We start from the raw sequence: 144,179 nt of genomic DNA on the forward strand, positions 1-144,179 counted from the left end.
CTCAGTAGAATTAACAATTGCATCTTTAACATGGGTGAAATTTAAAAAAGTTAACATTTTTGACCTGGTTAACAAGCCAACTTGATGCATGGACAATTAAAAGTGGAAATTATTCTTTCTATTTTCAACTGTCAAAAACGTTAGAAGTCTTTAAACTTAATCCACTGTTAAAGATGCAATGATATTGTAGTTAATCTTCATCAAATATTGAATTGAATTTTCACTTATCCACAATATTGTTTTTTACATTATTATTTGTTGAAGTTGAGTGCAAAATACTACTAAACTTAAAGCTTATTTCCTATTAAATAAATTTCATTTCTACAAAATGCATTGATCAGCCACTTCATTACAGACATTAAGTCTATTACGTTAATTTCCCGATGTATCAATATTTCAAAAAGAAATTATGGAATATAACTCGTGTGTTCACATGCACTCTACATCCATGCAATTTCTCTACCTCAATAACTGAACTCTATAGATCACTACTTGCCTACACAGAAAATATAATTGTTGCTATGTATATTGAATATTCCTCTATCTTATTTTATCTATTTAAAAAAAAAAAAAAATTATCATCATCTTTATTTTAAATTATTAAATTTTTAATCCTGGAATAGTATTTTTATATATTTTTAGATGGATTCTCCTAGTTACAATTCTTTGAGTAAAAACATTCATTTAATTATGAATAAATTTAATTCATTATGTCATTATATTTATTTAAATTCACGGAATCTGAAATATTCTTGAAATTTATTAATATTAATGAATTTTCTACAGTATTCTTTAATAAGCAATTTAATTTTTTATGAAAATTTAAGTTTCTTAATTTAGTTTGAATTAATGTTTCCGTTTAATAATTCTTTCTTTTGTATGTTAAAAAAAAAAAAACTAAATTTCAGATATTTAAAAACAACGACAAACTAATTTAAAATAAACAACACATTTTATACATAAATTCAAAACATACAAAATGCAAAATAATATATACAGAAATAAATTATACAAAAAATGACAATCATTTATATATTAAATAATACAATTGATTCAATTCATGAAAAATTTTAACTACTATACATAATACAATAAATACCATATACTGTACTCTATCTAAAAATCATAATCATAAACAATGTCTTGGCTGTCTTTAAAAAAAAAAACATTTCCTTACATAAGTATCATTTATAGCTATAACAAACCTATTAAAAACTTTTAAAATAATAATAATTTAAATGAGCTTTTAAAAATTCTAGCTACTTCATGTAACTTTTATCAGGATATCTTACTTATTATACAGAAAATATTAAAATATAATTCCTCTAGTGGTTGTTAGTAATTGAGTCGTATAGATTTTAGTACATAAACTAAACTTTAAAATATTAACTTTCCAGTTTGCTATGTTCAACCATTTGTTTGCCTTTTGAAGGGGGAACCATTATTGCCATTCTACAGGTTTCTTTATTGTGCACTTTTGTGTAATTGTTGTACTTCCTTCTAAATTTCATATTTAATCTTCAATGACTGAAAGCGGAGAGGCAAGCTTTACCATGAATCATGCCGCTCGCAAAGCCGGCACCTGCCATGTAATGTTGCTGCTTGTGTGCCATCTCCTTGATTTCTGCATTATTGAGACCGTTAACATAATATCCCAAATTTCCATTTCTGCATCGAGGATGGCCGGGTGGATATTTCAATGAGAAAATCCAGAGATCGAGAGCATCTCTTAAATCCCAACTGGCGTATGTGAAATAGCGAGCAAAATCCATCAAACTGTACACCTATTAACCAAAAATAATTGATAAAAATGATGGTTAAAAAAAGTTGTTTCAATTTTCCTAATGTTTTTAAAAACATTTTAAACATTTAAAAAATTTTTAAATACAGGGCAGTCACAAAGTCCTGCACACAATTTGAAACAGTATAACAGAAGAGATAATTGATCTAAGATGATACAGTTCACAGCAATAAAAGAACAACACAAATAGTTTTTATTTGGGTTTCAATACACCTCTACACAATCACTGTTAGTAGCTTGCAACATATCTAATTGATATTCAATCTCATACCATATATTATTAAGCATGTCTATGGTAACATTTTGGATAGCATCAGTGATTTTGTTTTTTAGAACAACAAAATTGAAGGTTAGTGTCATGTAGATAATATTTAATGTAACCTCACAAAGAAAAAATCCAGGAAGTATAATGTCTAAATGATTGGAGAGATCATGAGATAGGTGAATAGGAAAAATGTCCTCCCCATCTGGAACAGCTTCGATTCAATTTGGCATGAACATCCAAACCCCAATAAGGGACACCATGCTGAAATATGACCTGAGGTTTTCTCAGAGATACAGAAAGACAATCAACAAATATTTGGACCAATTTTCTTTTTTTTTTTGCAGAAAACAAAGGGGCTAATGATTTTGTTGTGAAGCAATCCATATCACATATCTATCTTTGAGTTATCACAAATACTATATGAGTTTCAGATCCCCATATTCAAATAATGTGTCAGTTGACTTTGCTGCTTGGATGAAAGATTGTTTCAACAGAAAAAAAAATACTTTAGTTAAGTATTAATTATCCTCATTAATATGTGAAAGCATAGATTGTGAAAATTCATTTTGTCATGGTTTATCATTTTGGTTGAATGATTTGGATATTTTGTAAGTTGTATGCATACAACTTTAATCACTTAGAATTTACAGCACAGTTGTCTTTGGAATATGCAATTCTAATGATGAACATCAATTTGATTTTTCAGGGCTGTGCCAATAGGCTTCTTGCACTTGCTCTAGATCTCAGACAACATGGACAGTCAGCCTCTGCATGGTCAGTTAGCAACCAATCTTGCTTCATTAAAATTACATATCTACCTGTACTGTAATATAGTTGCTGTTTATTCAATTTCTATACACAGCATCTCTCTAATCCAAAAACTTGTTTGCTAGACTATCTCACAGCTTTCTGGTTAGAAACAGCTTTATTTTATAAATTGGACTACAAATGCATTTTGGCTTGGTTTAAGTTCCCAACCCCTCTTCAGTGTATTATATAAAGACAAATTAAATTTTGCAATATCTACAATTGTACGTCTTTATATAATATCACTGAAGATGGGTTGGGAACTTAAACCAACCCAAAATGCATTTGTACTCCAATTTATAAAATAAAGCTGTTTCTAACCAGAAAGCTGTGAGATAGTCTGCCAAACAACTTTTTGGATTAAAAAGACATTATATATATAAAAAAAAAATCCATATCTACCTCTTAATGGAATTAATATGTTAAGGATCCTTTCCATATTTTCTGGATAGTAATCACTGATTTCATTTCAAGACAGCCACAACCCACACTACACCTTTCCAATAATATCATTATTTTGGTTTAGGATGGCATTTGGTACCATACCTTTGTCACTTAACCTCAAAAACTGTTCTTCTATTCCCTCAAACTGTATAATCTTGTCATTACCTTATCTGTTATACTATTTCATATAAATAGAAATGCATTGCAGTATTATTTTGATTATGGAATTTATTATTTTTTGAAATTCTAATCTGTGGTTGCTAAGAGAACCTTTTCCCCTATGCCAATCATGGATTCAGCCAGGTCCGTTTAAAAGTGCCAGATAGTGAGGGATAAAACCTGATATAGCCAGAATAAATTAGTTACAAATAATTCCTGAGATTCCTACACCCAACTTGAACTAATCCCTCAGAGCAACAAGCTGATTCCAGACATTTGGCTGTCTTAATGTAATGTTATAATCAATCACACATAGTCAAAAGCAATTCTAATCCAAAAAACTCACTAATTACTTTACATAGATGGACAATATACAATAATTAACTAACATACAGATTAAGAGTCTTTTATTTAAAAAAAAACAAACATTTTTTGAATTAGAGATATGACCCAATAATAACACTATACAATTATTCACATTCATATTGGTATGATTTTGCAACACTTATATCAAAGATTAACTCATGCAAATGAAATTTTGAATAGATCTTTTATATGATTTTTAATTCCATCTATGTCTCTTGGCAAATGTTTTTGGAATGAATATATTAATTTAACCAAAACTTTTTGTTATTCTTAAGGTACATTTATGACAATACAATTTACAGTAACATATGATACAATTAAACTAAAAATCGGTATATAATGAATTATAGTATACATACCAGAGTACAAAGCAAAGCAGTATGATCTGGTAGGAGCCATAAGAAAGCATTCACACAGAGCAAAAGTGGTGCTACTAAGCATCCATCCCAACGATCCATATCGCCACGTGAGACATTTGTCATCTGAAATAATAGGAAATAAGCAAGTCTAAGTATAATTGAAAATAATTTAAAGTAATATCAGAAAGTTTATATTTAATAATTTATTTAATAACAGTATTATTAAAAACATTTAATTTGGAAAGAATAAAAATTTATTCTTTCCAAATTAAATGATTGTAAAGATAAATAATAAAATTTATTTGATTGAGATTTCTTTTTGGAGAATTTAGAAGGTATAATAACAGAATTGATAATCCTATATCAAAAATAATGAACAAAAAGAAATTGTTTTCATTTTTGATTATAGAAAATTTCTAAAAAATATCTTAGAGACAACACATTTGAAAATGTCAGATCTGGAACACATTTCTTGAAAAAAAGAATATTTAAGAATTTTTTCCTATTTAGCTAGATATGAAGCAATTGCTTTAATGTACAAGGTGTGGCGGAAAGAATGTTCTAATTTGGAATGACAATAAAAACAATACAAAGAGAGATAGAGAGAAAAATCTTTTATACGTGATAAGTACACAGTATGCCATAATCGGGCACCGATGGAGAGAGCGGACCGCGACCATGTTTAGACGTGTGTGTTTGTGCTCCATATTCGGATTGCGTCTTTTCCGGATTAACTCCACGTTGGTGAGTGTTTTATATATCATTTTAAAGCTTAAAACGAGCTCTTTTGAACGCCGTTTAACGTTTTTTTCTCCGATTATTCTTTCAAAAGTTACGGCAGTTTTTCGGCCGCGACCACGTGGCTGTATAATGGACGGCTTTTTTGCGGGAATTTTGAGCCATCGGTTTCTGATGTTTATTCCGCTGTTCTCGCCTCTTAATTTCGGTGTGTTTGATACCTTAATTACCAACTTCTGCCTATTAGTTACTTAATAACTGCGACCGTCACTGGCAACTTTTGGCCGCTCTTTCTTGACTGTTCTATTTGGCCATTGGCGCTGGTTTTGGCGTGCTATTTGTTAACGTTGCCCTTGTTATTGTTAATTTTTCGGCTTCTGGTTTTCTTTTTCTTTCTCTCGCGAGTAATCGTGACAGTTTTTTTTAAACAAAGGGTCAGCGTTCATTGTCCTTGCCACGTGGTTGTGCTCTCTCCCCTAACCGACCCTAATTCGGTCGCTTGTCTCGCTCCTTGGAGCGCTGCTTTTGGGTCGCTTTGAACGAGCCGTATATCGTCGGAAGCGTGTAAATTTATAGTTTTTCCTTGTATTACTGAATTTGTTCTATATTGCGTCTTTTCGTACTCTTCTACTTGATCCTAATTCAGTTTCTTAATTTGCCGGTTGTTGCCAAGCTACTATTTGCTGGCAATCGCGTATTATTTCATTTTGTAGTTATAATTCTCTCTGCATCACTGACGAATTTTGTGATTACTTCTGCGTGCATTATTGGTGCACCATGGACCCTAACATTCTATCGACGTTTTTGGACAATGCACATAAAATCGCCGACGAGATTAAAGGTTACTGCGCGGACAATCGCAACAAACATCTCGGCACGGCAGAGCATGTGCGATACATCTCCAATCAGATCCAGAAGATTATAGACTTTGCTGAATCCACCATTAACAAACTCAGCCCACCGGTGAAACATCTCACCTCTACTGCTACTACAATAGAAGACCCAGCCCGTGCATCCTCTCCTCTGGGAGGGAATGCTCCAGATATGCAACCCATGGAAATAGAGATAACCAACAACATGTGTGTCCCTCCATCCCTGGGAACTCCCATATGTAAGGGACCCCTGTCCCCTAATCATAACGAGTCGTTGCTTACCGGCATGACCCCATCATTGCCCATCCTGCTGCCACCCAGAAATAAACTAACACCTGATTACCACTCTACTGATCTCAGTAAAAAACTTGCAGAGATCATCACCAAGATTGATGGCCTGACAGAATGCAACGAGGAGATCCACAAGAAGATGGAAGACATCTCTGAAAAGCTTAATCAAAGAAGCTCTACAGGACAACTAAAGGAGATTTCTGGAGAAATAAACCAATTACGAGTAATTACAGACTTTAACTCCACTCCCACTGAAAAACCACTGACGTACAGTGCTATCCTCCAATCTGGGAAGACCATAAATCAGATTAATAATATAAAACCCCCGAAAACTCCTACATTAAGCACTGAAGTTTTACTTCTGTACCAAAATAACAATGACAAAAGTTGCAACAACCTAAGAAAACTTATTTATGAAAGGATTAAACCGTCACAATTAAATATAGGTATAGAGAGGATCAGAAACATTGGTAACGGTGGCCTGGCCGTTGAACTGAAAAAGGCAGCAGATGCTCTTAAATTACAAAAACATATAGAGGAAAAAATTCCTGAAATATTAATAAAACAACCAAGAAAACGACTACAAACATCATACTCTATTCTGTGCCTGCTCAAATCACCACTGATGAGCTTGCGCAGCTCATCTTTAATCAAAATGATACCGTAGCCGGAATTTCCACAGAAGAACATTTTAGAGAGGTTTTCAAAGTAAAATTCGCCATGGGGAAAAAAGGAAATGCCTTCACAAATTGGATAATTGAGGTAACACCTCAAATTCGAAAACAACTATTAATGCTTGGAAAAGTCAGCTTGGAATGGTCTTGCTGCAGGGTTGCAGACTTCTGTCCTGTCTTGCAGTGTTTCTGCTGCTGCAGATATGGCCATTCCACTAGAAACTGTAGCCAATCCACTGCAACTTGCAGCCATTGTGCTGGCGATCACACCTTTAGGGAGTGTGAAAACAAAGACAGAAAACCCATCTGCATAAATTGCAAGCATGAGAAGGTCAGCAACCATGAACACAACGCTCGTGATGGCTCCTGCCACATTTTCCAAAAAATAAAGTCCAACATAATACGACAAACTGATTATGGCCAGACAAAATCATAACAAAATTAGTTTTCTACAGTATAATGCTGGAAGAAGCATAGCCGCGACTTCCATACTCAATAGTATCATGCACAACTACGACTTCATTACTTTACAGGAGCCATATTGTATAAAAAATAAACCGGATTGTTTCCCTACCAACTGTACACCGCTCAGGGGCACCACCGACTACCCCTGGGCTGTGTCCATCGTTGTCAATCATAACCTCTCTCTCCTCCATCATGGGATCTTAAGTACTCAATACATCTGTTGTACAGAAATCATCGTCAATAATCACAGATATATTGTTATTAATTACTATTCTCCAAAGGACCTAGATTTTGACATTCTCCTCAACAATATCCAGTGCATCATGAATACCTTTAATGATGTTTACTTTATAGTCGCTGGAGATACTAATGCTCACTCCCCTGCTTGGGGAGGTGAACGCTTGGACCGCCGTGGCCGCCTACTCGAAGATTTTTTTGCCCGTAATGGTCTGCTCATCCTCAATAATCCCCATTCCCCACCTACCTTCACATCAAGCCAGGGTCACAGCTGGATTGATGTAACAGCCTGTTCTGCTAGCTGTTATCCTTCAATCACCAACTGGAAAGTATTGGATGACTCAACAGACGACCATGCTATCATCTCTTTTGAAATTGGTACCACCTCCCCTATCAACAATCATCCTCGTTCTAAATATAATTTAAATCTTGCCAACTGGACTGATCTACATTCTTTCCTTGACTATAACCTTTCTGATTGTGATCATGATGATCCTAATATAGCCCGCAGTCGCATTGAGCACAATATTAACATCATAGAAACTGCCTGCAAAAAGTTTATACCAAAGTATACCAATAAACGCAAGCCTGTCCCATGGTGGACACCTGAACTGACAATTTTACGAAGGGAACACATCCGCCTAAAGAAGACCTACCAAAAATGCCACTCCGAACCCCAGCGGTCTAATTACAAGCAACAGTACCTTGATCATCTCCATCATTACAAAACCGAAATAAAAAATGCAAAACAGGTGTTCTGGAGGCAGTTTTGCACCACTGCCTCCAGAAATCCATGGGGCTTCATTACCAAATTTTGCACAGGTAAATTAAAAAAGTCACAAATTCTTTATTCCAACACCTCTGGGGAGGACTTCTTTCATGTCTTGAACAAAAAAATGGACAGTTTTTGCTTGGAGGATCCACTAGAGCAGGACTCTGCAAACCATATCCAGATTCGCCAAAGCAACGACACCCCCATCAATACAGATAACGATCCTGACTTCATGCCACATGAGATTGACAATGCCTTCTCCAGCCTCAGAAATAGGAAATCTCCAGGACATGATGACATTACACCAGAGATCGCAAAAATTATCTGGAGTCTCATCCCGACCAAACTCATCCATCTGTACAATGTCTGTCTCCGGCACGGCATTTTCCCTGGTACCTGGAAGCGGGCAAGAATTGTCCCTGTCCCGAAGCCAGGCAATCCTGACGAGAGCAGACCCATATCCCTACTGCCTGTCCTCGGCAAGGTCCTGGAGCGGCTGATAAACAACAGACTTCTGTGGCACCTGGAGCACAACTCCATCCTCCATCGCTCCCAATTTGGCTTCCGCCCCCAAAAGTCTACAGCCGACGCCATTAACAAAGTCGTCAGCAATGTCAATCATCTCCTGGACAATCATAATTATGTCCTGGCCATCAGCCTGGACATTGCAAAGGCATTTGACAGTGCATCGTGGCCATTGATATTACAGAATCTTAGGAATATGAATTGTCCTGCAAACATTTACAAGATTCTAAAAGATTACCTTTGTGACAGATCAGCCACGTTACAGTGTGGAGGGCACACTATCAGCCGCAGCGTTGTTCGCGGCTGCCCTCAGGGTTCTGTATGTGGCCCAATACTATGGGATATCATCTTCAATGACTTTTTGGTGCAGAATTTTGGGCAACACAACACAACTGCATATGCAGATGATGCCATGGTGCTCCTCGGATGCCGCTCTAGGGCAGACATTGAGAAAAACGGAACTTGCATTCTGGATAATATTTTAACGTGGGGTAAGGAATATAAACTAAACTTCAATGTGCAGAAGACTAGATGCATAGTTTTCAACAAACCTGGACACCGCAACCTATATTTGAGAGTCCCCACCATTAAAATGGGGGGCCATACTGTAACTGTTAAAAAGAATATCAGGTATTTGGATGTGGTGCTCAACCACAGGCTCTTATGGACTGCCCACACGGAATATATAGCGGAGAGAACTGGCCGGATCTTTAATACTTTTGCCGGCTTTGCAAGAAGAAGATGGGGCCTAGCTTCTGATGTAATGGAAATTATATACAATCATATTTTTGTCCCTATTATCACCTATGCTTGCGGCAGCTGGGGATGGGCTGTCCGCAAGGTACACATCAAACGGAAGCTCATTGCAGCACAAAGAAGTGCTCTTATCCACATCTCTCGGGCCTACAGAACAACATCCAACACCGCTCTTCATGTTCTTTCCAAAAAGGCTCCAATTGACAAATGCATTAGTCTTCAGGAAAAGATATAGCATCTTAAGTGGGGCTACAACATACAATCCACTGGCAACACTATTTATCATCAACACCTCGAATGCGCCGTACATTTCGCCCATACTAAACATCCTTCTTCTCCCCACAATCTCAACTTTCTGCCATCTGACTTCACAGACATTGAGATTTTCACAGATGGATCCAAGAATACCACTAGTGTTGGCAGTGGGTACGTTGCCTACCATAACAATAAAGAAATTGCCTCGGGGCAGTACAGGCTGGGGACAGACTGTACTGTCTTACAGGCAGAAATGATCGCCATCCAGATGGCAGTCGCCTGGGCAGACTAACTTCACGCACAGGAGCATCGACATCATCTCAGATAGTGCATCGTCCATCGTTCTACTTAAGAAGAGATCTCACCATCCCATCTCTACCATAATTCACGATACTATTGATAATTCTAGCAATTCCTATCACATACTCTGGACACGTGCACACCAGGGTACGCCCGGAAATGAAAGGGCAGATGCCCTGGCAAGAACCGCAGGGGAAAATGGTAATCTTCCTATCACCTACAATCAGCTGACCATTAAAACTATCAAGACTATCTTCTGGAAGGACCTGATTATATCCTGGCAGCAGGATTGGGATACTTATAACCACCCCACCATGCATGACTTCATTCCTAACATCGAGCATTTCCTTAACTCTCGCTGGTATAGGCCCGGCCAGCTTATCAGCCAATTCCTGACCAACCATGGGAGTTTCCACTCATACCTGAAAAGATTCATCAACAAGCCTAACCCCAACTGCTCCATTTGTGGGGTAATGGATGGCAGTCAACATTACATCTATGACTGCCCCATGTTGGAGTTGGAAAGATTTCAACTGAAGACAACCATCGAGGCACATGGTGGCACATGGCCAATTGACTGCGATAAAATCTTTGACAACAAAGATACATATGAAGCCTTCATGACACTTATTAATAATTATTTTGTAAGGACTACTGTAAGTGTCTACAATTAGTTCCCATTCTGTCCACATTCCTCGACTCTGTAATTGGTGTCCCTGCTTGTTTTTGGTGTCTGTATTTGTCTATACACATACTTTTAGTGCCTGTATATTTGTACCTACATCTGTATACATATCTATTCTACTGTGAATGTTATTTTTATTTTACCTGAGATTCACTCTGTGACTGTGTTTGAATTTCTGCATGTGTATTTATGTATTAAATCATTTGTGTTTAATTTCCCTCAATACTTTGTTATTATTGTAACAATTTCTATGTAACTATTTCTATATAACTAATCTTTTGCATTTTGTATATTTTGTTACAAACTAATTTTATTCTAGTATCTAACCTCCTTTACTCCATTTGTCACGCGTTAATTAAACAACTGTATCTGTAATTTGTATCATTGTTTTGAGTTTGTACTGGGTTATACTTGTTGTGGCACCCAGATACATTGTACACAATGTGTTCAAATAAAATATATGTCTATGTCTATGTATGCCATAATCATCCATTAGGTTTTAAAGAGTGCATCAGTTAAATGGCAACCGTCAATGTAGATGCAGTTTTGAAGTCTCTTTCGGAAATTCTGCATAGATCTGCAGACCATGTCCAGTGGAATAGCCATGATTTCTTGTGTAGTTGCTGCCTTGAGTTCTTGCAAATTTGTTGGTCAGTGTTGGTACACTTTTGATTTGAGATAGCCCCACAGAAAAAAAATTACATGGGGCGAAATCCGGCAAACGTGGTGGCCAACCAATATCACCCTAAAGAGACAAGATGGCCCAGAAACAAGTTTCTGAGAATTCCAAGTGATCTTGCTGAAACCATACATCTTCCAGATCATTAAAGTTGAATAAACCATTAACTAATGGATGGAAAAAATTCTCAAGCAATTCACAATAGCGCTCTGACGTTACTGTCACTTAACACTGCCTTCTTCAAAGAAATAAGGACCCCATACACCAAAATCACCTAAGGCACACCAAACCATAACTTTTGGACTAAGGAGTGGTCACTGGTGGAGTCATCAAGGATTACTGTCAGACCAGTACCTAAAGTTCTGTTTGTTGACCATCCCTGATAAATGAAAATAGGCTTCATCACTGGAGATCTGTACCACTGTTGGAGGAATGCTCTGCAGAATATCCTGATACAAAGTTTTACGGATTGGATAGTCCCTATTATTCAATTCCTGAACGACCATCATTTTGTAGGGATGCATGTGGAGCGAGCTGTGTAAAAGTCTGCAGACTACAATCAGACATGTTTAATGCAGCTGTGTGTTTGTGTGCAGATCGCTTGGGAGACTGCTATATGGAAGCTGATGGAAGCTGCTAGAGCTTCCATATCTTCCAATCTTGTTACGCTTCTAGGGCAGCCAGGACTCTTTCTTTTTAAAGCTGAACCTGTTCGTCTAAAATTTGAAACCCAATGACAATTGTTGATGCAGCCAGAACCGGATCATGACGCCCAAGCTAAAAGCATATTCAGAGAGCCCATTGCATCATTATCATAGATTCACCGTTTGTAACAAACTCTTCAACAAAAGCATGATGTTCTCCGCTCCATGCCATGACGGTAACTAAAAATGGCATGCGCAAACAAATCAAAAGAGACCATGCCCACTGCTGTACCTCTACTATGAGCAAAGCAATGCTTTTGCCAAATCAGAATGTTCTTTCTGCAACACCCTGTACAGACAACAAAAAATGTAAGAAAGGTATCAAAAGATAAATCATTTGAGGTAAAGTTGTATTTTGTATACAATGCAATAAGGATCCATTAAAATCTAAGATAAAAAAACAAACTGTAACAAACAAATTTTCAGATATGAGTTTTCCATTTTGATTTAGATTCATGTAAACTAAAACTTATAATTGAATTGATAATTTTTTCTTTTCATTATAAAACTTGAAGTAGCAACTTTTATATACATCAAATTAACATTTTTATATAATTATGCAATTAAAAATTCCACAAAAGAATATCTAATGAATTAAAAATAATATAAAACCAAGAATTGGCAAAAATAAATATAAATATATCAATGTTTTGGAATATCACTAACTTCAAAGAGAAAACCCTTTCTAACTTACTTTCTGAAAATATAGGGATAATTATATGAAAAAACATATTTTTCATATGCATAATTATCCATATGCAGTTTCCATATAATGGAAAATTTCTAAGTATACCACTTAGAAAATTCCTGAATATATTGACTATTAAGCTATATTAAGAGCATAGGAAAACTTCACTAAGAATATTTTTATTCTAAGAGTTCAAAAGTAGGCAACTATTATTGTTTGGCACAACTAATTAACTAGTAAATTATTTTAAGAAAGCTACAGTAATGCTAACATTTAGTGAATAATAAAAACAAAACATCAAACTAATCAACTTTACAATATTTTCTTTGATTTTAATAAGGCATTCTCAGGAATAAAAATTTATATTTTCATTTCAATGTACAGTACATTCTCAGATTTCATACATTATATTCAAAACATACTGCAGATTATGTACAAGGAAGAGCTACAATATTCTTTCTAAAATATCATCTCGGACTAACTATTTATAATATATTTATTAACAATACATTCTCAAATCGAACAAGATGTTAATTAAGGATTATGCATTGTGAAAACTGCAACAATAGAAATGTTTCTAAAAGGAATAATTAATGTAACTTTTCAAGCACTTATTCACTGTAATAAGTTAATTCACGTATCTTTAATTGAGATGAAATTAAATGCTATATTAGAAATGTTAGAAGAAATTTATGTTTTACCTAATAAATACTTAATCATTTTGAACTGAGATAATTTATCTTACATTTAAAAAAAATGCTATGAATTCAAGAATAGTTTACAGTAAGCCTCTGCTAACTCAGACAAATTATTTTAAAAAATAGTACATTAATTTAAAATTCTTGATGAAGAAAAATAATAATTAATGAGTATTTTCAATATTCAGATGACTTTTCAATATCATGCACTACATTACTGTAATCAATGTTACCAAAGACACTTTATGCTGTATTCTGCACTGTCATGAAACTTTTTAAGCTCATTTCTTATAATAATAAATAAGCTGTGTAACCTACTAAAGCTAAGTAAAATTGTACAGTGCTGATCATAATAAATTATTGTACATCCACCTCATTTTCCACATTATCTGATAAAGCACCATGTTAATTCAAATTTTTGTCAACTCTGAGAACCTTCACCCAAATTAGTCTGAGTTAGCAGGGGTTTACTGTAAATAGTTAGATTGTAAAAATTGTTAAGGAGGGGGGGAAATCAAAGTCTTACAAAAATATAATACTTACCACTAACTTTGTTGTCAATTTAGCATAAGCAAAGCCAAAAGTAAGTACGAAAACAATGCAATTAACTGCAAACATTCCAGATGCATAGGCTTTTAGAGTTAATAAAATCAATATAATGACAGGTAATATTGGATTCCAAATTTGTGGTCCCTTTCAAATAAAAGAATTTGAAAATAAAAATTATAAAATCAATTTAATAAAACTGTATCAACCAACCAATTTAAAAAGTTTACTTTTAATATATCAAAGAAAATAAAATATTTTTAATTATATAATTTTATATTGTTAATAGAAATTATATAGAAGATATATACACATATTATTATAGGAAATATATAGTTATATCTTCTATATAACTATAACTAAATTAAGGTTACCCACAAATACAATAAATACAATTTATAACACAAAAAAATCTTACCTTTTTGCGAGGAATATTAGCAAAGTCATCCAATGGTGTCTTTTTTCCTAATATGTAGCCAATATTTATAATCAGAACTTGGATCACCGAGATAACAGCTACAGCAAAGATCATGTGACGTATTTGAATATTTGGCAATATCTGCAAATCGGAAAATTTTATGAACATTGCATATAAGAAATATTTCTTTATGTACTTAAATATAATTAATTATAATTTTACAGCATAAGTTAATTATTTAAAATGCTACAACAGTAATTTGTAAATAATCTTTACGTCTGATTTTGTTATTTATCATGTATTACAATAATTGGTTATATTATTTAAACAATTTTTGAAATATTGTATAAATGCAGTCCTGAACACAATTGATTCAATCTTAGACATGCCTAATATAAATATAAAACATGCAAAATTATGCTGAAATACTCAATTATTCTATTCTTGTCTTACATATATAGCACTCCTACTAAAATGGAGTTTTTATATTACAAACTGCATATTCATTGCTTCATGATAATGTTTGCATTAAATTTAAAAAAACAAAAATTTACTCCACTGAACTGTTTGACAAATATCTAAGCTAATAGTAGATTAATTTAAAGAATAAATATCATCTTGCTTCATCAACTGTTATTTTGCATTGGATACATGTCAGGAGACATATCACTAAATGTATGCTATTACAATGTAAGACAATTTTCTTTGCCCATCCTATGTAATCTTGAACACTAAGCATGCTTGAATTTGTAATTTATCACCTAACTTCTTCAAAGAATTATTCATGAAGTTACAAAATAATTACAAACAAAATCTTAATTATTATTATTATTATATATATTACCTCAGTCTGCCAAAATTGCTGTCCAAAGACTGATGTCAACAGATGAATTATAATTATGCAAAACTGTACTTCTGACACATCAATTCTAAGTGAAAGAAAATATAACATTCTTATTTTAAAAATGCTAATACGTTACTTACTTCACAGAATTGAAAAAAAATTTAGATAAATTTGTAATATTTAATTATATTTGATTTAACATTTCTTTATAAATATTCAATTCCATGGTGAATACGTTTAGGAAGAACAAAAACTTCATTTTTACTTTTATAAGTTGATAAACTTTTGTCTTGGATAAAAATATATATATATTTTTTGGAATTAATCCATTCCAGTTTTAAATCCTAATATATAAATAGAATAATGGTAAATGTTATAAAAAAATAACATTAAAACACTTACAACAATACAGCAAAAAAGTACAGTTAGAATAATAAAAATAAAGTGTTTGTTCTTTCCAGAATTAAACTAAAATTATTGTTTATCATTTCCCTTACATGATCAACAAATAATTGAAGGAATGGAGTAATGAATATAACACTAATTTTTTTTAAAAGATACATGACGGCCCTAATTTTTTATTATTATTATTATTTATGCACAATACTAAAATATTATTATTTTAGTATTGTGCATAAATAATAACTTTGTTTCTAAATGTATATTTATAAACAAAGCATCTTAAAGTTGTGCTTTATATATCAATGTACAGAAAAATATACATTTGTGATTTAATACTTCCTTCAATTAATGGTTGGAAAATTAATTTTAGGAAGAAGTCAGAGGAAATAATTGTATTTATCATAAAAAAAAACTATTCTGTTTAAGAATTTTCAAATTTAAGAGTTATTAATGAGCTGTAAATTGTAAAATACTATTAAAATAATTTGATTTCTTCATTTTAAGGATGTTTTTCAAACGAAAATTTATATTTATCTGTTAGTGCTCACAGAGTAGGAGTTATATTATTATAAAAATCAAAATAATATAACTTTATATAAAATTTAATCATTAAAAATATATTAAACCATAAAACTTTTGTTACATAATTGTTTATAAAAAATTTATTAAATATATATAATGTTGTTCTTTTTTATTAGTTCATTATTTATAATTTCAAAAAACTTTTTAAATACAAAACAAAAAATAATTTTAATATATAAAACAATTCCAGTTTGAAATATTTTCAAAATTAATAATAAAATTAGGACATTATAAGAGAATTTTAAAATCAGACTAAAATCAAATGTGCATAAAATAAAAATGTACATGAAAGGCTGCACTTAATTTCTATATAATTTAGTTTTATGGCTTAATATTATATAATAGAATTAGTACAATACTTAAATTTTAATTTAAAAAAATATTAAAATCAAATACAAATAGAATTATATGAGAGTGTAAAATAGATTTTTCTGTATCTGTTATAAAATTAAATATTATAAAAAATTGTAACAACAAATAAATTTTTCAAGTTCCTACTAATTTTTTAAATTCAAGCCTGAATCATGATTAAGTCACTCTGAATTCGAATCATAATAAATTCGTAATCGTAAATCACAGAAAATTTTAGAAAATTGTGATTAATATCCTCAAAATATCCAAGATTAAAAAATTTTAATATGTTGATAGAGAGTTATCACATTATGATTAGTTCCAAAATCTTAAATTTTAGAATAAATTTACAGCTAGTGTGTTTAAATATTTTTTTTAGAAATTTAATTCCCCTTTTTCATCATTTTGATAATTAAAATTTGATTATATTCCTATATATTATTGTATTAATTTTTATTATAGCGATATGGATATTTTAGAAAGCTCACATATTAAAATGAGAATAAACAACATTAAATATTAATTATCATCATCATAAAAGAATTATTTACCTTTAAATAATTTATTCAAAACAGTTATTATATATAATATACAACAAATCTTATAATATACTTTAAAATATTGCATTAAATAATATAATTACTATAGTATCTGTTTTAAAAAAATTACATCATATTTATTATAATTAAGTATTATTAATTATACTGTACTGTACATTTATTGTAAATTTATATATACAAAATTAAATAATACTTGTGGTATAATAATGTATTCTTTTTTAAATAAAAGGTATGAATAATGAATAAATTAAAAATTAAGAACAAAATTTTAAAGATTTAGTGAATTCTTCATTAAAACAATTTTGTTTTTTAAACTGAGATTTCGTTATCTCTGTACAAAAATTTAGAAAATTTATTACATTAAATATTCTACTGTTGTTATTGTTAAAATAGTTTAATTATCAATAATAAAATTTATTTAATACAATTAAATTAAAACCAAAGTACAATCTCTGTTTATTCAATTTTTTTTTTAATTTAAAACTATATCAGTAGATAAAACAGTCAATTAATAATGCATAAATGGAACAATATATATTAAACAGCAAAAAAAAAAAAATTATATTAAAGTAATATCATTTTATATTTTGGTAATTTAAGAGAGATTTAAATGGTAAATTTTTTTCCAAATGACTTAGACATCAATCATTATATTTACTAATGGAGAATTCACTACTTTCATAGAAATAATTTCATAATGCCTTAAAAATGTAATTCTTTTATAATAAAAATTATAATTAAAATATTAATCAAAAGCAATATTTATTTCATATTTAAGATTTCTGGAAAGTGAAATAATAGTCATTTTTATGAAATGTATACAATGAAGCAATTTTAAACTGATTACAAATCCATTGATTTTCAAGAGAAATAAATAATGTAAAAGTTATATATAACTTTTATACTTTAATAACTTTGTTTTGAAAAAAACTTATATACATTTATATATATACAGGGTGGGCCAGCGAAAACGAAACGGCAGAGTGTTCGTGTTCGTCCAAGCAAAACGCTCGGACAGGTCGATTTTATTCTCGAGGGGACATCTTTTGCAATAAAGTTTTTGCGATTCTGAATACAACAGACAACAAAAAATTTTAAAAACTCATTTATTTTGTATTAAGTAAACAAGCATTTATTTCGAAAAAAATGTTTGTTTAGTTAATATTCAGAATCGCAAAAACTTTATTGCAAAAGATGTCCCCTCGAGAGTAAAATCGACCTGTCCGAGCGCTTTGCTTGGACGAACACAAACACTCTGCCGTTTCGTTTTCGCTGGCCCACCCTGTATATATATATATATGTATAATGTATAAAGTTTTTTCAAAACATTTTCTTTTAAAGAAGGATATACTTAATGCATTTGTAATTTGATTCTTGTTCACTTTTTGTATGAACTTTGAAATTCAAGAAAAAGCATAAAAGAAAATAATGCTCTTATATCAGTTGTGTTCTATTTAACAAGTTCATCTTAAGCATGAAAAAATCACCAGACTGAATAAAAAAACTGTTGCCATATTGCTAACTGGCTTGAAATCTGGCATTAAATTTTCAGATTCTATTATCCACCCAGCGGCTAAATAAACAAAATCCTTATGTCTATAAATATGCAAAATCTACATCCAGTTCCATTGAAACAATGAAAGCTAGTTTTCCAAATCTTTTTGCATTTCTTGATGTTTCAAGGTCCAGAGTCCAAAAATGTAAAAATCTTGGGAGGTCAATTTTTGACCGACTGCCATACTTTCCCCGTTACCCATTACCCAGACAGAGTGCTGATTTTAACTTTTTTTTATTGCTTCATCCATTTGTTTTTGGTTGATGTTAGTTTTATCCACTCGTGACTTGAATAGAGCACACTTTACATGGATAAGTTCAAAATAAGCAGATTGTTACTTGCTTTAACCAAAAGACTTGGATAAAGTTAGCATTAGCAGAATAATTCTAATTTTATCCATGATTCGTGAACTTTAGCTGTAAACACATATTTTTTCATCATGCTTTTATATTTATTTTCATGTTCAATGAATTTTGAACAATTTTTTAAATATTTTTCTTATAATATTTCTTTTAATGCATTGTATCTAAAAAAATACACTTTAAAGAAATATAAAATAAATCTAGTTTCTCAGGTCATATAATAATTAAGATTTAATTCTAATATATAAATTATTCTTGTTTTCTTTTTCCTATATAATTTCAGAACACTTATCCATAATTAATCTTTATTATCAAATTCCATTTATTGAATTGTCTTACTGATATATTTTTATAGAAATATATTACAATAAAGTTAAAATTGATAGGAATAGAATAACAAGTTCAAGAGGAAAGTGAAGGGGGAAAAAATACATTAAAAAAAAAATATATATATATATATATATATAAAACAATTATTCTCTTCATATATCTTAAAATCTCTTAAATTATTATTGATAAAATTATCATCCATGACTGTTTTTAATGAAGATTTTGTTTTTTTTTTTATTATTGAAATGAGCCTGCAATATGGTCTGAAGACTGTTTCTAAACTATATTACATTCACCAGAATTTACAATTATCACTCAATTCTACATAAAAATATTCAATAATATAAAGCAATACATATAAACAAATTCTAAAACCCCATTTTTTTAATAATGCCCAACAATCTGCCATACTACTGGGCTCTTATTGGCAATGCATCTGCATGGTGAGCAGGAGTTATGAGTTTGATTTCCACTCCAAGCCAATTGTTTTTTTCCAGAAATTTTAAATTAAAAACATTAAAATGTTTTATAATTATTAAAAGGAAATTAGGCTGCCATCTCATGATAAATTTAGTAACTGTCATGAGATGGCAGCCTAACTGCCTACCTCTAGTCAATTTACTTTATATCTAATTATTATAAAGCAATGCATTTCAAACATATACATAGTTTTATGTAAATGACATTTTGTCTAGTTTTTCAAATACTAAAAATAGTTTTAATCAAGTTTCTAATTCTTTGTTCATTAAATTGTTCATTAAAAGGACAAAGAAAATTAAGTTTAAATATAAAATTTCATATTAAATTATTTGAAAGTTTATTTTTAATTATTACGTTATCTCTTACAAATGCTGCTATTTACTATATATAAGTGTTCCGTAAATATCTATTATGTTGAAGATAAGTTAATTTAACCTGAAAGCAAGATATATTTAAAAACTTATTTGCAAATTCACATTCCAAAAATCTTTTCTGTTTTTTGGTTTTTTTAATATCTTTATATAGAAATATGCAGAGATGCCAACTATCTAATACAAATTGGGAGACTAAACAAAAAATAAAATAAAGCAAACTTAAAACTTTAAGATTTAAATGATTCTTTATTAATAAAAAAAAAAACAATATTCTATAAATAAAATTAATTAATAAATATTGTTATTAAAAAAATATACAATAAAAATTCTGTTAACTGAACCAAAATTTGTGATGAGAATTTTTGTTTCATTATTGGTAATAAAAAATGCTATTTTTATAACATATTTAACCTTTAGATTATTCAGTTTAAGAGTGACATAAGTGACTGCATTAAATTTATTGTTTTAATATTAAAAAGTACTGAGAGATTTTATTTTCAACATATTTAGTTGAAAATAAAAAAAATTTAGAATCATCTTTTATTTATTTCTAAACAAATTATATTTTCAAACATTATACCAAAATAATGACAATGTAACTGTGATTTTTGTCTCCTGTTTTGTTCCCTATTGTTGACATCTCTGACAAGAAAGAATAAAAAGCAAATTTCTGTATGTAATTTAATGTATGCCTTAAGTAGACATCTTTTTCACCTGACAATTATAGCCAAGCTGTCTTGCTGGCTTGACACCTTTCAATCTGATGATCCACATATTTGGCTGCTCTGTAAGAGGATAAACTATAACAGGGCAGAGCAGATTGCCATGATTATAATAAAACTAAGTTAGATTCAAGGCTGCCAGGAATTATTTAAAAATTAAGATTATTACAAATACAAAATTTCTGTTTTTTTAAATTAAGAAACGTGCACATAACCCTTCGATATTCAGTAATTAATTCATTCCTTATCACATGACGTACTTGTTAAATGACATTACTGATTTTATAGCAAAATTAAAACATTTTTTAATGATGATGAATGTATTACATTATTAAAAGTTTATCTAGAAAATTATAGTTTTATTGTTATTAAATATTTATGAAATTATCAATTGCTTTAGAAAATTTTATAACTAAATTATTTTATATTTTTATTATTCATTTATTATATCATCAAGTATATTTTTATATATTTATTATATCAATTATTATTTATATGTAATTATCATTATTATATCATATCATTCTCACTACATATAATTTGTGTGTAAATGATAATTTTATTTTTATATTCCACATGCTAATTTTGTAATCTTGAATCTATGCTTGATATATATCACTATTTTAACACAGACAATAATCATCATCATCATCATCTTTGTTAAAAGTGCCACATCATTTTCAAGATTGCATTTTATTATTTATAATTATAATTTTTAGTTATTATCCTGTATAATTTATTTTTTAAATCTTGAAAGTATTTTTATACTAATTATAAATTCCTGCATTATAAAATATAAGTTCTGGTGTCTCGTCATTGTTAATACAGCTGAATGCCAAAGGGTGTAATATAGAAATATTTTAATATTTATCAGTTTTATAACTTCAATATAATAATTATAGTTTAATATTTTATAAAATTATCAATAGTATTTATTATATTCAGTTATATCTAAGATTTACATTAAAAAACAAGAGCAATATTTACATTACTGAATCAAGTTCTTAGTATTTCACTTTTTTAAGATTTAAATATTCAAAAAATTTATAGATTTTTATTTATTCCAAACTAGCAGATCTATTTTATTATATGGTGCTTAAAAATACAAGTTGAACAGATCCAGTAAAATGTTGTATGAAATGTTTGATGTAAATAAAAGTAAAATTCTGATTTTTTTTTAAATGTCAAGCTATAAATCTAATAGTTTAAGTTTATAATGTTTAATGCTTATTTGTTTAAAAAGTAAGAACTAGATTTCACTTGAATTTTATAATTTTAGATTGAGCTTGTATCATTAGTATTCAGCACTGATTGCTTTATCTAAAATAAATATTGTTTATTAATTAAACTCTAGATACATTATTAACTTGCAAAATTTCAAATGTAATATAAAATATATTAATGAAATTATTTCTTCTTTAAAACATTTTTAAAATGTCAAAAATATGAATAAAATTCTATAAAATTTATTGATTAAAATTTTACATTAATAGCAGATTCGTTTAAAAGATTTTTTAAATATATAAACTTACTCAAAGGTTAAGATGTAAAGCATATTAGATATTGCAAACTAAATCTTATGCATTTTTGAAAACATCAGAGAAGTAAATTGGTGATATGATTATTATTTAGTTGAACAATTATAAATCTATTATATTGAAGTTATGTTACTTTATGTTTTTTCCAAATAATTTTTATTAAATTATATATTTAAATAAAATTTTATATTAATGTAATAAATTTGAATTTTTTTTTACTGGCAGCCCAGAATATTTAGTAAAGCAGTGAATTAAAATGTTTGAAAATAATAATTGTACAGATAATTTAAATTTTGGAAAATTTAAAAATAAAACACAAATAAAATTATAAATAATTAAAATTGATATAAATTAATAAAAAATTATCATAATAAAATAGCTTAAAAATAATTAATAAATTAAATTTAAATATCAAGTAAGCAATGGCTTCCACTTATTTAATTTTGTGTTTACAAATTTTTAATCTGACTAAAATCATGTTAAAGTGCCTTTAATTGTTTGTAAAGTAATTTTTCTTAAATTTGTATTTTTACTTATTTCTCATCAAAAAGTTGTTCTATAGCATCAACCTTATTCAGTTAAAACTATGATCATTGAGAAAAAAATAACAGGAAAAAGTAAAATATATTAATAAATAAAGAACAAAAATTAACTTAAGAAAATGAATTAAGAAAAAATTAATGAAAAGAAAATCAATGTAATGAACATGAATCTCTTGCAATCAGAAATGTTGTAGTACAGTATCATTTTAGAAAGATTGCTATTATTATAATTAATTTGAAAGAAGAGAAGAGAATAGTTTTTGAATAAAACATTCATTCTGTTTTACTTGAAGTTTTATTTTTAAATTAAACCAATCAATTTTTGAAAATAGATTCTTTTAGATTTATTTAATTTACAAAAATTGTTTATTTTTTATCAAGAAGTACTTATGAATGTAAAAGATATAAAAAGAGTATAAATCAAATTTGATAAGTTTTTTTACCCATTGAAATTTTACAAATGCACAGTTGTTGAGCAAAACAATTTGTACTGTACGTGTATTTGATTGTGGAATTATTGAATTAAAAAAGCTACAATACTTTTAAATAATTTTCTAAAAGCATACAAGTAACATGACCAGTTGGAAGTTCTCCCCCCTCACAACAGTTATAGTAGTTACTTATAAAACATTACTGAATTTTGTAATTTACACTAAAATAAAAAGTTGCTTTAGATTCTTTAAATTTATTATTAACAAATGAAAAGTTTGTGTTTCAAAAAGAGAAATATTTAAATATAAATCTAAAAATATTGAAGAAACTTTATCTAAACTTTTTCTAACAAACTGTAGTTTTCATGTAATCAGTCATATAAATTAATTTCAACTTAAAAAAGGTATAAAATATAAATCATTATTTAAATATAATTATATCATTTATATATGGAAAATATTAAATGGCCATATATCAAATTATGTACTTGTTTCTTACTATAAAAATTCAAAATCAGAAATGTATACAGTTAGAATGCATAAAATCAAGATTCCATATAGAATTAATTGGACTTTATATCATCAAATCTTAATTTTTTGTTTTTGCAGTACATTAAAAAGAATTGATTTATTCAATTCATTTAATCATGTTAAAATTGATTTACTCAATTAATCAATAAAGTTAAATTCTATGTAAATTTTAAAAAAAATGAGTATTTTTCTAAAAATTTGGATTTAATGAATTAATTACACTGTTACAATTTATTCAGAAACATCTTAAGTCAACTGTTTCAAGTGTGACATATTATTAATACAAAGAAAGTATTTCAATTCTGCTCCAAAAACTTCACTTAATAAAATATTGACACTTTGGTTTAGTAAGTTAATGCATTAACTTGTCTTCTATGTTATTACAGGCTAAACACACTATTCATATACAATATCATTCAATCAGAATTTCATTGTTAGCAATTCATACACATATAAACATTAAAATTTTTTCCAAAGATATTTCTAATGCTTAAAATGAAAATTATTACACAATATTTTTTAAACAGTTTTTAAAATTAAAATATTCTATTCCATGTAACATGGAGTGTTTAAAATTACATTATGAATACATTGCAGACAGAATTTTGGAATGAACAGAATATAATTTTCTAATAATTCATTCAACAACTGAATTTATTCTTGATATAAACTGTATTAGCATCATAATATTTTATTCATTGTATTAATTTATCTTTTAATGGAAGCTCATTGCTTATATTTAACATATGATTTATATTGTATTAATATAAAATTTGTATAAAAAAAACTAATATTTAAAATCAAATTTCAATAAATTTTAATGTTAAAAAATTCCCATCACCTGATATATTGATGCTTTATGAAATATAAACAAGTGTAACATTAAATTACAAGATTCTTTTTTTATGCAAGACTTTTTTTTTTTATAAAATTTTAATGAATTAAAATATCTCTATATTATCAAAAATGTTTAATATCATCTCTATCCAATTATGTTAACTAAATCTCAAGTTAATAATCTCCATAAATAAGCTTTATAATTTACATTTAATATATTTAAATAATTATTAAAATAAATTTATAAAGTTTTGTATAAATTTAATCTATATTCTATAAATGTAATAAGAGTAAAATAAGAAATTTTTGTTTTTAAATGTCTATGTAATATATGAAATTTATTATAATTAGCAATTAAAACTGAATGTATTAATTTATAAAATTAAAAAAGAAAAACTTACTTGCCAAACACCATTGTGTGTGTTATATGATCCTGCCAATGAGTAGAGAAAAATGCTAGCATTGATGATGAGAATAGCACCAACATCATGAATGGAGCATTTCCTAGTTGTAAAGCAATAGATGCAGCAAGGACAACAAATACTATAACAGCAAGAAAAATAATAAATTTATTTAATCAAACTTTTACTGTGGTTTGTATAAAAAGCATTTTTATTATGATCACAACTTCATTGATAAAATTTAAATTTTATCGAGGAAGTTGAGAAATTCATGATGTTCAAGAAAGGCCTTTTTTTTTAAACAAAACAAAAAATTTTAAATAAGGTTATTTGAAAATTTCAAAAGACACATTCAGCATTCTTCTATAAAAATATATACTTACTAGTAGAAACAGCATCACAACCATGATCATAAACTTCTTCAATCTGAGTATTCTGCACTTTCAATGCTTGTTTACCATCCATCGCATCTAAAGTTTGATATATAAAGAGTCCAACTGCACATAATAAAAATGTCCACCAAGGTGCCTGTTAGTATACAATAATAAAAGAATTAAATATTTACACTAACACATTTAAAAAATATGAATTAAAAACATATTTTTATATTAAAAGTTTCACAAATAAAAATTATAAATAAATTAAGATACTAAAACTAATCAGGTTTTTATAAAAGCAATATTTTTTTTGTATCTTATTCTTTTTACTATGTAACTTTAAACTAACACTTTAGTATATACCATATTTACTCACATATAGGGAGAGGTGTGATTTTAAAGCTCAAAATAAAGAAAATTAGATTTATTAATACAATTATAAATTTTATTTTGTTTAATCACAAGTAAAATATCAAATGAACGTAAATGCACACATTGTCCTGCAAAAATTACTGGCAATTTAAACTTTAAGGAAAAATCTTGTAAAATTGACAACATAATTTGTTCATGTAAAGCTGGACAATCGCCAATTCTTTCGACATTTTTTGCCAAATCGACATTTTTTGCCAATTCTTAACAGTCGAATCCACTCTCTGTCGATTACACTTATGAGTTTCTCTGAATTCTGATTTCTGAATAATCATCTGTTTTCACATGGGAATGGATTAAAACTTATATTGGGTTCCTGTGTGATTTTGGAATTTCAATCTGAAATTCAATTCAAAAGCTTTGCTTTTCCTATTGCTATTCACCTTTACTCCTGACAATATACAAGAATGATTCAAACAACCTGGATAAAATATTCATGTTTTTAAATACAAGAGGGTAAGCATCCTGTTAAAAATTCAAATACATGGTTCACAAAAATTAATTGCAAAAACACAAAGAATTTTTGCTCGCACGTATAGGGACAACCTAGAAATTTGAAGCTATGATAAATGAATAAAAACCTCATCTTATATGCAAGTAAATATAACTTTAAAATGATTAGAAAAATTATTACATCTAAAAGAAAAACAAAATGTAGAATTTAGAGAATTTATGTTTAATTTCTCATTTATAATTACATATAAAAATAATACCAGTTTTATTCCGATCATTTAATTTTACAGAATATATCAGAAATACTTACTGAAAAATTCTATATAATATTTCTGTAATAATTGTTTTGATATTAATAATTTTAGATGAAATAGTATAGTGTTTAAATCTATTAACTTTTTATATGTAAAGCAGATTTAAATAACATCATTATAATCATTTACATCAGCCTTTTGAAATCATACAATACACAAAAATACATCTTATATCAAATATATGCAGACATTATTTCATATCAATTGAGAAAGAAAAAAAACCTCTATTTTTTAGAAAAAGCATAGGTTTAGGCAATGATTTAAATAAAATAATCATACTGTAATTTGTCGCTTATATAAAATTACATGAAACAAATGTTACTGAAGCTTACAAATGCTCAATTTTCAAAGAAAACAAGCTGTGAATGAAACATTATTTAATAAATACATTTGAGTAGCCTCAAATGAAAGGTCAATTCTGCCATTTCCTCATATGTGTGAAAAAGGACAAAATGAAACAACACTCTTCTTATGTATTGTCTACTTTCTTAATTTACAAAATTTAAGAAAATTCTTAAACTTTATTTAGCCTACTTTCAAAATACTTGTACTAAATTTTCTTTGTTTAATAATTTAAAAATGTCATTTATTATATAATGTCATTAAAAAAAAAATACAGAAGTTCTACACACTCATTTTTAATTTCTGATAAAGAGGAAACAATTAAAAGACAATATATATTAATCAGAATTTTTCGTAACTATTATATAAATGTTGTTTATTTGAAAATATTATATAAAAATATTGCAAAACTGAAAAACAACAACAGGACACTCATTAATAGGGTATATTTTAAATCTTACTTCTCCATCTTTTCCAATGATTATGACTATGCAGAAATAAAGTAATCAAGTTAAAGAAAAGTGATATATGCATTATGAATACACAAAATTCCCCAAAATTAATAATAACAACTGATTTTTTGTCACAATTTACATATGTCAGAATAAAAAATAATTAGCACACTATATACAAAATACTTAAAATATTTTAAAATTATTAAATATATTTACCTCTGTTCTAGCATCTGGACTATAATGAACAACTATTAAGCAACAAGCAATATTAATTATTAATCCTGAGCATGTTAATACACAAGGGGCAACAGATGTAGGAATATATCTAACCAACCATGTCCAAAACCTTAAAATAAAATTTAAAACAATTAATTAAATTAAAATTTTTTTTTATAAACTCAAAATTTAAATAAATCTTATCTAAATAATAAAAAAGATTCAGATATATATTTTGTTTATTTATCTTTTATTTCTATGTGTTATCATAGTTATTAAACATTTAATATTAAATGTTTCAACAAAGTCATACTAAAATGATTATTATATAAATCAAGTATTCAATTTCATGTATATATTAATTTTCAACATTTAAAATAACTTGTTTAAATGAAATTAGATACCATGCTATAGTAAACTAATACACACACACACACACAATCTAAAGAATATGTACTATACTGTAAATATATTTGCTACTTTTTGATTCTGGCAGACCATTGTGCTATGGCAGGCTACTCTGAATATTTCCTGCTTTATTTGTTTAACCTTTATGATTAGGCAAGTAAAGCAAGCATGCAGTTGTGCAAAATCAAGACTTTTTGTCTATTGTAGCAACATTCAAAAATATTTGATAACAACATGTCAAACCAGTCATTTTATAATGATCTGCTAAAACTAAAAAGTACTATGTATTCATCACATACAATGTTTTAAATTGTAAAAAAATGCAAGTTGTCATTTCAGATTGAAATAGGAACTTGCAAATGTTTAACTGGTTTTAATTTTGCATCATGCAAACATATATTTGTTCTTCCATACTTTTTGGGGGATTATAGTAGTAATGAATTGTATAAAGCACCGTATATAAAGTATTGCTGTGAAAATAGATGAAAATGCCGAAAGGAAAAAAAGTACATGAAATTTTCAAATCATTTAAAACATATAACAAACTACCTCCAATGAATTTTGATGCACTTTCAAAATTTAATATTTCCATACCAATTTTTTCAGTTTTACAAGGACACAGTGATGTTTTAAATAAAAAAAAACACAAAATTTATTATCAATGGTACTTGACAAAAGCATTCCACAAACAAGTTTGTCCTTGAAAATATTCACATTTGAAAAAAATTCCTGGTTTTCATAATCATGTTTTGGCCTTATTACAGGAAGCTATTCAACTTGAACTTGATACTCAAGAACAAACACAATCTTTGCTATGGAAAAAACAAACAAACATTCTATGAGGATATTATCATTAATTTCTATAACATTTGCATATCTAATTATATTGCCTTGGCTGAACATCTTTATTTATATAACTTTACCACTCTTTGAACACATTAAACTTATAACATATGGCATATCATATGAGTCAATAGTGAGAACATTATAAGAATGAAAAATCAGAATAGAACATTAAGACAGGCATTACAATTAATTCAAAATTTCCTTATTTAGGTGCAACACCTAATAGTTTATTAATGAGTCAATCAAGTATTTGTTTGATAGAAATGAAATGCATCTACAATCATAAAAATTTTTTCAGAAACTCAAATAAGAGTGAGATAAAATTTTCTCATAGTTCATACCAACAAATATGAATTAAATACGAAACAAACATTACTTTCAAATTCAAGGACAAATGGCTATTTCTTGTAAATATTTGTGTGTGTTTGCATATGAAAGTAAAGAATATTTGCATGTATGGTACATGCAAATTTATAATAGACATTCTTCTAAAAAACTGGATAGATATTGAAGAAACAAACACACACACAGATGTGAATATAGTTTTTTACAGTTTAAATTAAGAACTATTTATTGAATATGTACATTTTAATTGCAGTATCTGGAATGAAACTTGTTTTGAATGATTTTTATTTTACTCATTATTTTTCAAGACTAGCATGATTTACACAAAATGTAAAAGATTAATCACAAAGGATATATCAGCAAAAATAAATTTATGTTTAATTGTTCTGTATAATTCTTTGAAAATTATTATGCTTGTAATAATTGTAATATTAAATTTTGCTAACTTACTATAACAATTATTACAATTACTAATTTTTTACTATTACAATTTAAAATCTTTTTGACTCAAAGCATAAGTGAATTTGCAAACTGTTTTTGCAGGTATTTTATTTAAAGTTTAATTAATACAAGAGAAAAATTTGTTAGAAAGGAAAAAATTTTGAAAACTTTATTAATATTGCATAAAGAAGAATATGGAATATGTCCTTCAAAATAATGTAAAAGCTTTATATGGAAAGAAGCATTTCCAGAATTAATTCTTAAGTGGCTAACTAATTTGTTTTCCTGTAACTCTTCAACTGAAAACTTCTTCAAAAATTTGGCATTACAGCATTACATCTCATGTTACTAAGTTCTTTTGCAACAGTAAAACCACAATCAACAAGATCATCACCATCTTTTTCTAAAAAAGACAAAACTCCACAATTTAGAAAAATTTTTTTTATCAGAAGCAGAATGGCATAATAAATCTGATATAAAAAATATTGCACCTAATGGTGTGATATCTTTTATATTAGATTTATATTGTAATACTGTAAAGAGTCTAATAAGTATTGTACCATCAGGTACAATATCTATTAGACCTTTCATAGTATTACAATCTGTATAATAGCTAATAGTTTGTTTTGCTCTAAAAGATTAAAAGGGTTTTAAGTTGGAAACTCTACAAATCTAAAATTACTCTACAGTTAGAATAATATTAAATTCAATAGTCAAAAATTTGTTATGTTAGACCAAAATGTTTGCCATATTTATTTTGGTATATAAAATAAAAAGTAGTTTGCAAAATATTCTTGACATTTGATTCAGAAACTTTGAATAAAAATGCTAGAAATTCATTTGAAATTCTAACATAAATACATTTTTTTATTTTTCTAAGATAATTTGAAAGATATCTACCTTACATTCTTAATACAAAACTTTAAAAAATAGCATGTTAATCTGTTCTAAAAAAAAATTACACTAATTTAAGTTTCTGAACTTTTTTCTTCTTTAAATGAAGAAAAATAGGTTAACAAACTGGTTTAACAAGCTGTGTCTTAGTTTAACTAAATATTCTTAAATAGGAATCTTAAAAATTCAATGAGTAAAAACAATTTACGATTAAAAGTGAACAAGATAGCAATATAGAAAATACAATATAATATAAATGTTTGATTAATTTTCATAAATATATTGATTTTAAATATATGTACATGTTCTCTCAAGAAAATATTTTTAAGTTGTTAACCTGTAATGTTAGCCAATGTAAATTTCTTTATAATTAGCAGTTTATAAAGAAATGACAACTACCAGAACTTTGAACCATAAACAAAATACTGTAGAGTAACTGTAAATTTTCATCTGTAATTATTGAAAACAGTAGTCTCTATAGTATGTCACTCACCAGTCCAACAGTTATAGTAATCCAATACTCTGCAGGGTCATGGACATGAAATTTGTATTACCACTTGTTAATGTATGTAACAGAGAAACTGATGTACTTATATACTAGTTACTAGTGTGTTGCCTGTGTAGTCAGCAAAACAGTCACAACTGTGATTAATACAATAAATTAACCTGTAAACAAAGTGTGTTTTTACTATACAGTATGTACACACATACAAAATCCAGTAATCCAACATCCACCAGTCGGATCATGTCAGATTACAGAGACTGTACGTCACTATAGAATGATTGATATCTAAAAATATTGCAATATAAAAAGAAATTCACTAAATTATAACTAAGAGAACAGAGCTTATAATACCTGAGATTTAATATACTACTAATCTATTAAATAGAATAAATCTAATTTTTTTGGCAGTTACATCTACTAAGTATAAATATCAAAAACATTGAGGAAAAAGAAAATATTCAGTTACTTTTATAACCACTTAACATTTCGGTTTATTCATCCAAAACACCCCCTTTTATGTCCTTCAAATTCAATGCTCAGAAAATATTAAATTTTCTTAATATCATTAAAAAATTATTTTTAAACTTTCAATGTATAAGTTCAAATAATTTACATTTGTCTTTAATATGAATCCATCAATACAAAAACTTTTAAATTTAACTTTTCAAAGTGTCTTATTGCAATATTATTACATCTTTTACATAGGAAAAAATTATTTTACATAAAATACTCTGTAGATTATTATATTTTATGAAATCTAAAAATTTTACCTGAATTTTTCATCCCTGAAATCAAAATGAACATAATGTGGAAATTAAAGTATACAAAAAGATATGAAATAAACTCATAATGAAACAGAATTTCTTAATATACAAATGATATAAAAATTATAATTTCAATATGATTTTTAATAAAAATACCCATACCTTAGAAATGGAGAACTTACTAGAAAAAAAATTGGTTAACCTAAACATAAACCAAATTTATTTCCTAAACATAGGCCGAATTAATAAATGCACTTTAACAGTGGATGAAGTTTAAAGAACCTAAATAAGGAACATTTTCACATGTCTGGCATATATTAGTCTTTTGCATCAATTGCTGCCATTACAGCCCACCTCACTACTTGAGATTAACTTTGGTAGAGTCTTTTTACTCTACCAAAGTTTATCTCTTTATTCTTCCCTCTGACACTAGCATTCCATTGTCCATATCTGAACATAGTCTGTTAAATATCAAAAACATCAGCACTTTTTAAACTTCACTTGCTGTTAAATGTGCATTGATTAATTCAGCCAAGTAATCACAGTGGCTAATTCATCTTCATTCTTAAACGTTCTTAATCTGCAATGTTCTCTGCTTTTTTGAAGATCAAAACAAAACATTCTACTTTAGGAGTTTAACTAAAATTTTTCATTTTGATCCCAAAATAAAGCTGTATGTGTATATAAAGTTAAACTGTATGTTAACATACATGTTATTATATATATAATATTGCAAGTTCTTTGATGCAATCATAAGTTGTTAGTGCTAAATATTTCCAAAAACGTTTCTGAAGTAATAAATTAAATTTTTATAAGAAAATAATTTCTGTATATTTAAACAAATTTCATAATGGTAACTGCTTACATTTACATTTTTAGTAATAATAATTATTTCAGAATGTTGTTTTATTATTGCATCGTTTTCACCATCATAATAATTTCAGGTTATTACAGGATATGCCAGAAACACCTGACGGTTTTTAAATTTTAATAATTCGCAAGACACGACGGCCATTTACAAATTGTTATTTTCAAGACGTAACTGTAATACATATTCATTCTCCATTTTAAAAAAATGTACCCAAGAAGAGCAATCGATACTTAAGCTCTCCTCCGAAGTATTACTTTATTTTAAAAAACATCCGGTGTTTCTAGCACAACCTCTATGATAATTTATTCACAACAAAAAGGTTGAATGAATAAAGTCACAATAATAATAAAATTTACATTAAAATTATGAAATTTATTTATTTATTTACACAAACTTTAAAACATGTAATGGAATACCTGTTTATACTATCAATAAAATATATTTATCATAATGTTGTTATGTAGTTTTTGATGAATCATTTTCTAAAATAGCTTTTCAAAATCATTTTTTTAAATTAATCTGATTACTAATTACAAAAAGTATATGTATTTGTACTGTACTGTACATGTATTGTACAGTACAATACAAAGGTTGATATAGGCCCTATATACTGTACCTTTGTAGAAATAAGAGTTCAAGGACAGAACCTGCACTGGCATGATATTCATAAGGATATCTTCTTAAATAATCCATTTGATCAGCAGGTAGGACCCAACCACCACCAAACTCTCTGGTATGTTTCTCTTTCTTATTCATACTTGCCATCTTTAAAATAAAGAAAAAATATATATTATTATTAAATTTATATACATTAATAAATGTTCTTGAGTAGTCACTGTAATTATGTACTGATACATCACTTTTGTTGTTGATTGATCACAAGGTCATAGTAATAACTAATCAATTACATTTAAATATTTTCAAACTAATAAACAATTTAAAAATGTCTGAATGTAATAAATTAATAACTTAGTACTATTTTGGGATAATATTAATTGAAAAGGAATAGAAAATAAGTTAATTTTTATTTAATTATTATTATTATTGATCATGTCGCTTATTCTCTTAAAATAGGTCACGTGATAAGTGTTTTTATTTTAAAATTTGTAAAATTATAATCATATAAACCATTTGTTAATCACTAAATAACGAAAAAACGTATTAAAACTTGAAAAATTTCTAAATCGAAATATTACATAATTACTCGTGAAATGTACATTTATAAAATATGATAATAAATAGATTGAAAATATATTAAATTTTTATTACTTACATTTAATCAAAAATAATTTTAAAATTAGCTAATTATTTTATTTGTAATGTTTCAATTATTCCACAACTGAAAACAGCTCGCTCTCTCTTTCGAATGTTGTTTCACCATCGTTTGCAGCCAATTTTGTATTTACTGACGGGTTCTCTCATTGGATAGAATCAAATTATACGTCATCGATATGTCATAGAAAAAATTTTCCAAGTAAACTTCCTATTTGTTAATCTAAACACGATAGTGATGACGGAAAATTACTGTGAGAAACTGTATCTGTAAACTCGTTTATTTTGCTTTGTATTTTTTTTTTTTTTTAAACATTTTTATGTACGTGTTTTCATTTCGCAATCACTTTTAAACTAAATAAATAGAATTAAAAAGAAAGAAAAATAAGTTGTAATAAATAAAAAATAAATTTTGAGTGAGTCAAAATGTGTCATTTATACACACAAATGATGCTGCACATATTTAATTTTGTATTTGTATCTAATTCTAACCCTGCATGTTTTTAAATAAATAAATTTTTTAAAAATGGGTCAATGTAATGCCAAATATAAATCATAATTATTATAGCCCATGCCATCTGGGATATGGGCATGACAATATATATGTATGCTTTATAGAAAACTCAACTATTTAAAATATATACATGCTAAAAATTATTTAAATCATATGCCTTTAAACAGTTAAAAAAGCATATTCTATATAATTTATTTTTTACATACAGTACATACAAGAGGTGAAAAAGTGGGTACAGTATATATACAGTTGTTATTATAGAAAAAAAAATAGAAGAAAAACATTTATCTTTATACATATATTAAGTCACAAATAAGGAATATGAAATAAAAAAAATAATAATAATGATGAGCACCAAACATCTGTATTTCTCAGATTCACAACTGTATGTCAAGTTTCCACACCCCTGTGTATATGTATTTATGTTTACCTATAAAATATTGGGAAGAATAATTTACTGTTAAAAATAATAAATTCTGGTATTCTGAATCCAGTTCATTCATCCAGTTTAATTACTCTTTGTCAAATTTTTTAAAAGTGAAGTAAGTAAATTAGACTAAGTGTTCTACTTTCTATCCCCATAAACTGTAATTATTCTCTGAAATTGAGCAACAATTAATTATTTCATCAATTTTAAAACTATAAAATTTTGTTGAAATTTTCAGTAATTTTGGGACATTAGCAATTTATTAAAATACTGAATATATAGCTTTAATCATACTATAAATTTAGTGCATTTAGGAAAGTAATTATAACCTTCAAAACTCAATTTGTGCTTTAGTTAAAAACTAAAAAGCAATGAAACATTTTAAACAGCTTTATAATGCGTTTATTTCAGCAATTAAAAACCAGTGTCATGAAGTTTATTTATAAACCTTTATTCTAAGCATAAAAATTGCTTTAAGCTTATAAATTTTTATGTTTCTACAGATATTCCTAATAAAGTGTACAAACTAAAATGTAGAATATTAAGCTTGAATATCACCTTAAATGTAATTTAAAATATTTATTTATTTAATTCAGGTAATGTTTAATGGACAAGGAAGAAACACCCACCTGATAATTGACTATTAAATATAAAAAAAAACAACAATGACCATGCAATGTGCAACAAAATGAGTATTATTTATTTAAAGAAATACAGAATTTTTTAAAATTCATACTTCCTTATTAATAAATTGTATCTATTGAATCATGTTTATCCTATTTCAAAACCATTAAAAGGAAATTTTATAATTATTATGACATAAAATTAAGTGAAATTTATAAGGTATTATGAATATTTTTTTTTTATAAATTATTCTAGAAATGTTTTATTATTAAATGTATTAGAGATAATTGTTAATTTGTATAGTAGAATTTATTAAATAAATTTCAGATATTGTATACAAGATCTAATACTGTATCCTTTATTTCATTTTTAGAAAATGTAGCATTTGATTAATTATAATACTCTTTTTAAGTTGGATAATATAGTTTAATCAAATGCTACATTTTGCCACATATTGCTACATATTGCATGCAGCATTATCTGAAGACCTGCAGTAATTTAATAATCGTTATTTCCTGCACATTTATCATATCAATATTGTGTACTTACTTAGATTTTGCAAGAGAAAGCTTAAATATTAAAAATAATTTCTACTTTTTGTTGGGATTTCCTTTCTTTCATTGAAACTTTTCCTTGGTTACATTGCTATAACTTTTTATTGAAGATTGAAAAATAGATGAATTTAAGTAAAAATTACAATAATTTGAAGATTAAAGCTTCCTACAATATTATTTGTTATAACGTAAATAAAAAGTATTGAACAATAAATACAAGTAAAAATTAATTTTTCATCACAGAGAAAGGTTTTCAAATAAGAAATCTGTAACAAATATGCTATATGAAATCTAACTTATAATGTTTAAATTAAATATCAGTAACTTCTAATTATATATTACAAAATCTATATCAAAGTTTCCCAGTTCGAATTGCTCATATAAAATTAAATATTTATTACTTATATTGACATAGGTCAAATGTAATAATTAACGATGGATTGACTACTTTATTGTCTTGCCTGATTTTTATATATCATATTCATCTGACATGTATTTGTCCTCCTTTTCCAATTTATTTTCCGGACAATTTTTTCAACTACGTTTATTGTTAATATATTCACCAGGATATAATAAAAAGTAAACGAAGATGATCCAAATGTTTGGGAGGAAAGTTACATTAAACAAAACATGTTAATCTTAAGAATAGACTTTTTGAAATTTTTATGTTATAGATGAAAAATAAGATAATTTTTAAATCTAAAATTACTTTATTTTCTATCTTAATTTCTAAAATACAGTACGTGTAGTGGTTTTAAAGGAAAAGCTCATAAACCGGTTTATGGATTCGATTGTAAAATATGATTTATTAGCCTATGCCAGTGGTTCCCAACCGGTGTTCTGCGGAACACTGGTGTTCCGTAAGCATTTCCCAAGTGTTCCGCAGATTTAGTCGCAAATCGGAAAGTGTACAATCGTATTCGAGCCGCCGAATATCAAAAAATTAAAATCATAAAATTTTCATAAACTTAAATATATATGTACGACTCGTACTTATGGAGTGTACTACTGTTTCGAATAAGATAAAGGCAATGATAAAAACAGAATGAAATATGTAAAAAACATCAGGCACAAGTTTCCCATTAAAGTTATTTAGGTATATTTTTTCCTGTCTTAGAATTGGCATTAATAATATGAGTAGAGATTTTGAATTATAACTGCTCAATTCTAATAAAATAACTGATGACAAGCTTATGTATTTCATATTAACTTAAGTAAGTGTTCCGCTAAAGAAAATTGCTCACAAAAGTGTTCCGCATCCTAGAAAAGGTTGGGAACCACTGGCCTATGCACTGTTTTTATATTCGCAAACATAAATACATTAGTTTAATATTATTATATTAACGAATATATTAGTGTAGCCAAGAAAAATGGTTTGCTTGATAACACCAAGTTGGCCTTACTGATTGTTTTCAGTGTAGCGGCCGGATGGCCGAGCGGTCAAGGTTAGCAGCCTGCCGCCGTGGGGGACCCGGGATCGAATCCGGACGGGTCGAAAAATCCCCAGGAATTTTTCGGGGGGGGGTGGTCCGTCCGGATTTGTCGGTCCCCGTCCCTCACCACCCGGCCGCCCCATTGTGGGCCTGGCCGAACCCATAATGGGCTTGCTATAAGAGGCCCTCTTAGTGCCCACTGGGCGGAAAGAGTTACAAAAAAAAAAAAAAAAAAAGATTGTTTTCAGTGTAACATGTTTCTAAATGTTTAAGGTAAATCTAAATTTGTATAGAATTTGCTTACTTATATGTAGAAACATTTCTTTTTATTTACTGATTCCTGTGGGAAAATCATTACAAAATACATCACGCACACTTCAAAATTGTATCAAATACACATCAGAAATTTTCTTGCATGGTATCAGGACAATATAAAGAAAATGTTATAGTAGGCTACATAGTAAATGTACTGTATCTTCAACAATTACGAGGGCATTTCAGGAATTCTACTATCTGTCTTGAACCCTGTTACCTTGTTGAACATGTTAAATAATATAAGTATGGGATTCAATATTAATTAGAACAATTTCATTCAGTGTAAGATATATACACATAGATGAAATCAAATAGTATGCACCGTAGAAAAACATGTAAAAATACTTAATCAAATCAAAATATTTTCAGATGTACATGTACAGTACAGGCCTATGTAACTCATATTCTTTTCACATTTTAATTAAATCTCTGTCACTCAGCAGAGGAAGAGACTGGTGGCATAATTGGCCTTTTCCTTCATTTGAGCAGTGTAGGCTAATTGCAGTGGCGCGTTATCCGATGGGCAAAAGAGATAATTGTCCAGAGACTCCACTAACAGGGACCCCCAAAAGAAAATATTTCCCAAAAAAATTCCCCCGAAGAAAATTGTCTCAAGTCAACACTGTAATTGGGCCAACTAATTCAAATTCGCCTGGACCCCATGAAGTTATACCGCACCACTGTGTAAATGGTTCATTATCGGGAAACACAACACACTGTAAGCTATATACTATACTATTCTAGTTTTACTCATTACAGATAAATTTGATTCGCAAACAGATAATCACACTGCAGAAATATCCAATCCAGGAATCTCATACGTGGGTCTCATCATTCCCTAATTCTCACTGATGCTGTCCGACACCATTGCGAATTTATCGTTAAAAATTCAATAATTTCGAAAATATTTCTTAGCAAATTACATTTATTATAATTACATACAGCGATTCTAAATTTTGTAAATTATAAATATAGTTTTTAAGGTAAAAGCATCACAAAAGAAAAGAAATCTCCAGAAACAATATACAGAAAATTTATAATATAAGCGTGAAACCACAAGAAAACCCTCAAAAATATGAGAACTAAATCACTAAAACCATGAAATTTTATTAAAAAAAAATTAAGAAAGAATGAGCTAATATAATTTCCAATTAAATTTTTTCCTTAATAAAAGGAAATAGAGTTCAATTTATATTACATTCTATCGATTCAGCGATTATTAAAAGTGCAGATAGACTTATCAAGTTTATTGATAAAAATTACTATTAATGATAATTTATAAACTATTTGTAGTTCTAATCAGCGCCGTAACTAGCCATTCCTGTGCCCTGTGCAAGAATTTGCATTTAGGCCCATTAACTAATTAGAGGTTTGGAAAATTAATAAAACAAATAGATGCATTTTGGGCCCCCCCTTCCAAGTTGGGCCCTGTGCGGGTGCACCTGTTGCACCTGCCTAGTTACGGCACTGGTTCTAATAATTAACTGTAAACCTAATTGGTTTTTCTGAAATTATATTTTCAGGATTCAAATTTTGTGCTGTGTATCTTTAACATTACTGTACTGTACATTGCAAATGTTCCAGTCGCCCCATCCTTGAGGCATTGATCAAATTTTGATTTGAAAAATTGATTGTAATTAATCCCAATTGTATTTCATAATGAGTAAAATGCATATTAAATATAAATATATTTGGTATTTGACATGGAATTCTCGTAACATAGATAATATCACAATATTAAACACTCGAATATAATAAATTAATAGGCCAATATTTTCTCAGGATTCCTGAGAATAACTGAAAAATTTAATCCGGATCGGTCAAAGGTTTTAGAAGTGAGAACAGACAGACAGACAACATATTTTTATATAAGATATTCCCAACGATAAACATATTTATTACGAATTAATTAAGTAGAAGTGTCGAGGACGTGAATATATATCATGATTAAATTAAAATATAAGAATTCAAGTGATGTATATAACTGCCTCTATTATATTTATTAACTTATAAAAACTTCAAAGGTAACGTGATCCAAGTAACAGTATCCAAGATTAAAAATTGTTTTATAAAATATAGTATAAAAGTAAAGTTATTAATTGAATAGGTTTTAAAAATTAGGAGAAATATTTTAGATAATTTTAAAATGAAAATTTTGTCGTTTCAGCAATATTTTATCACCCAAAATGTAGACAAGTTGATTATGAAATTAACTCGATGATGAAATTATATTTAAAATAGTAAATTTTTACTGTAAGAGAGGTGGGTTGAAGTGATGGGATAAGGTAACTCAACACATGGGCGATCTGCCAAGGGGATGGGATGTCTTCTGAGAGTTTTCTATGGGAAAGTGGGCCGTATTTAGGGGTTAGGCACTTGCCAAGAAGGGGATGTCTTCCGGGAGGATTTTCTATGGGAAAATGGGCCCCATTTAGGTGTAGAAAACACAAAAAACTCCACGTGACTAGTACTCGTCATAAACGAACCAGCGATATTATTCAGCGATATTATTTACTCATCCATTGGTATAAGATATATATTACATGCATGTAAATTATAAAAGTAATACAGTCAAACCTGTTTTTATGCGCTCTTTTTATGTGCGATTTTTATTTGTGCGATTTTTTTAATGCGAATTTTTAATTTGTGCGGTATAGTTGGCGACTAGTCTCGTGCGATTCGTCATGTCTCACGTTGACTTATTATAGCTAAATAAACTTATTATAGCATAAATGCACTTATTATAGTAATAATATTGCATGAATATGCGAAAAATGAAATAATTTACTTTTTAAGTCAACAAAACACCACCTGGACAAAAATATGTAAAACAGACGATAGACCAGACGATGCAGTCAAGTGCTGACATCTGTTGTCAATAAATTCTATTTCGTACGGTTTTGAGTTATTTTCTATGTGAGACTTTTTTTTATGCGGTCCCTGTTGACCGCATAAAAAAATTATTTTTAAAATTGTGTTGCGAAAACTATTATTTACAGCCATTCGTGAAGTTTCGTGAGATTTTTTTTAATGCGTTTTTTTTAATGCGGTCCCTATCCCCCGCATAAAAACAGGTTTGACTGTATTAATAATTAGCGTTTCATTCACATTTTAGATAAATTATTAAGTATTATTACTTAAGTATGAAATGAAGTTTCAGAAGTTTCAAAATTCCTATTTCCTAATAATGCTAGAATCATTCAAAGTATTCGCTTCTATATGGTACAACCAAGTACCTTGTAGATACCATCAAAAGATAAGTTTTTTTTGCCGATATCATATATAAACTACAAAAAACCTAAAAGTATGATTAAAATTATATCTAAAATTCCTTTGATAAAAAAAAATATTGCAAAAAAAATTACGTGCCAGTTTCATTAAAAATTTATTTTTAATTTAATTCATTTAATTAATTATAGTTAAATTTGTAATCGCAGAGATAAGGTATTTAAATTAAATTGCTATTAATGTATTTTTGTTTTTATGAATTTATTAATAAAATGTGTTTAAATTTAAAAATATAAGAAAAGATAATTTATAAATAATTCTAAAGGGTATAAATAATACCCTTGTTGGAGATACACACGACCCCCTTTATCTCCCTAACTCCTCGACCTATAATCTTAAAAATTTAACAGCATCAATCCTCCCTGAAAACATTTCAGAAATTTTCGACAAAAAGCATAGCAGTTATTAAGCTTCAAAGAGAGTGAACAAAATCGTTCCCCTACTTCGTACAATTTTCTATTCTTTGAATCGTAACCAACAATCAAGCTGTTCACATGGCCACATTTACAGTTGTATTAAATATATATAGTGTATATGTAAAGAAATTTTTTCCGGCTGTTATATATAACAGAGGGAAAGTATGGCAATCGGTCAATAAATGATCCTCCCAAGATTTTACATATTTAGATCCATTTAGATGTTAGTGTGTGGAGAATCCCCCCCACACACTAACATCCATACACAGAAAAAATTCCCCCCCCCTTTTTTTTGCATTTTTCGACGTTTCAAGGTCCCCTGAATCTAAATATGTAAAATCTCGGGAGGATCATTTATTGACCGATTGCCATACTTTCCCTCTGTTATATATAACAGCCGGAAAAATTTTTTTTACATATACACTATATATATTTAATACAACTGTAAATGTGGCCATGTGAATAGCTTGATTGTTCGTTACGATTCAAAGAAACGTTCAAATTGTACGAAGTAGCTTCGTACAAGGTCATAATTTTGTGTTTATAAGCACTTAATCATGTTATTGTTTGTAAATAACGAAAATCTAATTAACCATTCAGGAAAATATTCATCTGTAGAGCGGTGGCTTAGCGTGGGTGTCAGCCGCCAGGGGCGGAGGAAAATTTCGCCGCCCCCTTATTTAGGTATTTTTACAAGATATTATTATTTATTGTGAAATTTTGCCGCCCCCTATAAGTGCCGCCCCTGCCGCCCCACTACGCTACGCCACTGCTGTAGAGTGCCTGGTTGCCCTTCAATATACTGAATTCCACTTATTTAAATAGAAGTTCGACATGTAATTTCAAGTAAGTAATATATAAAAAGAACATATGTTATACAGTGTACAATACTTATTATCACTTAATTTATAAAATATAAATATTACTTTCAAATTAGGAATTAATTTCTTGTAAATGCGATCGCCTGATTATGTGAATTACGAGTAGACTAGATCAACGGCGGGCAACCCCCGGCCCGCGGGCCAGCTACGGCTCGCGAAAAGTTTCTATCCGGCCCGCGAGATCTTTAATAGATTATTAAATTGAAAAAATAACTAATTAATAGTTATTTTTCCAATTCTTTGTGATTTTCGAAAACGATAAGAGAAATAAATGTAGTAATTAACTTTTTATTTATTTATTTCATATTTGCAGACTTAAAAAATTACGAGTCACAAGACGGCGTCAATTAACTACTACGGCTCGCGGAAAATACGTAAAATTTATTCTGGCTCATGTTATAAAAAAGGTTGCCCACTCTAGACTAGATTTTAACTTAACCCAACCGATAGAAGTTTACTGGCATGTTTTTATGATAGTTCTGTATAGTTGACAGGAGTTTTAAAAAATCCATTAAAATATTTGATATATTTATTCTGCGTTTATTCTGCTCTCCCATCTTATATTACTTACGGATTTCAATGTTAAACCGGTGATATTACGATTTAGTATGTCCTATCTGTAAGCGGATGCAGATAAAACGTGTACATTCTTGTACAATGTTAAAAAATTAACTGTTACTTTGGCATCATCATTTACAACTAAATTTAATGAATGAAACGCACAAGGTACAAAAAAGCTCTAGAATTTATTTTCCTTAAATTTACGATCTAAGTATCGGTTGTCATAAAAATTTGTCTTTCCAATGTTTTCCCAAGACTACAGATATCCAAGTACAAAGTAACTGGTTTCGACTTATTTCTACTTAAGAAGTAATTAAATAATTAAGAGATCAGGGAATGGGGACATAAATAAAACCCTGTTGAAAGAGCCAGAATTTTACTTAAAGAAAAGCTTGACCCAACCAATCACTCGCTCAGTACAGTGGGGAACTGATTTCAGTGTACACCTGGTATTAAAACGAATTAGTTAGAAAACAAATGACTATTAAGTTTAACATAGTTAGATTTTTACAGCTATGGTGAAAAACGTTTAAAATTTACAACAGCCCTGTGGCGTCCTTTGAGATATACTAGCGATGCGACAAAAGAGGCATTTGACATTAACCGGTATCGGCACCTTCGGGATTTGGCACGCACACACCACATACCTACCTGGACCGTCTCTGATTCCATCCATTCGTTACTCGTATCGAGCTATTTGACTAAGTGGATTGTTTTAAAATTTAAAAAGTAAAGAATATTTTATGTTATTTTTATGTACGTTTCTTTACAAAGCTATATTTTAATTATATATTTTTTTAAAAGTATATTAATACAATTGAACAATATATTGTACCAGGCAGGGCCGGATTATCGAATAGGCAAAGTAGACAAATGTCTAGGGCCCGTAATCCAGAGGGGCCCGGCTTCAGTGCAGAAGATTCTTCTGTTTCAATTCCGAAACTCGAATCGAAATACGATAGGACAGAAAAGGCTGTATTTAACAATTCTTAGTAAGCTCCGCTCGACTAGCCATTACCTAAAAAAAAAAAAGTCAACAGCCACCCGTGCGTCAGAAGTAATGTACGCCACGGGATCTCTCGCGCCATCTAGAAATATTCCTAGGGCCGCGCCTCGTGGTAGTAGTGATGTATGGATGGTTATGATTTATTTTCTAAATCTACACTTATACGTCGCGACATCGCATATTCGATATAGCGTTCAAGTTGCTCGAGTGCGAAGATATTACAATTCAATAGTGTTTTATAAAAGAGTTAAAAAGTTATGGGTGACACCACGATATCCGCACCGGGTGTCACCCATGCTAGCTACGCTAATGTCATATTATATAAGATTTGTTTAGATGCAACTTATTTAAATGGGGCCCCAATTTAAATTTTGTCTAGGGCCCGCTAGAGGCTTAATCCGGCGCTGGTACCAGGTATGTATATCCATCGCAATTTTATTTCACTGAGTAAGTTTTTATAATTTATCTTTAATTTTAGCCCTTATATCGTGGCTAGCGATTCAGAATGTATTTGTGATATTAAAAATACTTTTAGAGAAGTCTACAGTTTTTACTGGCTTATCGAACAAATGAATACGAATGGACCCTAGACCAGTGATTCTTAATAGGGGGCCGCGGCCCCTGGGGGTCCATAAGAAGTTTGCCGGAGGGCCGCCAAATTATGCAAAATTTCCTTCGGAATATAATAAAAAGAAAATTGATGTATAACCGAATATCGTATTGAAAAGTGAAATAAGAAAGATAAAGTTTTCCTATTTAGTTTTTTTTTATTTGTTTTTTATTTCTTCCTACATACAACTTTGTTAGTACAGAAGAAATAAATGCAAATATGCTACTTACACCGCAGTATTTACTTCTTTTATTCCAAAGTAATTCTAAGAAACTATTAATGCTTGGAATTTTAAAAATAATTATGCAAAAATAGTAGGCTTAGTAGTAGGGTTAGAAAATTTAAATATTTTTGCAAAAGTTATGCAAAATCTTTACGACAAGTTGTGGGTGTTTTAGTTTAGTTTTAGCATCGGCTTTGGATCTAATAATAGTGCATTTCTTTCTTATATTGTGTGTTTAGTTTTAATTATTTATAATTAACCCACAAAAATGAGCAAAAAATAGAAAGGAACATTAGAAAATTTTTTAAATGTAAGTAATCACGGTCCGGGACCTTCAAAAAAAAAAATATATACTGATGAAAATACTAGTGAAAGTTCCGACGATAATACAGTGAAAAACGCAACGGAAAAAAAAACCACAAGTCCTAAACTAAAGGTATAAAATTAAGTAACATTAAAATTAGAAAATACGATCGTGATTATATCAAATATGGGTTTGTAAGAATAGAAGTTCAAGGAATTACAAAATCACAAGAAATCTCGTTAAATTATTTTCGAATATTTTTTGTTTTTTCTATGAATTTTTAATTGTTTATTTTATTTTTTGTTAAAAATAAATGAGTTTTTATGTTTAATTGTGAAGTTTGAATGTTATTTAAATAGAAAATGAAATAATAAAGTTATGATTTACATTTATTTTATAAAAAAATAAAGCAATAATAAAAAAATCAATTTATTATAGATAAATTATCAAATATAAATTATTATTTAAAAAAATGAGGGTCACAAAAAATTATGAAATATTTGGTGGGCTGCGAGTATAAAAAGGTTAAGAACCACTGCCCTAGACCATCACTGACGCGCAATTAACTGATTGCCCCTGGAAGTCGGCTTCTTACAGAAACACAGCTTCCCTATCATCAAATGTCACGGCACGCCACTGTACTGAATCGAATTTAGAACTAGGAAATGCAGACGAAAACATGTTGACAATACGAGATATCTACTTTAAAACAGGAATAGGGGAACAGCTTAATTTCTCTTTTCAAAATAATCTTATCCTTAAACAATTAACAATTAAATAATTGTATTATATATATTTTATAAGGAGAATAATTAGACTTATATAAAACAATTGAAATATTTATTCTTCATAATTTTAACACTTAATTATCCACTTAAACACTTAAAACATTATGTAGACTGAATACGCTTTTTAACAGCTTTTCTAATTAATAATATTGAATTTATTTCAGTAATTATCGGAAATATCAAGAATAAACTTATGTATTTTTTAATTTTCTATAAATTTTGAAGCATTTGAGTTGAGAGGTTGATGTACTTTTAGGCGCATTGATGTAAATCTACAGCTTCCTTTTGAAAGTTTTCCAACATTCACTCGAAATATTATGTTTAAATTTGCCTCTGTTATCTTTTTTATCAACTGATACTAAAATTTGAAATAACCATTCCAAGAATAATTTACACAGTTCAACAAGATTTTGACATGTGATAACCTATCTCATTGAATTTTTAATATTTTTTATTTTAACTTTCATATACAAGTTTCAAAATGTTATTTATTTTTTCTGAAATATATGTGTACATAATGATGACATTATAACTTCATGTAGTGTGTAATAAACCTCTATAATAGATAAAGAAATAAATAAACACTCGGGATAATTCATTGATGGCTTATGCGCATATTAATTTAACTTTAAATTATACATATTGCTCTAAAAACACTATATATTATAGTCGAACCTGTAAATAACGGCCACCTCTAAACGATAACTACTTTTTCAGGAATGTTTCTTTTTTAAATGCTTACAAAATAACCTCCAAACAACGTCAACCTACGAAAAACTGCTACTTTTTATGTTCTCGTTAGTGGCCGTTGTTAAGAGGTTTGACTGTATTTATAATTTAAATGATTGGCATATGAGCTGGGTTTTTAAAACCAGAGTGTCTAGAAGGTATTTTATATATATATAACAATTTCTAGTTCATTTCTTTGCAAATATTAATTTTTTAATCTAAAATAATCCTTAAAATATTAAAATTTATTGATAATTTTCACAGAGACTGTTAAAGTTATTTAATAAAACTAAGTTGAGGTAAAAACAGAAAAAAATTAAAATTATATTAATTTTAATATATTAATATATCAAATAACAAATGAATGTACAGTTAAACTTCTGAACAACGGTCACTGACGAGAGCATTAAAAAGTGGCCGTTGTTTAAAGGTTCGGATATTTTTATCGGATATTTTTATTGAAAACAAAAAATATCCGATAAAAATGGCCGCTGTTTAGAGGTGGCCGTCATTGGAGTAACGTTGTGTAACGTTTAAACTCAGTTACGTAAATTTGAAGGATAAAGTGGATAAAACTCCCCGAAATCGGTCTTGGGTTCATGCCTAGCGTATTACCACGTGGAGTTTTCCGGGTTTTCTTCACGTTTGTAACACCTGAATAGGGGCCAATTTCGTATAAAAGCCCTTTCTCTCGGCAGATTGCCCACATGTCGCGTTGCCGTATTAAACCGAATTAAACCAAACTTTAAGAATAGAGGGGTGGGGATCCCACAATATTTTTTCTAGGTGCCGCAGAATATTCATACGAAATTTGGTGAAGATACGTTAAACGATATAGATTGTAAAATATAGACTAGCAATTTAATTATTATTATTATCATCATTAAATATGGCGAAGTGCACGGTTTTATATCAGTATAACGGTTGATGTTATTACGTCAATGATTTTTTCTTTTTTTGAAACGATGTTGCAATTCAACATCTACCCATCAGTTTCCTTGTACCTTGATCTGAACGGCCTTCACTTCTGTCAACATAAACAATTGGACTATATCCAGGCCATTTCACAATTTACTCAGACACGGAAGCAACTCTTAAATTTTTTCATATGACACTTCTATATCATGTGATATTTATAATTATATAAAATATTATAGTGTAGAAACAGGAATATATAGATGCAAATTATATTAGTATATACCTGAATATAATAAACTGTCAATAAACATGCTAGAGAATATATTAAAACACGAGTTTTAATATAGTTTTAATATATTCTCAAGCATGAAAAAAATTTACGATGAACCTGTGTAAACCGAAATCGCGCAGTACCGATTATTTTTTCCGTTTTAAACAGGTTTTCTTCTTAACCAGAAAATCTCTTCGTTCCGAAGAACTTTTTTTCGTTTAGGCAGGTTTCCGTTTTATTCAAGTTCCGTTTTGGACAGGTTTCATTGTGTTTATGTGCAGTATTGAGTTTATATTACGGGTTTTATACATTAATCTTAAATAATTTGAGTTTTTGAAGATATTTTAACCAATGCTTTACAGTTGTAGAGTGTTGTAGCCTTTAAAACACTTTAAATAAAATATAAAATAAAATTCTATTGGCTCATTTAAAAAAATCTATTCTAAGTTGTTTTCTTGTAATGAAATTTGGACTGGTTTCAACAAAAGTTGAGAGTTTTACTAATTCTGAATTAAAAGAGCACATGGTCAACAATTTTCTTAAATACTCTTGGCAAATTTGGCTAAACTTTAATCCAAATTTAGAATTATAGAAATGCTGTTACTAAATAAGAATATTTTATAATTAAATTAATAAATTAAAAATTATTAAGTAAGTAAAACCTACCTAAGCGAAAAATATTCTCCAGAACGGTGCGATTTTCCATGTTAAAAAAAAAAAATCTGTTTAAAGCGGAAACCTGAAAATATTCGGTTTGGCGCTATTGTGGTTTTCACAGGTTTCACTGTACAGGCCTATATTATTATATTTCATAATTATAGTAAATTAATGAAATGAAAGTGTAAAAAATTAATAAATGTTTCAATTGATCAGACAAATGAATATTTTATACAATGAAATTATGAATATAGAAATTACATAATCAAATTTGCATAATTCTTGATAATATTCTGCTTTTGGAATGACTTTTTTTAAAATGTTTATTCACAGTTAAATTGATATTCATTCATATTTTAATAGATTTATAATAATTATTTACATAATTTATATATTTTTAAAATTTCATAACAATATTATACAGTAAAAACTGTTTACAGAGGACGATCCGGTCAGAATTTTCCGTTTTGCCAGGTTTCCCATTTATAGAAAGCCATGTTTTTATTAAACCTTTAACAATTATAGTATAGAATAAAATATATTATTATATATATGATATTATTATTACATTCTATATTCTATTATTCTATATATTTAATATAAGTATGCAAATTCTAAATATATATAAAGTTTTGTTAAATATCATTTTGATTTTTCCTTTAATCTAATATTTTATATTTATAAAAAAAATTAATCATTAATCTTCAGAATTTTTACTTATTAATCATTTGTATACAGTGCAATTCTTAAAGTCATTTTTTAAATATTACAGGAAGTAATAAAGTTAAAAAATGACTAATATATTAAATATTTATCACAAATATTACTTTAAAAAACAATTTATAAGCAATAAAACTTCTTAAATGTAAAAATTACACTTATATCCTACTGTAGAAGTTTGATTTAATGATACTGCTGCTGAAAAACATTCTGTAGATTGTCTCATGTCAAATATGAGGCCAAGAAATTTATAAATTTTGAAAATATGTGTGATTAAATTCACATTTTATTTCATAAAAGAATATAGGAAAAACTTTCTAGGCATAAAAAAACATTATGTAGACTGAATAGGCTTTGTAACAGCTTAATTTCTGGGCTAATTTCTTAGATATAATTAATACATAATGAGAAATGATTAAGGGATAATCAAATATTTGATGCTGCATATTATTCTAGATTTAATTAAAAATTAAAATTTAAGAAATTATTATGTTCTATAACTAAAGATGAGAAACAATGCTTAATTCTAGAAACCATATTGCTTAATTTGGTTTCTAGAATTAAACATCTTTTCTCACCTTTATGGTGCCAAGTTCAAATGTTATTTTTGTTATTCTATAACAATTTCAGAAACTTTATATGTGTATTTTTAGAGAATGAATTGTATATTTTCCTGTTATTCAGCCTCTTGTTACATGTAGCTGTAGAATTAATGCAAACTTTTGAGAATTTTAAAATATTCTTACTAATATAAATCAGTTTTATCCAAAATCTAATTCTAGGTAAATTATATAGAAAATTAAATAATACTTGTATATTAAAGTTACACATATATCTAATTGTGTGTCACTGATTATTAACAAATGATAATTTACTATGAAAGAGATAATGTTTTACAAAGGATAATTGAAATGATTAATTATTGCTTAACACAACTGAAAATTTCGAAAAGACCAATACAAAAATTTTATCTTTTTGTGTTGACGTTATTATTCCTAACGTAGGAGATTAAAAGTTTATCTTCTGTTGTCATTCGTTTACTTCATAAGCCCCGTAGGCTAGCATTATATTGAATTACTTCACTGAAGATCAGTAAACTTAACCTAATTTTAAAATGTTGTAACATATACACGCTTAATTTGTAATTTATAAAAAAAAGTTAAACATCTTTCATTTAATATCTCAAGGTGAATTTTTTGAAAAAAAAATTTTTTATTAGTTTTTTTATGGATAAAAATCTTTATATATTGTGAATTACAGATCATTTAGTTTATCTTTGGTTACAATTATTTTAAAATATTTTAAATTTAAATTTAAATATTTAACTTTGGGAGCACAATGGGGCAATTGGGGAATGTGAGGGACTGGCCCGACATATCTGGTACGGACCACTCCCGAAAAATTAATTACAGGGTTTTGTTGGTCCACCAGTGGCGAGTGGATAAAACCACAACATTGATGGTTGATGATAGATTCGTGCCTGGCTAACGGTTGGTCACGTGGAATTTTCCGGGTTTTCTTCACGTTTGTAACAATCTAAATAGGGGCCAGTATCCCATAAAAAAGCCTCCTGGGAGGCATCCCTCTTTGGCAGATCACCCGTATACTTATCGCGTTGCTGCCGTACAAATAATCCAATCCAAATTCGATCTCGGATCTTTATACCCTTTTTTTTTAACTCTTTCCTCCCTGTGGGCACTAAGAGGGCCTCTTATAGACGGCCCATTATGGGTTCGGCCAGGCCCACAATGGGGCGACCGGGTGGTGAGGGACGGGGCCCGACATATCCGAACGGACCACCCCCCGAAAAATTCCTGGGGATTATTCGACCCGTTCGAATTCGATCCCGGGTCCCCAGAGCGGTAGGCTGCCACCTTGACCGCTCGGCCATCCGGCCGTCAATCTTTATACCCTATTCGCACTGTACATTTTAAGCGGGATTAAGATTTAAGCAGAATTGAGTTAAGTCGCATTGTCGAAAACAAGATTAACTACTCGTTCACACTAGTAATTAAAGCGAATTATTCGCTTAGCCCTCAAGTGGGTGTACTCAATATTACATTTTAAATAAAATCAAACTTTTGCTTATTTTTCGTAAATCATCATAAATTAATTTATATTTAGTAATTTAAATTATAAATAACTTATTTAAAGAGCATAAGACGTCAGTTAGGAATTATTAACATTTATTATCAGTGATGTCGTTGTCGTTGGCAGCACGATTCTCTCAATGTTTATATCACTTTAGCGATAGAACTGTGATAAGAATGGATTTTTGACAGAAATTTATATTATATATATTATATATATATATATATATATATATATTCGTAAACAAGAAATTTATATTATCATTTAAACTTCTTGTACCGAAGCAGCATATACATGCTAACAGAGAAGAGTATCGTTTTAATATTATTGTTAATTGTCTACTTAGACTTTACTTATTAATAGGACTTTATACTGGTGTCCCCTTAAGACCTTAACCCGAGTTATCTCGGGCAAGTTACATAGCGTTACAAACAATGGTACTTTGGGCCCCTAATTTTTTTTTTTTTTTTTTTTTTTTTTTTTTTTTTTTTTTATTTTTCGAATGTTTTGTCTCCAAATTTTTCGAAAAATTTTTACCCGCGCGAAAAAATTTTATTGCGATTTTAATTAACCTTTAATGACGCGCAATTAACGCTTAATTGTTTTTTTATGGGATTTTTTTATGGAACTTCATTCATCCTTCTAAAGTTCTAGTGCACCGATTTTACTTCGGTAAAGTTATTTAAAGCTATTTTCTGATGTCAAAAACAACATCCAATAGTTTTTTAATTTTTTTAATTAATAGATTTTATTATATATATGTTTAATTAAGTCGGGGGGTCGGAAATTTCAATTAAAATCGTAATTTTAAAAAAATATTTAGAAATATACCACCACCTAGTATTCACCCTACTTTTTATCCTTCTCCTCCTGAGACGTTTACGAGAATGTCCCGCGAAAGACGATACCAGCTGTTCTCAAGGTCATCCAGCTGTAAACACAATGACTCATCGGTGTCAAATTTCGCAGAAAGGCGAGACAAAAGAAATTGTACTTTGAAGCTTTTTCTTCAAAATTAACACATTTCTTTCGTTTTTTTCGTTTTTATGTTTAATTACATTAAAATTAAACAGTATTTAATTATTCTTGAGTCTGAACTAAACACCAGTATAAAGTCCTATTAATAAGTAAAGTCCAAGTAGACTATTAACAATAATATTAGAATTTAAGGACAGTAAGGCTTTTACAATTAAGAGTATCGTTTGTTCGAACATTTGTACCTGTACATCTGCTTCCGCCATCATTTTTGAACTTGTGGCGGACCTCGTGAAGCGACTTAAGTGTCCTGTTTCGGGTAGTTAAACCGGTTTAACGTTAAGTCAGTTCCGTTTATATTTCATTCCTTAAGCTGGCTTAAAATGTACACTGTGAATAGAGTATTAGAGGGACAACTCGAGGCTCCGAGCTATTTAAATTTTTAAACATGTTGCCACGTAATATTGCTAATTTATTTTATTAACAATGTCGACGTTTCACCACCGTGCGGTCACGTTCCAAAGCTCAAGTACAAATCACCATTGATTAGCTTAGTATGACGTCAGACCGGAGAGGAACAACTCAACAGCTGTCAGTTGCAATTATTGATAGTATGTTGCAAGTCTGTTTAGCTCCTAATTGGTTGAAGTGACGAGATTGCGCACGTTTTGCCGAAATCATTTCGTCATCACTGATTTTTAAGTTGAATTTTATTCAACTTACAAATGCTACGTTTGCTATTACGTTTGCTATCACGTGCCACGACTCGCTCGGGCAGACTAGAAGTCATATTGAAAGGGGAAATCACAATGCCATGTTTATTATTATTATTATTATATTGATTATTATCGTAAATTTTGTTCATCTCTGAACTGATATCTTCGTGACACTGCAGAAAACAAGTAAATATGTTTTTTATTTTATTTAAGCGAAGGATTTAAGAAAATAAGAACAACTTATCAAGAAATAGAGTAAACTTTTTTAAATTCAGAGAATAAGTTTAGTGAAATGAGACAAAAATTCCAAAATTAGGAGACAGCGTGAAGCTATTAAGAGAAAACATTGCCAAAAATGACACAGATTTCGCCATTAACGTAAAACTTTTCTATTAATGCAGCTAGTGATTCCCGGATTAGGAGTTATTACGGAACAAATCGAATGAAATTTTTCAAAATTTAATGAAAATATTTCACAAAGTTTACAAATCTTGCAAATTACACCAAATTTATGGCTTACCCGGCTGTTAAGCCGGGAAAGCCATAAATTTGATGTAATTTCCTCTGTTATATGTAACAGAGGAAATTACTTTCCTGGCTGTTAGGGGCTGTTCATAAATTACGTGCGCATTTTTCTTGAAATTTTTACTCCCGCCTCCCCTCTTGTCCCAGTTTTTTTAAGTTTCCGTAACCCCATTCTCTCTTCGAACATCAAACAAAACTAGATCCCCTTAAAACCTTGATGCCATAACTATAAACGAAACACAGGAAATTCTGAAGTAAATGTAATGATATGCATTAATTGTATAAAATTTAATGAAATAAATGGACGTCCATTGAAATTCAAATCCTCCCCCTTGTCCGACTTTGTCCAACGTTTTCTAACCCCTCTCCCCAGCGGCCGGATGGCCGAGCGGTCAAGGTTAGCAGCCTGCCGCCCTGGGGGACCCGGGATCGAGTCCAGACAGGTCGAAAAATCCCCAGGAATTTTTCAAGGGGGTGGTCCGTCCGGATATGTCGGTCCCCGTCCCTCACCATCCGGCCGCCCCATTGTGGGCCTGGCCGAACCCATAATGGGCTTGCTATAAGAGGCCCTCTTAGTGCCCACAGAGCGGAAAGAGTTAAAAAAAAAAAAAAAAAAAAAAAAACCCTCTCCCCCCTGACGGCCGGATGGCCGAGCGGTAAAGGTGGCAGCCTACCGCTCTGGGGGACCCGGGATCGAATCCGAACGGGTCGAATAATCCCCAGGAATTTTTCGGGGGGTGGTCCGTTCGAATATGTCAGGCCCCGTCCCTCACCACCCGGTCGCCCCATTGTGGGCCTGGCCGAACCCATAATGGGCCTACTAAAAGAGGCCCTCTTAGTGCCCACAGGGTGGAAAGAGTTAAAAAAAAAAAAAAAAAAAAACCCCTCTCTCCCAGCGGCCGGATGGCCGAGCGGTCAAGGTTAGCAGCCTACCGCCCTGGGGGACCCGGGATCGAATCTGGACGGGTCGAAAAATCCCCAGGAATTTTTCGGGGGGTGGTCCGTCCAGATATCTCGGTCCCCGTCCCTCACCACCCGGCTGCCCCATTGTGGGCCTGGCCGAACCCATAATGGGCTTGCTATAAGAGGCCCTCTTAGTGCCCACTGGGCGGAAAGAGTTACAAAAAAAAAAAAAAAAAAAAAAACCCTCTCCCCCCTGACGGCCGGATGGCCGAGCGGTAAAGGTGGCAGCCTACCGCTCTGGGGGACCCGGGATCGAATCCGAACGGGTCGAATAATCCCAGGAATTTTTCGGGGGGTGGTCCGTTCGAATATGTCGGGCCCCGTCCCTCACCACCCGGTCGCCCCATTGTGGGCCTGGCCGAACCCATAATGGGCCTACTAAAAGAGGCCCTCTTAGTGCCCACAGGGCGGAAAGAGTTTAAAAAAAAAAAAAAAAAAAAACCCTCTCTCCCAGCGGCCGGATGGCCGAGCGGTCAAGGTTAGCAGCCTACCGCCCTGGGGGACCCGGGTTCGAATCCGGACGGGTCGAAAAATCCCCAGGAATTTTTCGGGGGGTGGTCCGTCCGGATATCTCGGTCCCCGTCCCTCACCACCCGGCCACCCCATTGTGGGCCTGGCCGAACTCATAATGGGCTTGCTATAAGAGGCCCTCTTAGTGCCCACTGGGCGAAAAGAGTTACAGAAAAAAAAAAACCCTCTCTCCCTTCCAGTGTGAACATCATTTAGAGACATCCTCTTATATCCATATATAACCGATGGAAAGTATGGTAATCAGTCAAAAATGACCCTCAAAATTTTTAATTTTTTGACTCTGGGAATCTTGAAAGGTCGAAAAATGCAAAAATTGGGGTTTTATGTATGTTGGTGTTTCTGTGTGGGCTGCACAATTTTATTTGCCCAATAACTAGTGTAGCAACGAATAGTATATTCGGCCTCGGCCGAATATATAAAACTATTCGGCTTGATTAACGCACGTACGAAAATTGGCGAGCAAACCGCATTATGGCAAGGACCCTGCTCTCTATTGGCCCGCTGTCACTACGCTTCGCCAGTCGCGTTAATTCTTGACAGTTGTAGCGGACAGACAAGAGCGTCTTGGCAGTATGTGATAAGTGATGATATCAAATGTGGATAACAATGAAATGACCTACACGTGTAAATAACTGAAAAAGAACAGAGAAGGACCGCGAAGTGAAAATGTGAAAATAAATATGAAATTGAGTTGATAACATAATCGAACAAGTCGAGGCAGCTTATTGGCGCGAAATTCGCGGCCGTCAATGCCAAATAATTGCTCTCATAGACTTCGGAAAGCTAAATGCTTGTAATGAAAGTCACTTAGCGTGCATGGGCGAAAGCCTGGGCGTTCAGGTTACCAAGCTGTCTCGAATCTGTGAAATCATAACTGTGACTTATACCGATGTTCTATCTGTCTCTTTTCTCCGTTATCACCAGGCTATGAGTCACGTAATTGTAAAATGGGAAATCTACGACTACGACGGAAAAGTGACGAATCGAAAGTATCGTGCGCGCACATTATGATGTATGCATAGGCATACGTGGACTAGAGCGATAGAGGAAAGAGAAAGGAAAGAGGAAAGACGAGCGCTTAAAAAGAAGGATAGGCGGGGGTCAGACCCTCAGATGTGCGACGATTCTCGAACGATTAGGTGTGTACGTGTGCCAGTGGCGTGCTGTGACACTTGATGATAGGGAAGCTGTGTTTCTGCGAGAAGCCGACTTCCAGGGGCAATAAGTTAACTGCGCGTCAGTGTAATCTTGGTTCCATTCATATTGTTTGTTCGATAAGCCAGTAAAAACCGTAGACTTCTCTAAATGTAGTTTTAATATCACAATTACATTCCGAATCGCTAGCCACGATATAAGAGCTAAAATTATAAATAAAATAATAAAAACTTACTTGGTGAAATAAAATGTGTGGTGGATGTACAGTACATACTCGTACCTGGTACAAAATATTCTTCAATTGTACGAATATACTTTTAAAGAAAATTATAATTAAATATAGCTTTGCAAAGAAACGTACATAAAAATAAAATCTTTACTTTTTAAATCTTAAAACAATTCACTTAGTCAAATAGCTCCCTACGAGTGACTAATGGATGGAATTAGAGACGGTCCCGGTAGGTGCATGCACGCGGGCTGCCAAATCCCGAGGGTGCCGATACCGGTCAATGTCAAATGCCTCTTTTGTCGCATCACTCGTATACCTCAAAGGAGGCGAAAGGTTGTTGTACATTTTAAACGTTTCTCGCCATAGCTATAAAAATCTAAATATGTTAAACTTAATAGATTGTCCGTCATTTGTTTTCTAACTAATTCGTTTTAGGACCAGGGTCCACGGAAATTTCCAAAATTTACAACTTTTCGGTCACTCTCGTTAAACTGGGAAAATTTCTGTCTTTATTACATCTAATATTACTGTACTCGGCAAGAGATTGGTTCGGTTAAGCTTCTGTTTAAGTAAAATCAGGGCCGGATTTACATAAGGGCATTTGGGGCCTGTGCCCAGGGCCCCCACAAAACTAAAAAAAAATTATGTTTAAACATAATTTTTTTTCTATTACCGCGACAGCCTAGTGTGGCTAATCATGAGGGCAACAGGCAGAGAAACCGAACCCGGGAAAAAGTCTATGAAACATCGGAAAATTTCGGGAAAAAATTTCACATAGGTATTTTTCAGTTAAATTAAAATAATTAGTTTTACACAATAAAATATATGTATGTTTACAATAACCTTATTTTTAAATGAAATTTACAACTTTCTAGTTCAAATCTAATTGAAAGTACTGTACAGTATTTTGTGTAAATTTTCTAAATCATCGAATTTGCCTACTCTTAAAGGGGATCCCCACCGAATTTGTGCCCAGGGCCCCTGGATTGGTAAATCCGGCCCTGAGTAAAATTTCGGCTCTTTTATCAGGGTTTTATTTATGTTTCTAATTCCCTAATCGCTTAATTATTTAAATACTTCTTAATTAGAAATAAGTCGAAACTAGTCACTTTGTACTTGAATATCTGTAGTCTTGGGAAAGAAGTGGAAAGAAACTTTTATGATAACGGATACATAAATCGTAAATTTAAGGAAAATAAATTCTGGAGCTTTTTTGTACCTCGTGCGTCTCATTCATTAAATTTAGTTGTAAATGATGCTGCCAAAGTAATAGTTAATTTTTTTAACATTGTACAAGAATTTGTACAAGAATTCACGCTTTTTTCTACATACCCTTATAGATGGGACATACGAAATCGTAATATCACTGGTTTAACATTGAAATCCGTAAGTAATATAACATAGGAGAGCGGAATAAAAATATCAAATATTTTAATGGATTTTTTTAAACTTTTGTCATCTATACAGAACTATCATAAAAACATACCAGTAAATTCTTATCGGTTGGGTTAAGTTATAAATCTACTCGTGATTCACATATTGGGGCGAGGGCGTCCAAATATCTAACAGGCAGGCGACTAACAGCCCAGGACCGGTCTTGGATAGAATTGGAAGCGTTATACGTGTGTAGCTTCCACCAGCTAAACCGGGTGAGGTTGGTGCTCTGATAAAGCGCATGCGCGAATGAGTATAATTTGGCTGTTTGGAAGCTGACAATACAGCGCTTCCATTCCGCCACTGATATTCGATTATACAATATCAATCTTATCGTTTTTTTCACATGTTGTATAGAAATTTGTAATAAGATACATAATGCGGTTATAATAAAATATTAATTTTAATTATATGAAAATAATCGCACAATATGTATTTATTTTTTAGAAAATACAAGGAAAGCGGCGCTTCCACCGCTTCCAATGACGGCAGGCCACTGACGTATGCCGATCTTTGTAATTAAAAATTGTGAATACATGTGACTAATATTATTTTGTTTTTTATTTTGTGCAGGTTATAAGTTATAACACTAAATCTAAATACCAAAATGATTAATTTACTGTGTTTTTGTTATATCTTACTCCTGTTTTTAGGTATTCGGTATTCGGCCGAATATCGAATAGTAACCGAATATTCGTTGCATCACTACCAATAACACCTGTGCGTTAGAAGCTTAATAATTCCTGTGCGTTTTGTCAAAATTTTCTGAAATTTTGTAGGAAGGTTTGTGTATCGGGGGTTCATGCTATTAAATTTTGGTGGTTAAAGGACGAGGGAGTACAGTTAGAGGTGGGTCATGTGTCATTTCTCGAGTGGGTTCAGACTTAATGAAGATTTTACTCGTTATTAGCATTTACAATTTTTTTAAAAAATAAACTTATCACTACCTTCAAAACTAAACTTTTAACGTCTTTTGCTACACATTTTGAACGATTTGTTTACAACAAAATAGCTATTTCTGAAGCTATGAATGTTGCTAGTGTAATTTTATTCGAAATATTTTTTTCGGATTGCTCTACGTGGATAGTTATTTGTGTCATTCACTTTTTAATCCACAATTTCTACACTCGAATGAATTTAGAAATAATGTATCAATATCGTCGGAAGCCATTTTCTTCACGATGTGAACTCGGAGTCCGTATTGTGAACCACTTTCCTCTGTGAATTTCGTTAGAGTTTCGTCTGGAAGTTCATGAATTCTGCTCCTTCTTCTATATACAAAGTCGAAAAACGTCAATATAGAGCGATGAGCAGAATTAGTACTTTATAACCGTCTCATCAGAGTAATTCGTTTAACTTGCTCGACTTTACGAAGGTACCCTAATGATTACCGTATGATGTCTACAAGATTTCGTTAGGATATTTTCTACAATTTATTTTCTGCATTCTTTTCTCTTTCAAGTGAAAATTTAAAGACAATAAACAATACTTTAAACTCAGTAGCCTAAATTATTAACATATCAGTGGCGTGGCGTCATTGAAAGCGGTGGAAGCGCCTCTTCCACCTTCCAATTGACCCTTCCCTTGTATTTTCTAAAATATAAATTTTCATATTTTAACATATTTTGAACTACAGTAAATTTTCGTCCGATGGAGAATTTTTCTATAATTAAAATAAAGACCAAATCTGCCCAAAGAAAGGTCAGTCGCCGAAAAGTGTTTGTCTTGGAACACAAAATAAATGGTGATCCCTCTTTGGGCAGATTTGGTCTTTATTTTAATTATATTTTGAATTAATTAAAATTAACATTTTATTATAATTGCATTATGTATCTCATTACAAATTTCTATACTACATGTGAAAAAAAACGATAAGATTGCTATTGTATATTCGAATATCAGTGGCGGAATGGAAGCGCTTACGAGACAGCTTCCAGGGCGAGAATAACTGAATGGTGTAAAGCAGCCAGAGGGCATTGGCGCATGCGCTTTACAGAGCACCAACCTCAGCCGCTTTAGCTGGTGGAAGCTACACGCTTCCAACGATTCTATCCCTTAGCCACTGGGCAGGGAGCTATCTGACTAAGTGAATTGTTTAAGATTTAAAAAGTAAAGAGTATTCAATGTTATTTTTATGTACGTTTTTCTGCAAAGTTGTATTTGATTATAATTTTCTTTTAATTATACTATAATTATATTGACAGATTTTCAGACATAAAATCTTTACAATTTTTATCACTTTTAGATGTTAATAATTTTAATATTACGAAAAACAATTTTTCCAAGCGCGTTTTAATTCTTTAAATTAAGTAAATTTTATGGGAAATTTTTTGATTTATCTAAATTACGTAGTGAATCGCAATATTTATATTCGTGTCCAGACTATATTGACAAGTAACTCTTAAACATAAAACATATTATAATTAATGTCGATCCGAACAAAGACGTACTAAAAGAATTATATGATTTAATATCATTAATATTTACGGTATCATTTACCAGTGCGTCTGTTGAGCGCAGTTTTTCGACCACGAAGCAAATTCATACATTGGCCAGGAACACGCGATCGGAGGAAAAGTTGTCGTCGCTAGCGTTGCTTTCGTATTCCATCAACGTATTTGAAAGAGCTTTTAAATACGTTGATGAAGTCCACGACCAGCGACTTTTGTGATAAAGTAATTAACGACTTTGCGGAAAAAATCGCCGAATAGAGTTAGTTTATAAAAAATTAAAAAACAAGTTTTTCTATCATTGTTAGTATCGTATCAATTTGTATTATGTATGTATTATTTGTATTTTAGAACTAAAATACACAAATTGTTTATTTTTGTCATTTCCAGTATTTGTTTAACACTTTTATGGAAATGTGAAGTTCCGGACAGCTCTAAGCCGTCACGAAAGACGCGAAAAACAGTTAATTTAGAGAAAAATTTATTAGTTTAAAAAAACATAGGTAAAAGTCGTTTGTAGTCGGACACCCGTTGTTTATATCAAACTGCCAGGCAGAAACCATAAATCGCGGAAGGAAGTCGTCCTATGATCGTGGAAGATGGAATTCATCTTAGATTTTGACTTTTTTCGCACTCCAGGTAAGATTCTCGTTGCGTCTAGTAACCAGGGGCCAACCTCTCGGGGAGCGTGATCGAGGGAGAACGACCAATCAAAATGAATGAAAGAAAGAACGGAGATTGATATAATCTCCAACAATCGAGGACACCCGGCACTTGGTTAACGTCCCGAATAACCAAAATGCCATGTGTCAACGCGCAAAAAAAAAAACAAAAAAACAGTTTCTCGTCTATCGCAAGGGCGTCGCCAGAGGGGGGCAGAGGGGCAGTTGCCCCTCCCTAGACATGCGAAAAAAATTATTTAAATGCTAAGTTATTTATTGCCCGATTTAGGCCTATAATTCCCGCGCGAAAAACCCAAGATTATGTTTTAATTAAAATAATCTTCTTAAGCTTCTTAAAATTTATGAATCGTTTTTATTTTACCTACATACAATTCATATCCTCTATCAATTTATATCATCTTGCCCCCCCTGGCCCATTGGCTGGCGTCATCCTTGTTAATAACACAGATGTGTGACCAATATTTTCAATAAATATCGTATTAAATAATACAAGTGTTTTAATCCCAATCATCACTTTATTTATTTCTCCCAAACATATTTATGTAGCTAAAATTAGTTTTAACTAATGTTAAAAGTTAAAACTAGTTTTATCTAAAATCAATACATGTACAGCAGTAAATTCTAGTTTTAACTAGACAAAACGGGTTTTAACAATGACATTTAGTAAAATCTAGTTACAACTAGTTAAAACGCGTTTTAACTAAAAACGGGTTTTTACTGTAACATATATATAAAATAAATACCTTTAGGATTTAAATTGATAGGCTCGGGAAGGGCGCTCCTCTGTTGAAATTTGTTTTATACTTTCTATTTTGGTTTGTTTTGAATAACAATTTTATAAAGCAGAGATATATTGAAAGAGTAAATTTAAATTTCAGTCAGTCATTACACTGAAATAATCACAATCCGCGAGCAAAGAGATGGCCCCACTACTTCTCTTTGAAGTCGTATGGGGTCCAGGTCCACAAGTACCAAGGTATATATATTTTAATGGCCTCTTATTAAATTTTATTTTTAACAAATGAAATTTATTAATTAAAAAAACTTTTTGGGCCTAACTTATTTAATAGATGGTCGAGTAGTTACGGCATCAGCCTACCGCTCTGAGGACCCGTGATCCGAATCGTGGCGAGCAATTTTTCTGGAGGTGATCCCAGATACGTTGCATTTGTAATTTATAAATTCAATAGCAAATATCTGTTCCTTACGTAATAATAATTTAGTCCATCTAATGTTAAAGATAACTTCTAAAAGAATCTTGCATTACACACCGATTAAGACAAAGAAATTGTTAGTACTGTACTTACACGAACATTATTTTCAATGGAAACAGAATAAGTAATACACGATAGCGAGGTTGCGGCCGAAGTTTTCATCTCTAAAACGTGAACGTCGAGCGCCGCTATCTTGTAAGCGGCGCTCAACGTTCACGTTTTAAAGATGAAAACTTCGGCCGCAACTTCGCTAATATGCTAAGTATATTAATTATTTAAGCTAATCCACTTATACATACAGAAAAAAACCTGTCCAAAGCGGAACCTGAATAAATAGGGAAACCTGCACAAACAGGAAAAGTTTTCGAACCAGAACGATTTTCTATATTAAAAATAATTTGTTCAAAACGGAAAAAAATATTCGGTATTGTGCGACTCCGGTTTACGCAGGTTTTACTTTAAATATTACAGTAAAACCTGCTTAAACAGATATTTCCATAGTTTTGGTTTCCAATTGTCATTGTTGTCAATACATGGAACTTCGTTCAGGTGATCTTTACAAACTGAAAGCACTCTCTGCTATCCAACATTTTTCTAGTTTATGGTTCGTACTCATTTTTCAATCAAAAAATCAAGAGCTTTTAAATGGAAACAATAAAATAATAATGTCTTAATTACTATATAATCATTTATGCGCGTAATCTTCGATAACCATTAGGGCAGTTATTTTCTCATGTAATTCTCTTTTCATGTATGTATGTATAATACCAAAACTTTTAATTCGTAAAATCAGACCCCTAGTGGATCGCAACACCAAAATATGGCGACGAGTCAAGATTCACTATGGGCGCGTTTGGAAATTCTAACCGGTAACACTGCGGCATTGGTGACTGACGTCATCGGTCATAGCCGGTTATTCCAGGCGATTAGCGCATTTTTAAACACTCTGGTTATTTTGTGGTGTTTAAAAATGGCGGAAAGTCGAGAGAGATGATATTAATTTTTTCATTGCTCTCGAATATCGATTCAAAATCATATGAGGATGATTCGACAAGTTCATCAAAAGATGAAAATGAACTTGTAGAATTTTTTTTAACAAGTATCGCAGAAAAATTTATCTTCGTTTAGTTTATACTGCAAAATCAATAATATCGTAGCTTTTTCTGGCCATTTTCCATGCTGTCTTGCCTCTTTTTTTTTTAAACTCTTTTCACCCTGTGGGCACTGAGAGGGCCTCTTTTAGTAGGCCCATTATGGGTTCGGCCAGGCCCACAATGGGGCGACCGGGTGGTGAGGGACGGGGCCCGACATATCCGAACGGACCACCTTCCGAAAAATTCCTGGGGATTATTCGACCCGTTCGGATTCGATCCCGGGTCCCCCAGAGCGGTAGGCTGCCACCTTTACCGCTCGGCCATCCGGCCCTTGCTGTCTTGCCTCATCTAAAATTTGGGACGACGTAACTTTCTGATCTTGGTCGTTTTGTGTCGCGGAAACAAAATGTTGTTTTATTTTCTCTAAATGTTTAAAATCACGGCCACATTCGTCACACGATACAATGTGCCCGCCATCTTGTAATTCAATAGAACCGCTGTAACCTCTTTGTCACCGTGATTACTTTGGCGTACGTTAGTAAAGTCGAAAGAGTTAAACCACAATTTAAACACTCATGTAGCGCCATTTTCTTAACGAAGTAAAATAACTCTTTCCTTCGTGAACTTCGTTCGAAACTAGTTTTTCTCATTTCCCGGTCTTTTGCGAGATTCCGGGATAAAAGTGAAATGTTTTCCGGGATAGAATTAATTATTTTTAAGATATACAAAATATCTTGAAATCAAATGATATAATTATTTTTCATTTTTTGAAGTAATTTAGTACGTTTTCAACCTCAAAAATCATATTATTAACGCTGTATAAGATATATATTAAAAATTACCGTTGAATTACGTAGAAATTTTCACAAATGGAAAAAATTCATTAAAGTTTGCTGAAAACTGCATACAACGACAACAACAACGACAACAACAACAAATGCTTTTAATTGAGTTGAAAATTTAAAAAAAAAATGAAAGATCAAACTTCTAACTTAAAAAAGTAATTTTAGTTTTTAAATAGAACATAATATAAAAATTTACAATAATATTTTGCAAGATTTTAAAAAGCGAAGATGGTCAATACTCCAATCACTCGATCTGGTTCTTATTTAACTAATGAAAAGCCTGCTACCAAGAATGCCCTTTCCGATTCAACTCATGTGGGTGGAATCGTCTTTAATGCATTTATGAAAAGACAGATGTGTTTTTTCACCTGTAGCCTGGAAGATTTCTAGTTCATGCCCAATTTGCACAACCTGGAGTTACGCAGTTATTGAAGCCACTGGGCATGGTTAAAAATTAAGACAGCATAAACACAATTATTCCAGATATTACAGGTTCTGACAAGTAAAGAACTTTCAGAGTCCTCCTGCCACAAATAAGCTACATATTAATTATTGACCATTTATGACATACCATAACGAGCAAAAATTCAAAAAACTAATAAGTAGATTTAAAATTAATAAATACAAATGTATTCTGATAGTGTATGAGTTAAGGACTATTTCTCACTGTGACCGATCCTATAATCGGACCGACTAGTAGTAAAAGCATTCACATTGAGTACGAATGTCGGTGGCCGATTCGTAAGGACCAATCAGAACGGGTGTTAGAAATCGTTTTGTTTTTCTAATTTTTAAAAATATTTTTGTAATCAATCTGGTTAAACTTTGCGGATGTGATCTTCGTTTATAAATTCTTTCGGAAGAATTGAAAGATGGGAAGATGAGAAAAGATGTTATTATTTAGACTTTTCGGAAAGTCTAAATAATAACATCTTTTCTCATCACGTTGACGTTTTTTAATATATATACAGTAGAGCATCGATTAGTAGACCCCAGATGAACCGTCACATCATTTAACCGACCGCGTTCTAGTCGGCAAATTCAAATGTCCGCTAGTGATGTGGCGCTACAATATTTGGCTATGTCTCGGCTACTTTAATATTATTTTTGTTAAATGTTTGCGTGCTTTAGCTGGCAACATGGCTCGACCATGACAGGGAGGCCAGTATTTAAATCAGGCTTAATTTTATTTAACGACCCTATCCAATTGCTGTTTTTAAAACGTGTGCGAGATTTAGCGGCAAAAAAACGAGTGACAGCTGTGAAGCAAAAGAAAATTTTAGACTTCTTTTTCTAATGTATAGGCCTACTTTATGTAAAATATGTAACCCGAATATATATTTTTTTTGTTTTATATTTTTCAATATACAGTACAGTACTGTATTTATTTTGTGCAAAATAAAGAAATAATTTTTAACGATACAATAGTGACGATTATTATTTTTTTAAAAATTTTGTTAGGCTTAACATCGATGAAAATTCAACGCGAAGTAGGTTAATAGCGATATACGGGTGTACTATACAGGGCCGGATTATCGAATAGGCAAAGTAGACAAATGTCTAGGGCCCGTAATTCGACGGTCGGATGGCCGAGCGGTAAAGGTGGCAGCCTACCGCTCTGGGGGACCCGGGATCGAATCCGAACGGGTCGAATAATCCCCAGGAATTTTTCGGGGGGTGGTCCGTTCGGATACGTCGGGCCCCGTCCCTCACCACCCGGTCGCCCCATTGTGGGCCTGGCCGAACCCATAATGGGCCTACTAAAAGAGGCCCTCTTAGTGCCCACAGGGCGGAAAGAGTTAAAAAGAAAAAAAAAAAAAGGGCCCGTAATTCAGAGGGGCCTGGCTTCAGTGCAGAAGATTTCTCTGTTTCAATTTCGAAACTCGAATCGAAATTTGATAGGACAGAAAAGGGGCTGTATTTAACAATTCTTACTAAGCTCCGCTCGACTAGCCATTACCTAAAAAACAAAAAAAAGTCAACAGCCACCCGTGCGTCAGAAGTAATGTACGCCACGGGATCTCTCGCGCCATCTAGAAATATTCCTAGGGCCGCGTCTCGTGGTAGTACTGATGTACGGATGGTTATGATTTATTTTCTAAATCTACACTTATACGTCGCGACATCGCATATTCGATATAGCGTTCAAGTTGCTCGAGTGCGAAGATATTACAATTCAATAGTGTTTTATAAAAGAGTTAAAAAGTTATGGGTGACACTACTATATCCGCACCGGGTGTCACCCATGCTAGCTACGCTAATGTCACATTATATAAGATTTGTTTAGATGCAACTTATTTAAATGGGGCCCCAATTTAAATTTTGTCTAGGGCCCGCTAGAGGCTTAATCCAGCGCTGGTACTATAGATTACTATCTATGGAATTTCAGGACTTTGATTATATATTGGAACTCAGGGGACCGAGACAAGTTCAACGGTACCCTATTTTTGGACCGGAGACGAAAAATAAAAAAGTTATCATACTTTTTCACTTACCATACTTTTTTAATGCTCTCACGAAGACGGCACCATAGTTGCTAGTACTGCCATCTTGCGGTAAAGTCTGCAAACCATGACGTTTGACTACGGTCGTCTCCAGTAGGGTTAAACACGCGATACGAGAGCGGAGAGAGCGATGCGACTTCCGATCATTGCGAGATCGCCATTTCGGTTAATGTTACTTATGGCAGCGAACATGGCGGCCGTTCCCACTGTTCGTGCTTCCGACTGACCTCCCGGAGGGGAGCCGCCGGCAGGCCGCCATGTGCTAAACGTCACTAGTTATTGATTCACGGTAGCTATTGAACAAAGTAAAAAAAAGGGGGAAAACGTCTACTAAAGGCAATTTTAACGACAAGCGACGCGACTCCCGATCGCGATAGCGAGGCCGACTTAGCGGTGAGAGCGACGCGACTCCCTATCATCGCGCGATCGCCGGAAAAAAGTATGATAACTTTATTTTTCGTCTCCGGTCCAAAAGTAGGGTATCGTTGAACTCGTCTCGGTCCCCTCAGTTCAGATATATACTCAAAGTCCCGAAATTCCATAGATAGTAATCTATAGTATTCCCCGATATGCTAAATTACATGGGATATACTAACATACTAATATATTATACTAATAATGTATTTTTTCATACTTTTCGGTTATCCGACCAACCCGAGTCCCCAATTGAGTCGGATAATCGATGCTCTACTGTATTAAAGTCATATGTGTTTCCAAGCAGTTATGAAAGAAAGAAAAGTATAAGGGAAAATTTAAATAAATTAGAAATATATATAAAGTTATGTTTGATTGATTTGATAGTTTTTATATATCCACAGTCTGATTGGTTGTAGTTCGAAGCTCTCATTGGCTGTAGCTCCGACCTGACTACAAATATTTAACTTCTTTTTTTAGATCTGTCAGACTGGAACGACCAGTCGGTGAACCGACTGCTCGTGTTGCCATGGCAACACGACTTGGGAGTCGGACCAGCTGTCATAGTATGAAATAGCCGTGACTTGTTCGACTTTACGAACGTATTCTCGCAGGACAACCGGTGACGTCATAACAATGATTTTTAAACGCGGTTTGTTATTTAGGTCACATTTTTAAAAGCCTTGGAGCGCGTCTGGAAATTGCAACCGGTAACTACAAGTTCAGAGAATGTGACCTAAATAACCAACCGCGTTTAAGACGTCACCGGTTGTCTTGCGGTACGTACCGAAGTAATCACGGTGACAAAACGGTTACAGCGATTCTATTGAATTACAAGATGGCAGACACACCGTGTCGTTGTAGAGAATGCGGCCGAGATTTTAAAACTTTGGATGAAATAAAATCTGCCCCACAAAGCGAACAACAGAATGTTCAAAAAACAATTTCGTCCCTAAATTCGACTTTAACGGATGGAGCAGACGGACAGCATGGTCGATGGCCAACAAATGCAGTAAAATTACTGATTTCACTATATAAAGAGCATGAAGATAAATTTTCCGATATTTGTTGGCCAAGCAAGAAGGTAACGTAAATGTTTATTTATTCTTTTTGATGTTGATAAAAAACACCGCACTTGTGCAGTTTAGGGGGTACAGCAATTTGAAAGGTTTTCACCCATAAAATAAATCGATTCGAGACTAATTTGACTCGAACATTTTTAAAACACGTAAAATTTTTTGGGAACGAACCATATAAAATATACTATAAACAAAAAACTTGTAGGAATACTTACAGAGTGTGCACCGTTCGAAGACGCCATTGTTTAAGCTTGTTTTCGTCGCGGAGCGGCACATTAAACGGCGGACGCGTACGAAACGTGGCCGTAACTACCTGCTCGCCTCGTGTTTCCTGATAACTTCATTTATCATCAGGAAACCTTTTCGGTAAGCCATACACCAATGTTTTCTCTCTTAATTTTATTTACAATAGAGACGTACAGTACATGCTAGACATATCCAAAACACAGAATATTTGAGGGGCCACTCAAATATTCTACATGTATAGCATGTATGTCTCTATTGTAAATAAAATTAAGAGAGAAAACAATTACCCAAAATTTTATCAAAACAGTATAGAGCAGAGAGAAAATACTGATTTATCGTGACCAGTACTACAATACTTCTGGCTAATATCAAGTGCACTAAAGCAATGCAAATACAGAAGTCTATGTACAGTACATTTCGAGTCTAAAATGAAATTTTTTCTTTTACAAAGGAATTATTACAGTCTGTTCCAAAATGATAGAGCCACTTTGAAATAGTAAACAAAACTTAGAGGGGAATTGATTATTGGTTTATCATGATATTGTGTAATAATAATTTTATCAAAAAACATTAAAATGAAAATATAACCAGTTTTGATAACGTTGCACAGGATATAATTGCCGTATAATGATATTCAACTCTGCTTCAGCATTTAAATTGCAATTGTTATGCAAAATAGTATGCAGGATAGTATAAAATACAAAATAATAATAAGAGTGAATTTATGTAAGAATGAAAAGTAATATACATCAGTGGAATCATTAAAAAGGTAACAACTAATGCTTGGCATGAAATCACACACAAGGAGAGGAAAATTTTTTAAAAACAATGTGAGTTTATTAAGTTAATTAATAGACCAAGGTGGACATATCACTTAATAATAAGTAAAGTCAGCTTACTATTTAAACATTGCAGTGGATCTATCATTTTGGAAGAAGTATATTCTATACAACATTGTTAATAAAAATATAAATGAATTTTAATGAACTTTTTGATAAAATTTTTATTACCGTATTTACTTGCATATAAGATGAGGTGTGGCTTTAACGATCAAAATAAAGAAAATTAGATTTATTAAGACAGTTCTAATTTTATTTTGTTTAATCACAAGTAAAATATCAAATGAGCATAAATGAACACATTGTCCCACAAAAATTACTGGCAATTCTAAGCTTTAAGGAAAAATCTTGTAAAATCGACAACATAATTTTTTCGTATAAAGCTGGACAATCGGGAACCCTTTTTTTCCCCCGCCAATTCTTGACAGTCAAATCCACTCTCTGTCAATTACAATTACAAGTTTCTCCGAATTCTGATAATCATGTTTTCACGTGGGAATGGATTAAAACTTATATCAGGCTCCTGTGTGATTTCGGAATTTCAATCTGGAATTCAATTCAAAAGCTTTGCTTTTCCTATTGCTATCCATCTTTATTCCTGACAATATACAAGAACAATTTAAATGACCCAGATAAAATACTTATGTTTTTAAACACAAGAGGGTAAGCATCTGGTTAAAAATGCAAACACGTTTCACAAAAATTGTTTGCAAAAACGTAAACAATCTTCCGCTCATGCATATAGGATGACCTAGGAATTTGAAGCTGTGATAAATAAAAACCTTATCTCATATGTGAGTAAATATGATATATGGCATCACATTAAACCAATAGTCTGTACTTAACATGATAGATCCTTCAAAATAAACTGTCTTCTAAACAAACATTTTAATCCTCAACCTATTACAGTTCAAAGCTTTTAATGAAAATATATTTTAAGAATGACTAAGTATTTAATTGTTAACTTCTGTATTAATATTAGGAGCTAGACTTTAACATAGAAACCAAAATGAAAAAAACTAATTCTGACTCAAAATTTATATCTTGCAGGTGTGGAGTTTAATTTCTAAAACATTGCAAGAAAATAATTATCTTGTCACAGGTAGTCAATGTGATGAAAAATGGAGAAATTTAAAGAAAAGTTATAGGAAAATTAAAGACGGAAACAAGCAAACTGGCCGCGGAAGAAGCCAGTGGGAATTTTTTTCCATGATGGATGACATTCTTGGACGACAGCCAAATATTAAAACACCTGCTACATTTGAGAGTTCCTCTTCAACTTTACAGGTTTTGAGTAAGTGACTTTTGTCTGCATTAACAAATGATTTGTCTGAATGTCATATTACAATATATAATTATCTTTATGTAGGCATGGTGGAAAGCAATTCGGAAGATTTGGTAAACATCCGGACTGAGCCTTCAACATCAACTCTCTCTCCTCTTCCTAAACTCCCACAAAAGCATAAGTGGAAGTCAGAATGGTTTGAGGAATACAAAATGCTAAAAGAAAAATCTAGGGAAGAAAGAAGACAGCGACATGCTGAACTATTACAACTAAGGAGAAAACAGCATGAGGATAAGATGGAATTCTGCAAAGAGCTGTTAGGTGTTTTAAAGAGTTTGGTTGAAAAATAAAAATTCTATTAAATATTGACAAAATGTTCTCTCTTTGTAGTATGCTTTAAATACAAAAAAATTTTTGCCAATTAGATGTGATTCATTTGAAAGAACAGTGGCAATGTATGTATTATTCGAGCAGCCAATAACAACAACATTGTTTTATAACTTTTTATTTCAGATTATTAAAAAATGGTTAACAGTAACAAATCAGTTTGCAATATAAAATATTGAAGTTTATTGTTATTTCGGTATCTATTTAAAAAACATAATGTAATCACGATGCTTTCTAAATAGATACCAAAACAACAATAAACACCAATACTGTATGTTGTAAACTGATTTTCACAACATTTACATTAAAAAGTTTCTTTTGTCCTGTGCTCAAGCACATGCACTAGTTGAATCTTGTATGGATTCACTAGAGTTGTCATTATTTACATTTAGAGTTTATCCTCTAAACTGCCATCATACAATTGACAAATATTATGCAAAACACAGCAGGCCATAAATATTGGAATGAGATAAGGATTTCCCATATCCACATATCTCAAATGTCCTTTTGATAAGCTGAAGGCACGTTCCACTATGTTTTGTGTTTTACTAAGTTTCAGATTAAAATTAATCTCCATTGATTTAAATGTCCACTGTCTCGAAATGGCATTATTGTTCTTGCAGTGGATACGCAGTCACCTAAAAGGTGTATTCTGATGGAAAAAGAGCACTCAAATTTCTCCCCAGAGCATTGAAACACATGAGCATAATGCACTCTTCCAACTTCTGCATAGCAGTCTATAAACATGCATCTAATAATATAGTTAAGTCAATGAAATTAATTTTAAAATTTAAATTTAAACAAAACGAATGATTTACAAACCTAGAATCCACTACAGCTTGGAGTAACACTGAATGGAAACCTTTTCAGTTTATGTAGGATTCTGGATGACTTATTGATACCTTAATGGATATATGTGATCCATCAATGCAGCCAATCACTCCAGGAAATCCACATGCTTTTTTAAATGCAGAAGCATTAGCTTCAAGTTTATCACCTGATGGAAAATGTATTAATTGGCCAGATAAACTGGAAATTGCCTCCCAAACTTTATTACTTGTAAACCATAATGTCACTTTTGATACATCAAAATGATCACTTACAGATCTGAAAGTAAAAATATTTATCTATTAATGAAAAACTGGTTTAACAAAGCATTTTTCTCGATTCGCTTATTCTTTGAAAAAATATTTTTTTTATGCAATTGTAAAATTTTATGCATCTATTTTTATAACACCATCAGAATTTTGTTTTCTTGGATCTAATGTCTGATAACCACAGCTGCAGTTGTTTATGAGTTTTTCCGAAATCTAAAAAGATTTATTTTTATTATAGAATGTTTCTGGAGTCACTTTAAAATAACTTTTAAAAATTTGCATAGAAAATTGCAAAACAATTTCCTCCACATACCTTTTGGAGTTTTCTCCGATATTCATCCAAATTCTCTAAGTTCACCTTCTTCTTCTGATGAACTTGAATTTGTCCAATCTTCGTTGTCATACATTTCCGAATCAATATTCAAGAGCAATGATAGAATTAATGATATTGTCTCTTCTCGATTAGAACGTTCCGCCATGTTCACCACAAAATGACCAGTCTGTTTAGAAATATGCCACTCTCCTGAAATAACCACTTATGACTGATGACGTCAGTTACCACTACTGTGGTGTTACTGGTCACAATTTCCAAACGTGCCCTATATAAACTTTGTTTTTCTAAAATTTTTTTTAAAGTGCATCATCACAAGAACTTTGATTATTTCAATTTGTTAAGATATATAAATTAATATTTCTTACTTTTAACAATAATATAAGTGTTTGTAATTACTCATTAGTCATAACAACAATACTGCAGATGTATTACAAATATTAGCAAGTTTTTGTATCAGATTTTAGAATAATATAATCATAAAACCAAAAAATTACAAAAAATCAAATCTTTTAAAATGTAAGTTTTTTTTTATTAATTTTATAATAATAAAACTGATAAATCAATACAGGTACAAATAGTTGGTTGACTACTGTATTTCAATGAAAACTTAAGATTGTGCGCGAAATACAAAAAAACAAAACTTGTCTAAACAAAAAAAATTGCTTCGGAACAGAGTGCATTCTTCTTAAAAAGAAAACCTGCAAGACTGGAAAATATATGCAGTACTGTATGATTTCAGTTTACACAAGTTTTACTGTACTATTTTTACTACACCGAAGGGGGAATACTGCATAAGTTGACCTCCCATCCATTGGTATAGAATATAACAAAATCACTTATTTATATATTAGAATTTCTTCCTCCTAATCGGAAATTTGTCCCCGAGAATTTCTGAAGGTCATCCATAGCTATGCTTCTATAAAATTGGTTGAAAGCTTTAAATTGTGTATATATATATATATATCATTTATATTTATCAAAATTCTCAGAAGGCATTGAAGCTAGGAATTTCATACTTGTAGAAAAGGTATTTTTCTGCAACAGAACATTCTGTTCCACCATTATCAAATTAACATATAAGTTCATTTTACCATCATAAAATTAATTTTCATTAAGTTGATTTTTAACATTTGCTTAACTTTTCATAAAAGTACTACTAAGCTTGAAAGTATAATTAGAGATTTTGTTTTATTTAAATAGAAAAGGAAGTTATTGTCACCATACAAACAATTGTTAATATACTGCCATTTTGTATTATGGGTGCAAAAAACATTTATTTAACATACTAAGTGATTATATGATGACGAATTTAAAAAACACTTGGCAACTAATTCATAATACACTAAGCTAGTTGCTCCTAGCAAAGTTCTCAGGGCAATGATTCCACAAGAATCATTTTCCAATAAAAAAATTATAAGTTATGTCATGGCCTTGCCTGGATTTCTGTGACCTTGTGAAAGGTCACAGAAATCCATTTATATTTATTGAAATATTTATATAAATCCTAGATTTGCAACAAACAAAACTCAAATATTATCATATCTGAAGAAAGAATTTAATAGAAAATACCTTTCTTTTTTGTTGATAATTAATATCTAATTCCTGAGAAAATTATATTGATACAGATGTAATTTTAGTATGTTTCTAGTTACCTACAGCAAACAATTCAAGTTGATCTTAATTAACTTTTAAATACATTTAAATAATTTTATACTCCCCCTTTATATAAAGATCTTTCCTATTATTCTCTTTAAAGCATCTCGGTCCCAAAGATGACACTGTAATTTAATTTTAAATCCATTCTGTATGTAAGTTACAGACATTTGTGTTATGCACAAGCTTCCGATATTCTGGGTGATAATGTTAACTACTACTAGAGCATGAAATCAATCATGCAAATCAAATTTTCATAAAAAAGTTTATTTGAAAATGGTCCCAAAGATGACATTATTCTACATTAAAAGGGAGCTGATGATGAAACAGTTTTAATTTTTTAATAAGAGAAAAAAACATGACACTCCCAATGAAATTCATGATGATTTTGCAGAATACTACAGTAACAATCTGAGCTTCTAGATTTGTTAGGCATGCTTTATACTTAAGGAGTTATCTATCTCCTAACACAGAGTCATTTCATATATCAAACTTAAAAAATTTTACACGTGACATAGTATAGAGCACGACAGAAAAGTCACTTTAAAGAATCTAAGAAAACAACACTTTCACATGCAAGTATATTATGTGATACACAGAAAGAAGAAAAGGTGATAATAACTGCAAATTAGTGCAGTTTTTCTCAGTTGGTGTAACCATTTCTGTTGTCTGGAGATCTGGATCCTGGTGGAGATACGTCGCGTCCACCACCTCTAGGAGATCTGTATTAAAAATACAAAGAAAAGTGATTAATTTGAATATCTGTTGTAATCAAAATACAGGCTTTAAATTAACAACAATATCTAGAAGATAATACGAAAAAAGTATAATTTTACATCGTATTACATTCTAATAATTTGTTTCTATTATATCTTTAATAAAAAAGGAATAATGGATGTGATTTAATTTAAAAATTATGTAAAGTTATTCATGAGATGAAAGGATCAAATCATTAGAATAAACAGTACTTTACTAATATTTCATATGTTTCAACTATTATAAATGATATTTATGTTCTGAACAGGTCATCTATATTCAACAATGTTAATTTAATAATGTTGAAAAACAACGTGATCTACACAGTCCAGGCACTGAATTAGCAAATGAATGCAATGATGTGCATAAGCATATGAACTTCACTATTATTTAAAACTGCTGCACAGCAGTAATCGCATACTATTTCTCACAATGGGGAAAACATACATCTTTCAGTTTGAAAAGGAAACCTACCTTGCTGAGCCACAATTTTGAAAACTGTCAAGCTGAGTGGAATCTAAGTGCTTAATGCCAGGAAAAATGATCCATATTGCCTATCTAAGAGGCATAACTGTCATACAAAAATTATTTCTTATGAGTGAGACTAGTATCATCTGAAGAGGCCTGTGAAAAACAACTTCTTGACAGATTCATTTAATACAGGCCACTTTGCAACTGTTTTACATTAAACTATATGCAGGAAATTGCAAAATTAGTATGAATAGTCACATGCCAGAATGGAAACCACAGATTTTGGAAAAGAACAGAAAAAATCATCTTTAGTGTAATAAGGAACAAAGTCAATGGTTAATAGACAAAAAGTTGTGGTCAGCAATCACAGTACACTCTGTGCACCAGCATGCCTGGTGCACAGAGTTCAAGGGTGCAATGGTCTAGAGCAGTGTTCCACAACCGGTGTGCCATCACAAGGTGAAAGGTGTGACGTGAACTTTCACACATTCTATTAATTTCAAGTTTTATTTATATATTTTTATCACAGTTGCTATGTTTATTATGCTTGTATTTCATTCTCTGCCGCAGCACTGATGAAATAAGATAATGTTAAAGCAATAAACACAATGTCGTCCCAGTATTCACTTATTCTTTTGGAGTTATACATTGGACTCACACAGATCTTGAGCAACTCCAAATGAAAACAAGAAAAAACTTACTAAGCATAAACATTATCATCCTAAATCTGCCATAGAAAGATTAACCCTTCCACATAAAGATGGCGGATGTGGCCTGATCGACATACCATAGTTAACCTCCATTACAAACAAATATAGACACTGCAAGAGTTATTCTACAAAAAACAAGAAACATCACAGTTACATACAGCAGTAACTTCAGTAGACTCAAATAGTACACCATTAAATTTACATTCACAACATAGACATAGACACCATTAAGCAATCATGGATGTGAAAGGCACTTCGTGGCAGATATCCCTATGACCTAGCCAAGGATTTTGTTGACAAAACTGCATCAAACAGTTGGTTAGCTGGAGATGCCTCTTTGGGGAGACGGAAGTATTCATGATTGCCATATAGGATCAGGTCATAAATACTAATAACTACAAAAAAAACTATACTCAAAGATACAACAATCACAAATGGCACATGCAGAAAATGTCACATCATGCCAGAAACCATATACACATCACTTCTGGTTGCAAGCTCTTGGCACGGATAGATAATTTACATAGACATAATCAAGTAGCAAATACATCAAGAGCTTGCAAAGAAACACAAATTATTAGACATACACAAACCATACTACAAATAGGCCTACATTCAACAGACAGTATTGGAAAACAACACACACAAAATGTACAATAGCCATAATAACAAAACAATTTACCACAACAGACCAGACATCACACTCATTGACAAACACAATAAAATGACATACATTTATAAACATCTGTTCCAAACACTCACAATGTACAAAACACATTTACTGAAAAAATCAGCAAGTACACAGAAGTCACCCAGGAAATAAGACATCTATGGAGGATGGATATGGTGCTTATTATACCTGTCGTTCTCTCCTCTACAGGTGTCATACCACATATGCTACACAAAGTTACATACAAAAGCCTGGGAACATTAAAATTGAATAGAAACAGATACAATCACACTACAGAAGACCACTATATTAAATACATGTCATATTGTTAGAAAATTCCTGAATACAGACACACACACTGATACACTTATTTAAATTTTGTCTTGTTTTGAAGTTACTCTGGTCTGGCATAGTATACAGCAATCGGTGTCAACTGAGTATAACTCACAAAACCCAACATAATAATAATAACAGGTTTATGGCAGTACGAAATTCTATCAATAGTATCATATCATACGTTTTTCAGAGGAATAACATTTTGATGTGCCGTGTTGAGACATAGGTGCATTGCAAGTAGGAAAAGGTCGGGGAACACTGTTCTAGAGCATGTTTTCTTTGCATGGAACAGGTCTATGGATATTGCCAGAAGGTCATGTGAACACCTACTATTCTTTAGATATAGGTCCACTTATTTATCTTGTGGACTCCATGTCCAATTGCACACATGCAGGGCTAAAGGCCCAACCTAAGACTGAATAAAATTTTCTAATTCAGCAGTAGTCTGAGTATCATTCAACAAGTCTGATGCAAGTTGTATCCTTTTGATTTTTTAATTATTAATGTTGAGCATGTTAAATATTGCACAAGAATAAATTTTAAACAAATTTTTTTATATGAAAGAATAAAGATTCTGCTTGCTTTCTTGGAATTAGTTAAGTTTTTGTGCTTACTCATGTAAATTTTTAACTTCTAGATGAAATAAACACAAATTCTAATAACAACCGTTTATCCATTTCAATTTTATTATCTTAGCAAGATAAAAAGAAAAAACCATTTTTTATTACTCTCCAGTATTGTCAAAATTTGGTTCTTAGTGTCTATACATCTATATAAAGATACAGTCAACTTGTGTTAATATGAATCACTAGGGAAACAAATTAATTCATTATACTAAGGTTGAGGTCATATAATTTATAGAGTTTAGGCTTAACAGATGATCAATATCTCTAAATTATATTATTTTAAATTTACTAAATAAAGTTAAATTTATTTATAGAACTTTCATTTGTTTTGTGTATGGTTTTCAAATCAAACTGAATGAAGAGGAGATAAGTTTTTGCAGTTTAAGTGTGGTGCAGTATATCAGAATGGCTCAACAACATAAAGCTAACAGAAATCTGTGATTTTTTTCTGTTGAAGATTGTTTGAAAAAGTAGAAAATATTTTTGGAGCAAAACCTGGCATCATTGTGTGCACTCTCTAATATGCAAATAAGTATGTATTGCATGAGACTGCATCCACTAAAGGAATGGGCATCCTTAAACGTTTTAACCCCTTTTTCTGAATATGTAGAATGGTCCACTAAAACCACATTTGAATTGCTTTACAATCAGAGATCAAACCTGTCTTTTTGCTTACTAACAGAAGAAAATCTATTCTACTCAAAGCAAAACATTTATTACAGTATCAGTTTTTACTGTTCATGTCAAAAAAGTGTAAAAATCAACTGTTATTGGAAATAGTGTTATTTCGTGGAGGTTGTGAAGGTAATTTATAGTTTGGTTTAACAAATTCTGGTAAAATTTTTGTTCACTTTACCACATGAAAATAGAAATCGTGACAATGGCATAATTCACTTTATCTATGATCATTTTAAGGCAAGCCAACTGTAATAAAATTTGATTTGATCTTTTCAATCTCTGAAGAATATATTTTAATTATTTCAAATAAAGTAATAATAAAATGAATAGACAAGTATATTGAACCATATTCAAAATGTTCTTTACTAAATGAATTAAATTTCTTATGAAGGATTTCAAATACATACTAATATATATAAAATATTACACAACAATTGCAGAAACTGCTCTCAAAACAACATTACATGAACAGAGACAAAGATTTCTGCAATATATTGTGATACTTACTCACCGGCTTTGAGATTTACTTCTGCTATTTGAACGACTACGACTAGCCGGAGTCCTACTTCTGCTTCTGCTGCGACTGGCAGAACGTCCACGAGAACGAGAGCGGCGGGAATGAGAGCGAGATCTACATTAATAGAAAAATTCTTATTATTGATGTTTTATATATAATTATAGATTAATTCTAATGAAATTTATAATTTTTCTTACATATTGCCGAGTTGAATAATATAACAATTTCCTTCATTGTAAATTGTGAAATTATAATGACTATCTTGTTACAGGAGGTAAAGATTAGTAGCCAGTACCAGTGATAATTATTTTTCGTAAATCTATTTCAAGATTTCTTTTTAAAATTCGTTTATTACTTGATAGAATCTATAAAATCGAACCTCCCAAGACCATCGCACTTTCCTCCGAATGTGAGAAATACCGTATTGTTGGAAAACAGTCTTTCACATTTTGGAGTGTTTAAGTGAGTAGTTATGTTGTATAGAATGAAGATAAGGAAAAAAAATCTGTTCTCTCCGCATTCACAAATTGCAGAACATTACTTCTAGATGGCTTGAAGCGAAGACTATCAAGCTGGTGTTGTAGGTTCTTATAATGCTGTACTGCCTAATCACCCTGGGTTGTTTCTCCGTTACAATTTTAATGTTCAAGAGATGCTTAGAAACAATTGAAATGTAGTGTAGAAAGAAGTTCTAACTGCCATCCATACTTAACATGCATAAATTACAATGCTAATAAAATAAAATTACAATCATATCAAAATTTATAAATAAAAAATGACATAGTTGCTAAAAGATTTCCTAAAATGTAATCTGTAGTATCAAATAAAATTTTTTTAGCAGCAATTGTTCAAAAAAGTCAACAAGCAATAAATTTCATCAATTAAATGGGTTGTGGTTTCTTATTTTTAACAACAATAAAGCAGCACACTGAAATGTAAGTGTTAAATATTGAAGATGAAATTCAATTTTAAACAATACAGGATGGTTGCAAAGAAGTGGTGTTCAGAGCCCCATGGTGAAATATATATTAAAACTCAACCAAATTTAGTGAAAGTACTCAGGAATATAAAGTTTTGATTATAAAAAAAAATTAGTACAAAATTTTGCTACCAGGAAAAATATGGCACTGGAAACATGAGAACTTTGGAATTAGACAGTAATGGCTAAAAGAGACACTACAAATCAAGTTTTATTTTGTTACATATTGCAATTAGTATCAAGGTGGGTTTAATTTACAGATATGGTTCAATATGTCCCCCCCTCAATGTTCTATGAACTGCTTTCTTGAACATCATTTTCTGCAGTGGAGTGCAACAGATCCGAATTGATTTGTCTCATGTTTAGTATTAATGTCTTTCGAAGTTACTAAATCAGGAACATGTCCTTGGTACATCATGCTTTTAGATATTCCAACAACCAAAAATCACAAGGAATATAAGACAGCCATACCGTGAGAAATGCATAAGTAATTACTCTGTTTTCTGCAAATTGTCATTGTGACACTAACTGTACCAGCAATCCAATGTGAGATGGTGCTCCATCATGCATGAACATGTAAAGTTGAGACATCTTTGCTGTTAAATTGTAGAACAACAAAATTAAGTAGCATCTCTCAATCCTAACAACAGCAATAGAACAAGTCAATGGTTCTGCTGAACGATTTTCTTCAAAGAACAAATAAATGATAAATTATGCCATTAATAGCACATTAAGCTATACCACCACATTATAACTTTTGGTAAGTGTGAAGTGTCTTCTGAAATATATGAGGATTATTCACAGCCCAAATGTGGCAATTGTGTGCCTTTCAGATAAAAGAGTATCTCATCATTCCACAAGATCTTCCAATGCCAGAAAACACATTCTACTTGAGAATAGTTCTTTTGAATGTAAGGAATCAGGCAACATCAAATACATTCATTTAAATATCAATGGGCAGTGGATACTGATAGCAAAACTTGATTTTCTGATTAGGACTTGACTAAATCCTTTCAGTTTCACTGCAATCCAAACAAAAGCCTTCCCCTCAAATTTCTTTTTCTTGAAAAACTTTATACTGACAAACAAAGAGGAGATATCACTGGTATAAAATCACCATTACTATTCATCATTGAGTGTGAGAGAGTGAAATGTCATCATTCAAAATGAAGAACTTTTGCAATAACCTCCTAAGCTTTATCTTTGCACATCTGCTCTGTCCAATATTAACCCACTTCTTTTAATATTTAATGTGTGCTTTTGTTTTCAAAGCCCATGTTTGAAAGAATAATTATTCCAAATTTGGCTGAATTTTGTACAATAGATGTTTTACCATAGGACCCTTAACAACATCCCTAACTATTGCCATCCTGTATATAGAAGACAAACAACCTTAAAATTAAATCCAATAATAAGATAAGATAACACATTAAACAAATTGATACATCAAACTCTAATGTATCAAAACATTCTGACATATATCTAAGCATTATGAATTATTTATGAAATTTTAATATTTCTGGAACAATACTTAGCACAGATAATTCAGCATCATTTTGGTGCCAAATTATCAAGCTTTGCTCTAAAACTGCAATATCCTGTGCTTAAACTGAACGTACAAATAAACATTATTTTATCCAGATGCTGCATGAAATGTAAATGAAATTACAAAATGGAAAAATTAAATTAACAATCTCTAATTACAAAAGATTTAAGACCTCTTAATGATATTAATTTCCTGAAAGAATCAGAAATTTAATAAATTATATAAAATCTACAAGTATGTTTTTATAGACTGCAAAGCTCATTTAAAAGATAAAAACACAATAACCAAGCCCAGGAAGCAACAAAACCACTAATTCTAAATTCCTAAATAGTCTCAAATATTTATGATATTTGAATTGATAGAATTAAAAAAAGCATTTAAGAAAGTATTTGGGTATTACTGATATTATTCAAATGCTTAGGGATGCACAGTTGTATAATAAGGATTAAATAACAGATTTTAAGAATTAAAACACTACTTTAAACTTGAAAATGTGATAATGTTTACATTGATCAAACAAATACAAAATACTAAATTTGAAAATTTCTTGAATTAAAATAATTCATTTTAAAGACACATTAAAATGAATTATTTTCATTCTCTGGCAAGTTAATGCTTTTAACAATTTGGATTCTGTAAATTAAATTCACAGATATTTCAAAGATTGGATTTGTTACTGTTACTAAAAAACACCAGTACACAGTGTACCAGGTTTTGTCCGGTGTGTGTAAGTTTCAGTAGTAATGAAATCAACAAGTAAAATGATTTGTGGGGAATAAAATCATCATTGAAAAATCACATACAGAAATGATTCAAACTTGGATCCTTGATGGCAGCAAGCAAATGTTTCATTATATTACCATCTAACAGATTACCTTATTTTTCACTATAGTAATTAACTTTTATTGCAATTTCATTTTATGAAATAATCACATACTGTTTTAATAAGTCTGTAATTCAAATAATATTCAAAATTTCTTTTGTTAAAGAATGCTAAATATATTTGATTAACCTACAAAAACTGCCAATGACCACTATTTAGAAAATTAAAGTCATGAATATCTGTTTTTATTATATATGCAAATCTTCAATTTGTATATCTAACATCAACATAAAATTAACTGCTAGCTCACTGTTATAAAAGCAGCTTCAAAAATATACTATTTTAATAATTTTTCAAGCTCATCAAAAGATTAAACTTTTAAACTGTTCTATTATAGTTTTTAAAAATTAATTATATCATCATTCTTATTAAATATTCAAAATTCTAAATTAATTTTTAGATATTTGTTGCTCAACTGCTGAAAAATGAAAATTTGAAAACAGTACAGAGGAATCATCATAAAGACAAAATGTGCTTCAGTAAAATAGTTTAATATTACTTAGTATAGAAATGAAATAAAAATAACAAGAAAGTACAGTAATTAGGAATTAATGAAAAGAAAAAAAACAAACTAATTTTTTTCTAAATCTTTTTAATCTGATGATAAATTTTTAACTCAATTAATAATTAGGAGACAATATTAAAAATATCAGGATGTAGATACTCTATTGCTTTCTTTTTAAAATTAGAATTCAGTGCATGCAAAAAAACTGTACAAAGCTAATATTTAATTTACATCTTTTCTGTTGATGTCACATCTATAAGCTGGCAATGCTCCTGACAGAGATATTTAAATACATTTATAGTACATTATCTGACAAACAATATATCTCTTTTTAATATCTTAAACCTTCTTAATAGTTTGTTTCTGTAACTATTTATCTTTTATCATTTTAAAATATTTATCAGTGACATCAAAGGAATTATTCAATATTTAAATATATATTATATACATGTTCAACTAATTAATTAAACATCCCACTAAAAATAAAACAGCAAATCAAAAACCAATTTCTGACACCTCATTCAAATAAATATATAATATTCATTCAAATGATTTATACTTTAATACCAGAAATCAGTTCTTGATTTCAAGTTTTATATAAATCCAGTGTGCCTATATTCTGATATATTCAATAAATTTATTACTATTAAATCTATCAGATATAAAAATTTCTTTTGCACTTTTTTTTTTATAAAGAATTCATATCATCAAGATTTATATTTGCTACAATAAATAATAAACAAGTCATTCATGAAACAGAATAAAATTTAAAATGAATAACAATTGATGTGTAATATCATGATTGGTATAAATGTTCATGTCATAAGTAATGAACTCCCCCATCTAACGTTAACAGATGTATTATTATATATATGACTTTAACAGACAAAATTTATTTCAATTATTAATAATAAAGATATACTAACAGTTGCAATATTTAAATCCTAATTATATTTTAAGAAATTTGAACTGATTTTTTTAATAAAAAAAAATTATTTATCAAAATCAACTTTCATGCTTATCAATGAAGATAAATTAAAGTGACAAATGAAAACATAATTGTTAAACCTATAGAAACAAAGGATTACTAAGCTTTATTCAAACTAATTTTTTTTTTTCAAAATGAAACTAATATATCATTCTATTTTAAAACTGAGTCATAAAATAGAAAAAAAACCCATGCTCTATTATGTTTAATACTTAGAAAAATATCCTGAACATTAAAAATAATCTTTGCAACAGCTTAAATTAATCATTATATTAGTGAAGTTTATCATATATACTGAGAAAGTATATTACTGAATATTGATAATTTGTATGGTTTAGAAATTTACTATTAGTGGTACAGGAAACTACTTCTAATTTATTTCCCTTCCATATATTTTAAACTATAAATTGGCACTTCATTTACTTTTAGGCAATATTTAATATTGATTACTAAAAAATTAATAAATAAAATAACTATTAACATCTGAAAATATACTATTGCAGATATGCCTAGTTATTGCAAATTACTTTGCTTTCAAGCAATAATAAAGCTTTAATATTTTAATTAATGATGCCTTTTGTATAAAAATGTTCTGTGAGAATAATATTTGTTTTCCCTGCCACTATTTGATTTTCCTCTGGCTCCAGTTTATCACTTACCTTGTGCTGCTTTGGCCCCTTGTGCTCAATTAAAATTATCAACATAAATCAATATTAAAAATTTTTATGAATCAAACTCACCAGAAAATTTAAAGAAATACAAGATCCACAATATTAATGAATCTTTTTGAAATTAATTTAAAATTCTTGTTGAGCACAGGGGGCAGCAGAATGAGCCGAGATGAAGTGCCGACCCTGACGACCCTCTAGAAGGTAATCTAGAGGAAGGAACCACCTGCTGATCGAATGTTGATCAAATCACCGGAGATAGAAGCAACGCTCAGCTGAGATGCAACATGCTCACAGGCCTGATGCAAATATTAGTCGCAGTTAAATGGACGATAACTTGGAAGGATTAAGTGGACGATTGAAGACTATTCAGATTAACTGCTGTCGATCACACGACTAGTTGTACTGGCTGCTGTAGATCACATGACAAGTTGTAGTAGCTGTGTCAATGGTATTTAGTGGAGTCACCCCCAGCAGCTTGGAGCAACTAGTTGAATTTTACTAGGCTGCTTTAGCCTACAAGATATGGTCAAATAAATTATTATAATTTTTTTTACAAGAATGAGAGGTAAAAAAAAAATAAGTTAGATTATGTATTGTGTAGAAAGTAAAGTAAAACAAAAGAATTCTGATTTAGAATATTTGTTTGAATTAGTGTATAGCCAAATGATTAATTCAGGATGTTTTAATTTTAAACAATTTGAATAAATAATGTTAAAAATCGAATTGGAGCAGATCAAAGTGTTAAGGTTCCACTTATCGACTGATCCACAAAATTCCCTAATAACAAAATTTACATTTTCGAATTAAATGATTTATGTGATCCACTTACAGCCAACAAACTTGATTTTCAATTTATCTAAAATGTAACATTTAAATAGAGAATTTAGCAAAATTTTTACCTTGAACGTCGTCGCCTACCACCAACACGCTTACAATCTCTTGCATAATGACCTCTTTCTCCACAATCGTAACATCTATCTTCTGGATGAAATGGACGAGGAGGGGGTCCACGGAAAGAATGTCTTGACTTACCAGATGACATTTCTACTCTGACTCGACGTCCACACAAGATTCTATACAAAGAAATATAATTCTAAATATAAACTTCCACAACAAACCTGATACAAATTATTGCCAAATTATAGCCAAAGGTTATACAGCAGTTGGAGGGATAATTATTATAATTCTAAATTTTAAACTGTATACAATGATGTCAATTACAAATTATTATTTTACATACTTTCCATCTAATGCTCTAACAGCATCTCTAGCATCTCTTGGATCTTCAAATTCTACAAATGCAAATCCTGGAGGACTACGAGCAACCCATACGTTTCTTAGAGGACCATAATATCCAAATGCTTCTTCCAATTCATGTTTAGTACCACTATTTCCTAATTCACCAACATAAACTTTACAGTCCAGTGGACAATTATCTCTATATCGTGACATTACTGAGACTCTGAAATCATTACAAAAAATAAAATTATACTACATTTTGATAAAAATTTTAAGTATACATTAATGCTTCAATCATTACTTCAAATAAAACAAACCATTTTAATTGAATATATATAAATGATAATTAATCTCAATATTTCGTTAAATCTAAACTAAATTTTTCTTTTCAAAAATTGTTACAAAAATTAAATATGGCTAAAATCTTAATTATATTTAAATATTTTAGAAAAATCACAGGTATCATAAAAACAGAATGTACAATATGTCTTTTTTTTTTCATTAAAATCATCCAATTATATAGGATGTTACTCTTAATATGTTGATCATTTCATTTTAATCTTGTACTCAATACTGTCATTTAAATTTCAATTCCTGGCACTTGTTAGTAGGTTTACTTCATTTATAGGTTATCATTTTTTGCTGCCTAAAGCACACACCGCAAACTTGTTGATGTGGTTGTTTTTGATGTGAAATTTATCTGACTCAGTGATACTACAATTAATTTCAGAGGGTATATCAGCACACAATGGAACAAATAATTGAACTAATTGATTGAAATTGATTAGTACCACATTAGTAACACAAAAGTAACGAGAACTCAATTATTGTTATTGTTTTCTTCTCTAATTTCCACAAAAACTGTGAAAATAAGCACTCATCCTCATGGTACCTTTGATATGACTACTGTAATGATTTATTTTAGTTGTAAAAATGATAGCTTTCTATAATAATGGGCAGCACTCTTGTTTATTGATATGTTATCATCATCATCATTAATCGATTTAAAGCAATGCTAACATTCTTGTTTAATACTTCATTGAGCATTAATGTCAAATACTTTATCATGCTTCTCATTTAAACATATTATGAAAATAGAAATGAATTGACATTCTTTTCTTTTAAAAAAGAAATAGTCTTGACTAAATGCCAACTTATCTTGGGTAAACAAAATTTATGCCCCCCACATACTAACATCCATATATACAGATATTACCCAGATTACTTTTTTTTTTTTTGCATTTCTCAACATTTCAAGATGTCCTAAGTCCAAAAATTTAAAAATCTGGGGATGTCATTTTTTGCCGGCTCCTTAACTACACAACACACTGGGATGAATATAAAAAGTGTGACTCACATGAACCAATTAACCAGTGTGAATATGATTAACGTTTGAGTGACGAACGTTTTCGTAACCCCCTTCTGGGCTCTTCTTCAGGCTTAGTTTTAATTTTCACACCGGTTAATTAATTGGTTCATGTGAGTAGTACTTTTTATATTTGTCGGATTGCCATACTTTTCCTCTGTATAACAGCCAGGAAAGTAATAAATACAATCTGATGTTCTATCTTTTTTTTATAATGACAACAATATTGACAGTTTCATAAAGCAACAAATTAATAATTTTTTCCTGATTTACACTGCAATGTAAATAAGATATGCGAACATTCTATCTTTCTTTTCTCTGTAAACTTTCAGGTGCGTTTGACAATTTTGAAATAGCACTACTAACATCCAAACCTAAAGTCATCATCAAGTGAAACCTTTGGATGGTAGAAGTGGTTTTAAAATTCTCAAACTAACCTGAAAGTTTACAAAGAGAGATAATAGTTTTTTATTTGTGTATGTCTTTCTAGTTTAAGAGTACTTTTATCCACAAACATTTTCCTACAACATAAATCTTGATATCTTTTAAGAACAATAAATAAGATTATCAAATAGTACTGACATAACTGATCTTGTAATTTTATTAACTATCATTTAAATATTGTAACAACTTATTATAAAAAGTTACTTCAAAAATGAAAATATTTGGACATCAATAATTAGTTTTCATATTATGGTACAGTAATTAATAAGAGCTTCGATAAAATGTTGAATCATTACTATCTTCGACATTACAAACACAAATTATTTTTATCTAAGGTTTTGTACATGAATTTGTATTTAATCAATGTCCTTCTATGAAATTTGAAGTTTTATTGAAAACTGTTGTTTCTAAATATTTTAACTTTGATTCATCATCACTAATTCTGATTAAGTGGTAATCAATAGAATATTTTACTCAGATATGACTGAAAGTGAGAAAAATAAATCTGAATCAATGAACAAAACATATATATTAGTAAATAAATCATCCAACACCTATTGCTGAGAAAACATTTATTAAAGAAACATGGATCAAAGAACTTGATAGAATTAAAGAAACAGCTTCAAACTTGGGATATAAAAAGAGCACAATAGAAGGGCTAATTAAAAGACATGAAGGAGGCAATGTAATAAGAACTCAAGCAAATCATTTTAATTAAAAAAAAGCTCCAAGTTCACCTATAATCCAAACATCGAAAAAATCATGAGGCAAGTATTGGACAGAAAGTATTCAAAAATGGTTTTCAAAAGAGCACCTAATGTATACAGTATTTTAAGAAATGACAAAGACATGATTTAAAAAGAAGAAAAAGAAGTCATATATAGAATTCCGTTTGAGAATCAGGAATTAAGAAGGACTATACTGGGGTCACAAGACATAATTTAGCTACCAGACTTAAGGAGCACAAATACGATATCAACAAAGAGCACTGCAACACAGTATTATCCCATATGGCACAAGCAGAGAACTCGGTGGTCAAGTGGAATGAAGTGACTATCCTCAGGACTATGTGTTCTCCATCACTTGCAATGCACGAAGAAAATATCGAAATATATAAAAGTAAACTATGGTTTGTTTAAAACGTGGTTGTATTAACGCCAGAGATGCAGATGGACTAACTTCCGTATGGAAGTTCTATCCAAAACACAAAAATTCTTAATCTGCTCCTGCCCTTCCACTTAGTGGCATTTTTTGTGTATTTATTTTATTACATTATTTACATTGTTTTTATATTTGTTAATTCAGTGTATTTAATATTTATTGTTAATTTACCCAGTATTTTGTTTAAATTTAAATGTAAAAAGCATTCAAACGTTCTGCTGTTTAAATGTTAAATACGTTCAAATTTCTGGTACATGTGAAGATGGCCTATCTTAGGAGGTTGAAAACGTTAATGTTTCTTTAATAAACATTTTCTCAGCAACAGGTGTTGGATGATTTATTGTTTAAGAAGCTGAGTAGGATATTTAGTTAGCATATACTGTATATTAAACTAAAATTATTTTCAATTCTGTCTGAAAACATATAATAATAGGTTTTAAGTATTATTAAAAAATAACAATTTATCAATAATTAATGACCTGTATAAACCATTAATTGTTTTTAATGAAATATTGATGTTTTAGAATAATTATCCAATCACCTTTACAAAAATTTTTTCTTGGTTAATTAAAAAGACAATTTTCAATTGTACTTGTTTCAATGGCTATTTGTTTTTCTTTTTAAAAATGTTATTTCTTTAATTTATTATTATTACCTGTGTAAAATGAAAAAAACAATTGTTTAATTTTGTCCTAAATTTTTTATTGATGTCCTACATTTCTAATGGTTTTATACCAAAACTTGTAAATTTAAAACTGGTAACACTACTGGCAACAGTTTGAATGTGTGCATATACACAATTACAACATTTTCTTAAACATATTTGACACACAGTAGATGCCTGTATTTAGCTGGATTAAAACAAAACTGTCAAAGTACTGAAATATATGCTGTTGAAATTCTGAAACTACAAATTATTTATTAGCAATGAATCAACATTAAATTCTGCATCAAACTGGGTAAACACCAAAATATTTAATTTGCATAAAGAAGTGTATGATAATGGCACCATGTTATGTACACAAATATGTAAATAGAATAAGTGTTTCAAAAAGAACATTGAATAAACAAAAGCTGGTCCCAATCCATATATGTTGGCTTCAATAAGAAATAATTTCAAAAGTTTGCAAAGAGATCAAAAGATACTATAGTTTTGCAATTCAAGTAAACCATCCATGATGAATTAAAGCGTTTATTTTTTTATAATAATAGACTTCATATGACACATTATGGATAAACAAGTTTCATCAATCTCCCTTAATCTAAGTGAGAGAGACCAGACCTCCTTTCAAACAATAACAATGGAACTTTCTAGAGAAGCACTTTGTGCAATGATTTACTATGTTTTGTGTTGGACTGAATGACAGACTATTATAAATGATTGAAATTGGCTTTTGGAGATGATGTTCATCCTTTCCTATTATGTTTAGGTGGTATAAAAAATTTCAGAAGGGTCGTATTTCCTTCCAAAATGAACCACGTGAAGAATGTCCACAAACAGCAGTGACTCCTATAAATGTAACAGCTATCCAATGTATGATTGTAGATGACCAAAGATGTACCAATGAAATGATACAGGAGAGACCACAGATAGAGCTCTGCAGTTTGCGAAATTCTGCTTAAGGAGTTATGGTTTAAAAAGTAGTACCTCAATGGATACCTCATAATTTGACAATTTCCAAAAGTCAGGGCATGTCAGAATATCTAAGATTGTCACAGATGATGAGACATACATACCATTTAATGACTGTCTCACATGTCAATAAAGTTCGGTATGGTTCCATAAAGATGATCCAATTCTAACTAAAAAGTCAAAGAGCAATAAAAAAAAAAAAAAGTCATGTTTGCTGCTTTTTTCCTTAGCACTGGCAAAAGCAATTAAGCTTTATGAGGAGCAGACGGTAAAAGCTAATCGGTATACTACAGTTTGTTTTCCTAGAATTCTGAAGTCACTGAAAATCTAAGGTCTAATTTTGCATCATGATAATCCCTCATCACACATCACCAAGAAGAGTGTTGGTTTCCTTTAAGCTAATAATATCAGAATCATTGAACATCCACCATATTTGGCAGTGTGTGATTTTTGACTATTTTTTAATTTCAAAAAACATTTGAGTAGTTGCAAATTTAACAAAGAGGATGAAATTAAGCTTCCATAACAGAGTATTTTGATTGCATTCCAGAAAAATCAATAGCATTGTGCTTTTCATTTTTGGAAGGAGCAACTGTGTCAGTATTTTGGCCAGAGGAGAGTACTTTGAACATAAGTAAAAAATATTTTGTTTCAGGACTTAGTATTCCTATATTGCAAAACTTTCAGAGTTACCATTACCCTGTATAACAAGCAACAAACATAGCATCTGTTTTAATCGATGTCAGGTAGCTTGGGGTCATTTTGTCCCCAGACACATTTCAAAGTGTATAATATTAAAATGATTAATTTTTCAGGTTACTGCTTTATGTATTTTCTTTTGTCATTTCAATATAAATTTGTATACTAATGGAAAAGAACTTACATTGCTTTATTGGTTTAGGATATTTTAGTTTTTTATGTTTTGGTCTTATAGACCTCATGGTATCTTTTGTGTTGCATAGTTTATAAACTGATAAAAAGTGTGACTCACATTAACCAATTAACCAGTGTTATTACAATTAACATTTGCTAACGTTTTCATAACCCCTTCTGGGCCCTTCTTCAAGCTTCTTTTTTATTCAAAACAAGCTGACAGTTACAAAAATATTCACAAATGTTAATGGTAATAACACCGGTTAATTGGTTAATGTGAGTCACACTTTTTATATTCATCCCGGCATGTTATGCTATTAAGTAATTTATAAACTTAATTTTTTTGTTGTTGGACAAAAATAGAAATAAGTATTAATTACTTATATGACTCATTAGTTCTTGTAATGTTGGACTAATTGTGTTTTTGTTGTGGTATGACTTATTAGTTTTTTTACTACTGTTTGTGCATTTCATTTGAATAATTCCAGGGGTTGTGTTGCATAGCAGCAAAATTGCCACTTGGGATTTCTATTAAAGTAGCAACAAACACCCAGTCTGCATATTTTGACATTCAACGTAAATTGAATCACAAAACATACTTCAGGAAAAACAGCAGAATGTTGCGTTCCAGTCCCTTGCACCACATACCTAGTGATGTTACCTGGCAAGTACAGTCAAGAAAGCGGGTGCTGTTAGGGACAGAAAATTTGGGATGGAAAGGAAGTATGTTGGAGCAACATCCAAATCATTGAATATTAGGATTAAAGAGCACAAATACACAATTATAAAATCTACAGCATTAGCAGTTTTTGTATTGACCTTTGTATTGACCTAGAATAGACAAGAAATTAGAAGATACTAAGACTATTTGTCCAATTCATGATTTAAATGTTCTTGAAACTGTGTTTTTACTGTATATTGAGCACTGAACACAAGACCGTGTTATTTATCAAACATCTGGCTTTTTTCACCTTTATTAGTTGATTAGCTGCACATGTGAATTTTCTCCTTCTTGATGGAATTTGCCGTTTCTATGACGAAAGCTTATAGTTTAAATGTTTGCCAGGTTAAAAACCAGGTGTTTGATAAATAACATGGTCTTGTGTTCAGTGCTCAATATACAGTAAAAATTCACATGTGCAGCTAATCAACTAATAAAGGTGGAAAAAGCCAGGTGTTTGATAAATAACACGGTCTTGTGTTCAGTGCCCAATTCATGATGTCAATGACCTATACTGCATTCACACACAATCCATGACTCACTTTAATCTAGATCAGGGATGGGCAACTTTTTCTATGTAAGGGCCAAATACAAGAGAAAAGAGGAAAATAAGTCGGTAAATCACAATTATTTATTCATATATAATTATAAATTAGCATAGGTATACTTAATTTAGCTTCTGGAACTGATGTAAATGTAATATATTGGAAATATTTGGTTAAATATTAGTCACTGATAGTTTTAAATTAGTTTGGATATGTCTGTTAGCCAGTTTCTTTTTTAATTTTTACTAAATTCATTGTGGAAGAACTATTCACAAACATAAGTTGCAGAAAATAACATTTGAATTTTTGCTGCATACTTCCTTAAGCTGGAAATTCATATATTTATTCATATTTTATGCTGAAGTGGGCCGCAGGTTGCCCATCCCTGATCTAGATTTACCCACAATCTCAATTGAAACTGTCGCCAGTCAAACGTCGAGCCGTTCACACAGGCAGTTCGCTTCAGAAAAACCAGGCTATTGCACACAATGATAAAACTGACATAACTACTCGATAAGTCACAAACACCAACAAACAAAATGGAAGTTTTGGTTAGAAATAAATACTTTTTCTTGCCATATATCTAATAATAGCCAAATCTCATTGTCTCTCCAAATATCTTTATTTCTCTGTTGATCGCCTGACACTTGTTCAGCAGCCATCTTGTTTCTTCTCACACATTTGGGATTGTGGGAACGTCTCTTATGACTGGATCTCTCTTGGGTTGATTGCGATTGAACCTCATTTCAGTTGAGATTGAAACGGCCAAGAGAGACCGCACCATGGCACAGTCGCTGATCTTATCACAATCTTGATTGAAATGCTTAATGTGAACAGGGTATAAGAGTCTTAGAATATATCATCATCTAAAATGGGCATATCATTCCAAGGATGCTGAGTGCCTATATAATACTTTAAAGTCACATTACTAAGTTGTGTAGTGTTTAGAAGGGACTTTAACCAGAGATGGATATGGTTGGACATCTGTGTACACTGTTGTAGTTATTTTAGGTATTTTGATATGTTGTGATATCTGTTTTTCTCATGTGTACTTTAGAAGCAATTTGAGTTGTTATTAATGGATTCAAAATTATGTAATACGAAGGCTATTTTTTAAATAAGGTCCGTTTTTTAATACGAAGAAAAATACTGTAAATATCATTAAAATATATTTTTTTCCATATTCTACATACTTTTATCTACTTTTCTACATAATTTCCATTTTGTTTAAACATTTGTCATACTGCTCAACAATTTTTTGAATTCCGACTTCAAAGAAATCTGCCGCCTATCAAGAAGCCCAATCCACGACTGCAGTTTTCACTTCTTCTTCGTCGTTGAAATGTTGCCACCAAGGAACTCCTTTAAGTATCGAAACAAGTGAAAATCACTGGGTGCAAGGTCTGGACTGCGTGGATGATCGTATCGAGTCAAAACGATAAAGCACCGTCCAATCTTTTTGTCTTGTGATCGTCAGAAAGCAGTCTTGGAACGCACTGACAAAACAATTTTCGATAATTCAGTTTCTCCGAAACAATGGTATACAAAACTGATCTTGAAATCTGTGGAAATTCAATTGATAACGTTGAAATCGTGAATCTTCGGTCCTCTCGAATTTTGTTATCCACATCACGAATCAAATCTTCAGAAATCAGAGAAGATTGGCCAGGGCGTGGCTCATCATGCACATTAACTCGCCCATCCTTGAACATTCTTACCCATTTTCGAACTTTACTGTCACTCGTAGCATTATCACAGTAAACTTCAGAAATCTGACGGTGAATTTCCGCTGCTGCAAAGTTTCTTGCATTCAAGAATCGAATAACAGATCGTATCTCACAGTCGGCGGGAGACTCGATTTTCTTAAACATTTTAAACTTCTACAGCTCAGCATACAGACAGACGATATGGCTGCAAATAGCGTCAAAACGCGCGCCAAGCTTGCTCAGAGCAGAAGCGCATGCATACTGCAGTGATTGCGCATTATTCTCACTTTCATTCACAAACAAACCTTATTTAAAAAATAGCCCTCGTATTTTTCCAACTACAGTAGAGAGTCGTTAATCTGAACCCCGGTTATCCGAACGATTTTCAGTCGGACTGTGTTGTGCTGAATCGAATGTTTTTGATACTAGATTTACTTCTAAAGCAGGGGTTCTCAAAGTGGGCGATGATGCCCCCTTGTGGGCGGTGAGTAAATTTAGGGGGCGCTGGAGTCAGTGTACTGAACGGTGACCAAAGACAAAAGTTGGGGTCACTGATGGGTTAGGGGGCGTTGGGTATAACTTTATGGAACAAAGGGGACAGTGGATCAAAAAAGTTTGAGAACCTCTGTTCTAAAGTATAATTTTCATGTTTTTATATTCTTCAATATATTTATTTTGTTTGTACAAAATAAAGAAATAATTTTTAACGATACGATAGCCTCGATTATTATTATAAAAATTTTCGTTAGGCTTAAAATCGATGAAAATTCAACACGAAGCAACACGCAAGGGAGAAAAATTTGAACATCAGACAGGTTAATATATTTTTTCGTACATAATCGGTTATCCGAACAACCCCAGTCCCCAATTGATTCGGATTAACGACTCTCTACTGTATTTTTATTTGTTTTCAAATGACTCATTACTTTTCTATGTAACATGTATTTAAAAATCTAAGTAATGTTACATTTTCAAATTTTTGTAATATGAACCATTATGTTTAAACTTTTGGAGTAAGTGTTTTTTTTTGTTTACAGTTTTAAGTGAAATTATTCTTTGTACAGTTGTCTGATAATAAATGTTAAAGATGTGTGAAAACATTAGCATGGAAACGATAAATTTGCTGGAAAAAGGTGGAACATGATTTAGATGTACAGTACATACAATACATCTAGAAACTTTTTAAAATTAAAATCAATATATAATTAATGTAATCTAAATATGTAATAAAATGTATTATTATTTTATTACATATTTATATTGTTCATTGTACACATTAATTTACAAAAGACTTTCACCATTTTACCATACATTAAAGGTGATAGAAGCCTCCATACAAAAATCAATGATGACAGCATTCATAATTCTTGTTCAGCATTCTTGTAATATGATAAGATTTTAAAAAATTGTAACAATTATATATATTTTTCAAAATTTTAAATCTATTAAATCTTTTCAGTTTGACTATAACAACATTGTTTTGCACTACTTTTAAATAAGTTAAACAAACAAAAAACACAATTTCGTAATTCTGCAGTTTACATCAGTCAATACTAACCACAAATTTTTTTACATTATAAAAATATATATAACATAAAAATCTAATATATCTATAATTGTCTTCTAATATTTGAGAATATTCAAACTGTAAGAAATAATTGTAATTATTTCTATTAATACTGCACATTTTCTTTAATTTTATTTTAAAAAGGAAACATGCGACAGCACTAATAGATATAATAAACTAATTCAGACATTTTTTAATTATTAAAATATCTATACAGTTAATTTTGACTGTCATAAACTGCAGGTTTACCAATAATTTTATTAAAAATTTAGTATATTTTCAGTTAAAAATATTTAATTTAATACATCAATTTACTAAAAAAAAATATCATTATATATAATACATAATACATTTTAATACATAAAAAACACAATTTTATCATATTTCATATGGTAAAAACATTTTATAATTAGTTTCTTAGGATATAAATATCACTTTTTTCAAATTTTAAATCATATAATTATAAAAATACAACTTTATCATGATACTGTATATAAATATATGGTAATAATGGTAAAAATATAATGACAAATTGATAGAAATCGTCCTAAATCTCCAATTAATTACCGGATAATGATGATAAATTTAGAATCAAGCATGACACCAATGAAACTGATCAATAACTATTAATAATCAGCTCCATTTCATTATTTCAGCTCTATTTGCTATTTATAGACTTTTAACAACAAAATATGAAATGAAAACATATTAATTTCAATAAAGAAACTTTCTAACGGCTTAGCATTTAAAAATAAATCAAAAGCATCTTGAATGCACGTTTGATCATTTCCATCAATGACAAAGACACAATGAAATAGAATTTTTTTAAAATTCTCTACGTCATGTTAATCGATTAGAATAAACGAAATTAAGATATTGGTTATAAAAGCTCTTTTAATTTGTTATAAAAGAATTTTTACTTACTGAATCGAATTTTCTTTACGAACAAAGAAAATTTCAGGCTACAAGATGGCGTACAGCGTGAAAAAAGAGATCACTCGTAATGAGAATGGCATATCGCGCCCCCTAGCGAATGATTTTTGTAAAATGTTTTATTCGTATTATTAAAATTATTTTTAGAAATTTGATATTTAATTTGTTATTCTTTGTGTATTTTATTAATAATTTTTAGCCTTGATATATAATTTTTATCTAATTAAACTCTTTAGCTTTGGAATATACGAAATTATATATAAAATCGTAGTGATATCTATTATATTAATTAAAAGACGTTAATATTTGTTTGTAAATTCAGAAATAGCAATATAAATAAACTAAATTGATATTTATTTTCGTTTTTGTCTTTTTCAAATTTTTTTTTCTGTATGCACTAAGAGGACCTCTTTTTAGCAAGCCTATTAGAGATTCGATCAGGCACACATTGGGGCAGCAGGGTGGCAGGGCCCGATATATCCAAACTGACTCCAAAAAATCCCGAGAATTTTCACCCTTCCATGTTGATTCCTGGATTCCTAAGCGGGAGGCTGTCACCTTAACCGCTCAGCCATCCGACGTTGTTGTTCAACACTAAGAAGACTTTTTTTCATATCTATGGAGGATTCGGCCAGGCCCACTACTATGGCGATCGACTGATGAGGGATAAGACCTAACATATTCGGGATTTACCGATCATGGAAAATTCCTAAAGTGGTTCATCCGGACTCGATCCCGGGTTCTCCAGAGCGGTTGGCTAACGCTATAACCGCCATGGTCATTCGGATGTCAATTTGAGAGCCCCGAATTTTGGCTGTTGACGAACCTTTTCAAGTATTAGTTAAATCGTCCATGGGTTGGTGAAATACTGAGTAATTCTGTGACTAAGGGAGATCTATTTGTAAGTCTGTTTGTCAGTTATTTCAGGGAACTGGGGACCTATTCTGAGTTATTCCTATGACTCAACGAAAGCGATAAACGAGACACTTGATAAGTCTCCTTAGGCTATGTCCTACGTGGAAGCGTCCAGCGACCGCGAACGGAAAGAATCTTTGTACGCGCTTCCAACTCGCGAGCGACTTCTGTCCAGAGTGAAATCGTGTTGTTTACAAAATGGTGGCGAGACGACTTGGTCGAATGCTTGCTATGGAAAATATGACAAGCATTAAAACGTTAAATTGGAAAGGTAAATAGCTAACTAGATATTCTATAAAGATTCTTTGGGGGGATACTATAGATTACTATCTATGAAATTTCGGGACTTTGAGTATATATCTGAACTGAGGGGACCGAGACGAGTTCTACGATACCCTACTTTTGGACCGGAGACGAAAAATAAAGTTATCATACTTTTTTCCGGCGATCGCGCGATGATAGGGAGTCGCGTCGCTCTCACCGCTAAGTCGGCCTCGCTATCGCGATCGGGAGTCGCGTCGCTTGCCGTTAAAATTGCCTTTAGAATACGTTTCCTCCTTTTTTTACTTTGTTCAATAACTACCGTGAATCAATAACTAGTGACGTTTAGCACATGGCGGCCTGCCGGCGGCTCCCCTCCGGGAGGTCAGTCGGAAGCACGAACAGTGGGAACGGCTGCCATGTTCGCTGCCATAAGTAACATTAACCGAAATGGCGATCTCGCAATGATCGGAAGTCGCATCGCTCTCTCCGCTCTCGTATCGCGTGTTTAACCCTACTGGAGACGACCGTAGTCAAACGTCATGGTTTGCAGACTTTACCGCAAGATGGCAGTACTAGCAACTATGGTACCGTCTTCGTGAGAGCATTAAAAAAGTATGATAACTTTTTTTATTTTTCGTCTCCGGTCCAAAAATAGGGTACCGTTGAACTCGTCTCGGTCCCCTGAGTTCCAATATATAATCAAAGTCCTGAAATTCCATAGGAGGTAATCTATAGTACACCCGATTCTTTATTTTTGTTGTGTATTTTTAAAATGTTGCATTTACAAAATCAGAAACTATTAAATTACATAAAAATTATTAAACATATATCACATGTATACACAATTTACTTGTCATTCTATTTTCATTCATCTACAAAATCAACCATTTTCTTTTTTGGAAGCGCGAGCAGTGGAAGCGGCGATTTAACTTGCTTGATAGCTTCTTCCTGCACGCGCGTGTAAACGCGTCATCTGGTGGTCTCTGCACGCTAAACGCAGTTACTCCGGACACGCACGTTTGCTTGAACCAGTTTGTTCGCTCTGCTTGGAAGCGAGTTCACGCTCGCGGTCGCTGGACGCTGCCACGTACGACATACCCTTAAGCCCTGGTCACACTATGCGATTTCCAGCCGCGCAGGCGATTGCAACCGCAACAAGCGCGAGTCGCGCGTGTCTTCTCGTGGTCACACATTGTTCGTTGACGATGCAACTTGGAACACGTGACCCTATAATAAACCAATAAAATTACAGTAGCTTATTTTTGCCTACTTTCTTGAGTTTACCGACATTTTACGTTCTACTTCAGAGTATTTACGGAATTTTAGCCACTTTTCTTATTAAAATAGCAAGCAGTTCCTTTTCTGGAATGAATAAAAGAAAAAAGGCGCTAATTTTGTTAGAGCTGGCGAGAATATACGAAGAAAAAAATAAGAAAAAACGTTCATACTGGGTTAAAACTTGGCGAAATGAAAATCAACAGGCTAAACAATCGTGCTTTCACCAGCTGATGAATGAATTAAGGCTTTCGGATGCCGAAGGTTATAGGGGATATGAATATAATTTATGCTTATATTTAATTTAGGCGAAACGTTTTGTAGTTTGGCATATCAATTTAGAGTGGCCCATAATTCGATATCAGTCATTATCCCAGAACTTTTGGATGCTATTTAGAGGAAAGCTTGAATGATTTAATTCATTTATAATCGATATATTTTTTCTTTTATATAAGCATTTATTTTATTCAATTGTATATTATTAAAAGTAATCAAACTTTTGAAATAAATCTAACAAATAACTTTTATAAATTCAGATTTGATTTATATCAAATATAGCATTTAAATGTACTGAAACTGAGTTAATACAAATCTTATAATCAAGATATGTTGACAAATATATAGCACAAAGTATGACGTGGCACAAAGACGTTTTCTGATTGGATGCGCGTTTGCAACCGCCGTGAGTAGAACAAACTTTTTGTTTCTAGTTGCAGTTGCAGTCGCGCCGGTTTTCGAGAGGGGATTACTAGTTAACGGGAACAGCCGTCGCGGTTGCAGTCGCCCGCGCGGCTGGAAATCGCATAATGTGACCAGGGCTTTAGACAAATGGCTATTCTCTGCTCCACATTAAGTACTTTGGTACGGGTAATCGGTTGAGATGAGTCTGGGTTCCATGCTATCGATAGCTGTTACACTTTAACCAATTACAATTTAGTTAACATTATCTTTTTGTTATGTGCGTGGGACCCGCTGTTTTCCAAGCGAAGCACGCGTTTTTAATATTCTGTAGCCAATTTTTTCTTTGTATTAAAAATATCATCAAAAAAGAGACAACGCAGCCAGCAAACTACAGCACCACTGTATTGCCTTTTGAATGGCAAAGAGAAAGAAAGACCAAACAACGTTCGCCAAGGCGATGCTTGGACTGATGTATTTCGGTGTTATTTCTGTAGACCATATAACTGCACCCTACCAGGTTGTCGATTTTCAAACCCGTTTGTTAAAACGGTGATTGTTGTGTCTTCGACGTGGTCCAGGAAAAAGTGTGAAATGTCACTGGGATATGGTAAGAGTCTTTATGGAAAAATTGGCATCACGGGAGATGTCAGAGCTGGTAGTGATATCTTTTCCACTTGATATTCCATATTTTTTGGTGAAACTATTATTTTGTCAATTAGTGGTTTGTAGCAGATCATCTAAAGCAGTGATTCTCAAACTTTTTCGATCCACTGACCCCTTTGCTCCATAAAGTTATGTGAGAAAGTGTGAGAAAGGATTGGAAATATTCTTAGGAAAACTTTTCTATGAATCTCACACTTTGTGCCCTTATCGTACATTGTTCTCGACATCTGGAAACCATTAAATGCAATGTTTCCTCTTATCCGTTTGAAAGAGGAAAGGGAACTTTTACCTTTGATCACCGTTCAGTACCCTGCCTCCAGCGCCCCCCTAGATTTACTCACCGCCCACAAGGGGGCGTTATCGCTCACTTTGAGAAACGCTGATCTAAAGTCTGGAAGTGGATGTTATACTGTACAATATGCCTTGGCCATATGGAGTAACACCTTCTTTTGAACAGTGAGGAATTTCCTCAGCAGACGGCTGTTTAAGCCGCTTCGCCCCAGCTTCCGCAGCTGTATGTCACGATAGGAATGAAGACGGTCGTAAATGACTCGCGTGGCCTCTGCACCATGTCCCCAGTTGTTGCTGGAGACTCTGCTAAATGCCTGGAAAATAAGTCCAACTCGATCTCAGACATATTGGATATGCTGGACCATGAGAGTCGATGGTCTAAAACCATCAATATAGCGAATGGACCTTTCAACCTTGATTGGCTGGCCCTGCATTTTGATCGTGGGAACTCAACGGTAAAGATGAGGATGTCTTGTTTTGTTAAATACGATGCTACTTTCGGGATTTTGAAGTGCAGCTTGTGTTGATTTTCCCAATTGCAGATGGTATCGAGGATGCATTTGGCTCTATGTTCAAGATTGGCTCTGGTTTTGCCTCCGACGAGAATCATGGGCCTTGGTGAGCATCTTAGTACAACTGCTTTGTAGTGAGTGAGATGTCCATATTAGAGCTTGGCCGATCTGCTGTGTAGGTAATTACCAATAAGTCTGAGTAAGTTGGCAGGGCAGGCTATTGCTCGCAGATGGTGCATGACCAGAGACACCAGACACTGTCAAATGCTTGTGATGTCTAAACTAATGCCGAACACATCCTTGTAGCTATGGTGTAAGTCCTGGATATTGTTAACAACATTGTTTGTGGCATCAGTAGATGACCTCTGGTAACGGAAGCCGTATAACAAAAAGGTGCTGGGATGTTTCAACGTGCTAGGTGAGCCGGTTATTAATTAGTGAACTTCTCTAGCACCTTTCCCAACACGGATAGGAGCGATATTGGCCTGTACTTGTCACTACTGGTGAGTACAAGCGACTGTCGACGGCCAAATAGCCGAAGAAAGTAGCCCCTGGCCACTCTGGAGAACGAACCCATGCAGGTATAATTATAGGGCTGTTCAAATACCTTTAGGGCAGAAACATTCAAAAAATGAAAAGTTTTCTGCTGTTCATTTTAAACGAAGTTTTCTCATTTCTTTGTTTTATGATAGACATAAAAAGGGGTGCATAGACAGTTCATTTTTATGTCTAGCATAAGTCTCCACGAAGTTCTCAAGAAAGCGGCCATGTGATGCGGACAGGACCTGACATATCCAGAATAGATTGCTTGTGAAAAATTCCTAAAGCTCCCGACCAGAATTCATATGGTTCTCCAGAGTTGCAGAGTGATGAGTTTACATCCTTGGTTCTTTGGCCTTCATACTATATCTTAGGAATGATATCGTCATTTTATCCATTTTTGATACAATGCGAAAAGTCTTCTATATATTTTTCTTTAATATTTGATTCAATATTGTTACTATAAGAGATCACTGTAGTATCTGTATTTCCATGGAGTAAAATACTTGCTTATGATTTTTTATTGTTGCTCAATATTATGCTCCATATTAAGCTTACCAGATAGCGGCGAGAAATTGATATCAGCTTACCATTCTGGGAAATGTGAATCACAAACCTTAGGAATTTTTGTAGGGCAGTTTGTCCTGGATTTCTGTTTCTCATTGCCTGGCTGTCACTATTTTAGACATGACTAGTGACAAGTCCACAATAGTGACGTCATGATGGGCTAGATAAAAAGGCCGACGGCTAGATGGCAGAGCGGTAGATGTAGCAGCCTACTGCTCTGGGGACCTGGCGTTGAATCCGGACGGGTCAAAAATCCACAGGAATTTTTTTGGGGTAGTTCGTCCGGATATCTCAGGCTCCATCTCTCATCACCCGGCCGCCCCATTGTGGGCCTGGCCGAACCCATAATGGGCTTGCTAAAAAAAAGGTCCTCTTAGTGCCACATCATAAGAAAATTAAAAACAAACCGCTACTTAATTTAACAACAGCCTTATATATTTTAGATTTCATATGTAACACCAACAACTTGATACTACGTCATCGAATTCATGTACTTAGATTTGGATTACATGTCGTTAAGTTACTAATATCTCCGTGTTTGGATATAGTGTAATCGATGGAGCTGCAAAATTATCGATGGTTTTGAAGCTTTCATACAGCATTACACAAGGCCAACATAAAAAGGTGCATATGCTACAGATTACTATAGACACGAAGACAGATGACATATGCATGCACGACACCAGCAGATATCTACCGCCTACAATTCTCATTTAACTTTTTTGAATACAGGTCAGAATATTTTCGGGTAAAAATAGGTGGAGATTTTATGCAAATCTCCACCTATTTTTACCCGAAAATTTTGAGACCTCCTGAATCCAGAAAAATAACAAAAAGGAAAAAATTCCATATGTATATATAATATACCTCGTATATGTTTATTGTGTTGATGCCTATTTCTTTTAATATTTCAGGATGGGGTAATGATGAACAAACGAAATTTTGGCATGGTAGCTAGTGTATATGGGGCATTGATGCTATTAAATTTTGATGATTAAAGGTTGAGACGATAAAGGGGTAATGTGTCATATCTCGAGAGGGATGGGACTTAATGAAGAGCTTGCTCGTTAGCATTTGCTAATTTTTTTTTTTTTTTTTTTTTTTTTTTATGAAACTCATCACGAACCCTCAAAATTAAGCCTTTTGCCATTTTATAATAATTGATATGAACAAAAATTTGGTTCATATTTATGAGCAAATATTAAGAAAATATTTTGATTTTTATAACAAAATCTCATAACAGATGGCACTATAAACAATTTTATTTATTATAATTAAAAATAAATATTTTAAATTTATAAATATAAATTTTAACAGCCGGGAAAGTTACGTAATTCATTGCTGGATTTTTTCTATAATAAATAGGAACAAATTAATATAATATTAATCTAGCTTTATAAAAAATAATAAAATTATCGAATAATATTTAACTTGTATTTATTTAATAACTGATCTAAATTAGTACACATATTTAATCTTTATCAATTTGTACTTTCCTATCGTTATTATGAAAAGTTTATACATTTTTAATCATTTTTTCCAATGAATAAGTGTTAACGTAATGCCCAATATCATTGCACAAATATCTTATAACGTTTTCACACTGAATGGAAACCATAGTGCAGATTTCAACTTATTTTTTTATAGATAAATTAATAAACTATTAACAATATTATTGGGCAATTAAGGACCTCGAAGAGCTTCAGTCTCCATTGAATCTGCTTGCTCAGTATTTCGTCTTATTTTTTTGCTGTTAGTAGATTTCCAATTACAATCACCGCGACCTTTTATGGTAAGAATGTAAACGCTTATTGTCATCATCCATAAAAATAATATACCAACCTGAAAGAATAAAAGTGAAAACTTAAAATTAAATATTTATATATTCTTTTCATTTAAATTAAATAATCATCATACTTGTAACCAATATGACCATCCGTGATAATACAGAACTTGAATGTCCACAACTAATAATAAACCATAAGCTGCTGTCAATTGGTGAATCAATTCCGCCATATTGCCCGAAATATAAAGCACTGGAATAGTTGCCGATATAAAACCTAAATTTAAAAAGGGAAATTTAATAAAATTGGAAAGTAGATATTCCATTTAAAGAACAGTTTCTTATGACAGAATAATTTTATAATACATTCGTTTGATGGAAAACGGCAACAGAACACAAGTAGTGTGCCAAAGGAATGGGCATTCCCATCCTCCCGAGGCATTCCCTTTGGCATACTACCATGACACATGGGCAATGTCTCCAGGACCATCAAGAGTGGGGGAGTTGGAAATTTTAGGGGACCGCAGTGTATCCTAACCGTATAAATAAATGTTATTTTACTAACAAAAACTAAAATCTTTAAGAGTACTTTTTACTAACAAAGAAACATCTTATGTATTTATTTTTTTTTTAAAGTAAATAGGAAAAGAAATCCTCAAAGAGGAATAAGGCCCGCTCTACCCCGGACTCAATACAAGCTTTCGACGGTCCTGGATGTCTCTCAGAAAGATTTACTATGAGCCCAGTGAAGATCTACTAAGCTGCTCCAGTTGACTACAGCGTCAGTGAAGATCTTTACGATAATCCGTCTGGAGTTGGTTCTTACGACTCGAGAATGTTGTTACATTGGCTCGTAGAAAAGCACACCTCCACATTCAAATTATACACTATTTACAGTTTATTTACAATAGGTAGAATATACAAGTTTGAAAACATACGAGATAACAACAGGTGGTGTCTTACATAACGGATTAGTTATCCGGAACTACACAACTTTGGAGAAGCCTAGTCACTTGGGGAGTTGGCTCAACCGCGTGGCCGTCCTGTCTCTACACTAACCCTTCCCAGAGGAATTTCCAAGAGGAGAACACTCTCTCTATATCCTGCTGGCTTCCAAAGTGTCAGAGACTATCACGTATTCGGTTTCTCGCTCTTCTCTCTTTTCCTCTCGCTCGTCTTACTATTTAAAGAGTTTTTGGACGACAACTTCCGACCAATCACGATTCTTCCTTTCATCCGAAGCTTTCCAAAACGTCGGCTGTTCTCCCGACGAAACAAGTTCACCATAACGACCGTCACTTGTTTACATTTTTTTCTAGCAAGCTAACATGTGGCAAACACATTGCTCGACCTCACGCAAGTCCAATAAACAAAGACGGCGCTCCTTTTGTTTCCTCACCTGTTTACAAATACAACTCCTGGTGGGACCGATTCACAAGGTCGTCCCTACTCTGTTAAAAGCAATCCTTTACAAGCCCTATTTAGCTGTTACACACGTGAAGGAAACTCGTAAAACCCCACGTGGCCATTGGTATTTAGGAGGTGTGAACCTACGACTAGGTACAAGTGTTCAATGATTTTATTTACTCGGTCACTGGTGGGTGCTCCATTGCAGAGATACAATTAAAAATTTAATGAAGTAAAATGTTTATGAGGAAAGATGTATTTTAATGAATAAAATTTTATATTTTACGATTGAAATTAAAGAAAAAAGATGTAGAAATTAATTATTTTAATCATTTTTAAATTATGTTTACAGTTGAACGACAAAGTTTTGAAGTTTTAATATTAATAAATCATGATTAGATCAATTTTTTTAAAAATTCTATAATTTAAATATTTTAGCCAGTGAAATACTTTATATATGAAAAATCTGATGAATAAATCTAATATTTCTTTTAATTTAAATACTGTAAAATTATTGATATGTAAGCAATTAAGCAAGATTTCTTAACATTGTAAGTAGCAAACATAAAATCGAACAATTGAGAATTCAAACCCAATTACAGTAGTATACAGGGCGTTCATAAAACATTGTCAAGGTTTTTCGCATTGGTCTGAGCACTTACACAAGAGACCTGGAGGTGTGTTTCTCGCGTGTGACGAAAGAGCAGCTGCGAAATTTCCTACCAGACGCACAAAAAAAGCAGTTTCTCCTCTCTGTCCTCTTCCCAGTTCCCAGGACAAGGTTTTTCTTCGATGGCCCCAAAGTCCCTCGACCTCACCTCGTATGATTTCTTCTTGTGGGGATATGTAAAAGATTGCACGCACATGTCAACGCTACCTGCCAGCCTGTCTAAGTTGAGAAGTAGGATTGTCGCTGCTGTTGAATTCATCACAGCAGAGACATGTGACCAGGAATGTGTGTCCTTACAAAGGGTGGGTTTGCTGAGTTGCTCTTTCATTTCGTGTAAAGTTTGTTAATGTATACCCTAAGAGAAATAAAACCCTGAAAATCTTTTATGAACACCCTACGTGTGTGTATATTTAATGATAAAACACAATTAAGATTTTTATAAAATATTTTACTCCGTTCGTGTAAGGCCACTGTAGTAAAGTAAATTACCACTAGATGGCACTAGAATAGTACTCTAGTATTAATATAAAACAATTAAATATATTTACATAAAATACAAAATAAATTAACATTGTTTATGCAAAAATTATAATTTGGTTAATTAAAAAGCATTTAGCACAATTTCTACTATTTTAAGATCATATTTATTCATAAAACATGTGCTGAACTTTGACCCCAGTGAGAGACTTCTTGACGCGACAAGTACCCAATTAAATTGCCAATGCTTTTTTTTATAAATGACAAAAATAAGTTGAAAGTAAGTTCTTAACAGGGATAAAATGTTATCAATAAACCTGTCTTAGAAAAATTAGTTTTTTTGAAATATTGTTTTATTGCACCGAGTAAAAAAGCATTTTCTTTAAATTCAAAAATATTTTCTTTTATATTTCGATTATTTTATTTAAAAAAGTTTATTATATTTCTTCTTTAAAAGCATACAAAATAACCTCCGAAGAACGGCCATTTTTATGGCCGTTGTTTGGAGGTGGAATGGCCGTGTCCTTTCTCCACAGGTTAGAATGTATTTATTAAATATATATATTTAATAAAATGATATTTAGATATTAAGACAAATATCCTAACAAACGTTTTACATTCCAGTTAAGATAAAAAGGAGTATTTATGAGGAGGAAGGAATTTTTTCGCGTGTCACTAGAGACCCCACAGAGTGCCGCAGATGGCCCTGGGCTTTCACTTACCAATTTATATCTTCATCGAAACAAAGGAACACAAGAAACAAAGAATTTTTTTCTAATACCGAATCAGTTGTTTGACGTAATAAAATATTATTTAATGATAATAATACTTGTAGATATCTTTGTCTGTTGATTAAATAACTTAATTACAATTTAAATTGATTTTGATTTAATGATTATTATTTGTAATTATGATGAATGTAATAATAATTTTTTAGTAGTTATCAAATTTATTTGTAGTTTTACATTATCCATTTAAGTCTACACACATACGAGCTTACGTAGAGGAGGCCAGAAGAGTAATCTTGCTCCTGACCTAAGCATAAAGAAGCCCTAAAAATTTATTTATTTTTTAATATAAAAGTGATATAAAATAAAGTTTCCTTTAATAAATGGCGGAAAAATTTATTTTATTGTTTGTATTCTTATATTTTTATGAGAAGAGTGCTATATTTGTGGCTGCTCCGGGTCTCATCACGTCTCTCTTAAGTCATATATGTTTGTATAAGTTATATATATATATTTATTTATTTATTTATAAAACTTTAAAAAATATTTACAGAAATTCATTTTTGTATATGCTGAACAGTAACGGTTGACAAAGTAATGAAATATTTACTTGAAAGCATTCAAAAATAGATCATGCCTTTGGACTGAAACAAAAATAGTTCCGCCCCAACTTTTACCGATTCTGTTTAGTTTAAACGATTTTAAACCTTAATAATTTACTGTAATTATCATTTAAGTTAAAATTTATTTATTTCTTACCTTGAATATTCATAAGTAAAATATGAAAAAAAGATAGAACTGGCAAACAGTCCCGTTTTTTAAAGGTTGCTATGGATATAATCAGAAGAACTGCTGTAATTGTGGCCATAGCAACACATAGTCCTGCTGTGGCTGTTTTACACATTTTTCCATCTATTTTAAATAAAATATTTTATTATTTGCCACGATATACAAGTCTATATTTCTATAATTAATAAATTATAAAGAAACCTAGCATCTAAAGTATAGAAATCGAGCATTTAAACACTCCAAATAATGATTTAAAATCAGAGATAACGATAAAGATGAGTTTAAAGAGAGAAAGATCAGGAAGATAAAGAAGAGAGATTGAAATACAATTATTTGCATAAACTGATTATTAATGTGAATTAATTCGTCAATTCCTAACATAAACACCATCCCGAGTAAACATAATATATTTTATATAATTATATATATATATATATATATTAAAAGTTACTTTCGATACATTAAATGAATTAGGATATAACGTGACTTAATTAGTGACGTAATGTAATGGTTGGAGTATCTTAAACTTAACAGGGAGGATATGAATGAAAACTAAACTAGAAGTTTGCGTGACTTGATTAATTTCTTATTGATTAACTTGTAATTTCATCTACTCCTAGTAATTCAAATAAACTAAATTCTTTACGGTATTTTAGCAAATGTTAAGTAATAAATCAATGATATTTGGGCCTTAAAAAGGGGGAACCACGTATCTCGGTCCCCAAAACTAATGTTTTCTGCTATGATTAATAATTTTTGTTTTAAATTTTTTAGAGTTTTAAAGTTATTTTTAAAATAATATTAATTATAACTGGAAAAACTGCTTGTATTATTTAATTGTAATTTCTTTGCTTAACATCATATTATTAATTATATAAACAACTTGTTGTATGTAAAACTATTATTATATGGAGCAGGGACAGATTTAGGCTTTGTTATATATAAAAAAGGTCCTTTCTCTTCCATGAAATATTAATAAATTTAAATGAGTGAGGTCATAAGGTTGTACAGCTATGTTTGTATCCAGCCCATATGGAAGATTTCATCAAACATTAATGAATCTCTTCGGTATGCTTAATCATATTTGACTGATAAACTTGATGCCATACATTCTTTTCCATCAATCAATCACGTTTGATTGATTGAGAAGAATTCCAAAGCATTAAACTTTTATAGATCAATTCTGAAAATAAAAAAACCAAAGAATTTGTTCTGTAAGCAAACTAAGCGCTTGCTCAGGGCACAAATTTAAATGCCGTTAATAAAAATAATTGCATATTTTGTAAGAAAAATTCAAGAAGCTCAAAATTAATAAGCATTTATACCAGACAGATGTGTTAATTTTGCTACTGAAAACAACTTAAAAGAATAAAAGTAAAAATTCTGGAACGTTTAAGGTAGTTGCAATGTGCAAATTTAATTTGGAATTTAAAAGCTGTCAATTGGATTATTATTTAAAAATCTAGAAAATTAAAATATCTCTTCGAAATCATTCAGACTTTTGTAATAAATATTAGAAAATTTATCAAATTTTACTTTCCCGCCTGTTATATATAACAGAGAAAAAGTATGGCAATCGGTTAAAAAATGAACCCCCAAGAGTTTTGCATTTTTGCACTCAGGAGACCTTGAAGCGTCGAGAAACGCAATAAATAAATAAATAATGGAGGTTTTTCCTGTATGTTCGTGTGTGAGGGCACGGCTTTGTTCATTCACTTTGAACCTTAATTAATAACTCTCGAACTCATTGTTCAAAATTTTTGAAATTTTGCAGAGAGATTCGTGTATTAGGGGCATTGATGCAAATAAATTTTGGTGGTTCAAGATCGACGGGGTGGTGAGATAGAAGGAGGTCATATATCGAATGGAGTAGGACTTAAAACAGAGAAAAAAACAAGAAGAATTAGAAGAACTTTTCATTATATATTAAAATATTTTACCACCATCTTGCTTTCTGCTGCTTTGAAATTTTTATTTACCATTAAGATTTAATTACTCATTCGGCAGGTAAATGAGTAAATCATAACGACGGCCCATTAAATACTCATAATATTAAGAGTACCTTACTTAATAATTAAACATTTAGATACTTACAGCTGTATCCACGAGCCGCAGTGAAATCATCGAAATTCGACAAACATCTATCAACAGTCAGTCGTGTGCCATTAATATGCTTTCCTTTTCCATAAACGGTAACGCAACGTGACCAAAGACCAGCGTGACCTTTTGATACTAATTGACCTAAAACATCAAAATAGCATTTTTAAAGATATTTTTTTTTTATATTCCTTAAATTAAAAAATTCATATTTTGGCCATTAATTTTATCCATCTTTCTTATGGAAAATGTGGAAAATCTATTTAAATTTTTTTTAAATAATATAATTAGTGAATGGCTCAAGCTAGGATTTTACAGGTTTTTACTTTTTCCCTTTATAAAAAAAAAATTAATATTTTAAATAAACAAATAAAATAAAAGACATTACAGTAGAAGCGCCATTTTCGTGGAAGCTATGCTCTGCAAAAATACATTGAATACTCATCAGAGCTCTTGGGGATCCTAAATAGAGTCTGGGTGAGCCCAACTCCATGAATTTTTCACGGATATGTCGGTCCTATTCCGTTGTGGGCTTGGCCCATTAAGGAATATGTGATGCAATCCAAGCCCATAATTGTGACAACAGGAATTGTACAAGAAGTTTAAAAATCGTTTAATTGTGTGTGGTTTTGCGAATACGAAAAATAGTGACAAACACCCAACCATGAATATGTAAAATGCACGAATATGAAACTTCTACAGTATTTACTATTAATTAATTAATTTTATTGAAGATTAATTTAAAAGTATATAAATTTTATGCATGACAGAAAATTGTATTGTTTTTCTTAGGTTTACATTTTATTTCAAGTCATTATCATAAGTTATCATTGGATTAACAAGATATGCCATGGCCGTATTGGTCTTTCTAGGGAAGAACCAAGAGGGCCATGGTATGTGTTGCCCATGGCTATACATTTTCCATATGTTTGGCTCTTGGTCTCGTTATGTATCTGTTACCAATGTTACCGTACATTTTAATAACTAATTTTTAATTAATTAAATCATAACCAAACAACACTAAATAATTAAAATTAAGTCTGATTATCTATACGTGCATTTGTTTAGCAGAATGTTTTTATATTCTTACGTCAATTTTGACGTCATTTTTACATTTCGCGTAACGAAAACAGTGTAAATTACGCGTTATTTTAACGCAAAGATGTAAATTATTCTGAAAAAAAGAATTTACTTTTAATTTATTGTCAATGCGATTCTTCGGAAGCGAAGATTTTTATTATTTATATGATTGATGTATATATGGTCAAACCTCTGTACAACGGCCACTGACGGAAACTTAAAAACTGGCCGTTGTTTGGAGGTTATTTCGTATGCATAATCGTTTCAAGAAAAACTTTTCCTGAAAAAAAAATGGCCTCTGTTTACAGATAGCCGCTATTGGGAGGTGGCCGTTATTGGAGGTTAGACTGTATTTAACACGCTGTTAGGCTATTTTCTATATATTTTTTAATATAAGTTACTCTACCAGGATTTTTCATTAAAAATGTATAAATTATGATATTTTATTCCTTTTTTTTTATTAGAGAATAGAAAATAATATAAATATAATTTTAAAATATAATTTAAGACTAGATAATTAAAATTTACTTGCAGTTTTCTTTAATTACATTGATTTTAGAAAATAAAAGTCACCCCCCGCAACGTTAAATAGTAGAAAATTTTTAAAAGATATAATGTTTAATGATGCGGGCGCGGGTTATCTATTAATTAGTTACCACCAACGTGCAAGAATATCTAAAATTTTTTAATTATAGTAAATTCTGAATAGAACGGAACCTGGATAAAACCTGCCTAAACGAAAAGAATTCTATACAGCGCGATCCCGGTTTACACAGGTTTTATTAGAAACCTGCTTAAACCGGAATGGCTTCGTTCCGTTCAGGTAAGTTTCCGTTTTATTTCTGTTCCGTTTTAGACAGGTTTTACTGTATAATAAATATACTAAGTTTAAATATGGATTATAATTTATGATAAAAACATAATTTTTATAAATTATAGTTTAAAAATAAAAATTTATAATTTATTCTATAAATAACTTTTAAATATTACTTTATGCATAATTTTTTTCAGCATTTTAATGCTTTTAAATATAGATTAATAGCCAAAATATATATATATATTTTATGTAAGAACATTTGAGTATGAAGTTACTAAATTTTATGAAGGAAGTTCAACTTTTTGACAATAAAACTTCAATTAAATAATGTTTATTTTACGAATTGAATTTATAATAATATTATAAATATATTTAACATATTTAAATTGTAACATTATCTGTTTAATTTACTTAAAGATAAATTATAAATTATAATTAAAAATAGCCGTTTCTTACAGGCTAATTTTCAATTAAACTAGAATAAAATATAAGAAATAATAATTTTTAAACTAGATCTTTAGAATTTAATTAAGAACTTAATTGATGATAAAATTAAATAGAAATTACTATAATAAATAAAATATTATAACATAAAAACGTTAACGAATGGTGAGTAACGTTCCTAAAATATCAGAGTTGAGATGAACTTTCTCTTTGAAAAACCGGTAGATTTAAGCATTCTACGCCCTATTCAATGACAACAAACTTGGATAACTCCTCTTTCGTGACCTATATACTAGAAAATAGAATATAAAAGCATATAACACTTCTATATAAATCAAATTTGCCCTTCTAACAATCGAACTTATTTACGCTCGGATCTAGAATAAAATAAGAGCATAATCATTAACATTTATGTCTAAACTTTGGATTAAAATAAAAAATAAAAATAATAATAATAATCAAGCTTTTTGCTTTATTATTAAATAAAATATTTAGGTGTTTGCACGAATAAATTTAACAATTCCTACTAAAGATAAGGAGAGAAGTGCTGTGTAATCTAATGCAATATACCAGAAGATTAACTAAATTAAGGATTAAAACTTTAAATATTTTAATTTCAAATCGACAAATAAATAATAAACTTACCATCAGATGAGGGTTTCGCTGTAAATCGCCCCACTGTTTGAGTCCAATTGAATTTTAAATCCCAAGTAGTCCAGTAAGTAGTAGTCAAAGTTAAGAGTTGCAGAAGGAAGAGCAAGCATTGAAAAAGGAGAAAGAGAATCAGCATCACTTTCATATCGAATGTGTAGAAGGAGTCACAGACTTTAAAACAAGTGAGTTTGCATCTGTTGGGATGCTCGACCTATGCACCAAGAGCGTCTAACCTCAGGGCTTGTGTGCGAGTCGTCTAGGCCAAGGTTAGACACCGCAAACTGCGATTTAATTGCATCAGAGAAAGACGTTCTTAAAGAAAAAAAGAATAAAAAGTAAAATAAAAAAAGGACCAGTCACCAAAATTGGCAAATAAGAAGGCTCGAGTGTAACTTGTGATTAAAAATATTGTAAATTCCAACTCGTGCTGCCTCTAAATAACTCCAAACTTGTCGACATTTGCAAGTTATAGAATTAATATCTAGTTTAATTTAATTATATAATTAGTAAGAAAATTTATTTTTAAATTAATTTTTTAATAAATTATTTATGCATCTTTAATTATAATAATTATTATTTTTTAATAAGAAATTAATAATGTAAAATCCTTAAAAGCAATTTGAGGATACTTTTAAAATTATATTTAAAAATTGTTAATTAAAGTTAACAAATAAATTATAGTATAATAACTGAAGTTTTTTTTATTGATCAAGTATATTTATTTCATCTGTAGTTTTTTTTTAATATAAAAATATAAATTTCTCACTTGTTTAATGAGAAAATTTCTCTTTAATTATCGTAGGTAATGCTGTAAAGTGTAATGTTATCTCCCTCCCTTTAACAATAGTTTTATTATTAAAATAATAACAATTAATTAATTTAAAAGAAAAAATAATTAGCTAAAATACCTAGAAATTTTTAATTACTGCAAATAAAATATCAACAGGTACTAATTAAATTAATGCCTTCAAATAAAACAAAATACAATTTAAAAAAAATGAATTAAAATAAAGTGAAATACAATTAACTAAGTAAATTAAAATAAAACATTAATGCAATTAGTGTTAATTGTACTTTATTTTTAATTTACATTATCGCGTATTTAATTGTTATACGAAATTTTAAATAAATGCTAAAATATTATTATTATTATTATTATTATTATTTAAAAAAAATATGTTTAACTTAATTAAGAAATCGTTCGAATTTGTTTCATGCTCCATTAAGTTGTATGCTTATCATCACTCAATTTATGGCGAATTCTTCTTCAATAAAAAAAGACAGAAATATTCCTGTTTGAAAATCTAAGTCATGTTAAAAATTCAGAGATTTAATGCAGAAACATCAGCGATATCTCGAGTTAAATTACTAGAACATGAGTTGATCTATAAATTATCCTTATCAATACAATTTTACAAAAAAAAGGTTAGTTTCTTATTTCAGAATTATCGAGCATGAAAGCCATTTTAAGAACGCAATTAACATTTAAATTTACGATTTTAATTATATTTTAAATGATAAATAAACAAGCAACGAAGTTATTTAATAAACTCACTTAATTCTGGTTAATAATGAACTCGAATTTATTCAGTTAATTGTAATTAAAACGCTTCAAATCTAATTAAATGAAATACAGCTAGTTATAATTATGTATGATTAATAATAAAATTAGTTATAATTATTAATTATATACATAAAAAAAACCTACGAACAACGGCCATCATCAGTGGCCGTTGTTCGGAGGTTTGTCTGATATTAGTTCAAATTAATTGTATTTGAAGTTTAAATATATTAAAACATTGATAATATTTTTAATAATAATTAAATTTATTTAATTCTAATCAACTGAAAATTAGATATAAACATAATTAATTAACGTGTAAACGTGTATTAAATTTATTTAGAATTTTTAAATGTATAATTTAAATATAATTCATAAATTATGCATTCGACCACAACATAAAAATGAATAAATTTTTGAATGATTTTAGAATTAGAAATTCATGCAACGAAACTAATTACTTGAAAATTATAATAATTAATTAATTAATTAATTAAATCGTTTCGTCCAGAAAGTACACACTTTAAACGTCAATTCGACGTCATCGCTTCAGTTACAGTGAATAATTTTAAAAAAAAAGACGTCAAAGTAACGTAAAAGTGTACGCGAAACACAATAAACAATTTAAAAATTAAATAAAATTACGTAATTAAAATATTTTACCTTAAAAAAGATGCAATAAAAGAAAAAGGGAGACGGTAATTTAAAGATAATCGAAATTTCGTCATTAGTGTGACGTATAGGTGTAATGGGGGGATAATTTACCTCCATTTCCATAATCGTGGGTGGTTGGCGTATAACAATCGAGAGTAGAAAGTAAGAATTATAGAAAGAATTTTTTTATAAAGAAATAGCCATATTAGGTCCTGACACGAACCGAAAAATTCCGGATCTTATCATTGTAGAGGGGGGGAGTGGCAAGGTTAAGGTATGCGCTTCAGTATTTTTTGCCAAGGGCATGGGAGTGGTCAGCCTACTAATCAAATAGCCGACTTGTTATTACTTTTAGGGAACTGTTTCAGATGTCAGACAAGACGTATGGTGAAATCCCGTAATAATTCCAAGCGGATGCAACGGTGTTTTTCTTGTGTTTTGCTACGTAACAGTGCAGAGTATGTAACTAAGGAAGGTCGTCTCTAACACACACAACCCGGATTAATCTCTTCCTAAAACTATTTATGAACTGACGGATTTTTATCAACAACTAAACTTCGGTGATAAATGATTTCTTTGTAAGCGTATCCTTTTGCGTATAGGGCAATATATATATACAGTGAAACCTGTATAAACCGGAATCGTCCTGTGCAAAATATTTTTTCCTGGTTTGGCAGATTTCCGTTTTATCCGAGTTCCATTCTGAACAAGTTTTACTGTATAAAATAAAACTTGTATATACCGGAATCTCACGGTACCAGGTACTTTTTAAACAAAATCGCTCCATTTCGAAGAATTTTTCCATTTAGGCTTTCGTTTTAGATAGGTTTTAATGTACATATTTATTTATTTTGAAAAATAATAAATAAAGCATTAAATATTCGAACTATTTATTTATTTATTATGATTAAAATATTAAATTTAAAACGAGAAAATATTGATTATCTGTACAAATAAATTGAAGTCAAATTACACGTTTTATGTTAATTTAATTATAAAATTTATTTATTAATTAATCAATTAATTGAAATTTTATTTAATAATGTAACTTTAGAATGAATAAATTATAATATTTTACAAGATTTTAAAAGTAAAACTTATAAAATAAATTAATTATAATGTAGAATAAATGAGATCTTTGAATGATAAGTTAAACTATCGAAGATTTCACAGGATAATAATATATAATTTTACTAGAAAAACGTTAATTAATGTTACAATAGTTTATAAAATATCAACTAATTTACACATAGACCTAATATTAATTAAAATAAGAACACTTAATTTAGAGAACATTAATTTATAATAAAGAAGAGGATGTAGAAATTGGAAAAGTAAATTAAAGTGTGAACAACTTAATTCAGTTTTATTATAGATTGGTTATTTTAACTACAATTAGTGCAAACTGAATTTATATACAATAAATCTTTGGTGAATTTTAATTTATTTAATACAATACTTAATAATTTAATTAATGGTAATGTCAATATTCATACTGTAGATACTGCTGCAAGCTTGTAGATACTGCTGCATGCTTCTGCTGATACTATTACAAATACTACTACTCTTATTACTTTTAACTTCTCTCATCGTAGTATTAATTGATAAAAAATTAAAGAATTATATTATTAATTATTTAAAATTTGTATAAAAATACTACACAAAGTAAGAGAAATTTAGAAGGATTTAAACGTATAAAATGATTTTTATGAGATAATTTCAAGAATAATTGCGAAGATCTTAAAAAAGAAAACGAATTTTAAAAAATATTTTTAGTTAACACAAATCAAATTTAAATTAAAAAAATATATATATTTTTTTAAATAGGAAAATTCATTATATACGAAACTGTAGATAAAATATAAAGAAAATATTAAATTAAATAACAAATATTTTAGTAAAAACGTCGAATGAATTATTTATATAATTGGGCAACATTTTTGCTGTCTCGTTTACGAATTCTTTTCTTTAAAAAAGTTTATTTAAATTCCCCTCTTGCGTTCTCTACTTGAAATATAGTCTTACAGAGGAAAGTTAATGGATGCAAAGTACAGCTAAGTTAAGATAATATCGTTGCATGTTAATGGAAGTGACAACGGCATCCGCTCAATATTTGGAAGAGAATTAACTTTAATTACATATAAATAACCTTAAAAACTGTTCCAAAATACAAACCTAGATGGAGTTATACTATCTTCCCTAAGAGTGAGTTTAATTAGGCACAGTACATTCTATGTGTTAGCAGCGTGTATTATGATTATTTCATACTCTAAACAAACTTTTTTTGAGGATAAAGAAAGAAAGCATTTGCTAATTTGGTGGTGAGATGTCTGAAAAAACACGGATAAACATTTGATGATGCTGTTGAGCATCCGTATACAATATAACAATCTTTGTCATCAAACATGGCTTTCAGATCTCTTAATTCTTCTCTCAAATCTGAGAAATATCTCTTGTTGGGAGTCATATGCTGTGTAGCTTCGGAATCAATGATCTAGGTATTATGATTTGTTGCAATCAGGATTGGATTGAATTGATTAGAAGAAGGCAATGCAACACACAAGCGATCTACCAAGTTTCATTCTTAATTGAATAATTTGAAACTTTCTGCATACATCTCTTATAGTTCTTACCAGACTTTAGAAGTCAAGTGCTGAACTGTACATGCTGTTGCTGCTTATCTGTAATACCAAGATAAGATCTCTCTTCTGGTCTAACTTCACCAAAATCCACTGTTCTGTATTAGACAACACGACCTAACTAATTTGTAGAAAGTCGTCGTAAAACGAACCATTCTATTTTCCAAGTTCAACGAAACAAATTGACATTACGTTTTTGAAAATAAACGTTTTATTACTACTGTATTACTTTTATAAATATTAATTATATAATATAATATACGAATGGTTAACTAAAATACCTCACTTATGACGTTTCTTATAATCATAATAAAATATATACAACATCGTAAAGCGGGGTATGATTATACGAGATTATTACAAAAAACTTTATTAATTACTAAATTTTACATTAATAATTAGAATTTTATGCTTCAAAACTAAACAGAAAATAAGAGAAGTTCACATAATTTAAAATATAAACTTTTTATTTTTAGCATTTAAGCATTATAAAGTACACCAGAATATATTTGGAGGATGTTTCAAGTTAAGGAAGAAGATTTAAAAGAATTGAAACTGGAAAATGTGCAACTCTTCATTTATTCTACGTCAAAAAAAAGAAAAAAATATATATATATATATGTGTATATAAGAAGAAGAAAGAAGGAAAGAAAGAAAAAAATAGAATTAATGTTTAGATTACACACAAAAAAATGAAGTTGACATTTTTATCTGATTTCCAAATATCTCTTTCCTGCTTATCTAAATAGGTATCGACGTCAATTTTTCTAAATTGATAGAGAAAAATATTCTCAATAATTAATCAAATTCATTATTTTTAATGTTAAAAAAAGTATCAAAGCATTAATATAGTGAAGACGAACTGTCTTATTTACTAAAAGAAAATCAAATAATGAAAGAAGTTTAAAAGTTGGAGACGAGATCTTGATCAACATCCGCATCAATGATGCTCTCTGGAGTAATCTTGTTTGCTACTGGCACAGGATACTTTTAAAATATTACAGTTAACTTATTATATACATTATAGAAAATAAGAATAGAAAAATATTTTAAAAAAGTGTTTTATTTTCTAAAATTTTCTGTGAAAGAATATATATATATATATATTTAAAGAATAGTCATGAAATTGTATTTGACAATATAAAAATTGCATTGAAGCAAAGTGTTTGAGGAATTTCGATTTTATCTCATACAAAAGAGAAAAAATAATAATAATAATAAATTTTAATATAATAAATATTTTTTAATCATAATTTTGTATTATTTTTGTGTTTTTATAGTTAAATATTTGAGGATTTTTTATGCTTTTAAGAAATAAAAAATGTCAGATACTTCAATTCAAATTTTAAAAATACACTCCAAAACCTCTGAACAACGGACACTGACGGAAGCACGAAAAATTAGCCGTTGTTCAAAGGTTGTTTTGTCTGCATTTTTGTCTAAAATAAAAAAAAATTCCTGAAAAAAATGGCCCCGTTCAGAAGCGGCCATTATTGGAGATTCGACTGTATTATAAAATAACAAGCAAAATTTAAAGGCCCTTAAAACCAAAAATAATACATTTAAATTAGAATTAATTATTATAAATTTGTATCATATTTAATTAACATTTAAAAAAAGAATCAAACATTTCGTAAGTAGCGACATCTGTTAGTTAGTTCACAAACTAACGAAGTATTTAAATTATTTTTAATTTTCCATCTTGTTTGTAAATAATTACAAAATAATAATATAAAATAAAAAAAAATAATTTTCAATTAAATTCACGTGCTAAATAAATCAAAATGGTTAAATAAATATAAAGAAACAATTTAAAATAATAATAATAATAATAATAACGTCTCTATATATTATGCTTTTCATTTACTTTAATTATTTCAATTAAGTGTAGTTATATACGCCATTACGATCTTTAACCTTGTGACGGAATTAATTTTTAAACACTAGAAAAACAATTATTTCAGAAGGGACGGTCCGTGTTACTGTCATTGTGAATAATGTTCTGTCGACAACGGGCCCTATACATACTAAACATAGAAGATAATAAATGAATCTTTGCATGACCTCTGTTACGTCGTTCGTGATCCATTATTACATCACGTATTTCCCACCCGACAAATGCACCCTCTCTTTTACAAGAATGGCGGCCATCTTTGTCTCTGGCACACTTAAAAAAAATCAATACCCATCAATACTACTTTCCCTCTTATTTTCTATGTTTTATTCGGGCCTTATATTATATTGGGCCTTAAATAAATAGGCCAAAACCTATTTTTTAATTAAAACATTGATTTATCATTTCTTTCCCCCCTCTTAAACTTAAAAAACGTGCCCAATTTATGCGAATAATTTTTTTATTCCAGAGCGTCAATTCCACGTTTTAATGGTTAAAATCTATGAAGTATTTAAGTACGATAAGAAATATGATCTAACCCGTAAACGACGGACACTGAATGGGATATTTAAAAATGGCCGTTATTTGAAGGTTATTTTGTATACATTTTAAGAATTAAACGTTTCCAGAAAATGGCTGCCGTTTAGAGGTGGCCTTTGTTAGAAGTTTGACTAAATATAAATTTTTTCGTCATTTTTAATGTGCAAAAATGTGAATAATCTAATTTATTATCCTATGAAATATATTCTATATTCACATGAGTGCCAACAAGACCTCATTATAGCTCACATTAGAGGGCCTCAAAAAATTTGTTATAGTTTATTCCTAGCCCCTTATAATCTCTGAAAGGACTGGTTGTTGCTATACAACATCACAGCTTATGTAAATTGATAATATAATTTATGCGGAGTCAATGAAATTTGTTAACATATTTAATTATGTTTATGCCTAAGGCCTATTTTAATATTTAATATATTAGAGGTAATTATATCTTTTCAATGCTCACTAATTTATTTTCTACATTCAGCTTTTACTTAAAAGTTTGTTTTAAGCAAGAATTTAGAAGTGAAGATGGGCCCTAATTCTACAAATGTAGAACGTAATACTATACCAAAAACCATAAAATTTATAAAACACGAAACTTGAGTACATGAATACATGAAGTTCCTTTTGGTATATGAAAATTTAAATTTTAGGGCCCTTTCTGTGTATGAAACGAAGCGTAATGATTCTTCTATGATATAGGCCGTGATAGACAGGTGTCAAGAAAGGATTATGACAACTTCTTGCAGATTCAGGTAAAGGAGATGCCAACAGCACCGTTTGGTTAATATACCCGATATAGAGTGATTCTCAAAATTTTATCTATAGCTGTCGAAAGAGTGAAGGCCCACATTTGTGACTTGGGCCACTCTCTGTCTTTCTCTCTTAGGCTCTTCCTTATAAAGATGATTGTATAATGCCCATTAATCTTAAACAAATCTTTACTTTTCTTAATTTAACAACAGCAAAATTAATTAACAACCATGCTACCGTAAAACTTGCGTAAACCGGAATTGCAGACTATCAAATATTTTTCTGGTTTGGCAGGTTTTCGCTTTAAACAGTTTTTATTAACATAGAAAATCGCTCCGTTCCAAAGAAGAAATCCACCTAAACGGAGCTATTTTCTATGCTAGAAAAAACCTATTTAAAACGGAAACCTGCCAAACCGGGAAAAAATATTTGATATTGTGCGATTCCGGTATACACAGATTTCACTGTAATTACATATTTAATTTATAAATTAAGAACAAATTGAAGTTTGGACCACGTGTGCAGAGTTCAGATTCCCTGAATGACCATAAGAAAATTCATGTATAAAGAACCGAAATCTCAAAGGACGTGTAATATTATTGGATAGACAGACACGACCGGAATAAATTCGAACTATGAACTTTCAGTGAAGTTTGGTTAAGAAGATCAAAGCAAATCTCCTGATCGATAGTGAAAACATGAAAACCCATTCCATATTCAAAGCTTTCAGCATCAAGATTTTAAAATCCATTTTGAGAAAACCGTTTATTTTATATAGCGTTTAAATTTTAATCATAAAATAAATTAAATTTTATACATTTTCTGATGGAATTTTAATACTTTTATTTTTTTTTACAGTACCTTTACATGATGCTCCTTGATAAGTAAATCTCTTACGTCAGTCATTTGGTAGAGAAACAAAGATCGAATCGTCTCTGTAAGTAACGCTTGGCAAATTAATGCAAAATATTATTAGGATGATGATGATGATTGTACGTTAATTTTAAACTGGAAGGACATGTCTGTAACAAGTTTAATATCGAGGGATGAAAAAGCAGGTTTATGGCTGATTCTTTGGCGTTTGCGACTGATTATTTGGCTGTTTGATTCTTTTGCCTCTTTATGGCCGATCATTTGGCGATTGTGGCAGATGGCTGAAAATTAAAATATTTAAAAATTATACTCGTTAGAAATGTAAATTATTTCTGGATTTAAAAAAAAAAAATTATTTGATTTCCTCACATTTTTCTTTTATCACACTATGAGTTATATCAACTGTTCCCACAAGTAATTTTTAAGTTATTAAAAGATACAACAAAACTTGCGTGAACAGAAATCGCGTGGTATTGAATTATTTTTTTCCGTTTTGGCAGGTCTCCGTTTTAGACAAGTTTTACTGCATCGAGATGAAGGACTAACAATAAAGATTTTCTTAGGATGCCAAAATTACGTAAGTAGAAATTATTTTTTTTAGCAGGGTTTCTGTTAGGATTGTTGAGTGTCCTACTAGACTTCTATGAGTATGTGGGTTTTTAGTAGAGGAATTAAGACTGTAAAGCTCTAAGAACTGGCTTGTAGTAAATAATAGCAAATATAAATAAATTGAGGCCCGTCTTTCACCACCCGACGGCCCCATTGTGGGCCTGGCTGAATTCCGACGGGCCTAAAAAGCGCCCTCTCGGTGCCCTTAGGGCAGAAAGAGTAAAAAAAGTAAACAATAATATACTTAATGTATGTTGAATAATGTATAATTTAATTTAATAAAATTCTGTAATAATGCTCTGTAATTTTATTAAATTCATTAATAACCTTTATTAAAAATTTTCACTTTAAATTAATTTAATTTTTGCAATTTCATGAATTTTTAAAAAAAATCAATTTATAAATTAAATTTAAATATTTCATACCAGATGGGGACACTATTCTCGCCTAACGGTGTGTTTTTTGTTATTTTTTATTTTTTAAATGTAATTTAAAATTTTTTAAAACAAATTGTAAAAGTACATCACTGTCAAAAATATTACCGGTATTAATAATATTAATATATGCAATAATTTAACTAATTAAAAACGATAATTTAAATTTATTTCAAATTATCAATTTTTTTTTTCTCGTCTTATTTATGCTTTACTTCTGTATCTTATTTTATTTTTAAAATGTTTATTTTTCATTTTAAAATTAAAGTATATTTAAGAAAATAATCAAATGATAACGCCGTATTTGTTATTGGGCTATAAAGTGACTAATGAAATGCATAGATATTACGTAATTCGGATGCAGCCGATTAAATCGCCATCTTGTATTAAATTTAGTAATTACAATTAAAATTAATTAATTTTAAAATATTTTTCAAGAAAAAATTAATGAATCTGGTGTTATTATTTGTTTATTAATAAATGATTTCAGTTCGGTTTATATGTTATATTAAAAAACAAATAAAACCTATTCTACGACCTCTGACCTTGCAACCCCGCTATTACGACAGGCATAAATTTTGGTCGTATAAAATCTGTATTTATATATTTTTCTATATTTTTACTCTGTTTATTTTTTTGTCGTTTATCTATTTCGATTCTTGTGATAAATCGTTTGATATATATAAAATGTCTTCCGTTCCTAAGACATGTATTACCAATTGATCGGATTTGTAATAGGATTGGCTAGAAAGGGCCACACACGTAGAATGGATCTACGTGTCCAAATTTATCTAAAATTTAATTTATATCGATTTTACTAGTTCTTTAATATATTTTATATTACATTTTACAGCTTATTCCGTGGTATTTTTGCATTGTTACAGTACGTTGCTCGGTTTCTGAATCGAATTTGTATCAGCTCTAAACAGAAAATAGTGCTTACGTTTTATGAAAATAATTTGCGTAATATTTACATGCCAAATATTTTATTTGCTTTGATGTATATCTTGCAGGTTCATCTGTCGCAGCGGAACTAGCAGGGTGATTTGGCCCAACCTTTTGATTTATGAGACTCCTGCATATAATACAAAATAATGGAGAATTATTTTGAATTTTAATACTTTCATAGCATTTTGAGGGCTTTATTGGGCCTTTTCTGCGACCATAAAGAAGACCTTTATTCATACTCATCGTGAATTTCAGCCAGACCCACAATGGGGGACGGTAATGCATCCGAAAATTTGGATTGGATTGATGAGATGAAGCAAAGCAATACATGCCAAAGGGGAATATTTTCCGGAAAGACTTTCTATAGGAAACTGGGCCGTATTTTTGTATTAAACATGTAAAGAAAGTACGGCAAGGGGTCAATGCTGCCAGCCCGTTGTGGGATGGATTAGTTTATTTGTTTACCGCAATGCGACACGTGGGCAATCTGCCGAAGAGGGATACCTCCCGGGAGGTCTTTTGGGTGCTATTGACGAATAAAACCCGGAAAACTCCACTTCGCCAGGCGCGAGCTCTTTGAACGCTACGATCAACTAACAATGTTTAATGAGACACACCTGAAAATTTGAGCTGATTCGGAATTAGTCGAGTTCTTCAGAGCGCTTGGCTAATGCGTTTGACAGTTAATATAAGAAAAATTAACGACCTCATGCTCTAAATTGTATTTAATTCATATATATGGGTAATCTTATGGATAAAAGTAAAGCTTTATCTGTGAAGTATAATTTGAGCCAGCAGAAAATTGGAATTAAAAATGCTAGTAATTATGCTTAAATAACATCGAAATAAGACTCGCAATGGAGTCATTCAACATAAGTCAGTGTTGGAAAACGATGCCTTAACCGATACAATTCATGATAACTTATGAGGATTACGGATTATTATGGGAATCGAACCCGGATCTTTCAAGCAATTGGCTAACATCGTAACACTATAATTGTTCAAAAATCCATTTTTTTCAATTATTCATTTATCATTTTCCTCATAAAAACCCATAAAAATTTATTTATTATTCTTTCTATAATCATCTAACTTGATAAATAATCGTTTTAAGATTCTGTACAATTTTATATCCAGTTTAAAATACGCTACTACAGACTTATCACTTAATTATTTCCTCATCAATAAGATTTTATATATAATTTAATTAAAAAAAATTAATACAATAAAGTTTTTCTTCGTTAGACGTATTTGCAAAGAATATTTTATTTGTAATTCATCGATTTAACGAAATTAATATAAATTAAATTTTCGAACTTTGTGGTGAACAACGTAATTCAATATAAAACTTCTACACCGAAAAAATCAACTAATATAAATCGAAGTAACTGAAGACGATGAAGAAACTGTCGACAGAACCCGGAAGAGATAGAAAATTAAGAAATTAAATACTTTTATGGGTTAAAAAAGTAATAAAAATAATATGAAAGCCGAGTAGAAAGATGAAAAATATCGATATGTATTTAATAAAAAAAAGAATTTAGGAATTTGCTATAGACACGTAAGTCTGCCATGGGTGGATAACTCTTGGGAGGTCTTTTATGAGAAACTGACCCCTATTTATGGTGAAGAAAATCCGAAAGACACCACGTGACTAGCCCGTTGCCTAGGCTCGAACCCGCGACCAACACCACTAAACACTATAAAGTCTTCATTATAAGTGGTTTAGATGGCAGTCTACCGCTCTGAAGGACCTGGGTTCGAATCCGGATAGATCGAAAATCCCCGAGAATTTTTCGAAGGGTGTTCTATCCGGAGATGTCGGGTTCTTACCATTCGATTACCCCCGTGGGCCTGGCCAAACCGTAATGGGTTTACTAAGGAAAGGCCAGAAAGATTCAATGAGAAGTTTAGAGACGAGAAGTGATGGCGCTAAATTGAGGTTTTGACTGTATTTTCAACAAGTGACACAGGCAATAACTTTTTCCATTCACTCCCTTAATACTGTTTATATGCAGAACAATTGCTACCCTGTTGCAACTCCAACACATCTGAAAAAAATCAATTTTAATTACATTTTAAATTTGTAAAAGTTAAATATAATAATTGAATTATAATAATAGGGAATAATAATGTAATTCATTTATTATATGAATGATTAAAGTGATAAATTTAATTTAATTCTTAATTTAATAACTGCTAATTACTGTATTTCCTTATAAAGGACGGACAAATCAAATTACCAAGAATCTTAATTAATCTTAATAACGAAGTTTTGTTTTATAAATTAAGGAAAATAATTCGTTTCCGAACGTTATTAATTATTGTATCGATTCATTGCGAAAAAGTCTAATTCTTTCAGAAAAATTGGATGGAGATTTGCATTTCTTATTGAGAATAATATATTTTATCAAGACTTCTTGCATGGTTACTTGATGAAACATGGCCCTTACCTTTATCATTTGTGGCCAGATTAATCAAAATCTTCCATTTTTTTCTTTTTCCTATTCCTTCCTTTAATGGATTATTCTTCCTTTCTGGATATTCCTTAAATAAATCAATATTTGTTTGTTTGTTTTCATGTAAACGGCACGCAACATGTGAGGAAAATGCCACTCGGAAAGATATTTTATGGGAAAGTGGTCCCTGATTAGATGTTACAAACTTGAAGAAAACCCGGAAAACTACGTGGCCAGGCGCAAACCGACGAGCAACTATCAGGGTTCAGTGGGTTTATCCACTCGGCCACGGGGGATCAATTTTTCTTTTGGCTCTTCCTTCTTTCTTCAATAGATCGATCATTTTCCTGGCTCTTCCTTCTTTCTTCAATAGATCGATCTTTTTCCTGGCTCTTCCTTCTTTCTTCAATGGATCGATATTGCTTCTTCCTTCTTTCTTCAATAGGTCGATCTTACTGAATCTGTCTTTTTCGTTTATGAACTATCATCCTGTTTTTTCTCTATGTTCTCTTCTATCCGATCTCTTTGTTCCTGATCTATTGCCCTATATTTTTGATATCCTTTTACGTGCCAAAACTATCCAAATGTATTTTTTCTTGTTTTCATTAGACTGTTGGCTTTTAAACTGTTCCACATTGTTTCATCTCTTCTGTTTCCCCCTTTCCTTATCTTTAACATTTACATCATTATGCACCTGCCGACACGAGATGACATTCTGATATTTTTTGCAGGCTACTTAATATTCCTTAGCAGGCAATTAAGTATTTACAACGTATGCAAAAACACAAAACTTTCTTGATTTATTCTTTCTCTACGTAAAAAAAATGTGTAATAATTATATTAGAGTAGAAAATAATTATATTTTCTTAAAGCTAATTCGTGAAATATGTTTGGAATTATCACTTTTAAATTGAAGCAAGAAGAAAATATACGTCACTGGTGCAAACAGATTTCAATAAAATCTAGATATATTCTTAAGTTAAGTATGGAAAAATCGATCAATCTAGTATTTGGGGAATCCTCAGTGGACCGGTTGCTTAGTAACCTGTTTTTTATATTTATCAATTGTAAGTGAGCCGCTTTGAAGAAATCCTCGAAACGGTATTTTTCTTCGTTCTTATTCTATTGTCAGGAATTGCAAGACATTATTTTTTAAAAATATTCTTTGCGCATTCCTTTGTTTAATAAGTAAATAAGTATTTCATGTTATGCTCCTTCTCAAAATGATATCGCCCAATATCAGCGATACCCCTACTGCATATTTATTTAAGAACCTGTCATTTCCTGGGGGTCACCTGTAGATTCGGATGACCCCCAGGAAATTAGTTTGCAGAAAATAAGACGGGTTGAATGAAGAATCCACAAATGGATGTTTCAATTTTGATTAGGGTGAGGTCTCCGATTTGTTTGAACCCCTCCAGAATGTGTGATCTTTTGTGAATCGGGTGATAAAACCACTAAACACTGGCAGTTGGTCGTGGATACGCGTCTGACTAGCAGGCTGAACAAGAAAAGTTTTCGGATTTTCATCACGTGTCTAACACTTGTAAATAGGAGTCAGCTGCCCTCACGGATGGCACCCTTTAGTTGACCACCCGTGTTGAGATGCCTTACCCATTCATCCATTCATCTTTTGTAAATCTTTCGTGAACATTTTGTGTCGACAAGATACGTATTTGTTTATTGTTTTTATACAAAAGATTCTATAAAGTCGTGAAAGAAACAATCGATGTTTTTCAAAAAAAAAAATTAATTAATTTTTCACAAATCTTTCCTTAATAGATTTCTTCAAATGTATTCCCCCATGAAATTCTATTTTCAGTTCTGTTTGGTAACAGACGACTACACTGTTAGTGTTTGAAGAACCACTGGTGAGTGCTACAATCTACTTTTACTGTCATGAGGCACACTACCCCACTGCTGGTCTGAGGAGCCATCTCGTAAACATTCGGTCACCCCTACTAGTGGTACAAGGGATATTAAGTGGTAAGTTCTAGAAATCCTGTGCTCTTATGAGTTATGTGCTCTTTTATACTAGGACTACAAACAACCATTTGCTAGCAACACTCTTCTGCACATAGGTAGGATTTTCCAGGAATGCCTTTGTCGTGTTGCCATACTTCCTTTTTCAAGTGTCCAATTTGTCACCCATCGAGTATTTGTGGGACGCCTGTGGGTGTGAGGAATCTGCAAAAGAGGACATGAGATTCCTCCAGGACCTGCAACTTCCACCCATCTGGAGGAAGTTGCAGTATCTGTAGGAAAATCTGTGTCCGATGCCTATGTGCCTTTATGCCCGACCATATCCAAACGAAAGAGGTTCTGCAAGGTACTAAATGTTACTTGAAATTGTCTCATTGTTGCACAGGAAATCGTTCCTTTGATCTCTAACGATTTCGTAAAATCGACATTGCCTGCCAACATTGGGAACGGGTTTAATTCTCAAGAGGTTGGTCAGCATAACTTACGTATGAGGAATGGCCAAAGAACTTCCTTAAATTTAATATATATTAAATAATGTTTGATATACACGTTAAAATTTTATAAATTAATTCAAGAAGTCATTAATTGGCATGGAAATTAGTTTAATTCTTCGTCTTCTTTAAACAGATTAAATTCATTCGTTTCGTCACACTAGTAGGCTATATACTTTTACTTCATTCCTGTATTTGCAATGGGGAAGCGTAAAATGACGTCAAATTGACGTAATATTATACACTATTTCGACAGAAAGAATTTAAAAATATCAAAAAAATTCGCAAAATATCTGAATTTCGAGAAAATTATCGCGATGTTAAGACGTGATTTTATCGAAATTATTGATTTTTTTTCTTACCAAAAAATCAAAAGTAATCGTATTAAATCCCAATTTAATTTATTTGATTCAATTTCTTTAAATACTTTCTTATACCTTCCTCTGCATGTGCCGCGAGTCAGTTCGAAGAATGTGAAAAGAATAAAAAATTAATTTATGAAATAAAAAGATCAAACTTCTAAATTCAATTCTATTCTAAACTTTTCTCCTTGAATGTGACCGACGTTATCAAGAAGTTAAAAGAAAAAAATTATATAATTCCATATCAATTTGGCTTTACTCATTCGATTTTTAAGAAGAGATGGAGTCAAATCGGGGTAAACTTCGATTTAGCGCTATCTGAAATGAGCGCTAAATCGAGTGTGGTGCTAAAACGAAGTATTCGAAACAATAAGAATTATATACAGTAGCGAGATCTGCACACATTCGAGTTTGGGAGTTTGTAATGCAAAATGATACAATACATTTAGAAATTAAGCGAGGATCCCTTTAATGATGGGTTCTCCCTCTGTTTACGAGTATTTTGGCATTTTACGGGAGTGCCACTATTTAGGAAGACATTGCATTGAGTATTGTAGTAATGTTATATGGGGAACGATTTATTATAATATAATAAAAGATTAAGGGAAATTGGATTGATGACAGAAAGCAACACAACACGCAAGAGATCTGCCAAAGGAATGTGCCACCCTGGAGGACTTCTATAGAAAACTGGCCCCATTTAGATGATAGGCACGTGAAGAAAACTCAAAAAGCGCCAGTCCCTTGGTGAGGTGCGAACCTACGGTAGTGTTCAGTGGTTTCATCCATTCGGCTAGTGGTAGGGAATCTTAAAAATAAAAATGAAATATATGAGGGCAATTTAAGATTTCAAGTCTAAAATAAATGAAATAATAAATTCACTCAGATGATATAAGAGAGGAATTATTAATAATTATACATATATGTCGTACAATATATTATTATATTAGAATATCAAATAATGTAATTCTAGGTGAATGAAATCAAGCAATAATCGATTTACCAAATAAACAAAAATGATAGGTAGCATTACTGTTTATAATGAGAAAAATATGTAAAAAATATTTTCAGTTTACGAGATTTTATTGGCTATTTAAAATAAGTTGGCAGCACTGTAAATCAATTACGCGCTACCTTGTTTCTTGATTGGTCAATTTAAATATCAGTGAAAGATATGCCAAAGTGTGACTGAATTCTTCTGTTTTTTAAATTTATCTATAATAAAAACGATTGATCACCTCAAAATACACTTTATTTGTGTATAAAAGTATAAATTTGGTTTTGTAACGAAAATTTCTCCCTTTTTTTTCTACAAATATTCGTTAAAAAGTGATAAAAATCGACGATTTGTAGTTATGTAAAAGTAAAAATAAGATTTTTATTTTATAAATAAATAAAATAAAAATTTTAAATTGGAAACTAAATAAAAATAAAAATTTGCTTTTTTTTACATCCTTCACAAGTACAAGAACATAATTAATATTGACATAGTCCTCTCTACGAGTATGTAAATTGATTATAAAAGTTCCTATGGAACAGGATTCTTGTAAAAATTTAAATTTAAATTTAAAAAAAATACAATATTTTACTCTTTATTTATAATTCTATAGCTACATCTTTAGCCATCTCATATATTAATTATGATAATTGTCATTGAACATAACTCACGTTGATAAGAGCTTCCTTAGAATATGAATTTCAATATGAATTGTACCGGTATATTCTATAATATCTATTGTATTTATCAGTAGAAGCCAGATATAATTCTATATTTAGCAACATTTCCCAAATATATAAGTAATTTTTACCCTACAAAGTGTTGAAATATTGTACTATATTTCATTTTATGTTCAACGTTGAAATTTTAAGAAAAATTATCATTAAATAGACAAAATACTGTGAAAAAGTCAGGATTTATCTATTACATGACTCTATTCAAGCTCTTACCCTCCACCAAATAATGATATGTGTAAAAATGTAAGGCCCTAACGCCTCGTAACGAGAGGCTCTAAGATTCAGCTTATGCAAATTCTGCCCTGTTTATATTACAAAATTTAAAAAAAGAAATTTATATAAGTTTTCATTAAAATTACAAATGAAAAATTCCTTAGCAACTTGTTTTTCCTCTTCCTCCTCACAAACTCATTATGTACCAAGATCATGAAGATACGTTAGCTTCACTTCCCACGCTGATATTCATCACTTGTTAAAGAAGTATTTTTAATAAAATATAAGATTAAGGTTCTATATATTCTAAAGTCATTAAAAATAAAATATATACTGTATAATATCTTTTTATTTATTCATTTATTTATTAAAAATGAAGATGAATATCGCCCGTAAGAACGTTTCCATTAAGGACAAAAATCAAAATGAATGTACTGTACAGTACAAATATTTTATTTAAATAAATAAAATTATAATAAATTGATTTTACTTCATTCAATTTATAAAATTTTGTATCACGTAAGGATTTAGCTTCTTCGAGGCCTTTACTGGAATCTAGGCCCCTTTTATACAATGTGAAATCCGTATTACACGACATATGAGCAGGGCATTAGGGGGAGTTGGGAATTTTTCCTCTGGCTCAACGAAAATTTAGTGGTTCTTAGCCCTATAAATTATTCTACCCTGACCCTAAACCAGCTCTCGATCTGTATATGAGACCTAGAATTCTAACTAGTACTGAAGCGAGACAAGCACGTACGGTCGAACCTCCAAAGAACGGCCACCTCCGAACAACGGCCGCTTCCGTCAGTGTACGGTACAGTACGTATTCGAGGCCCTAAAGCAGCGAGGCCTTAGCAAAATTGACCTAAAATTTTGTAATATTTTTCTTGTATATGTATAAAATCTAATATAAAATTTGAATATAAACCGAAGAAAGAATGTAAATATATTATCGATTTTTTCTTCTAGCGATATAAATACAGAAGGATGAATATTTGTCTTGTATTTTTCTTTTTAAACAATTTAACAGCAAATACAACTGTTTAAAGCTTTAAATTATTTAAATATCAAAGAGAAACGTAACTAAATTGATGACGTCACAATTCTTCGATTTGTTTACGAATGCAAATAACATTCATCAAAGCGTGATTATAACTAACTTATTTAATGAAATATAATTTAATTATCTAAGGATTGATGAGATTCTATTGTAAATTAATACCACTCATATATAATACAGTTGTAATGTATGTACGTGATAAGATGCATTATATGAATAGAAACTGTTAATAAGGATAATGAATATGAAAACTTCACGCGATAGGAAATTTAAAAGTGAGAATTTAACAAATAAAGCAGGGCCCCTCTTACTACCTCACACGTGAGAGTAGTAAGGAAGGTAGGAAAGGCCCTTATTACCTATCTAAGTAAGAACTAATTCCATGCCTATTATAATCTAGATAAAGCCCACAATAAACATGCAAGGCGGCGAAGGACAGGGCACTACGTATCTGGATTAACTCATGCATAAACATTTTGGAGTAGACCCCAGAATTAGCCCTTACTATCCTCCTAGGTAAGGATAGCAAGATCCTCTTCCATGCTGATTATAAGCTAGGCAAGGCGCACGATAGAGATGCAATGCGGTGATGGACAGGGCCCTACGGATCCAGATTAACTCATCTACAAAAATATTGAAGCAAACCCCATAATTGAACCTACAGGAGCAGGATCACCGATCCGGTTAGAGTTCAGTTCTTTCAGAGCAGCAGGATGACTTTATTCAGGATGATGCCTCAGCTATGCGGCCCTATAAGTTTATAAATTAAAATTTAAAATCAATTATAAGTTTATATGATACATACAATGTTAATTTAATCTTAATTAAATTGTAATTTTATCTATTTAATTATATGATACGCAACTAATTAAGGCATATAAGGATTTTTATTAAGGCATTTTCATTATAAGGCATATAATTGGCAATTTTTTACATTAAAAATTTGAATGTGTTTCCTAAAATGCAAGAGAAATGAGTAAATGAGGTCCCATATACAATTTTATTATAAATTTTGCATGAAATCTTGGTCATAAAGTCGAAAATTTGATAAAAGTCAACGGAGCCGAAGTATTTTTTTTTCTATATAAAGCCTACGAGGCAGAATTCATTGGAAAAAATAATAAAAATAAAAATAAAATATCACTACTCTACTCTTGGATTTTATTCAGAGTTGATAAATATAATACAAAAGACTTGCAGAAGTTAGGGGAAGAAATGAATTCTGATGGAATGAGTAGTTGCCTTTTTATGCAGTCGATGAGGAATTCAAACTGAAAATGTGTTGTGTCGAAGAAAATATTGAACAAAATTAAGAGAGGGAAGAAACTAAACGATGAATATTTTAAAGGAAATTATTAAAGCAAATAAAAAACGAAAGAAAGAAGAAATTAAAGAAGGAAGAGGAAATGAAGAAAAGACTTTCACTGATTAAATTTCGAAAAAATAATATTAAAAAAATCGTGTAAAAATAAGAAGAAAACAGAAATTGTTAACTGGATTAACTGAATTTTATTTAACGAATTATAGTAAAGTTGTTATATTATAGAAAAAAATTATTTTCTATAATACAATTGTAGAATTAAAATTAAACCGGATCCCCGATCATGCTTCTATAAGGCAAATTCTAGGGCCTACTTAGGGCCCTGTCCTCCACTACTTAGGCCCTTTTGCGTGCCTAAAATTTATATTATGGAAATTTTTTTCTATAATATAACATTTTTAGAAAATAATTTACATTCCAGAAGAAAATTTCTATAATACAGCATAGCATAAGAAACGTATTGCGTCATAATTTAACTATTGAATTAAAATAACGTGACGTCCGGTTTAAACCTGAAGTTCGTGTATATTTGATTGGTTCCTCCTGCCCCTACGCTTTTCATATCTGGTCCCGACTTCTACTTTCTCAAGATTAAGGAAGGACAGACAGACAAATGGGAATATATGTCTACAATTTTTTCAAATTGAAGCCCAACAAGCACAAGCTCAGAGTTTCATCTTATATTAAGGCCTCGAGCTGTTAAACTTATTATTAAATAGAGAAAGGAAGGGCCTCGTGTGATGTAGTTTAAGGACGAAGCAAATCTAAACCCGTTCCTGTTTAATTTAATTATTTGAAATCTTGACATGTTCTAATTGACTAGTGGCAAATTTCTTAAATCTGTGTTAAAGATAACAGCCCTTTGCTGTGTATATAAACAATGGGCTTTCTACCAGAAAGACATTGAAATCTTTGATAGAAAGAGTTAAGAAACACGAATATTTTCTCTAAAAAATACATATTAATTTGTTAGATCAGACTTGTATAGTAGATAAACTCGAAAGGAAACTTAAAAAAAAAAAAAATGTAGAATTTATCTTCAAGATGTATTCTGACGTAAACATTTTTCTAATAAAAATTCTAGAATATTTTACCTAACCTTTATACGTTTACTCAATATAATATATTTGAAAATATGGAAGGAAATATAGCACGAAATTGTTTGTATTTTCGAAACAAATGTTCATACCTTATTATTTATACATGATCTCGCTTTTTTCTTATTTTCTGAATTTATTTTTATTTGTTTTTTAGCATAAAATTTACAAATTTCTTACAGAAATCTTTATTGTCTTAAGGCATAACTTTTGGCAAGTTTGCGTGAAAGAATTATAGTATAAATAATGTACACTGATACATATAACAAGTCATTGTTTTTATGCTTAATAAGCATAAAAATATAACAAAAAACAGCCTGTAACCACCATTAAATACCTTTAATCTAGGCATTAGGCATAATCCATCTTGTCTTTTGTCTAGGGCCTCTGACAAACAGAAAGATCTTGATCTAGTATTCGAAATTACAGCCTGGGAATTGTTGTGGCCCTAAGCTGTAATATATAACAGGCTTTACTTATCCTGCTACTAAATAATTATTGCGTAAAAATATGAGGTCTTAACGCTCTCAATTTTAGTACTGTCTTGCCCCTGTACATCATACTTTTCCTGTTGTCAATGGAGTCGTGCTGGTTATCTCACTTCATTCAGAAGGAAACTTTTGAATTAAAATAACGTGCTTTCCGGTTTACACCGGAAGTTCGTATATAATTAATTGGGGCCTTCTGCCCCTTATAAATTGATAAATGTAATTTACATTTTGATCAAAATTATGATGACTTTTATGAGTGTAAAATATGAATATATTAATTATAGAATATATATGTTATATATTATGTTATTATATATATTATTACGTATAATATAATATAATATACATTAAAATAATATAAAATATATTTTCGATATTATTTAATTCCACGTCAGATATTTTTTCATTGAAGTAGAAGACGAGTTTATTGACTGAAATATAGGAAATTCCTAGAGAAAAAATTGATGTTACCTCTTATAAAATTTTCCACGATGGAGTGTGAAATTTTATAAGTGACAACACTTCCATAAAACAATATTTTTTCAGAATAAATGGGAGCAATTGTAGATTGTTCTTACTCTTTCCCCTCTCCTCCAAGTAACACAAGTTGATGTTTTATTATGATTGATAAACTGGCAATTGTTTACTCTCGATATAGGCCTACAATATTAAACTGGCTACTTGTAGTAACTTTATTTTAATTTTTTAATTGCCATTTTAATCTTATACAGTTGAACCTCCAATAACGGAAACCTCTAAACAGCTACCATTTTTATCCAGGAAATTTTTTTTGACAATGTCCATCGTTTAGAGGCTCGACTGTATTTAGTGGATACGAATAACAGGGACCACCTCACAACAACGGTTACTTCTAAGCAGTGGCCATTTTTTTCAAATTTTTTTAAAAATAAAAATGCAACTGGCACCTACGAACAACGGCCCATTTATAGTATTTTGTCAGTGGTCGTTGTACTGTACATACAGTCAAATCTTTGTACAGTGAAATTGATAATACGGGCCACTACCGAACAATAGTACAACGGCAATTTTTTATGGCCGTTGATTAGAGGTTTCTACTTATAGTTAAAATTTGTGTACAGGCATACAATCACTAATTGTATATCTATAAACTGATAAAATTCTATAAATTTTTCTAATAATATATAAAGAGATGTCATAAAATCATATAATATACTAAAAATGTCTGTCTGTGTGTCTTCTGTATAAAACTGTGTTAAATATACTTTGATTTTCCACATTTTAGGTTAATTTAACTTAAAAATTGATCACTGGTGACTCTGAAAAATCGATTCTGTTTAAATTTTGTATAAAAATACAATAAATTTTTTAAGATAAAATATAAAAAATAGAATAAACTTTTAATTTTACTTTAAATTAGACTGAAATTTTTTATTTTTTATAGATTATTTAGCATATTAACGAGTGAATCTCCGAAGAGAAAAATCAATAAAAATGATTTGTTAAGTACGAAATAGAAAAGAAAATTATATTATTTTTTATTTTTCTTATAAAAATACATTAAAAATGAAAACATTAGAGAAAAGTTTCTGTAATTTATTAAAAAAAATTATATTTTTTATATTTAAATTAACGAAAAAATAAAGTTAAAGTTGGTCGTGTACCATTCGGTTGATACTATTGCTTAGTACACTCGAACCTCCACCTCTAAATGGCGGCCATATTTTCAGGAACGTTTCTTTTCGAAATGTACAGTACACAAGATAACCTCTAAACAACCGACATTTTTAAGATCTCCTAAGTGGCCGTTGTTAACAGGTTTGACTGTATCTTACCAGATCAAGGCACGCTGTAATTTTGGGAAGGTGCTGCTGGTGTATCTACCTGTGACGTGTGTTTTGTATGGTTACTTTCATATATTGTATGTGCTATTGTTAAGACAGTATTTCTACACTCTTGTGTTATTTACGTGGTATAATGCACGTGCAAGAAAGAATTACAGGTCACAAATACCTTATTTTGTGGGTGAGTTCTAAGTATTACATATATTTTGTATGTTGTGAGCGCCTGGTACAGATATTGTTTGTCAATATGATGTCCGGTGTGTTGGGATGAATTGTTTTGTCTGCGATTATGGTATTTTACTAATTAAAATTACCATACGCGCTTAAACTCTATCATATAAAGGCCATATTTTAGTGGTTATGCGGCTAAAATCACTGAAGTTGTCGAGGGTTCGCGCCTCATTACACGGAGTTTGCCGTGTTTCTTCACGTGTCTAATACCTGTGTTGACCCCCCCCCTTTTTACATTATTAATTAAAAATAATGTGTTAAAGATTCTGTGCATTAAAATCAATCAAATGTAAATAAATTAAATACTGTAATTAAAATATAACTTTTTAAAAATAAAAATAAGAATAATAATTAAGTTTTGGAGCTTTCATTTATTGAATAAACTGCAATTATTATTATTTTTTTTCAAAATATTAATTTTGCAAAAAGTTTGACGTGTTTTGACACGTAAATGAATAATAAAATTCCTGAAAATTATGTAAAGTACCTGAAAAAAATTAATGGGAAAGAGTAATTAAAGAACTTTCCCTGAAAATAATTACGAAAAAATTCGATTAAATATTATTTAAGTACAGTACATAAAATTTATTATTAGATAAATTTATATATTTAACTTACTTATTAATAAACTAATTTACTTTCTAAATAAATGAGAATATTCTGATTATATTTAATATTTATTTTATAAAAAGTAAAAAATATTTATAATGTATCCTTCTTTAGATGATAATTTATCATATGTATATTTTACGTTTTTAATTTATTTAGATGGTAGACATATTCAATTCCCTATTGATGTGAGTAATGTTAAGATTGCTAAATTGTGACAAGAAAAAATGAATAAAAATACATTTCAAATTAATGCATAAATTTTGCAGAAGTTTTATTTGTAATTCCATAAATTTGCATGGAAAAATTCCTGTAATACGTGTGGCATATGGTCGTGGGCTCGAGCATGGCAGGCCAGAACCTACATCACAACTGTCTTTGTGATGTAGAGGGATGTCCTTTCTGAATCTCGAGAACGGAGTTACATAGATGAAAGACGAGACTAGACATGGAAACCTTAGGGGCAGGAGGTCCCGATTAACTTTATATAAACGTACAATACAGACCAGAAGTCACGTTATTTTAATTCAAAATTTTTCCCCGAAAGGTGTTAGATGACTCTATTGTTAAAAGTATAATGTACAGAGGCAAGCCACTAATAATATGAAGTGGAGAGCATATATTTTAAATTAAATAAATTAAAAGTTGCAGCTTGGCATTGTGACGATGCCACAATAGATAATTGTTTGAAATTGTTAACTCCCGGTTTATTAATGTCTCTCATAACTCTACAAGGGGGTGATCGACTGTTGTTCTAGATGGCTCCTCATACCAAGTACACCAAGAATGGAGTAGTGTGCCGCTTACAGTAATCTTTTCCAGGCGGCTGGAGACTGGCCACTATGTATTTGTACCTTCACGTATCTATTGCCCAGACACTCGGTTACGATGGAATCAAAATGGCCCAAAGTACAGACAATTCGATGTAACATCCATCTTGCTTAAGGCCTTTCTCAGACCTCATCAGCTGAGTGTATTGTTTTTGACTGCATCGTACGGGCATTCGTGTGTTCGAAGACCTCCAAACAACAGATATAGTGTAAATTATAAACACTGAGCCTCTGAAAGCGTTTTTACGATACTGGTATAGCGATTTTAAGGCACACTGGGAGCATTACCTGGTGTGCAATCGGACCAACACTATAATCATCTACATACCTTTATAAAACACCGGAACTCGTATGCTGCATATATTTTACAGTAATCGAACAATTCTATCTGGATGCATATCCTTTTTGTAGTGAGTTTGGCTCCTACGAAAACTTTATAAGGGAAACTGGCCCCTATTTAGGTGTTTCTAACGTGAAGAAAATGGAACACGGGTTGGTCACCAGCCCGTTGTCCAGGCGCGAACCCACGACCAGTGTTCAGTGGTTTTATCCACTCGGTATAACAGTGAGAATAACAGTCAAACGTACGAATAATTGGCTAATGCATCAACAATTCTGGATAACAAGCCAATGACAGTTCATTAGAAAGGGTCACGAAATTTCATAAAAGCTATATAATTATTTCGCGTTTACAGCGTATTACTTCAGTTCTTTTAGTTAATAGAAGATATAAATCAGCCTGTAATTTACTATTAACATTATCATTCATACTGATATACAGTAAATTATTATAATTTTAACCACACCATTTTCAACATTTTCGGTAAATCAAAACTTGAAATAAGTAATGTAGATCACATATTTTTATTTCTTCAATGAAACTTTTAGAATATTTGAGTAAACCATTTCAAAATATACACTTTCCATTAATCAAAGTTTGTTTTCTACCATACAAATTCTATTTCCAAAGAAGGATAAAATAGATTTATAGTGAGTAATTTCCATGCTTTTAAGCCGTTATACGCATACGTAACGAAGAATAAAACATTACAATATTTTATTGAAATACTTCTTACAAATATATTTTAAATTTTAATTAATTATAAGCGTAAATTTTTTTATTTAACTGCACCAATTATTGTTTTCTATTACACAATTGTTACTTTCCCGACTGTTCTATATAAGAGTGAAAGTATGGCGATCGCCAAAAAATGACTCCCCCAAAATTTCTACATTTTTGGAGTCAGAGGACCTTGAAACGTCAATAAATACAAAAAAAAAAAAAAATGTAAGGGTTTTTCCGTATAAATAGATGTTATTATGTGTGGGGACAACACGATTTTGTTCACCCACTTTAAAAATTAATAACTCCTGTGTTTTATGTCGAAAATTTCTGAATTTTGCAGGAAGGTTTTGTGTATTAGGGCCATTGATACTATTAAATTTTGGTGGTTAAAGATCGAGTAGATGGGAAGATAGAGGAAATTATGTATCCTATCTCTAATGGGATGGGACTTAATGACGATTTTACTCGTTATTAGCATTTAAAATTTTTTGTATAAAACTCATCTCTACCCACAAAACTAAGCTTTTTGCCCATTTATCATAATTAATAATATAAGAGGTATTTAAAATACAATTTCAACAGATGGCGCAACACACAATTTTTAACTTCTTTGTCGGGAAAGTTACGCAACTCGTTGCTGGAATTTAAGCGTGTTGAAGAGATTTAACAGTTATAAGTTGTAACTATCATAAATAACGGGATTATTATACAATAAATTATAATTAAAAATATTTTTAATTGAATTTTTTCTCATGTTTATCCTCTCCTTAATGAGTTTTTCGGTTAAATTTTAAATTTAATCATTAAAACAAACATTATATTAAGGCGCTTGAGGCGAATGGTATTGTTTTACTTGTCTTCTTTCTGTCAGAAAATAAACTCGATACGAATGATAATTTACTTTGTCGTTTATTATAACAAATTAATTTACCTTACAAAGTAAATTAATTCGTTATGAATAATGTAAGAGCTCATTTATGAAAATTTTACATAATAATGCCTTAAATATTTGAGAAATTCGTTCCAATAACATTATATTTAATTCAGTTTTAATTTTTAAAACTTTATTTATTTGTAATATTAATTAAACAGTTTCTGTAGTGTAATGAATAACATACGTAGAGAGACTTTATATTCATTTTCTATTAAATTACATGAAATCAGTTAATTATATTTATCTTCATTATTACTACTTAAGCTTATTATGTTATATTCTTTTATATTTGATTGTTTAAATTTTAAATTTAAAGGAAATCTGGATTGTGGAGGCAGTTTCGTCAATACAGGAAAGTATTTTTTAATATTTTTTAAAATTATTTTTACTTTCTTTGTTGTTATTTACAACAGGGCAATTGGTCAAAAATGACCCCTCAAGATTTTTACATTTTTGGAGTTAAGACACCTTGAAACGTCGAGAAATGCAAAAAAATTGGGTTTTTTTTTTGTATTTATGGATGTTAGTGTGTGTGTTGAAGGCATGACTTTGTTCACCCTTTTTAAAGCTTAATAACTCGTGTGCTTTTTATCAAAAATTTCTGAAATTTTGTAGGGAGATTTTTTTATTAGGTAGATTGATGTCATTACATTTTGGTGGATAAAGGTCGAGGGGGTGGAGAGATAATAGAGGTTGTGTGTGTCTCTAGTAGGGTCGGACCGAATGACGATTTAACTCGTTATTAACATTTACAATTTTTTTTAAATAAAACACATCTCTACCTTCAAAATTAATCTTTTTGCTATTTTATAATAGTTAAAAATAAAAAAGATTTTTTAATAAAATATGATAACAGATGGCGCCATAAAAAATTTCCGGGGAAAGTTAAGCAACTCGTAAGTTAAGCAAAGTATCATCATCGTGTGTTCAAGCCAGTTACAAATGTGAGGCCATGTGTTTCGAAAATCATAAAAATATATGAATGAAATAGAAATACAAGCAGATTTTTTTCCACTTATCATCTTTCGGAAGATGAGGAGAATGATGAGAAGTGGAAACAAATTTGAGAGTTTCTACATGTTCTGGATCTGTACCAAATAACCCTGCTGGTCTTATGCCTGGAGTTGTGTGAAGTATTTGTTTAAAGGAGTTGTTAAAAAGGATTGGTTTTAAAAATTATAAGACATTTACGTGAAACGTGAAGTTGGCCTCTATTTGGGTGATAGACACGTGAAGAAAACCCACGTAACTCCACGGCCAGGGGCAAATCCACGACCAACCAGTGTTCAGTGGTGTCGACTTGTCTACTGGTGTGCATCAAGGATATGTAAAAATTCTTTTTCTATTTAATTATTAAAATTAATTACGCCTACTCAATGCTATTTGGAGAGATATTCAGCAATCCAAATGCAACCAAATATAGTTTAGTGACATTTTAAGACTGTAAAACACATTTTGGAAAAAAAATTTAGTTTCAAAACTTACCGCTGTGGAACTTCTGGCGCTGCGACCAACAAATGTTTTATTTGTATACTTGTGTTGTGTGTTACTTTAGCGATGCAGAAGTTACTGATCAACGTGGTTCTCGTTTTAAATGTGTAAAACTAAAGGTGACGAACAGTGTTCAACGCCCACTATAATTGATCCTGTGGGTGGCTCCTCACATGCAGTGTGATGTTATCTTTCGAGGCTGTCAAATTTGCAACATGCCCTCGATAAACAGCACTTTATAAGCGTCACCACAACCAAAAATCGTACGACTTGCAGCGCCAAAAGCGCCCTAGTGATGAGTTTTTGTTACTGAATTTTTTATAAAAAAATTACGGCAAAGGTTTTAGTTATTTTACATAAGATTATTCAATTTTATATACTTAATAACAAGTGAATAAACATACACATATAAAGTTAAGTACACTATAACTATATACAAACTATATTACAATAATATAATTTACGAAGACTTAATGATCTAATATATATTAATAATATATATGTCCCGACAATTATGGAAATGATAATGCATGTAAACAGATATAACAGAATTTGCTATATTCATATATTTAATACTATTGAAAACATCTGAGATTCGGTTTCTGAATGCTTTTACAGTTTAAGTTATAGAAATTACAGTAACTATATCCTCTCACTCACTTCCTTTCTTTATCCTAGACACTTGAGTAGGATATATCAAGGTCCCTTGAGTACAAAAATATAAAAATCTTGGGTCATACTTTCTCTTTGTTATATATAATAACCGGGAAAGTAAAGTATACGAAGAATAGTACACATTATACGAAAGACATAAATGTATACGAAGGACATAACACATATTCTTCTTATTATTATTATCCTATTATATGGTATTCTAGCTGTGTTGAGTAAGAATCACTCTTGAGCATTTTAAAACAGGGAATCAAGTATAGTTTTAAAAGTTCTTAAGTGTGTACTGTATATTTATGAGAACAAGAAAGATTTTACTACAAAGGTTCAATTTTAAGTGATGAGAAAGTGAGGATGCACGTCCTTCATTTTCTCATTATTTCACTGGGAAAAATTACAGTTCGATTTTTGAAAATTATATATTTTGAATTTAAAATATACTTATTACACACTGGAAACCTTAAATTACAACACGACACGTAATAAATGGCAAAAAACCGATACAAAAACATATAATAATTTAATGTAGTTACAGGACTCGAGCTGTCTTCTTTAAGCTTTTGTTACAGTGGAGTTTCAATATATTATTATCAATATTAAAATATGAAAAATGTTTCAAGTTTAGGGATTATGTAGTTCCCATTTTGATAAGGTAACTTCGAAATTTTATATCGAGTTAATAAGCTTAAGAATTTAAAAATCATGTGACTTCCGGTCCAAACCGAAAGTTTGTATATGGTTAATCGGGTCATCGTCCCCTAAGCTTTCCATATCGAACCTCGATTTTCATTTATCTAATTAATTCATATGCCTCTATGTCCTTATTTTATATTTGTTATATATTTTGTCTACGAGCACTTATCCTATTAATAGGACTTATTACACTGGTATTTTGGCTTTAGCAATCGAGGAAAACCTTATTCAGAGAAAACAAACAATCTTTATTGATCACCTTGTATTATACCT

The 144,179-nt window shown here is 30.7% G+C and overlaps 4 protein-coding genes and 1 long non-coding RNA gene across 9 annotated transcripts; 1 reads left to right on the top strand and 4 right to left on the bottom strand.

The window, feature by feature from the left end:
- Positions 1-933: 933 nt before the first annotated feature.
- Positions 934-34,431, bottom strand: LOC136974751 (cholinephosphotransferase 1-like). Its single transcript, XM_067269727.1, has 10 exons — positions 34,280-34,431; positions 33,623-33,771; positions 27,933-28,062; positions 25,730-25,874; positions 25,347-25,488; positions 15,349-15,433; positions 14,505-14,645; positions 14,084-14,233; positions 4,202-4,324; positions 934-1,784 (listed from the first exon to the last, which is right to left on the bottom strand). Exons 2-10 carry the CDS (start codon positions 33,769-33,771, stop codon positions 1,521-1,523), a joined length of 1,329 nt encoding a protein of 442 aa, XP_067125828.1. The 5' UTR covers positions 34,280-34,431; the 3' UTR covers positions 934-1,520.
- An 8,177-nt stretch (positions 34,432-42,608) lies between these two features.
- LOC136975009 (uncharacterized) lies at positions 42,609-71,163 on the top strand. 5 transcript variants are annotated; one of them, XR_010880766.1, is made up of 4 exons: positions 42,609-42,695; positions 60,977-61,225; positions 70,555-70,798; positions 70,874-71,163. XR_010880766.1 is itself a non-coding variant. In XM_067270102.1 (3 exons), the coding sequence occupies exons 1-3, from the start codon at positions 61,186-61,188 to the stop codon at positions 71,137-71,139; spliced, it is 498 nt and encodes a 165-aa protein (XP_067126203.1). In that variant the 5' UTR covers positions 61,171-61,185; the 3' UTR covers positions 71,140-71,163. The 5 variants fall into 5 exon arrangements, 2 of the variants coding, with proteins under 2 accessions (XP_067126203.1, XP_067126130.1); XR_010880752.1 differs by lacking the exon at positions 60,977-61,225 and having other exon boundaries at positions 42,612-42,695; XM_067270102.1 differs by lacking the exon at positions 42,609-42,695 and having other exon boundaries at positions 61,171-61,225; positions 70,607-70,798.
- A 115-nt stretch (positions 71,164-71,278) lies between these two features.
- Positions 71,279-72,280, bottom strand: LOC136975246 (uncharacterized). Its single transcript, XR_010880771.1, has 2 exons — positions 71,999-72,280; positions 71,279-71,927 (listed from the first exon to the last, which is right to left on the bottom strand). It is a non-coding gene; the product is annotated as an uncharacterized lncRNA (long non-coding RNA).
- A 2,231-nt stretch (positions 72,281-74,511) lies between these two features.
- On the bottom strand, positions 74,512-96,883 carry LOC136974840 (serine/arginine-rich splicing factor 3-like). Its single transcript, XM_067269840.1, has 5 exons — positions 96,776-96,883; positions 85,837-86,058; positions 85,496-85,669; positions 79,019-79,138; positions 74,512-74,982 (listed from the first exon to the last, which is right to left on the bottom strand). The coding sequence occupies exons 2-5, from the start codon at positions 86,046-86,048 to the stop codon at positions 74,904-74,906; spliced, it is 585 nt and encodes a 194-aa protein (XP_067125941.1). The 5' UTR covers positions 86,049-86,058; positions 96,776-96,883; the 3' UTR covers positions 74,512-74,903.
- A 7,098-nt stretch (positions 96,884-103,981) lies between these two features.
- On the bottom strand, positions 103,982-113,750 carry LOC136986433 (uncharacterized). The gene is made up of 5 exons (XM_067284306.1): positions 113,430-113,750; positions 110,441-110,587; positions 108,317-108,469; positions 104,410-104,552; positions 103,982-104,334 (listed from the first exon to the last, which is right to left on the bottom strand). The coding sequence occupies exons 1-5, from the start codon at positions 113,581-113,583 to the stop codon at positions 104,176-104,178; spliced, it is 756 nt and encodes a 251-aa protein (XP_067140407.1). The 5' UTR covers positions 113,584-113,750; the 3' UTR covers positions 103,982-104,175.
- Positions 113,751-144,179: the final 30,429 nt, after the last annotated feature.

The sequence above is a fragment of the Centruroides vittatus genome, unplaced genomic scaffold (assembly GCF_030686945.1).
Source record: "Centruroides vittatus isolate TY-2023 unplaced genomic scaffold, ASM3068694v2 contig_10, whole genome shotgun sequence".
Classification (NCBI taxonomy): Eukaryota; Metazoa; Arthropoda; class Arachnida; order Scorpiones; family Buthidae; genus Centruroides; species Centruroides vittatus.

What these genes read in the sequence shown, in the direction of transcription:
- LOC136974751 (XM_067269727.1), bottom strand. Translation starts at nt 33,771, where the DNA reads ATGGCAAGTATGAATAAGAAAGAGAAACATACCAGAGAGTTTGGTGGT. An exon ending in GAACTCTTATTTCTACAAAG is followed by an intron (nt 28,063 to 33,622) that starts GTACAGTATATA and finishes TTTTATTTTAAG; the next exon opens with GTTTTGGACATGGTTGGTTA. An exon ending in TTGTGATGCTGTTTCTACTA is followed by an intron (nt 25,489 to 25,729) that starts GTAAGTATATAT and finishes TTGCTGTTATAG; the next exon opens with TATTTGTTGTCCTTGCTGCA.
- LOC136975009 (XM_067270029.1), top strand. Translation starts at nt 68,179, where the DNA reads ATGGCAGACACACCGTGTCGTTGTAGAGAATGCGGCCGAGATTTTAAA. An exon ending in TTTGTTGGCCAAGCAAGAAG is followed by an intron (nt 68,425 to 70,554) that starts GTAACGTAAATG and finishes TATATCTTGCAG; the next exon opens with GTGTGGAGTTTAATTTCTAA. An exon ending in TTCAACTTTACAGGTTTTGA is followed by an intron (nt 70,799 to 70,873) that starts GTAAGTGACTTT and finishes ATCTTTATGTAG; the next exon opens with GCATGGTGGAAAGCAATTCG.
- LOC136974840 (XM_067269840.1), bottom strand. Translation starts at nt 86,048, where the DNA reads ATGTCACGATATAGAGATAATTGTCCACTGGACTGTAAAGTTTATGTT. An exon ending in GGTAGGCGACGACGTTCAAG is followed by an intron (nt 79,139 to 85,495) that starts GTAAAAATTTTG and finishes CTATTAATGTAG; the next exon opens with ATCTCGCTCTCATTCCCGCC. An exon ending in AGAAGTAAATCTCAAAGCCG is followed by an intron (nt 74,983 to 79,018) that starts GTGAGTAAGTAT and finishes TTTTTAATACAG; the next exon opens with ATCTCCTAGAGGTGGTGGAC.
- LOC136986433 (XM_067284306.1), bottom strand. Translation starts at nt 113,583, where the DNA reads ATGAAAGTGATGCTGATTCTCTTTCTCCTTTTTCAATGCTTGCTCTTC. An exon ending in TGCGGCTCGTGGATACAGCT is followed by an intron (nt 108,470 to 110,440) that starts GTAAGTATCTAA and finishes TATTTAAAATAG; the next exon opens with ATGGAAAAATGTGTAAAACA. An exon ending in GATGGTCATATTGGTTACAA is followed by an intron (nt 104,335 to 104,409) that starts GTATGATGATTA and finishes TTATTCTTTCAG; the next exon opens with GTTGGTATATTATTTTTATG.